The sequence below is a fragment of the Paramormyrops kingsleyae genome, chromosome 7, assembly GCF_048594095.1.
Source record: "Paramormyrops kingsleyae isolate MSU_618 chromosome 7, PKINGS_0.4, whole genome shotgun sequence".
Taxonomy (NCBI): Eukaryota; Metazoa; Chordata; class Actinopteri; order Osteoglossiformes; family Mormyridae; genus Paramormyrops; species Paramormyrops kingsleyae.
This window is the reverse complement of record NC_132803.1, coordinates 15,863,732-16,007,910: the sequence shown is the minus strand read 5'-3', so window position 1 is coordinate 16,007,910 and position 144,179 is coordinate 15,863,732. Positions and strand designations below refer to the sequence as shown.

The 144,179-nt window shown below is 38.2% G+C and overlaps 1 protein-coding gene across 3 annotated transcripts; it reads right to left on the bottom strand.

Moving 5' to 3' along the window:
- Positions 1 to 34,183: 34,183 nt before the first annotated feature.
- cntnap3 (contactin associated protein family member 3) lies at positions 34,184 to 126,936 on the bottom strand. 3 transcript variants are annotated; one of them, XM_023823081.2, is made up of 24 exons: positions 126,633 to 126,936; positions 93,239 to 93,349; positions 81,135 to 81,328; positions 78,448 to 78,595; positions 77,782 to 77,985; positions 75,491 to 75,675; positions 73,528 to 73,668; positions 71,844 to 72,105; positions 71,356 to 71,505; positions 69,439 to 69,610; positions 61,142 to 61,248; positions 59,930 to 60,049; positions 55,834 to 56,031; positions 54,779 to 54,935; positions 54,352 to 54,479; positions 53,855 to 54,025; positions 53,024 to 53,242; positions 48,931 to 49,170; positions 43,315 to 43,539; positions 42,434 to 42,567; positions 41,953 to 42,040; positions 38,130 to 38,345; positions 37,146 to 37,217; positions 34,184 to 34,804 (listed from the first exon to the last, which is right to left on the bottom strand). In XM_023823081.2, exons 1-24 carry the CDS (start codon positions 126,715 to 126,717, stop codon positions 34,608 to 34,610), a joined length of 3,924 nt encoding a protein of 1,307 aa, XP_023678849.2. In that variant the 5' UTR covers positions 126,718 to 126,936; the 3' UTR covers positions 34,184 to 34,607. The 3 variants fall into 3 exon arrangements, with proteins under 3 accessions (XP_023678849.2, XP_023678851.2, XP_023678852.1); XM_023823083.2 differs by lacking the exon at positions 37,146 to 37,217; XM_023823084.2 differs by lacking the exons at positions 81,135 to 81,328; positions 93,239 to 93,349; positions 126,633 to 126,936 and having other exon boundaries at positions 77,782 to 77,939; positions 78,448 to 78,569.
- Positions 126,937 to 144,179: the final 17,243 nt, after the last annotated feature.

Below are 144,179 nucleotides of genomic sequence, written 5' to 3'. Positions count from 1 at the left end.
ATTGGATCCATAGTTGCAAAAACATAGACATACCTTTGATTCTGTTTATATTCTGCAGTTCTGACCGAACAACTTTGATGATTAAAGTTAACAACTGAATGAAGGAGTGCTAACTGAGTTTAGGTTGTGACATGTTGAGTGTTTTGACTGCTAGTGTTTGCTGTATGGGTACAGAGTGAAACTAAAGAAACAACAAGATTCTTTTTGAAAGAGTTTAGATGAGCGTGTTTCACAGATTGGTAAAGGGGTGAAAATACCTACATTGTGCTAATAGATTTCAGAACTGATGTAAAACATGTAAAGATTTTGCCAAAAGGTCAGGTTCTTTTGTGTTAGTAAATATATACAGCCATGGAAAAATTTAACAGAACACTAAATTTTTAAATCCTGGTGTAACTGTGGGTTCACTGGCTGAAAGCTACACTGAGTAGCAGTTTGTTTCCAAGTTCAAAACTTCTAAGACAGCAGTTCACAAGAAGAAGGTGAAACAGGAGACACTGGGAACGACCAGAAATCAGGCAGGTTAAAGGCGAAAGCCACATTCTAATGCCAGAGATGACTGTTAACCTAGATTAGTTTCTCATGAATCGGTGGATGACATTAAGTGACCTTCAAAAGGAATGGGAAACATTTAGTGCAGGTGTGAAGTGCACTGCTAGGACAGTTCATATCAGTCTCCAAGAAGCAGGACCGAAGTCCCATAAAGCAAGGAAGAAGCCCTTCATTAATGAGAAACAGAGAACCATTCCGCAGTTTGCAAAAAAGAAATATTATTTAGAAACGGGCACCGATATATTGAGAAATCAGTGAAACAAAAAAAATTGAGCTGTGGTTTCTTAATTTTTCCCCGCGACTGTGTGTGTGTGTGTGTGTGTATGTGTATTTATGTATATAAAATTATTACCATATTCATGAAAGTTGCAGGATGTCCGATCTCATTTGATAACATAATGTGTATGAGCATGTCTTGCGCTCTTTTATGTGAGGAATTTACACCGATGAGCCAAAACATTATGACCACCACCAAGTGAAGTGAATAACTATCTTGTAATAGCAGCCCATGCCAAGGTCTGGCATATTTGAAATGATAAGCCAGCATTCGGTACTTCTAGTCAACCTGGTCAATACAAAAAAAATGGGCAAGTGTGAAGACCTGAATGATAAGGGCCAGATTGTTATGGCCAGATGACTGGGTCAGAACGTCTCAGAAATGGCAAGCGTTATGAGGTGCCACTGGTCAGCCATGATGAGTACCAAATGAGAGCAGTCCAAGGAGGGAAAAATGACAATCTGCTGACTGGGTGTTGATAGTCAACATTGTTTGTTGGGCGTGGTCATGCTTTCACTCATTGGTACCTAAACTGAATGAATAGCTATCAGCACCACCTCCCACACAATTGGTTTGATAGTGATGTGTGTCACATGATTCTTTGTGTCAGCAAAACGTTATCGTTGGATATCGTATGATTCCTGATTGCAGCAAGGCAGCTCAGATTCAGGACAAACATTCCCTTCACGCATTCAGGAAACTGACAACCTGCTCCCCAATTTCTGCAGCTGAACTTCAGCGTATCCCTTATGCTGTTGCTGGTTTGACTGTCTGTGCTGATGTCTGTATATCTTTATAAGGGTGTGTTGGATTTATGTCTGCATGCTAAGCCTCCATCTGTCTCCCACTACCCATTCACTTCTGTGTGGACCCCTGCCCTGGCTTCAGCATCATCTGGGGAAATGTACGGACTGCAGAAACAGTACCATTACAACTGACCCCTGTCACACTAGCTGACCCAGCAAAGGATAACGTTCTTGCTGCTTTTAATTTTGGTACCACATTCAGCAAACTCTGCTTTCTGAATTATACAAAGTTAGAATGTGAATGAGGGGGGCTTTGGACAACCAATTGGCCTTGGATCCCTGGGCGATTGTAATTGTATTTTTTTCCTCAGAGGTTTATGTTCTATATCTTCTATTAACTTCAAGCTTTTTAACACTGATAGTGTTATTTTATTATATGAAATGTTTTTCATGTCTTCTTCTGTTACCATTCAATGGCAGTTTAACCTGTGATGTTTTTGAGGCAACATTACTGGAAATAGTGCTACATAAAAATATCATTTAGTCATGCAAATGAACACTATGCCAAGCCCTGCTTAAGAATATACTTATATTTGTTACATTTTGTTTATAGAGTGAGCACAGAAGATATAGTGCCTTCAGAAAATATTCAAACCACCTCATTTTCCTACCATACTCAAAAAGCAAAAACAGTTTTCTTCAAATCTTTGAAAATATGTTAAAAACAAAGTAAAATATCACATGTATGTAGGTATTACTCGGTATTTATTAAAGCACCCTTGGCAACAATTAAAGTTGCAAGTCTTTTTGGGTATAATGCTACAAGCTTAGCACACCTGCATTTGAGGATCTTCTCCCATTTTTATCTGCAGAACCTTTCAAGCATGTTCAGGATGTATGGGGAGTGTCAATGTACCACTATTTTCAGGTCCCTGCAGAGACATTCAGTTGGGTGTAAGTCTTGGCTTTGGCTGAGCCATTCAAGGACGCTCATTCATCTGTCCTAAGCCCTGACCCATGTTGTCCTGGCTGTGTGCTTTGAGTTATTGTAGTTTCGGAAGGTGAACCTGATCTTGCTTTTTGATTATGGTGGCCCGTGTGCGTAAGTATAGTTATTATGTAGCAGAATTTGGAAAGTATTCAGCGTTTCTGAATACTTTCTGAATGCACTGCATGGCACACTGCTTACATTTAGAGCTTCATTTAGTCACTGCAGCTGCATGGTAACGTGAATCAGGAAAAAAAAAACATAGGAATGAATTGGACAATATTACTAATGAAACGTGAAAAGGAAGGTTCACCTCTTAAACGATCTTCTTTACATTGGGGAACTAGGATGATATCATCCCTATATTATACTTACAAAGCCTATGATCTGTACGTTTTGAGTATCTGGTCAGGTCAGTATCTGGTCCCAACATCTATGGGCAAAAAAGATGCTTGCCATATTTCTTAATGAATTTTGCCGCTGCTGTTTGTGCACTAATGCAGTAAATTTCTAACCATCAGAAATGGAGCAACAATGTATCAACAACAAGAAAAAAAAATGTATGAAAAATGTATTTGACCTCTGAATGTTAAATGCACAGCATTGTCTCACTGGAAACAATATTTTGAGAAAAATTCCCATTTTAATATGAGAAAACTAGTTTCAATGTATGTCAGTCTTCTGACAATTAATCTTTGACACTACGGCTTGAAAGCTATGCCCGTCTAAACAACCAAAACACAATTCTTTTCACAGGGTACAGAAAATATATTTGCTTTTACTATTTTTTTAAATTGAACAAAAGCCTACTTGCAACAATTGTTAGAGCAATTAATAAATAACAAATGTTATAAGTAAGCTTGACCCACACAAAAGACCTTTTCCACACTGTACCTGAAATGTTCTCTTGCTTTTATGTTTTATGAAACATTGTTTCTTTATTCAACATGTGAAGTCTATTTACATAACTTTGTCCTATCTAGGGTGCCTTGTCCTTACTGCCTGGGATCTGCTCCAGGCCCATTGTAGAACTGAGTCTGGTTGGAAGATGGATGCTGTCATACACAGAATTAGGGGTGTGAATCCGTCTCAAACTTGGGAGGTGTGAGGCTACTTAGCTACCAACTTTGTCAGAGTGGTGCCCCTCTTCGGGTCTTTGGAGCTTACAATAGATTAGTTTGTTATATATGATGGAGTTCCATGTGACGGATCCAGGGGTTAAAGTTTTTACATTATAATTAACATAACCATTGCAAATTGATTAGCTTTTAGTGTTTCGCCAGTGTAGATCATTAATTATTTTCGTTTTAGATTATGTAGTCACAAAATAATGGTAAGAGTTCATTATGGGGTAATTGCAACATTTTTCACTCTGTGATCCTAGATTCGATGGAATATTGGTGAAGTTCTTGTTCCCATGGCTTATTTTTCATTTTAATTGAGTCTGCCTGCAGTTTTGTAAAATGAAGCTAAGAAACTCACTTGTATAAAATGAATGAGAGTCACAGTGGCTAGTGATGCTAAAGTAGACAAATGTACGGGCATAAAAAGGAGAATAGTGAAATCCCTTAACACGTTTTTATCTAAGAGAGAATAGGCCCTCAGCACACCAAGGAACAGAATAATTGGTTGGGATTCAAACATGGGATTTTCAAGGTTTTAAAAACTTGCTATGAATTCTGGTAAACTGCCAGCTTGGGTCAGAGACTAGAGGGATATAACTGGAAACGACTAAATTACTTCCCTCCACATTCCGATTCTTGAGTGCTGGGGTAAAATTACCTGGAAAGTTTTAATCCATAGTCCAGTCATTGAATTCCAATCTACTTTCCAAGACACAGCTTCACAAATGTTGTTAGATACACCTGAGTTTGTACTGACTTTGCTAAATTTAAATGTGTGTCCAAATGTTATGGCTGATGTCTCCTTTCTTGTAATTTTGCTGATTTGTTCCCATATTTAGCCTGCTAGAACACTCCTATAGAGGTCCTTTTTGCCTTGTGATAAAATGGTTACAGGACATCACTTTGAATCAGATATTGCTTTACACTTGCATTTGTAATACATGATTATTAACAAAAAAAAAACACAAGGATGTAGGCAAGAAGATATTTTATAAGATTTATATTGTATAAGATCTGAATAAGCACAGGTTAGAAATTCACAACATTTTCGTTATGGGTGAAATCTTAAAACTTCAGATACTGAATAAAGGAAAGATACAGTAACTTTTGAACGTCATTTACATTAGAAAAAAATTGGCTAATGTTTCTTGTCCATGCATTTCTGCTGATTGGTTCCCCTACCCACTTTGCTGAGGAAGAAGAATATTGAAGCTTACAGGTGTATGGCAACTATGTTGTAGATATGACTGCAAATCTAATAATAGCAAATGAAAACAGACATAAGAAAAACTGAAAGCCTGAGGCCTGTCATGTTCCTGAGTGTTAGGAAATGCATGGGCTGTAAGTGACAGATAAATTGGACAGGGACTTTAGGTCAACAGATATGTTCAGGGCTGAATTCTTAAATATTTAAAATTAGGCTGACTATACCAAATATAACTGATAAAAGTAGCAAGATTGTATGCAACATTTTTGGCCATTTTAGCAAACAGAATTTAAAGTGAGGGTAGAACAGAATAGGTCAAGGTCTGACATTCAAATGAATTGAATTTTAATGCAATAGTAAGGGAATCCTTTCAGGACATTAAAGAATAAGTTTTATGTTGCACATTAATGTATCAATAACATTCCTTTAGAATGGCATCCTGTTGAGGGGTACCATGCCTTGTGTAAACCTGATTTACCATATCCATAGCCTAGATAAATGCTATAGATGAGCTGATGGATGGATGAATAGATGGATGTCATAGAAGTGGTGGGCTTAAGGTCTGGATTAAATATAATATTCAGTGATTATGTAGACAAGACACATTCAAAGCAAATCACAGAAGTAATCGGCAGTTTAAAATCAAAAAGGTACAAAGAGAGTAAATGCTTAATGCATGACGTGCGTAAAATCAGGCATATAAAACTCAAACATCCATAGATATGCTCAGACCTCAAAAGTACTGCAATGTACGGCTATTCTGCATATTGTATTATTCCATATGTTACAGTAGGGCAGGCATGGTAGCTCACACTTTCCCAGCTGGGGCTTGGAATCCTGTCTCTTCTCCTGTGTGTAGATGGTGCGGTTTTGCCGCTGCAATGCAGGCATCTTCCATGTGCTCCGGCTTCCTCTAACAGCCCGAAGTCCTGCAGCTATGCTAGATATTGTCTCTTGATTGCCTATAGTGTGTGCTCCACAGTGTACTGCTCTGCTGTCCTGGGTGGACTCCTGCCTTGTGCACAAAATTACTTGAGCCTCAGGCCTTCCAGTCACCCAGACTAGGGGTGTTTCTCACTATGTTCTTGACCGTACTTGTGTTCTCGTGTACCTGTTTGACGTCGTCTTCCATTGCTGAAGACCAGTTGCGATACTCAGGAACTGATGCACAGAGGATGATAAAAGCCCTCAGACGTTGTTCTTACCCTGCCCAAATATCAAGGATGCGTAGGTTCCATCCTTGCCAAACTAGACCAATCCCATGATTCGTTGCAGCCTAAGTTCGTTCCTGGGAGGCAAGTTACTGTAACAAGACTGTTCTTGCCAAGAACACAAGAATTATCTTGAATTCTTGGTATTGAGAAACCCCTAGGATAAGTGGTTGGTCGAGGCAGGATATAATGTCAGCTCACCACACAGAAAACATTTACGAAATCTAGTTTCAATTGTAATAATATGAGTTTTGCAGAGAAAGAAAATGCCCATATTGTTGGTGAAGAGTCCGTTTTCTCTTGTTTCTGCTAACAGCAACACATCATTCTCTGCATCTATCAAATAAGTTTATTTGATCTCTTAGAATTCACTTATGTGTTTTTTTCACTCTGCTTCATGAACATGGGAATTCATTTTACAGCGAATGATTGCTTTTATCTCACAAAGCCGGCACTAAATGACAGACCATGTTACTTGTATCAATATTCAATTAAATTTCAGTTCAATTCATTTTTATATTGCACCCTTCCAACCACGCTTGGATATTAAACAAATTAAGAATAGACAAACCTCATACAGTAGTTGTCTTATTTTGTTAAAACAGGTAAGGAGAATTGATAGTGTTTTAAATTGTCAGCACAGAATGACATTTAATTTTAAGCTGTTATCCTGAAGTTTCATCAACGATACAAAATTGAGAGGGAACTGTACAGGTCTCAACGTCATATTCCTGCGTGACATCATGTATAAGTCATGGGAATCCAGTGCAAAAGCCACTTAAGGACAGCTCCAGATTTGCTGAAGTAAAACATGATCCCATGTAAGAACAGGGTACAGTCACTGGCACTTCCAAAGGCTCTTTCTGCATTTTGGCAATGTTAAGAATTTGATATAGCTGAAGTTCCAGAGAATGCTATATATATATATATACACACAAATGTCTGAGACCCCACCAGAATCTTAGATATCAGGCCAAGTATTTTTATTTTTTAAAATCTGCCACATCCTTGTGCTGAGATGTTGTACTGAAGCTGAAGCCCACATGCAGTTTTCAGTCACAGGCTTGGACATCCTGTAACTCACTAGAGTTTGGTGGGAAGACACAGGGTAAAAGTACCAAAGAAAGTTATTCAATTCATTCAGCATTCAGGAGACGTACGTAAAAAGAAACCCTCAGCGCAAAACAATAGATTTAAAATCATTAAAATTAGGTACTTTGGCTTCATCAAATAGATAAATCTCTAGTGGGTGCTTATTTTGATCATTTATCTGTTCCTTGATTATGCCCAGATTATATCGTTACTTTGCATAGCTATCCTTCTGGCTTGCTAGTGAAGAATGGCAGCAATATTTTTAGAGACTTATTGGTGGGCTTCTTTGTTACCTTATGTCCGATACTCCTATATCTTGGGTCTTGTCCCCATTAACTCACACATGCTCTTTGCTTTGTGACGTGGCCCTTGAATAGCTCACATGTTGGAATCAATCATCTACAATGTGACAACACTAAATAAGTGTATTCTCTTCTCTGGGAAATATAGGGTTGATTCCTATGCATGAGGGCAAACAAAACTGTCTTCTAAACTTGCTTAAATCTTTCTTGCAGAGAACTTCTCTTTAGGTGTAGTGGACATTGTTGTTAACTCACTGTGTTAAGGATTAAATTTGCCATAAGAATACAAGATATCCAGGGTGTCACTTGCCTTATACGTTATGCTTCATGGAATAGGCTCCAAACTCACCATGGTGTGCTACTGTAGTATCAGTTTTAAGATAGACGAATGGACGAGTGACTGGGTGACAAAATACTTTCAGTCAGTACATGGTAATTTATAGGATTGAACTTGAACTGTTTCATTTGTTTTGGGATTTGGATAAATTGATCTGAGACTTCACTGAATTTAAGTTTAAGGCTTGCAAATTCGGTGTTACACCTTTATATAGTAGAAAAGTAGACCATCAACTGATTAATTAAACACGCAACATCCCAGCATCCTCTGGGTCATTATGACCAGTTGTTTGCTTATGGTTGTCATGATTACAAAAGACTGTGCTTTGAGATTAGAAGTAATTACTGTGGCACATCAGGAGGAACTAGACAGGTTCAGTTGCTGAAGTTTTATGAGCATCTGTGTCTCAGGTGATTTTATTGTGGAACTCTTAAAGCGAGACAAATCAGAGTCCGTGTGGAAGCACACTCCAGAATTGTGATATCTGTTAATTAATTTTAATTACAGTTCAAGCTACTACAGATGAAAACTAGAGATGAGCTGACTGTCATATTAGGAAGTAAGTTGCAAATTATAAAACAACATGCCGCTGAAAATTCTGCAGAACAAGATATTTTAATTGCATCTTACAAACTGCTCATGGATTACGATTAATTTTCCTTCGCCTTGTTCTGAACAGATAAGCTTGATGGTAACCCAAAGAACTGTAAAGTTTCTGATAGCTTGATTTCAGCTCTGGTGCCTTCTAATGGACATATCTTGCACATTGTCTTTAGAAGGCAAAGGTAATGCCAATCACCACTTACTGAACTTCTCTGCTTTAAGTGCCGCATGATCCTTGTGCACAGTCCTGCTCTGTCTGCAGTAAGATGCCAGCAGTGCTCGCTGGAATATACTTTAGGACAGTGTTTCCCATTGCGGTTCTCAGGGACACGCAGACAGTCCATGTTGTTTGGGAGCTGGGAGGGTGCAAAAATGTGGACTATCTGGCAGGGAACTGGGTGGGAGCAAAAACATGGACTGTCTCTGGGTCTCCGAGGACTGGGTTGGGAAACACTGCTTTAGGACAAGGGCTGAAATTCATTATAGTAGAAAACTAGTACACAGAGACAAGTAAGTGTAAGTTTATAATAGATAAAATATCCAGTCCAAAAATGTAATAGCAGTGAATGAAAAAAAATCCATGAGTAATTTTTTCCCACAAAGTATCTTATAATAGATGTATAATTGTACTGTATAAAAGAATGTGCTGCATTACATTTGTCTTGTGTGTGTGTGTGTGTGGTGTGTGTGTGTATGTTCTACGCCTGATTATCAAGTTGATACTTAAAATGTGTATTTTGTTTGCATAGAACAAGTTATCTCTGATGAAAATGAGTTCTACTCCTCAATGATAATACCCATTTGTATATGAGTACTTTTCCATATTCTTCAATTTGTTTGTGCATATTTTTTGATGGGGAACCAGCAACTCTGGAAGTGTTCAAATCTGCATCCTGGACAGTGATTGTTCACACCCAATCAATGAAAGCAAGTAGCTTTATGTGAGCCCCCCATGAGGCGTGGCTGGAAGCACATCTCTCTCTCCTACTCGCGCCCAGCAAGACAAGGAGACCACATTTATATGCTGGCCTCACTCACAGTAACGGAAGACTCAGGAGACAGACTCTGACGGATGAGCTTGTTTCCCAAGTCCTGGACAAAGTGGATTCCGGAAGCGAGGAGAAGGTTTGGCCCTGGTCCCTGACCTGCATGTCGCCCTGCTGACCTTGGACCGGCTGCTGTGAGGACTCAGCCCAGCAGGCTTCAGCCTGTTTCCCCTGTAAGTCACGCCACTCTGCACTGGATGCAGCCCAAATCCAGCATTTTTGCACACCTTGTAACTAAAGTGCAAGATGGAAATACCCAGAGGGCTCACTGATGTGTGATGTCCTTATAGCCCCTGTCCCATGCTACAACATATTCTATACACAAGAGTTTCTGATTTAGCTTTGAATTACTTATTTCAACTCTTTATTTTGTCACTGTGTGTGTGTGTGTGTGTGTGTGTGTGTCTGTGGTTTTGTATATATTACATTCACTCTAAATTTTTTTAAAATTTACATTTTTATATCCTAGTTTAATTGTGGTTCAGCTGGCAGAAGGCTGCTTCCTGACTCAGTTTCTAAGACAGCGGTATACAAGAACAAGGTGAAGCAGGAGTCACTTGGAGTAACAAAAAACTAGGCAGGTAAAGGGCAAAAGCAACTTTCCTATGCCAGAGATGACTGTCTACCTATCCGGCAGCGCCTCATAAATCGGAGGATGACCTCAAGTGATTTTCAAAAAGAATGGGAAACATTAAGTGCAGGTGTGAAGTGCACTGCTAGGACAGTTCGTATCAGGCTCCTAAAAGCAGGACTGAAGACTCATAAAGCAAGGAATAAGCCCTTCATTAATGAGAAACAGGGAAGAGCCAGGCTGCAGTTTGCAACAAAATGTATATTTTACACAGGTGCATACCCATAAAATGGGAAATGAATGAATCTGAAAGTTTTGCTGTGGTCTCTAATTTTCTTCTAGAGCTGTATATAACATTCAGGGGATCAAAAATCCCCATAATGTGATAAAAAACCTGCCATTTTGATTTTGTAAGGTCCGTTTTCCGGTCCCCATAAGGGGAAGCTCAGTTTTATAAAAATCTGTGACTGCAATAAAAAAAACTAAAAATGCTGAAATTTGTATTTTGTTTAGTTACTTATGGTTAGGGTTATGGCTGAGTAGGTTTAGGGTTGTCAGTGTTGGGATTAGGGTTTTCCCATAGGAAAATGGATGGTCCTCACAAAGATATGAATATAACTGTGTGTGTCTGTAACGAACTTTTGATACAGGATTATCAAAGCAAATTATACCCATCATTTCTTTCTGTTGTACTTTTCTACTTTTATTATTGTAACAATATTGGCTAGTTAGAAACAGTATTAAAGAATCATTTCCCATCATCCCTGCAATGGGTCATCAAAGGCTGTTTTACTCAGTACAAATAATTTAGGCATTCCTGTGTCATGACATAGTTTATTATAGACTTGTATTATAAAATGTAATTTTATACATTATTGAAATTGTTACACTATTTAATAGAAAACAAAGAATACATAGAACATTCAATACAATATATAGGTGTGATTGTATCTGTAAATGTGTGAGTATGTCCTGAAATGGGATGCCCCATCCTAGCTTATTCCCTACCTCGCGCCCTTAGATTCCAAGATAAGCTCTGCGTCCTCGCAGCCCTGCTCAGGATAAGCGGACACAGAAGATGGATAGATGGATGGATTCAAGGATGGACGGAAATACTGTAGTATGACTCATTCATCTTGGCAGAGATTGAGCAGTGTCATGAAGCGTATTCTAATATTGCTAGATTCAAATGTGTGACATTGGTAGAGCCTTGTTCTAAAAGACTCGTAGATGTAATTTATATGACAATATCTCCCAGCTCTCAGTTTTGGGATGGTTTAAAAGAAAGAAAAAAACATTTTCAGTGTATACCTTTTGGAGTATTATATTGTATGTGGTAAACAAATGTACCTTCACAGTTTCTGAAATTGTTGGTCTTTAAGGAATCTCGATATGATTGTATCAGTGCAGGAATACTTATTTCTAATATTGTTTGCCATTACGTTCTTTTGGCATTTTTTGACATTTTGACATGTAACTGCATGGCAAATTTCATCTTGTCACATTTCCTTATATAGTTTTGCTAAAGCATATGCCTGTCACATTCTACCACATATCAAGGAGATTAGCTTCAGCAGAGTCTTGTTAGAGAGCACAGGTTCACTGTGTATCATTTCTTTGATGTTAAAATCAAAGTGGACAAGTGTGTCTACTTATGCAGAGGGTGTAAAATCGAGTTGGAAAACCATACAAAGATAGTTCAATGAATGAACTTTAACACCATATTAAAGAAGAACCTTCATTTATGCTAGGCTGGACACCACAGAATGTTTATGAATGTCTGTAGAATAGTTATGTTGATAATTGGCTTTTAAAAATCAAGAAAATAGAACACCCAGATGGACTACAAAGAAATTATTTTTCAGCTGTATTATAAACATTGAACGCCAATCAGTTGAAGTAAAATTATTTTATTTTTATAAATGTACATAATTTTTTGGTATGCTCGAAAGCATAAGATATGACTGCCCATTTGTTGCTGGTAATATAGAATCTGCAAAGATATGAATTGTAACTATTGAACTGTGTATGTTGAGATTATAAATGACAAGACACAATTTGACTGCTGTTTTACTTTAATGAGCTACTAATGCTCTGTCATTATTTCTTCCAGAGTGTCCTTGAGTGCCCTCTTCCTACAAGAAAAAGCAGCCTCATCAACATCTTTTTATAGTCTAGTAATACCAGCTATAAAACATGTAAAAGAGTTACATAAAGTATCAACTTTAGGTTTGAACAAGGTTTAAGCACAATACCAACACCGTCAAATAAACACTGCATCATATCTTTTATTGTTTATCAAGAGCAATCTCCAGAAATTCCATGTTGAATATTTCATTAATCGGTCAAGTTAATTAATTAACGCAGATAAATTGTAGCACTACCAAAAGCTATATACATCGTTCATCCAATCCATTCATCCATTTTACAAGTTCACAGAAGTATGTACTCTCTGGTCATTTGAATTGGTGTGACTTGTAGATCTTCTGTAGAACAATACAAATATTGTTATTTTCTGTGTTATTGCTTGAAGCCAATGAGTTTAACTGAGAATTAGCAAAAGCATGCTATAGCGAAACAGCATTTAACTGGCAGAGAACCACTTCAATGGCATCTTAAAGTCTTAAATTGGGATGGCCGGCAATAATGCCAATAACATGTCCTAATTTTGTAAGTTATAAAAGCATGAAAAACTTACAAATTCATTGCTTTCAGCTGGAGGCTGAATATTCCATGTCTATACCCTTCAAAATAACACTAATTCTGATATATTTTAAATATCTATACAATGTGGTGCTCATAAGCACAGAAGTGCGTAGGAGACAGAGGGCATCGATCAGACAATTCAAACAAGCTGTGAGAAAATAGAGGGTTAGAAAGTGCATTCAGGGGGTCCTTTGTCGGTGAGGAAGTGGGCGGATGATGAAGTGGGTTTGGGAGGTCCTAGGCCGCTAAGGAAGTGGAGGATTGTGAAGTGGGTTTGGGAGGTCCTAGAACACTGAGGAAGTGGGGGATTATGAAGTGGGTTTGGGATGTCCTAGAACGCTGAGGAAGTGGGGGATTATGAAGTGGGTTTGGGAGGTCCTAGGTCGCTGAGGAAGTGGGGAATTATGAAGTGGGTTTGGGAGGTCCTAGGCCGCTGAGGAAGTGGAGGATTATGAAGTGGGTTTGGGAGGTCCTAGAACGCTGAGGAAGTGGGGGATTATGAAGTGGGTTTGGGAGGTCCTAGGTTGCTGAGGAAGTGGAGGATTGTGAAGTGGGTTTGGGAGGTCCTAGAACACTGAGGAAATGGGGGATTATGAAGTGGGTTTTGGAGGTCCTAGAACGCTGAGGAAATGGGGGATTATGAAGTGGGTTTGGGAGGTCCTAGAACGCTGAGGAAGTGGGGGATTATGAAGTGGGTTTGGGAGGTCCTAGAACGCTGAGGAAGTGGGGGATTATGAAGTGGGTTTGAGAGGTCCTAGAACGCTGAGGAAGTGGGGGATTATGAAGTGGGTTTGAGAGGTCCTCGAACGCTGAGGAAGTGGGGGATTGTGAAGTGGGTTTGGGAGGTCCTAGGCCGCTGAGGAAGTGGGGGATTATGAAGTGGATTTGGGAGGTCCTAGAACGCTGAGGAAGTGGGGGATTATGAAGTGGGTTTGGGAGGTCCTAGAACGCTGAGGAAGTGGGGGATTTTGAAGTGGGTTTGGGAGGTCCTAGAACGCTGAGGAAGTGGGGGATTATGAAGTGGGTTTGGGAGGTCCTAGAATGCTGAGGAAGTGGGGGATTATGAAGTGGGTTTGGGAGGTCCTAGAACGCTGAGGAAGTGGGGGATTATGAAGTGGGTTTGGGAGGTCCTAGAACGCTGAGGAGGTGGGGGATTATGAAGTGGGTTTGGGAGGTCCTAGAACGCTGAGGAAGTGGGGGATTATGAAGTGGGTTTGGGAGGTCCTAGGCTGGTGAGATAGTTGGGGATTATAAAGTGGACTCAGGTGGTTGTAGGCCATTGGTGGGTTCCAAATGGTAGAGGATGCTCCCAGTTTCATCAGGTAGAGAAACACATCAGGAAGGCCTGTGGGGAGCCAATTATTTAAGGCAGCCAATGGTTATGTGGCCTATTCCGGCCTTATTTTATTGCTAAGGTTGATGTGGTAGCCTTGCACTTCCCTCCATTGTGCTCTCAGAGCTCCCTTTTTAAGGTGATTATTGCTCTCCACGCTGGTGCCATTAAGAGTATGACTTGGTCCACGGTGCTTGATTATCAGTCTACAGCAGAAGTGCTGAAATTTTTGGCCACTATCCAAGGTACTGACTGCCAATGCATCCCGAGTCCTGAAGGCAGCATTGGGACAATAGCCAGAAAATAATATTTTAAGCCTACAGATTTATGAAATATACATTTCTGATATTATACTGATATAATAATTTATGAATTTGTCATAATGACCTCATACATTTCAAAATAAATTATCCAAAAACAATTAGTGCAACACTCAGGTTAAGAATGTACTATACAGAAAACAGAAGCGTATGTACAATTTATGTTTTATTATGACATGTGTGTAATAACACAATTTGAAGACTAAACTATATTCTCTCATGATTGTTTCTGGAAAAAACAAACTTCTGTGTTAGGTTAATATAAGTGTACATTCAGAAATTTTATTTGATTTTGGGGGCATAGTAGGTCATTGGGCAGCACAGTTCGCTGAGGTTGGGGCTTTGAATCCTGCTTCTCCTTTTGTGTGTGGAGCTTGCTCACCCTCACGGTGCCTATGAATTGGCCAAAGTATGTGCTTACCTGCGTGTGCCCCAGGATGCAGTGGATTCCTGTCCAGAGCACTCCAATGCTTTGCATCCTGTGCTGCCCAGGATAGACTCCAGGCCCTCCTTTGACCATTGACTAGAAAATGAATGAATGCATGGATGGTGGATGTTTTTGGCAATGTGGTAATTTTATGCAAATATCAAGTCAAAAAGACATTTCAAGCTTTACGAACAAAATGAGTATCTGATATTTTGTATTGAGACAAATACAAGAGTATACTGATGGTGCTCACCAAACTACATCTGTATAAGTTTAAAGATCTATCCATGCACCTTGGGGAAAAGTAATGCTTCTTAAGGCTAATCCGTTCCATTTCTGTGTGGTTTACTATGGCTGTCATTTCCTAGAGCAACACACATAATGCTCCACCAAAAATACAAATTATAATCATTCTCCTCAGACTGACAACCCATCCAAAGTGTCCCCTGTCTTGTGCCCTCTGCTTCCTAGCACACATTCTAATCTTATGATGAATTGTATAAGCAGTTAAGGGAAAAAATGAGTGGATGAAATGGCTCTTCAGTGGGCAAAAAGCAAATTGTTTATAAAAAATGCTAAACTGCTGGCCACTGAAGAATGCTTCAGTAGAGGACGGCACAGCTTTTGACACCACATCAGCCTCTAAGTCACACTACCTGTGATGCATTTGCCACTAAATACAGGCCATTAAATTACATGCCCGCTAATTCTATTCCCACTTTTTCCTCTTGTACATTGTCAGCCGCTTCGCAAGCATTTAGCTTGTTTTATTAGCTTTTCAACAGAAAAACAAGTACATGGTCTGTATACAACTGAAGTGAAATGTTAACATAAGAACTATTAGTTTATATGTCAATGCAACCTTAAAATCAACATTAGTATCCTATGGAGGTTATGTCAGAAAAGGTTTCATGTTATATCTATAGCAATGATATTGAAATTTATATGAAAGTTATATTGAAATGTATCATGTTTTTGCAAAGTCTTAATTAATGCAAGGAATGGGAAAATTACGTTTTTTTTTCCAGTCACAAAAATGTCTGCAAAAGAACATGCTACATCTCGTGTTGAGAAAGTCACCATACTTGCCCTTAGAGGAGCAACTGTAGGCTGCAAGAGGCCACCACAAATATATAAATGGTTGTTTCTGTTTGATTTTACCAAAATATATGTGACCATGTGCAGGGAGTGTGACCACAAACAGTTGGGCTGATCATTACCATGAGCTTGCAGTGTGGCTGGCTAACAGCTTTTATGGAAATCAGAAATGAAACATGGTTATGCGGCGCAGCTGTTAAAAGCTGAGATATGACACTTAGACAGCAGACAATGGCACTGCAGAAACCTATAACTTTACTTCCCCTTGCACACTAGGCTTCTCCAATATTACAGCATCAGATCTCTGTTTAATAACCACTTATTTTTCCCTTCTATAAGTACTATTTTTGCACTTCTGCATTTCAGGAAAACAACTTATTGCTTGCCGGAATCTAAATGGTATCCCTAAAACCCCATTTCTGAGTGTGCCATTTTAATCTAACCCTCCAAGGCATTCTGATGCAATTTTTATCGATCAGAGAGAACCAAGCAGCCAGGTGAAAAATGGCCTTAATCTGATGCAGTTTCCCGTACACGTCCATCTCGCACATCGTGTGGCTGGGATGGCCTGCTTTGAAGTTCTGCATCTGTATATTGTGAGATCTTGGCCTAATTGAACATGTTTATCAAACTACTGTATGTAAATCCAACTGTGATGTAAAAAACTATTAGGATAAGAAAATTAAAACTCTACTCTTTATAAGCCCCCGCTTCCTATCATTACTTTGACAGGCATTCACAGTTCCTCTATTTTTTAAACAAGCTATGCTTATTACATATCAATCACATATTAAGGTGTTCTGTAAAAGATGACTATGTCCTGTGGTATGTGTAGAGACAGCTAAGGACTTTTTAAATATTGTTACACACACACAGGTTTGTAACCCCTACACAGCCCTAATCTTACCCATACTGTAAGTAAGCAAACAAAAATGAGATTTTTGGCAGTTTTTGTTGTTTGATTGCCTTCACAGATCTTTGTGGGGACCTGAAAAATGTCAAAATAACAGGTTTCTATCACATTGTGGGGTACATGCCCACAATGGAATACAGACATAATCCTCACATATATATGTCTGTGTGTGTGTGTGTGTGTGTGTGTGTACACTAGTAATTAATCATCCTCGTTCATTAATCATGGCCAAAGGTTTGGTTTTTTCATTTTCTCAATGCTCTTCTTGTTCCAGTGACAAGCTGAGGTCATCAATCCATCAAGTCTACCTGCCTCTTTGCAACATGAATGGATTTGCCTGCGGAATGTCACAGCATTATATCACTGGCAGGCTTTGATTTCTATGAGTTTTCTATGAACAAAGGCTGTTCTCACTTGGGGGCTTCATTCATATTGCAGCCACGGTAGTATTTTTATGAACATTCTGAATTTTTGCCTGAGTTCTGGGCTTTTTATCCATTTTGTCCCCAGTTCATCTTAAAAGGTTAATATGGGAAATATGAATAACTTTTTTTAAATGACTTCTTTTTCAGTGTCTTTTGAAATTTATATTAATGTCTATCATTAATATGCAGGATGACTCTTCAGCTGAATGGACCAATATGAAATATCTTTACAAATAAATCTCCTGTAGCCTTTAGCTGTATATTAATTTCCTTTATCAAGAGGAACAAAGACGAACAATGATTTCCCCCAGTGTTAAACGTATCTGCTATATATTGTCTGTATAATAATAATAATAATAATAATAATAATCATCATCATCATCATCATCGTTATCATCATAATCTTCCATAAAAGAAGTGTTGGGTCTTTAAGGTAGTTACACCATATGCACATTCATATATGGACACACAACAGACCATCAGTAGATCCATCAAGAGTTGAAACAACATATGGCAGGGACTGACGCATGATTGCCCCAGTGCATGATTCTGTCACACTGGACTAGATGATTGGTACACCAGCAGTCTGTCAACAGAGAAAATCAGGTTTCCAGAGATCAAGCAGATTTTAAGAGTACTCTCACCTTGCATTGCAATATGTCAGCGTGATGTTGAGAGCTTGCTGTTTGATACTCATAAAACATCAATAGTAATTCTACACAACACTGCAGCAAGATGAATAATAGCCATTCACTTTACTGAGAAAATTAATCTGTAAAATTGTAGCATTCGGGAATCAGAGGAGCTGGGTTGTGATATTATGAGCCGATATTCATGTAGCATGTACAGTATGAGAGGGTGAGACGTCGGAATAGTGGCTTTGCAACTATAAGTCAAGGATAGCCTCAATATAGTTTTAATAATACACTCTCAGGCAGCATTCTGGAAACACTACTCCTTCAACTTCACTTAAATACCTCCATATTACACTGTCCCTCTGTAACATGTCAACGTTCAGCATTTCTGCATAGCCCTGGCAGACAGCAGATCACACAAGAAAATCAACATTTTTATCAGGTAATTATGCTTGCTCACCATTATTCTGACCACGGCATGACTGATATTCACATTCATACCTGCTGTGAAGGTGGAATGCATGTGAAATACAAGCATATGACTTCAAGGTGAACAAATTGCTTTCATTCATGTGAACAAATTATAAGGAAATTGCGCTCTTTTCGAGAGCGCTGAAAATCTCCTGGTGACCTTTCAGAAAAACCAAAGGGCCTGCCTACCACCAACCTTAGTGAGCAGAAAAGATGAATGTCTACTTCAATGTGTTCTAAATATGGTTTATCTAGATCCAGAGCATCCTGTGCAATCTCTGTAAATATTCAAAGCCTTCCTAAAACAATTATCTCCATAGCAATGCTTTTTTGTTTTAGCTGTGGCACAAAAGTGATACCATAAAAGCTGGAACAGAAACTCTGGTAATGTCCACAGAAACATTTGGCTCCTCTGTTTGGCCTGACAGGTTTGAATGAATTATTAGAGTAGGAGATGAATATTTACAAGTTAGAAAGTCATGAGGAGGCAAATGTAACTAGAGACATTACATTATTGCAGGACATGCTACAATGCTCATTAGATTTAATAATATGAAGAAATCTCACCCTCTAATACATGCTACATGAATATCGGCTCATAATATCACAACCCAGCTCCTCTGATTCCCGAATGCTACAATTTTACAGATTAATTTTCTCAGTAAAGTGAATGGCTATTATTCATCTTGCTGCAGTGTTGTGTAGAATTACTATTGATGTTTTATGAGTATCAAACAGCAAGCTCTCAATAATAATAAGAAACATTATAATTGTATAATCATGTAATGTTTGTTACAGTATTAATGTATATTAAAGCTGTTAAGGGATGTTAGGATGTTAAAGCGTACTTGCATACTGCTTATGAATGTTCTATGAATGCATTATGAAGGTGCACTTAATATAAAGCGTTACCCATTCTTTATATTGCACATTAGTGGCTACATAAGCCGTTTTGGGAGGATTTCTGCCGCATTGCATGCTGTCTGGCTTTTAATAACATTTAATAAAGTCTAAGTAAAAATAAAATTTAATATTAATATTAAAACTCAAAAATGAGTAGTGGTGTAACTGAGGCTTATTATGTATGATGGGCAATGTGGGCTTGTATATTATGTGTTTTATGTATGGTACACAAGCCCACATTGCCCATAATACACAATCCCACGTTGTCCATAAAACACAAGCCCACATTGTTCATAATACAAAAGGCCTCACTGTGCATAATGCACAATCCCACATTGTCCATAATAAACAACCCTACATTTTCCATTGTACACAAGACCACATTGTTCATAATACACAAGGCCACACTGTGCATAATACACAATCCCACATTGTCCATAATACACAAAGCCACACTGTGCATAATACACAACCCTGCATTTTCCATTGTACACAAGCCCATTGTCCGCAACACAGAATTCCACAATGTGCATATTATACATGCTCACATTGTCCATATTACGGAAGACCATATATTGTCCATAATACACAAGCGTACATTCTCTATAGAATACATGCCCACATTCAATCCTACATTTTCCACAATACAGAATCCCACATTGTCCATAATACACAAACCTAGATTCTCCACCATACACAATCCCACATTGTCCATAATACAGAAGACTACATTTTCCATAATACAAAATCTCACGTTGTCCATAATGCACAGTGCCACATTGTTGACAATACACAGCCCACAATATGGGACAATGTGGGATTGTGTATTATGGACAGTGTGGGTTTATGTATTATGCACAATGTGGGATTGTGTATTATGGACAATGTAGGCTTATGTATTATGGACAGTATATGGTCTTCTGTATTATGGACAATGTGGGCTTGTGTATTATGGACAGTGGGCTCATGTATTATGCACAATGTGGGATTGTGTATTGTGGGCAATGTGGGCTTGTGTATTATGGACAGTGGGCTTATGTATTATGCACAATGTGGGATTGTGTATTGTGGGCAATGTGGGCTTGTGTATTATGCACAATGTGGGATTGTGTATTGTGGGCAATGTGGGCTTGTGTATTATGCACAATGTGGGATTGTGTATTGTGGGCAATGTAGGCTTGTGTATTATGGACAGTGGGCTTATGTATTATGCACAATGTGGGATTGTGTATTGTGGGCAATGTGGGCTTGTGTATTATGGACAGTATATGGCCTTCTGTATTATGGACAATGTGGGCTTGTGTATTGTGGGCAATGTGGGCTTGTGTATTATGCACAATGTGGGATTGTGTATTGTGGGCAATGTGGGCTTGTGTATTATGCACAATGTGGGATTGTGTATTGTGGGCAATGTAGGCTTGTGTATTATGGACAGTGGGCTTATGTATTATGCACAATGTGGGATTGTGTATTGTGGGCAATGTGGGCTTGTGTATTATGGACAGTGGGCTTATGTATTATGCACAATGTGGGATTGTGTATTGTGGGCAATGTGGGCTTGTGTATTATGCACAATGTGGGATTGTGTATTGTGGGCAATGTGGGCTTGTGTATTATGCACAATGTGGGATTGTGTATTGTGGGCAATGTAGGCTTGTGTATTATGGACAGTGGGCTTATGTATTATGCACAATGTGGGATTGTGTATTGTGGGCAATGTGGGCTTGTGTATTATGGACAGTATATGGCCTTCTGTATTATGGACAGTGTGGATTTGTGTATTGTTAGGCCATGCACGGAGTTCAGACTGAGGGGGCTTTGGGTACCATAATGCTAATTCTTAGGGCTTCAGGCTTGTACCCTGTATAGGTTTTCTGTTCTCAGGAGGGGCTCTGCTGTAACTCCACAGAGCTAAATGTTTAACCCAAACTGCTCTGGCAAAATATCCAGCTGTTTCTTGGGTAACATTTTTGAGTCATTCTTTGGATAGCCGTTATATAACAAAAATACATCACTTGAATATCTAGTCACAGAAGGGTCCATAATAAAAGAGTAAAGCAGACGAAGTGATGCATGTCCTGGAGAATTTTGTAAGTATTATATTATGGCCTGGCCTGACTCCACGTTCGGACCCCAAAATATACATATACACACACACATGCACACACATACCCATCTGAAAGGAGAGAAAGGTGGGATATGTGAAAAGACACATTCTGATGGAGTTGTACCTGCACTTGGCAAATAAAATGGCAAATAAAGGATCATTTGATTTCATTACATTTCATTTCATAACTATTCAGACATTTCACTGTTATCATCTGTTATTTATTGTGAATTTCTACTCCTATGCAATGGGACTTTCTAAAGCAATTCTAATCAAGTTTAGACTACTGGAATCTTGTCTAATCATATCTTTCGGTTCTGGGTGGAATGCCCATTGCTCCTTAGTGCCTTCCTGTAAACTGATTATATTTCTGCTGTGTACTCACACAGGTACATGTAACTATTTTAGCACTGAATGGGTGAAGCAATTATTGGATGAAATTTATGACAATCCCTTCTTATGTGGTTGTGTTTTAATCTAACTTTTTTAATCTAATTTTTTATTTGGTCCACATATTAGTGTACTTGTATACATCACAGGGTACACACACAAAGACTACTGCAATTTAATGGTGGCAATTTGTTTCGCAAATCATTTATGCATATGTTTATTTGATTGGATCATTGATTGGATCATCATAACGGCAAACATCACCTACACTACCTGATATCGTCATCTTCCGTACCACCCGTCCTTTACATGGTCTTGGAGGGGTCCAAATCCTATCCCAGAAAAATCGTGGTAAGTGGGCTAATAGATATATTATGTTCCAACTAAGGTTAAGTTCTCTTTTTCCTAAGATTAAACTACGACCTTTAGTATGCCTTTACCACGCATGTACAGTCTTCAGTGATTCTTGCTTTAAAAAAGAAAAGCTAAATAAATTTCATCTGTTACCATGTGTGCGCAATGTCTTTCAAACATGAAAAAAATAAAACATCAAAAATACCCTGCATTAATTTTGAACATTAGAAAACACAAATTTCAAAGACTGTTCTTACTGTCAACTAGACCAAAGCAAGAGAGATTTGTTCTACTGCATGAACCTAATCTTTGAAATATGGGCATTTTCAGTTTTTAATGTGTGAAATTTCTGAAATATGGGTACAGTTTAAACCCTAAAGTGTGTAAAATGTTTTGCTTCAGTTACATTTAAAAACTGCCAACACAGTCAAACATTGAATCGTTTTTTTTTTTCCCCCAGAGTCTGGGCTCTCCATGTTTGCAGGCTGTGTGTTTTTCTGAGGGATTTAATTTCTTTCAGTGTCACTGGACGCAACAGGCAGTGGGACGTGAGGTTGGTCGATGCTGGGAGAAAAGGTATCATTCTAAGGTAGCTGTGCACAAGAAATTCATTAGGTACGGCTTGAACAACAGTTTGCATTCCTGAAAATAAATATTCATTACTGGTTACCAAGAATTTGCATATATTCACACAAACACAAAACAGGAAACGAAAGGCTATTTACTTTTTAAATAAAATCTTTCAAACTGGATACAGAGCACATAGCAAACAGCGGCACCCTTGGTCCTGTCAGACTCCTTCAGACGCCAGTCCTCATCCTCAGGCCCTCCTTGTGTGCCACACTGGCCACCTGCTGCTTTGTGTCCTTTTCTGTTTACCTGCCACATGCAGGAAATGGTTTTCACACACTTTTAGCTAGAGTTGTGCCAGAACCAGCCAGACCCTTGACAACATGCCACCTATGTGACAATATGACTGCTGTTGGGTGGTTTGAGGCAGCTTGTGAGAACTACAGTATATGACAGACAGCTTGCAATGGCCATCACCAGTATGTATGTGTCTGTGTGTGTGTGGATTATGTTTGTATTACATTCTGGGGACCAAATGTTCTCCACAATGTAATGAAAATTTTATTTTGACATTATGGGGGCCATTGTTCAGGTCCCCACAAAGACCTGTGAATGCAATCAAAAACTAAACATGTCAAAAGTCTCCTGTTTTGTTTGGTTACTTATGGTTAAGGTTAGGGCTGGGTAGGGGTTAAGGTCGTCATGATAGGCTTAGAGTTTTTCCCATAGAAATGAATGGAGAGTCCCCACAAAGATATATTTACAAACCTGAGAGTGTGCGTGTGTGTGGTGAGTGGAATTTCCAATCATTAATATTAGATAAAAAAATAAGTAATATTTATTATATATACCTTTGCAAGTAATAGTAAAAACATCTCATTTTTTCCTAAATATTCTTAATTCTGGAAGCTAAATGGCAAAAAATTATATGATTCCTTTCTTCATAATGTGGAAATTGCAAGTTTTAAGTATCCTGTTATTGTTTAATTAATAAGGTGCTAATCATCCACATTTAAAAGCAAATCAGTATATTAGAATTATACACAGTATGTTACTGCATATAGTGATGATGCATTCATGTATTCATTATCTATTAATGCACTCATTAGTGATTAAAAAAATAATGATAATTGAATTCAGTGATCTGTAGTATGTTTAGATGTTTGGTGTTTGGTTTGTGCTTTTTGTTCATGCAGCTCTGCTTGGCTCCCAGGCAGCTTTTGGCTGGATGTGTCACATTGAAGCGTTTGTGAGTCTCCCCGCATAGCCCTCAATCAAGAGCAGTGTTAAAGAAATTGGGCATGCTCCTACCACTGATGACACGCTGTAATCTGCTTGATTACACACTCCAAGCTTGTGTTCTGACATATCTACACCCGGATTTGATACATCATCTTAACTGTGGTCCACGCGTGATTATGCGGCTTTGCACAGAATGTCCCTGTGAAAAGTCAGTGCCTTATTTTACTCTACATCGACTTTGCTCCTTTGAAACTCAGCATGCGAGGCTCCATGTTAAGTAGGTAAACATAGTACCTTTATGTAGAAATAAAATCACTAAAAAATCCCAATGTGATAACAGGGTGAGGAAAGACCTTCATCCATCTTGGGAAGGAGAATCGGGCGGTCATAATTATGTGCGCTAGTTTAATCCACCCGTCTCTCATGTCTGTCTCTGTATAAATGAATGTACTTTTATACCGAAAGCCTACTTGTGTGTCACCCGAATGGGAACATCACTGTGATTATGTGACCCTGGGTTATTCCTTAATTCCTGCCAAAATGGCAATGTGTTTGTCCCCTAGAGGCGTTTTATTATTATTTTGCCTCACTCCATTCCCGTTTAATGGCCTGGAAGAGAGAAATGGAGAATACAGCTCTAGTTCATAGCATGCTTCTGTTCACTCAACTATCCAGGCCTTTCCACATAATTTATTCTGATAATGTTCCAGTCAGGAAACAACTTGGGCATTTTTGGTTATATGTCTGATTCAGCCACTTTAACTTGCAATATTTATTCTACCCTATGAAGTTTTAATACAGTTGGTTGTGTCTGTGTGTGTATATTGCCTGTTATAAACATGTATAATTAGAAAATTACAGGAATGGTTTTACAATGTTCTTGTAGCCTGGTCTTTATAGGCAGGAACAATGAAATTACAGCACTTAATGATGCTTTTGTAACTATTTTTTACCTATTACACTCATTATCAACCCATCTGTTACAGATCCTAATTTACATAAAACTGTCAATTAACATCTTCCATTGAACACAGATTTCTTGTTTGAGGACCTGGATCATTAACAGGACATTTGTTTTATGTGTGTCAAAAATATTTTGCTACAGAATATTTGTACGAGTTTGAACATCCACTGTCTATTTTTGTGGTGAACTCATGGTGTAAAATGTGAGTGAAAGTAATAAAAGTGGTAATATGTATATGTTCGTATTGACTTCACTTGTAAAAATGAATACTTATACATTAGCAGAACAGACAAAAAAGGACGGCTTTATTGTGTATTGCCTCAGTACACTATCCAAGACTGCTTAAAAAGGTTACATTTAATAAGAAGGAAATATACATGATGGCCACAGCCCAACAAAGCCATATTTTTGCACCCAGTTAATTGCTATTAAACGTTTATGAGCACTAAACTGCTGAGCGTACTTCAGTGATTTAATACAACAGAAAAAGGAAATCCATTCAAAATGCAAACCCAGCATCATACGCTTATATTTCTAGTGACATTTTTGCTATTTCTTATCACCCGTCTTGATTGACTTGACTGCTTTTTATAATAAACAAGATGCAAAAAGGTTTTGTATTCTAAGCATGTATTTCTGCAAGCGCACATAATGATATGCATATTCAGGTCAATGTAGCGTAAATGGAGTGGTTCCACATATTCTCAGCAAAGCAGCAATAATGCTGCATATAATGCTTAATTTAATTTAGCCTGCATGCATATTCACATTTTTCTATGCGAAAAAGAGCAAAATATAAAAAGGAATATGAGATAATTATGTGGAGTATTGACCTGACAATCCTGACTAATGGACTACAGTAATTGTCTCTCCAACATCACTTGCCATTGAAACACCCTTCACAGGGTCCTACCTGGCACTGTTTGAGTATAAATAAATAGAACCTGGATGCTACATTTGGTGTGCTCACTCACTGGGACCAGAATTGTCCAATTACTGGGGCTAAACCACTAAATATGGGATTTTTACTGCTGACAGTGGATGTCAGATGGATTGCAAAACAAGTGCACAAACCATAGAGTTTTGCCCAAGGAAGCACAGCATTATTCAGCTTTAACTTTTTAAATACCACATTTTAAGGAAGTTTTATTTTTAACCGTTCTTGCTATAAAACTGATGTATTTGTAAGCAAAGTATTACAGGCCCATCAGTCATCTACAGTACTTTTCAGTTTGGTTACATTCATTTGTGGTCATGGTCACTCAGCTATAGTGCAGTCAGTGCACATCCTGTCCTGTCATGGCAGCAAACTATCCATATAACACATTTTTCAGCAGATTTATTCAAGTACCCTGACTACTCTTTTCTGACAGACACAATACTGGATGTCAATATATTGTCACTCGAACTTTAGTGAAGATAATTGCAAAGCAAGCATAAACAACAATTAAATGTCAGTGGTCGCTTTGAAAAATAGTGACCCTGAATGGGATAAGCGGTTTCAGAAAATGGATGGATGAATGATCAGAAGAGCACCCACTGATATATAACAATCTTTGAAAAGCCTGATCAGGTAAGTAATTGCCAGAACAGGTAGTGTGTAAGAAAGCAGAAAAAATGTCCTTTATGGTTTGATTTTTCTGGTGATGAACATTGTTGTGGGCCAGTTCCCAATCACAAGCCCTTACTGTTCATAGTTGGGACTGTTATGGCTCAGAACTTTCTGGCATTATAAGAAACATCATGCCTTGTGTGGTAGGATAGATCCTTTCTGACATACCAACAGAGCTTGAAATGTATGTTTTAGGGTAGTTTTTTTCTGTGTAAAATACTGTACATAGAGACATATTCTTTTACTCAACACTGGATACTATTATCTAGTATCCCTGCAATGAAAAAAAGTCACAATCTGACACAATGCGTTGAATAAGAGTTCATGGGAACTGGATGGACTGAATAAGGGATAGATATGATTCTGTTTAGTTATCTAAATCTTTTGTTAAACATAAATTAGCCCATGAATTGCAATTGTCAAGCAAAAACACAAAAATAGAATGATCTATTCTTTAAGAATCTATTCTATTCTTAAAACTTTTGAATTCGCCAATCTACAGATTTTTAATATTCACCCAAAGGTCTCATAAGAAACAGGAAATAATTTCCTGGTATGGCTCGTGTAGAGGTCTAATACAGTGTTTCCCCTAGGTTATTGAGATCCGCATGCAGGCTGCAAGATGGTCTCCTTGCAGCCTATTGCGGATGTTTGTCTTGACCTGCAAATACATTTGGCTTTAAAAGTGATAGCTGATAGCTTAAAAAATTGATAGTTTAAAGCAGACAATCCCATTGTGAAACATATTTATTTCCCTGTTCATTTTTGTCTGCTATTCAGGTGGTTGACGTGACATCTTTTCCAACGCGAGCTCTCTGTCCGCTGGTGGGAGTGTGTGCTCACCTGTGTGTGATACAGAGAGCAGAGGAGAATTGTGAACGCGCGACCGTGTAGACAGAAAAATGACAAGCTGTTGTGTAAATAAGATAAATAACATAAGGCTATTTGGTTTGTTAAATAAAAGGACAATGTATAGACTTGTTCTATAGGAAAGGTAACCTTAAATGATTTCTGCTGTGATATGGTGCTATATAGAAAATAAAATAAAATTACCCTGACCTTCAAGGGGGGGCAGGAGGTTCCATTGGGGGGGGACACGCTGTAATAATTGTCTAAGTCTATAACACATTGAGAAGGGAGCATCTTTAAAACAATGTATTTCCAGAAGCAGCAACGTAAAACCATACCCATCAAAATGAGAATGGATGAATGAATGGATATATGAAATTCTACATAAATATTAAACCATCTTATTAGTCAGGGAACAACTGGAGTTGTGTCTTGATTCATGCAGAGTGGAAAAAAATACATAAAAAGTCAAGAAACACAAAAGAACACAACAATGTAGCTCTTAGGAAGAAAGCGATGTTGTGCTGTTTGTGCCATATGCTGAAGTCAACACCCAGTGCAGGTTTTCTGCTTGAAGAACAGTAACTTTCTTTCAAAGAAAACAGTTATAGTCATGCTGTTGATACCCTACATTTAACCTTTGTCTACAGTGCTGACTCTGTGTGTGAGGCTGCTTATAACTGTCTGCTACATGGACAGAGAACCTAAACTGGACTTATATAGAAGAAATTGTACAAAAATGCTTGTAATGTCACTTCTCAGGGGTTAAAACTGCAGTTAATAATGCCTGTGAGATGTATACATAGATATTGCGCAGATTAAAAAGGTTTCATCTTTGCATATGTCTTCCATAACTGATTAAATACAGTACAGGTGTTATCCTGCATAGGGGAGGAGACAGGGGATGTTCTGTTGGGGGTTGCTATCCCACTGCAGGATGCACACTCAGACAATGTAGCCAATTCATACAGACACCAGTCCATCTAAGCATATGTCATAGATTGTGGTATCGGCACATACCTGCAAATATAGGAATAATATGCATATTCCGCATGCACAGAACTGGGAATGTGAATTCACGCACCAAGGCTGGTGATGTGTGGCTTCTGGGCTCCGTCCTGCTCCACCGTGTCACCTCCACACGTTTCAGTGAACATACATTGCAGGCAGACCTTTAAAAATTTTATTTTAAACCAGAATCGTAAAGACATTTTGTGACAAAATGTTACATCCTTTTTGAAATGTCATTCCTGTAATGGAGACTTCCAAAGGAGATGTAAGTTTGTGGGGACAGGCACCCAGACTTGATTTAATGTTGTCTTTTGTGCATATGTTTTGTCAGAATTAAAGCGTAAAACATTTGAGAACACTGGAGCGTTTTGATGTGCATATGAATGCACGCATGTATGTGTTTTCATGTGTATTCATAAATAGTGAAGTATAATATCTATAAGACATTCAATTGTTGTATATATTCAGTTGAATTTTAAATTAGTCCCAGTGAACTTCCATTTAAATGATTCAGTGAAGGGGAAAGGTCGGCTTGTCCTTGTAAAATGTTTAAATCCTTTTAAGCAGCACTTGGCATTTGAGATTATGCTCAAGTACCAAATGTTTTTCACTATCTGTGATGGTTGCAATTTTTCATTTTTTTAATACAACACACAATGTACCCTTTTTATATACCTTACATATTCTTTATGAAATAATGAATCCACACATTATGGGTATTTCAAAAAGAAAAAAACAATTGAATTGGGTTTCCTTTATATTTTTAATATTGGGGTCTGAATGTAAAATGTTTATCAGTGCATTAAAATGCACATAATTAATTGCCTATTGAAGAGGGTTAAAGCTGTCAAGCTGTACTTCAGTGCATTTCTCGTGCTATGCTTTTATGGTAATTTCAAAATGTTTTAATCAAACCCTTTTGTGTGGCTGTCTATCATTAACATGCGTAATATTTATGCCTGCGTATTTTCTTCTTTGTCTAAGTGTCGCCTAATCTCACTCACCAGTGTGTGACCTCAGAACCAGCACCTGTCCAGTACAATATTACCCTGCTTATTGGGTTTTGGACATGCAGTTGGATATCATAGTTTTCTTCTTTTTTTTTTGGATCTGGACTTCGTGATTTCTGTTTCTTCTACTCCGTTGTCCTCATTTCCTCAATTTTCATGTTATTTAGTCTCTTTAATACTATTAATACAAAATGTTTTAAGGCTATGTCTAATGCCTTGCTACAATTGTTAGGCATGTTTGCTAAAATGTTATGAAGACATCTTGGAAGTGTGTGAGGAGAAAATACCACCATAATCCCTTCAGAAACTGTGCTGTCTATTATCTGATACTGGGAGTGATGCCCCCTCACCTCATCCTGACCAGCAGACGAAATAAAGGACCTTTGGAAGGATTCAGATGACAATGCCCAGGCATAAGTGAGGTTTGATGATCGGATATCAAGCAGAAACAGCAAAGATACTTACTGAACTGACCAGAATTCTGTGGTATTGTTACCATTTAAAGCGACTGAGGTTTCTTGATTGGAGAACAAAAAATGAAAGTTTATTAGTTATTGTCAGGTTGGTTTAAAATAAAGAGATCTGGAGCTTTCTGTTATTCTGCCCTATTCTACATTTTTTCCTCTAGTTTTGTGGCATCAGCTTCTTAGTTGAAATATTTCCTGCAACAATCTTGACCCTATTTCCTATTGCTATATACTGCTTCCTTTAACTAGTATTGCAAATCACTTTATTATACAAATGCAGTTATGTTAAGATTGCTGCTATTTCTCTTTCCGTTATTTTCTGACATGCTTAGAATAGTTATGTGCATGCAATATATTTACAGCATCGTATTTTGTTACGAAAGCACATGAAATACAAAGTCACAGACTTAATGTGTTACAAAGAAATACCACTCTTCTCTGCAATTAATCATCATATAGAAGCGACCATCAACAGCTGCAAAGCATGCTGGGTTGTCTTATTTCATTACATGTCAGTAAGGTTGTTTTTTTCCCTCAAATAGATTATATTCAATCACTGTGATCACAAAAAAATTCTTTTAGAAGAAGGTTGTCCATCATGGATGAACAGCAAAACAAAGCCTATAATAACAGATTTTTATTTAAGGTTCTGATATGTGTCATGGCCAGTGCACAAGTACTGATGCTGTAGATTGTTCCTGAAAACTGGAGGAAGGGTTTCTCTGTTTTTCATCCTTGCAGGAATTTGAACAACATGTGTGAAAATGTTAAAATGACTTAATCGCCCATATTGCAATTATTTCTAAATAGAGATGTAATGAAGAGTGCTAACTTACGTGATGATTTTTACAAAGGGCAAATTTGTCTGCCCAATACATAGGGTACTCTGCCCAGTACACAAACAGATGGATTTTATCTCCAGTAATAAGAAAGAATTGGCCATTGAATAATGCCACCAGGCTTCAAGAAATCACCTAAAGGCATCTTTGTGGCTGAAATATGTTTGGCTAAAACTATCACATTGTGCTTGCAGAACGATCAAAAAGTTCAAATTAATGAAGGATATGCGCTGGAGGACCTGGTCAATAGAAACAAGTGTACCTCATGCTTTTTATGGTTTTACTGACATTTTCACATATATATGCAAGATATCTTAGAAACAAATAAAGCACCATTTAAAAATAAAACACTATTCATATTGATATTTTCACGCTTGAGCCGACTCTAGTATTGAAGTAATATCACTGCTCTCCTTTTGTGTGAAAAAGCTACCCAATTAATTTGTAAGCCAAATTAACCCAACACTCCACTCCACCAATTTTTGTCCATTACCTTTGGGAGACACTCTCCCTTTGTGTGACACACTAATTGAATGCCACAGCACCTGGCCTGCCTGCAGCTGCTCTGCAGTACTGTTTTAGCACTACTCCTATGTCTCCTTACTCTAACAAGTATTCCAATGAGTAAGATGTTTTGGTGTTTGCTTAATATTTGATGTGCTTCTTTTCTCATGCATTGTTTAATACAAATGTGAGATGGAAATGATATTCAATTGTAGAAATAATAACAACTAGTAACACTCATTTTAATATTCTGACCTTTTCTGAAGTGCCTTCAATTTTCTCCAAAGTAGGCATTCTTCCAGCTGTTTAATATTATCATTAATCAAAAATGTGATGTACTTCTCCATGTCATTTTCCCTTCTAAATGTCTGACAATAAGATGATACAAAGAGAAAGGTCAAAATGTTGTGATAAGGGACTCCATAAGACCAGCCTTTTCGAAAATGTACAAGCATCAATCGGTCTAAATCATCTGTCACTGTGCTCCAGGTTGAACATACATCATTGATAAAAACTGGCAGACCTATGACAAAAATGTGCCATGTTGGGATATCTATACATATATATTCTTTTGTATAAATATATATTTTTACAGCCACTGCTTATCCATGTAGGATTATAATACAGTAGGACCCCTGTATCAGCGGTTTCAGATATCCATGGTTTACAGTGGTCCAAAAAAATTCCAAAAATGGTTCGTAAGTTTCAAACCACGCGCCAAGCAAGTACAGGCATTAATCCGAGGAATACTCACAATAGGCTATTTTTAAACAAATACATTTTTTGCATTCTAAGTTATGTGCAAGTACATGATACAATATTTTGCAATATTAGCAGCAGCCTGTTTTTTCATTGTTCCTATTTCCTTTGAAGGGGTATAAAAACCACAACTTTCATTACTCTATCATTCCTTGATAAATGATATTATTTCATTGCTATATCATCTCTTAGGCTAAAATGTCTGAACCCCTTTCATTCGTGAGAGTACAGTACAGTATAATATAATAATGTACACTGCTCTATTTAATATTGGTAATGAGTTACTTAATTTATCAATTAAACATTAGAATATTTATGTACATGAAAATCACATTGTACTGTATATGGGGTCCACAGATGGTTGGATATTATCTGCAGGTGCTGGGGATACATAGGAGTCCTGTAGACCTGTTCTAGGTTAGACCATAGATGTAATGGCAGCCCATCAGAGTCTCAAACAGTTGCACACAAATGCAAGTCAGAGTCTTGGAAAACTAAGTAAAGAAATGGATGAATTAAGACACAACAAAAAAAATAAAATAACTTATTTTCCATTCAGGGCTGGTCAAACCCACAGGTGACATAGCTCACCTAGGCCGGCATCTGCGGAGGGGCCAGCCACCCTCACTTTGCCACCAAAAGGGGGCGCCGACGCTGATGCTCACCTAGGGCCCCACGCTGGCTAGGAGTGATACTGTTTCTACTGAAAACTTGACTGAACCTATGAATGTGTCTGTGAAGGCACAGAATACTGTTACATTTGTCAGGTAAAATATTACTCATACCCACAAACCTGACCAGGATAAGCAGTTAGAAGATGGATGGGCAGAATATTGTGTACATCATTCTTTAATATTCTCCTCCCATAAAATCTGCACATCGGTTTATGTGAATGTAAAACCCCTAATCTGTATATCTGGTTTACAGAACTAATAAAGCTTCTCTGATGACACAGTATAGCAGCATGATTTGGGATCTTAGTATGTCAGCTTTTGTTATCAAAAAGCATCAGATGCTGAAATATAAGCAAAGGTTTTTGTAGCTGCTCCTGTGATCAGTTTGTCTTGGGAGAAATGATCCTGCTCACTTAGATTATACAAATAAAACATCTTCATATTTGGTGATAGTAATATGCAATTTGAATTGCTTTACAAAATATACTTACAAATTTAATTTCCAAGGGTTTTAAGTTTTCTGAGTGAAAGAAAATTAATCAAATGACCAAAAGTAATTTACAATATAAGAATATTTCCCCCAAATAAATAAATACTGGTTTATGAGACCAACAAGGCTACGTTCCAATAGGACAATACACCTGTCTTTCAAAAAAGTGAGGAATCGCCTTTTTTGCAGGTATGCAAGTTTATGTTTTCTGTTATAATTAATGGATGAAAATAAAATTTCAAAATGGTTTAACAATTCAGTTGTTTCATTTACATGAATCAAAGTCCACCCCACTAATTTACAGAATCATGTAATGAAAAATCACATTTTTGACACATCACCTGTCTTACTGTGTAAACATTATGTATCATATAGTATCTGAATTTCTCTACATTTGATGATTCAAGATCAAGAAATAATTTCATTATGTAACTTCAATTAATACTGGTTTCTTAACCATTACAAAACCAAGTACTATATTTATAGAAGACAATAAATAAATATAAACAGTTTTTTTTCCGCTGTTACACAGATAATACATTTTTGCTGTGAAGTGAGCTCATTCCAAGCATACATGTTACCTCATTCCAAACAGTGACGTTACCTGCTTCAATCCTGCTCTGTCAAAGCCCTCAGACATTCACCAAAAATACAAGGCATGTAATGTTCTCTTACAGCATGCGCTCATCTCGTCTTTGGTGCTAGAGCTGTCCACCACAATGTTCTCATCAACTAGCCTCTTTAAAGATGAAAAGGCTCCAGTGGTCTGCCAAGTACCTTATAATTGTTTGATGTCATCAGCGGGGAGTGCATGGCCCCTCCTTGTAAATTTTAGTGTTATTAGACTATATCGTGATCTGTTGTGCAAATGACTCAGAGGAGCATGAATCTCCTGCCCTCTGCTTCTTATGAGACAAGAAAGTGTTGCTGACAGGCAGTTCCGACGGGCACAAATGAAATTTGGCAAAAAACAGAAATCCAGAAAAAAGTATAAAAATGTGTCAAATAATTCTGTCAAAAAGTACTGTCAGAAGTATTATAACATCAAAATTCATTCTACTAAACACTTCAAACATTTATTTTTTTAAATCTGACAATATGTTTCACTATGTTTCATGAAACAGCATTAAACTGTAGGTAGTGTGCATCTTAATTCATTTCTTTAATCGTGTTTTGTGAAGCTGAAAAAAATGCAAATACGAGATATTATTATTAATGCGTTAATTAAGCATGTACATTGTAAAGAATATTTACAAGCCAGGACCAACACCTTTAACATATATTAAGTAGTAGCATATATATATACAAAAATAATAAAAAATATGTGGAAAATTGTTTTTTGTTTAAACTCAATTAACCAGTGTTTACTGTTACTCAGGGACTTATGCATACTCCACATTAACTGTTAGTGTCTTTAGACTTGGCAAGGCATTTTTGTCCCCAGATTATCTTGATTCACTTCAGCATTGAGAAATTTATCACATCAAGTATTCCTTTTGGTTCTCACTCAGTATGTTCTGTGAGTTTGGATCATTGGTGAAAGGAAAATCAGGGCTGTCATCCAGTTCGGGTGCCTTGGCTTCTCTGCTTTGGAAGGTTTCTTTTCGTCGATACAGAAACTTTGCCATTATTGCCAATGCGCAGAGAATGATGAATATAACAACAGCAATGACACCTGCAAATAAGAGATACTATGTTATTTGTATGCATACTATGTACATACTAGGTACATACTATGTTATTTGTATGCAGCTGTGTTTAGTTAGTTTCTGAGAAATTCTGATCTTAGTGGTATCTTTCCTTCAAAGTTCCTTCAACCCAGTGTGAAAATTAAAATCCCACTGCAATATGGAATTTAAGAACAAAGAAATAATTTAAACATCATTTTTTGTACTCCAACTGTAGCAGTACATGTGCCTTCCTCGGGAGGGCAGAGGTATGGTTTTAAATAAAGTAATGGCGACTGGCAAATGAGATGCTATTGTGATTGGAAAATAACATCTAAGGATGCAACTGAAATTGCATAGTTACACTGTAGGCATTGAATTTCATCAGAAGCCTACTACTCAACCATTAATGCTGTATGCATGCATGAGAACAGTATGCATACCACTGGACACATTTCAGTCGCCATCTTGCATATTGCCTGACCCAGATTTTTACCAATGGTGTAGCTTAACCCCCAGGAAAACTGTTAGAAACTATCAATAAAAAAATGCATATTTGAGTCAATTTATGTAACTGGGGATTTTTTCTACTTAAATTTGTATAGAGATGGCACTTCCTCCATCATCTTGACAAAAAATTTCTGAGTAAGTAATGTTTTTCATCTGGGTTGCAGCTCCAGTTGCCTTGTTGGAGAGCACAGCATCCATCTTTTGCACACTTTGGATTTTTGCATACTATATTTCGCCTACTAATTAGAAAACAAGTATGCAATTTCGGATGCACCCTAAGTTCTTTGGTGAGTTAATAGGTTTTTAGCTGCTTGTTGGTTTTGGTGAACTCTGTAAATTAAATCTGAATGTAAAATACAGATGCTCCTCTACTTACGAACTTTCAGACATAAGAACAAAGAGGACTGTAATTCCAAATTGTGTTCGTTGGGCTCGTGTTTCCTGTCTGCAACATCATTTTATTTTCTGCACGCAAATTCCGGCTAGAATTACGCGTAGAGTGCGTACTCCCAGCATATCCCAGTTCTTTGTACTTGCGTATACCCTTAAAATGATGTTGAATAAAGACTTACGAACATTTTAAGTTATGAACGGCCATTCGGAACGTAACTTGTTCATAAGTAGAGGAGCGTTTGTATTTACAGACCTTGGGTAATTATATTTGCTACTTATTAATTATTAATCATCAACATAGTTGCTGCTTTATAATTAACCAGCAACTAATTCCCTGGAAAAAGATCACTGAAGATTAAGACCAAAGTGTCATGGAAAGTTCCAGAGGATGGCATGAATGAAGTGTATAAATTAAGGAGAATCCAGTGGATGGGAATGGATAAGAACAATGTAGTGAATGGGAATGGAAAAGGACAATCCAGTGGATGCGAATGGATAAGAATAATGCAATGCATGGGAATGGATAAAGAGAATCCAGTGGATGGGAATGGATAGGAACAATGTAGTGCATGAGATTGGATAAAGACAAGCCAGTGGATGGGAATGGATTTGAACAATGGATTTGTATGGGAATTTATAAGGACAATGCAGTGCACTAAATTGAATGTCAATGCTGATTGGAGAGTTCCATGCCAAAACAAGAAAGTACTTGAAGACAAATTTAGATCAGGAAAATAAGACACAAAAGGCATGCATTTGAAGCAGATTTTGTAATTTGAGGAACAAATTTTGTAATTCAGGGAATGCAGTAGACTCACTTCATACACACACACGTACACACACACACACACACACACACACACATATATACCTGTAGATATATATGCAAGGATTGACATACCTGGTATGCAAGCACGCATTCACCTTTAAAAGCGATATGTGCAGCAATCGATCGTTGTAACAGCGTGAATGCGTACGTATTTTATGTGCATTTGCACCAATATAATAAGAAATTATCGTGCATCTTAACCTTTATATGCTAATTCATACTTCATTTGCAGTATAGAGGTTAAAATGCACGGTATTTTTTTGTCATATCGGCGCAAATGCACATAAAATACGTACGTATCTGCGCTGTTACATTAATTGATCGCCGCATATATCGCTTTTAAAGGTTTATGTGTACCAGTTATGTCAACCCTTGTATATATGTGTGTGTGTGTGTATTGTCAGTCTCAAAATCCCCTAAATTACAAAATTAAATGAATACATAAATGAGTCGTCTCACATTACTGATGAGAACAATGATAGAAATTTGAAATATATAATTGTGACACCAGGACATGCTGAATATGAATTGAATACTGATTGCGTCTTTTTTTATCAGATTGTATAGCAATGCTCAAAATTACAGCAGTATTACTGGTAAACTACAGTCCCTGTTACCTCCAATTAGAGCAGAGTCGCTCCTTATTGCATTGACTATTGGCTCAGTGGTATCTATTGTACCCGAATGATCTAAAAGCAGAAAAAGATAAAGGAGACAGAAAAGACAGAAGGACAGAAAAGATTGCTATTGTTCAGATGTGATCAGTCATAACATGTGCTTCCTAGCATATTATGCAACATCTTTCCTCTTTTCAATCATTGCAGTTACAGTATGCACAGAGAAATGTTTTCAATATTAAAATAAATCACAGCAAATAAATATAAACTATACTTGATACACGATCAGTCACATAGTAATAATGCAACCCTGTAGAATAATTATATAAACATTAAAAAAATCTGCAGATAAATTCTAGCTTTAACAAACGTAAAATTCATGAAAACAGATATGTACAAAACACTGGAGATACACATAGATAAAGAGGACATGCTTTGGGAAAGAGAAACCTGTGTAACTTCTGATTATTATTTAACATGTAAATTTACAAATGGTAAATCTATATTTTACCACTTTACTTAAAGCACTCGTGTATAATGCATTATAGATACCTTCATATAATGCATTCATAAAGTATTATAAACAAGGCTATAACTATCTGTAAAAAGGCATAAGACATAGCCATGTTTATTATTATGAATGCTCGATGAAGCTGTCATCTATAATGCACTATAAATACCTTCATAATGCATTTTAATGTGTGTATGGTATCTATATAATAAGGTATTTATAAGGTATAAGGTACAGTAATAAGGTATCTACAGTGCATTAAAGATGACAGCTTCATACTGTTTAATGTGTTACAGCTTTTTATAAATAGTTATAGCCGTCTGTAGAATACTTTATGAATGTATTATAATGCATTATAATGATTGCTTTAAGTGTTACCATATAGACTTCCTACCAAGGTTCCATTATTGATAACTGTTAATTTAGCTTCGGTTATTCTTATTGACCTTATGTCATGTTACTCAAGACTTTACCTGACAATGAATGAGTGGCTTCCACAGCGAAGGGATTTGTCAGTGAGGTTCCGCACTGTGACTCGTAGAGATACCCCTTAACAGTGACGGGGCTGCTATTTGGGTAGAGCAGGGCTGCCTTAAGTGGAGCAAGGCTGTTGAACTGCACCCCAGAGAGGCACCCGGTGAAGCCCAGAAAATTCAGGCGGGAAATATCAGGGTCCAGGTCACTACTGTCTGTAGGAACAACAGGATGAAAAAAAACAGAGGTTCAAAGGTGCATCCTAACTTGTAAGCTTTCAATGCAGTATTCTCTATCTACAGTCTGTCATTCCTGTACTTATTATATAGCCACTTATTACATCACCCTATTATGGGACCATGGGGCATTCTATTCTCAGAAAAGGCTAATTGGAAGCCTAAAGTACACTTTATTTACCCAATATTTATATTTATTTCTTTATGCTTGCATTGTTTAACACAAATTCATTTCCTTCCTCATGGGTATAGTACTCCGTATAGTATCCTATATTCGCTATATTTTTGCGTGAGAATTACATGCTGCATTTATTTGCAATGTTATTCTGCTTTAAATTTTGAACGTTATTGTTAAACCATTTGACCGATTTTCATACCTCTTTGACTAATCCACAATGTAAATTACTAACAGATTCCAGTTTTTGTCTTGCTTGAGTCATTTTTGTCAATAAGATATTTTTATGCATCTGGACACACATGCAGCACAATGCAATACACAGAAGGCATGCCAATTACAGTCAATACACTATCACTGAGGTATCACGGCATTTTCTTTAATGTGACCTTGCAACAAACAAAATTCAAATGAAAAATAAATAATTAGTGGGACAAAAAACAATACTTAGGTCGTATAAGTGTGTACACCATTTAATAATGATTGCTATTTCAGTGTTCAGAGGTGACCAATCACATTCAAAATCATCTGTGAAGGTAAATAGTATCATATGATAATTTGCATATCTATCAATGAAAGAGACACTAATTAACTGTCTGTGATTTCCTAGTTTGTGGTTGCATCATGTTGGAACAGACCTGTATGGTACACAAGGTCACAAAACATCTACAGTATGGGTTCCTGAAAGGCATCGATTTAAAGAAGGGTGCCAAAAATATTAGCGGTACCATGGAGCACAATGAAGACTATCATCAATTAGTGCGGAAAATATGACACCAGAGGAACATTACCAAGATAAAGGCAAACTTCCAAATGTGACAGCAAGACAAGTAGAAATCTTAACATTAAATAGTAAAGGAGAAACAGTACTTTCTGGCAGATACTGGATATTCCTTGCATATGACAACAATTTCCCATTCTCTGGAAGTGTATGAGCCATGGGGTTTTGTGGCTGAAACTATTGTATTCCTCACACAACATAACGTCCAAACCAACCAAAAATATATAAATACACATAAACACATTCAGAGGTTCTAGTCAAGATATATGGGGTAATGACTAGCTACAAATATTAAGATATTCTGAAAAAAAAACAGCTGACCTCTATCCAAATCTGAAGATGAAGAGGAATTTCACTTTCCAACATGATAATGACCAAATGCACACTTCAAAGTCAACTAAAAATGGCTTCTGAAAATCATGATCAAAACCTTGGAATGGCCAAGTCAGCGTCCAGACCTCTGCCCCATGGAGAAAAAATTGTGGAATACTCTAAAAAGGCTATGAGCAGGACAGGAGATCCTCTGGCAGTTTGAAGGAGCTTTGACTTGTACTAATTAAACTATTTCTTGGGAGGATGTGCACATCTATCCAGCATATTTGTTTATCCTAGGTTTTTTTTAAAAGAATCTAATGAACTTCTTTTCTATGCAGACATTCAGCAGAAAACTGAAATAAAGTCCATTGTAGTATACATGAACACAATACCAAACTTGTGTAGCAACAATTATAGCCAATGGGTGTTTTTATGAATCCATACTATATTATGCATGTAATACATTTATAGTAATGTTGGAATTAAAACATCTTATTAATATACAGTGGTACCTCAGTTCTCGAACTCATTAGAACTCAAATTTCTTAAAAGTCGAACCAACCAGTTCGAAAAAAAATTACCTAGAGCTTGATCTGAATCTCAGAAGTCAAATCGTGAACGCCAACCTAAGATAAATTGTACGCGCGGGGACATGAGTCACGCGGCACATCTCTCAGCGAAAACAAAGGGTAACGCTTCAGTCTCAGCCTTGCATTCACTGTGATAGCATCGTGCATGTTTACACTAGCTGGATACATTTATTTTCTTACTTTACAAATTACTGTTTTGATAAATGTGCTTAGTACAGTATATGCTCTTCTTGATTTATCCGGTTCATTTTGTGTTTAAATGCTAAAAAAACATATTTAGATGCAATTTGTTGGGGGCCAGGAACCAATTAATTGGTTCTCCATTATTTCTTTTGGGGAAAATTCGTTCACAACTCGAACTTTTTAGGATTCGATCCGAGTTCTGAACGGATTAAATTCGAGTTCTGAGGTACCACTGTATATGTAAATATGTAGACACACGCACACATATATACATATATACTACATATAGGTGTCCACATTATAACCCTCCTCTGATTAACTAGTGAAATCGAACTGCAAGAGGTTTTGGTTTGCAAACTCACATCAAAACAACAACCAAAAGGTGAAATCTAGTTTACCAGAAAGGAAAACTGAACCTGAGACTTAGCTATCAATTGCTCAGCTGCATTTAGCTTTGTAAAGCATATTTTTACAAGCAGGGAAAAAAAGATAAATGTAAAAATATTTGAAAAACTCAAGCATTTTCCCCTGGAACAGCATGGTGGTGAGGTGCTTTGCACTGTTACTTCACACCTGGGAAAACAGGGTTCAAGTCCCTGCTGTGGCTCCTTGTGTGTACAGAATATGTTTTTTTTTCTTGATGCATATTCTGTTGTGGTTTTTGTGACTTTTCTCCTTGAAAGATTAAATAATTAGGCAGGTTTTTGTGATTGATGCACCTGCAATTTTGGCATTGGCTCTATTGGGATTCACATGTCAGAGTGTTGATTGTCAGACCTCTAATTAACACTGCTAATTGTCATTATGCCTCACCTTTGTAGCTGTATTTGTAATTGTGAATTAACAAATGTTTCCGTTTTTCAAGGGGTAAAGTCCTTTTTGAGTTCATTTTGTGTCTGTTGACGTATAAAACCCTTTCAGTAACTCTTTATGTGTGTTTAAGATGCAGATTTATTCACCTTCATATGAAAGAAAACATCCAATTAAACAAAGCTGTGACAACGTGCAATTGCACTAATGAGCTATTAATCATATTCATTCAAGAACCAACATATTTTGCATTCATAAGAGTGAAAATATCATGTTCCGATCTTTTTTGAGTCCTCCTTCTACCCATGTCCCTAAGATATTTAAAGTTTTCATTAATTCGACACATGTTTTCTAAAGATTTACAGATTTGTTAGGCTATAGATTTAATAGAAATATATATTTTTAGCATTTTATATATTTGAGGTAAAAAAATAATATATAAATAACATAGTGGATAAAACAAAATCCCAAAATCACGTATTTTTTTTTGTTATTCAACTTTAAAGACAACATGAATTTTGATGAAGTAAAAACCGAACATATTGTTCTTGCTCCAAAGCAAAACATTTAGTGTTGTATTTAATTTTACTGTAAGTATCACAGGAAAGATGTTTTTTTTTCTTTGATTCTGAGCAAACAAAATATGGAGGTAATGTAGCTACAAACAAATGAGATCCTCCTTAACGCACCAATGATTTATCCACAATAACAGCCAAGTATAGCTTTTCTTACCATATATTTTTCCAATAACAATTGACTTGATTGCATTGAATTCAGTGTCAGATGTTATATTGAATTCCTCTCTGGCGTTCTGGTCAATCTAGGAAATAAAGGATCCAGTAAATACAGTGAATTGTTTAGAATGGAAATTGACACAACCATGTTTCAAATGATCGAATGTGTATTCTTCCATAGAGAGCTTTTTAATTAAAGCCACTTTCCGAAAGTACTTTAAACGCATCATTGAATTGGTGTTGAGCCCATTTCATTCAGTTATAAGAACTGCTTCTGAACCAGTTTTCTAGGTGGGCTTACATGTTCAAAATATGATTATTATGAAAGCTTGGCCTAATTGATAAAGTTATTTCATGCACAGCAGTGTTTAGGAAATTAAACTGTCCATCAGCAAGAAAACATTCACAAATTTTAGATGTACACTTAAAAAAAAATCTATTTAAAGAAAAATGTCAGAAAGCAAAAAAAAATACATTACCTGAACACTAAGAGCATCTGCTTGCCGTTTTATGATCACTTTATGTATCAGTCCATTTGCAATATTTCTTGTATGTATCCTGAATACTTCTGCATCTTTGTTATTTTGCAATTTGTACTTAATATCCAAGTAACCTTTAAACAATAAGCCATTTGTCATGCATTTTAAAGGCACAAAAGAAGAACATATACTTTAAATTAAATATAATGTGAAGTAGATTCTGGCCTATATTGATAAATTCATAAATTAATCATTTCTCCCAAAATACTTACTCCCAAAAAATTCTCAGCAGACCAACAAATTTAGATGTTTTAAAGATACATAATCATCTAGCAGGAGCGGTTTAATGCAATTAGTAAGTGCTACTTTCTATGTAATATAATCGCCTTGTGACTGCAAAGTTTCACCTGATTATTATCATTTTAATTAATTCAGCACCTACATTATAAGAGCTAAAAACCATAAAATGATCAGTTTGCCCTCTGAAGAAATGTAATATTCATAAACAGCTGCGAGTGATCGTCAAACAAATTCAGTTCAATACAGATGGTATGGGAGCACAGTATTTGTAGGGTAAAGTGGGAGTATAGAATGGAAGTATTTATGGGGGATAATGGGAGTATAGAATGGGAGTATTTATAGGAATATTTTAAAACAAAAGTCACAATTTAAAGTTCTGCAATTTATATATTTACTTCTGCTTACTTCATTAATAATATATTTTAGCTAGTAATCATGACAGAATTGACTTATTCTGAAAGGAATAACACTGAATATGTACGTAAAGACTCTTTAGAAACTGAGCATTTCCAAAAAAAATTTCTGAAGAAGCAGCATATGAAATGAATGAACGAAGGTGAGGTAATGTATGTTCAACTCACCATTTCTGTTGAGCACGACTGCAAGGTACTCCCGGTAGTACGAGCTAACATACAGGAGCAGTGCAGGAGCCTGAGTTGTGCGGAAACTGAATGCAATGATTTCACCTCTAAGAGTCAAATCTGAGTAAATAGAAGACGATTGGGAACTTGCATTTCTGTTCAGTTCATATGGTTCCTTAAAGGTGTACGCTATAGATGTTCCAGGTTTAAAGTAAGCAGAGACCTCTGAAATAAACAAAAAAGAGGAAAGAGTGCGTTCAAACAAATGTATTCAAATAGTTAACAACTGGGTTAGAAGAGTCGTCATATAGTTGAATAAATATACAAAGTTTGTCATAATAGCAGAAAACCTGTGGAGACTTCAAAGGACATGTTGGACAACATCACATATAGAGGGAGTGTAGACTGGTTTTTGTATAAACTCATTAACTTTGCTTATAATGTTACCAAAGGAAACTGGGTAGTTCAGTGAACACACACAAATAATTGTCATTTAAACGCACACTTACAAACTGACCACACCTCATTATAGTTTAGCTATATACGCTATAAGCTATACTTTATGCTGGCTGTGTACCCCATTCTTTATTTATACCTATGCTGTATATATTGTACGGGTGCCATGTTCACGTTTTAGGTTCTACGACAAAAATGCGGTTAGTAAAAATTAATAAAAAGCTGCACTGCACTGCACATCTATCCATCCATCCTTCCTCTGTACCTGCTTTTCCTATGCAGACTCCTATGCAGGGGAAGCTACACTGCTTACAGTATGTGGTTAATCAGTTTGACAGGGAGTCTTAGCTCTATTGTTTATACATTTTTACGCTCTCCCAGCCATACCCCCCAGGGAGCCCCCCTCCTTGCACCCTGTACTTCTTGGGATGGACTCCAGCTTCACTATCTTCTGTCCTAGATTAGCAGGTGTGGGACATGGATAAGAATATTTTAGTCGTGTTTTATATTCTGGCAAACAGCTGTGTCCTGTGTACACTAATTGTTCAGATTAGCAGAATCTTGTCCCTTTGCAAAAGTATTGTACAATACTGCTGTTCAACACCATTGGTTGCTTAATATATTTACCATATTATCTATTTTATATGGTATAGTCATGTTTCTATACACTTGACAGGTTCTATTTTCTAATCTTATTTTATTATTGTAACAAGGGTATTTACCTGCTTTAAAAAAATAAAATGTATGGGTTGTTATGCACTACTATGGCATGGACTGTAATCAATCCTGAAATACAACTGTCTTGTTAAATACTACAGAGACAGACACATTTATAGGTTAAATTAATAGTCACAAGTTATTAAATATCATATATACCATTTTCTCTTATAGTAGTTTAACTACTAAAACAGAACTTGTGAAATAGTGATATAAATAGTAAATTCATTGTAATAGAGATACAGTACTAGTTTTAAAGGGAAGACCCATTAATATATCTAATTTCAAATGAATATATGTCTATGATTGAGAGGCATCATCTTAATGAATGACTAAAGAATTAATATTTTAACACGTGTGTTACAGCAACAGCAGGGTATTTGAAGTCTTATTAATGAGAAGGTATAGTCATTACATGTGTGATTAAGAAGTTTAATGGAAAAGTATGATCAAAAGGTTTCTAATTGATAAGATTTACAAACAGCTCCCACAATCATGATGCATGTGTGAAAAAGGGTAAAGTGTATCAGGCTGGTTTTTAAAAAAAATGCAAAATCAGTTTCCAGAGCCAAATATATTTGGGGAAACGTGGCTGAGAACCTGGGTCACGGGATCTGAGTGTGTTTTATTAGCTTCTGTTTAAATAAAAACCATCATTGCTAGTAAGCTTGCCACTACCTATAAATCTGGTTTCTATTGACCTCCAACATCTAGATTAAAATGGTTGTTTTCAGGCATTTTCACTGTTAAATGTGAACACTCCTGATGGTAATAAAAGTTCTACTGCCTCTCACAACTTTCTTTTTCTTGCTACCTCAGCTAGCTCTTGGCTCATTCCCTGGATTTACTGGAGAATTTGCTGACTTCCTCTCTAATCTGCCTGTCAGCATCAGTAAGATTATGATTACAAGACATTTTTACATTCGCATTAAACTGATACCATCAGATGTTCATTTGTAAATGTTGCTTTTGTCCAAAATATTACCAGTGCCTGCTTATTATGGTAATCAAACTCAAGATCCTGTCTACCCTATGGAATTGAAGTTCATACCTAAGCAACACTGCACTGTCACTTTTCACAATAGAACTGCAACTGACTTACCTTGTAAAACTGTTTTTGGGTGCACTTTGACAGACACTACTCTGACAAACTTAATGGGTATAATCGGTAATGGCTTCATCTTGAAAAATGAATCCCTTACTTTAAGTGATGTTCCGTCAAGCACAGCGGCAATTGAAACTGTCAAAGTAACTTGCCACTATTCTTGGCACTCTAAGCAAAACAATCAACAATCAAAACAAAAATAACCTGTAATATAATTATTACACTGTTGTGTTAAAGCAGACCTTAATTATAATGCAGATGTAAATCTGTTAATTTACAGGTAATTCATTTCACATCAGTAAAGTGTCAACTATCTATCAATCTATCTATCTGATTATCAAACAATCTAGTCAAACAAAAGCTAAGAAAACAAATCACGATACTGCTGTAAGCATGACCGATTCACAGTCCCATTATAAGGTAGTTAATTAATTTGTTAATGATGTGATATAAAGTATGTTTCCAGACTAAATGTTATATCTCATTTGCATTTGTTACTCCAGGTGAAATGACTATATACAAATTTACAAAAACTAATGATAGATATGATGATTAAAAGCTTGTGGGGTTCCGATTCAAGTTCTAGGAGAGAACTTAAGAAAATCATCCCTTCACCATCCAGAGGTGGATGGTTCTGGTCCAGAAAGAAAAAATCCAGCCCAAGATTTTGGTTCAACCAACCAGTTCAGCATAAAGAGTCACAGTCACAGAGCAGTCAACTGGTTGGTCGAAACGAAATCTTGGGCTGGATTTTAACTTGCTGGCCCTGAAGTATCCACTCCTGCCACCATCCATCTAATAACCACTTATCCAATATAGGGCTTGGTACCTATGACATGAAGTATAGGGCACAAAGCAGCAAAGTACCCGGGACAGGATCCTAGTCCATCCTGCCCCCCCACCCACAAACATACACACATATAAACTAGAGAAAAATTAGAGATGCCAGTTCTCGTTTGGACTGTGGGGGGAAATATCAAAACATGGGGAGAACATTCAGAAGTCCATACAGACACCCTGCAAACGGGCTAGCCACTGTGGCACCAAGCCCCCCATAGGGAAAACAATATTAAATAGAAATAATTAACTATTTCTTCTGACATTTATGTCCCTTGAGAGAGACCACTTATTCTCTGTGATGATATATGCACTGTTCCTCAGCTCCTTTATCAAAATATCTGTTATTTCGCAGCCATATGTATTGTTAACCATACAAATGGAACCAGGCAAAGGATTTTTAAACACTTTGTCTTTAAGACAAGACTAAAAACTAAAAAATCTCCTCTGTCCAGAACCGAAAGGCTCTGAGTGGACAATAGATCGTAACTATTGAGCGATTTGCAAGATAAGCAGCCAGCCCTGGCAGGCCATTTGCTGTTATTGCGTATGCAAGCTGCATTACTATGGCTTGGCATTGCTTAAGATGGTCATATGTTTTCTTTTTTAATAAACTGTCACTGCTTTTTTCACTGAAGTTGTTCTATATTGCGGTTGGCTATACCTGTGTGCCAGCAACGATATGCGTGAACCACGTGAGCAGAAGGGGAGCACCCAGAAGAAACAGCACGACGACACACGGAGAACATCCACAGACATGGAGCCACAGCAGAGACACAAAACCTGGTCCCAGAGGTGCGAGGCAACGGTGTTCACCACTGCGCCACCCCAGGGAACAACTCCGAGTCTGAAACTATTTTGACATTTATGTGTACAGCAGACCCTTTTACCCAAAAATATGCGTTATAAACTAAATGCAGTTGAGCGACAGATGGTTAAACCTATGGTTCAGTTTTCCTTTCTGGTAAACCGCTTCTTATTTTTCGGTTGGTGTGTTTTGATGTGAGTTTGCAAGCCAAAACCTCACTGAAAAACCTATTGTTCTAGTCCAGGTAAGTAATACTGTATCTGGGAAACCGTTTTCAACTGCAGCACTGGCTTACAATAGAGAGCAATGCACTGCACTTTTACTAACTGAGGAATTCTATATCTTATTATAATTCTGGGTGCTGGCGGGAAGTTTTCTAACATCATGCACACATTGGGTTGGGATTTGACTGTGTGCGCCGTACGATGGACCGACATCCTGTGGATGGACGCCCCATGCTTTCTGGCATATGATCAGGCTCACAGTGGTGCTGCATTGGATTAGCAGCGAAAAAGGATATGAAAAATGAATGGAGCCAGACCAAATACCCGCTGTATCACGATTCAGCATGTTGCTGGTGTTCTTTAGCTGAGCTCCCATTTAATCAGCCATGATGGAGATGTCCAGCAAGTAAATTCCCCACTAAATAAAGTGCACAAGGTGAAAAGCCCTATTTTTTCCCTTATTTTAAATTCTGTGTTAAAAACTGTGAAAACGTTGTTTCAAAATAAATGTTATAATGCCCACTAATTAAACATTTGGTTTGCATTATTGGCTCTGTGGATATGCATTACGAGTATATTTTTATATAATGGGACACAACCTACACTTTGTTAATTACTATTGCTTAGTGTTCATTAGTTATTATGCTTAGCATTGGACAATTAGAAAAAATTAAAAGGAGAAAAGCTAAAAGTTAATTTACAATGCAGTAGATTGGCTTGTTTTGTTTTACACACGTTCAGAGTTACTGATTAAAAAAATACATGTTTAATTATAGATAACTGCAGCCCTGTATTGGATAAGCAGTTTGAAGATGGATGGATAATTTGAATAGTATCCATCCAGTCTTCATGCAGTTATAATTCATTATCAAAAAAGTCACCCTACCCTAATTAATTTAGTATATAAGGGGCATATACCTTATGCAATACAACCAAATATTCTTATCTGATTCAGAGATTTACACATATTTTTCAATATTTTTCACTGCTACGTTATGTCGCAAGTTATGTTGCAAGTAATTATCTTCTTTAAGCTTTACAAGCTACCTGCGACATGACTCAAACACTACTAAACAATGGTGCTGTGCTGTGTCATTTAAAACTAGGCACCTAGTTAAAACTTGCAGCAGTTTCTTGGCCTGATTTTCAGTACGATGTCATACTTGGCGACATCAGTCTGGTAATATATACAGCTTTTAATGTTTTCATTAATCTTAAGCAAACCAATGTGGTATAACAGAGGGCAGGACCTGCAAGAACAAGCAAACAAACAAACAAAACATAATGTAGACCTTTAAACATTTTCACACCTCAGTCACATGCCTCCCTCACAATTTTTCATAAAATTGTTTGTAGTTCATATTGAATATAACCACATATGCTTTAAAATAAATAAATAAATTATATATATATATAAAATGTATAGTTTTAATGGCCCAAGAAATATTTTATCTATGTTTCTTTTTTACCTTTTGTGCAGAATGGTCCCAAAAATGCAGAAAAACTGCAGTCACACTCAAATCCATTGTACCTCTCCACACATCTGCCTTCATTCTGACAGAGGCTGCCATAGCTGCTACAGTGACCAGGGCAACCTGCTTTTACTCCAGGCGTGATCTTGGCCCGTTCCTCAAGATCCAGCGTTACTCCATTCAGCTGTAAAGAACGGATGCATCCCAGAAAGCCTTTCTGCCTTGACGCTGTGCCTCCTGCAGAAACAAAGACAGGCATGTGTTCTTCCCCCTTTTTCTTTCCCGTTTCCATGGTGGACATCGGCACCGCGGTCCCAGACCTATTTCCCCTGCCCTATAAAAGCAGCTTTGTAAAAAGCCCATAATGTCCACTCGATGGCAACAATAAAAAGTTGTGAGTGGCAATTCATGCAAATGTTACTTCCATGAAATGGCTTTCTACCTGGTTTTTGATAACGATTTTCACATTTTCACATCCTAATTCCTGAGGTCAGCCTACTATACACTCTCACTGTTCCCTCATTAGCAACTTTCTGGCACAATCTGACTTCCTGGGACTCTCTGACTTCCTGGGACACTCTGACTTCCTGGGACACTCTGACTTCCTGGAACTCTCTGACTTCCTGGCACACTCTGACTTCCTGGCACACTCTGACTTCCTGGGACTCTCCGACTTCCTGGCACACTCTGACTTCCTGGCACACTCTGACTTCCTGGGACTCTCTGACTTCCTGGGACACTCTGACTTCCTGGGACTCTCTGACTTCCTGGGACTCTCTGACTTCCTGGCACACTCTGACTTCCTGGGACACTCCGACTGCCTGGGACTCTCTGACTTCCTGGGACACTCTGACTTCCTGGCACACTCTGACTTCCTGGGACTCTCTGACTTCCTGGGACACTCTGACTTCCTGGGACTCTCTGACTTCCTGGGACTCTCTGACTTCCTGGCACACTCTGACTTCCTGGGACACTCCGACTGCCTGGGACTCTCTGACTTCCTGGGACACTCTGACTTCCTGGCACACTCTGACTTCCTGGGACTCTCTGACTTCCTGGGACTCTCTGACTTCCTGGGACACTCTGACTTCCTGGGACTCCCTGACTTCCTGGGACACTCTGACTTCCTGAGACACTCAGGATTTTTTAAGCACATGAGGATGTTTTCAGTTTCCTCTTCTTTGGTTGTTGGGAAATAATAGAAATGACCGTGACAACATCAACATGCAGTGCAATGGTACAGATAATCACAATAGTAACTTGATTTATTACACACACACACACCTATTTACTACTAAGCTGAACAACAGAACTGAGCATCCAGTACCCATAAGTAAACAAACAAACATATAATATCTTTGGTTGTTATGTGTGTATGTTTGGGTGTGTGTCTGTGTATATACGGTACTTCCCCATTGACAGTCATTACCGATTTTATATCTATCTCTCATTCCCACGTTACCTTCCTGCCTACCAGGAAGCAGAACTCTGTCCTCCAGTGGTTCCTCATCCTCTAACAGCTCCACTCACTTCTTCTTTTTTGCAGTTTTCATGTTGGGAAGCTAAGCCCAGAGCGAAGGAGTGACACCGCCCTCGGTGCTGGCAATCAGCCCATCAGTCACCAAAACCGGCTGCTCCACAGAGCCGACAGACCCCCCCATCCCCTGGCAATTTTACCCCACTGCTCGGGGATCCCAGTCTCAACTGGCAAATGACACCATGTGAACCTGAGCTGCAATCTGCACGGCGTATCTCACTCTGCTCACTGCTGTGCGGACTGAGCCACTTAGGAGGGCATCTTACTCTCACGGGCAGAGGGCAGTTTCCGGTAACATTTTTCCACCTTTGCTTTACTTACACATTCTGTGAGCATTATCTGTAGCTAGGACTCAGTATGCAGCCTGTGGCAGGGTGAGAGAGAGGTTGTGGGGGAGGGGTAAAGCTCAAGTGCCAGATGCAGGAAGTAGCCTAGATTAAGTGGGGCGCCTGGACGGACTGTCTTAGTGGAGTCTGTGTCCGTGCGCCTGCTGTCTTAGTGGAGTCTGTGTCCGTGCGCCTGCTGTCTTAGTGGAGTCTGTGTCCGTGCGCCTGCTGTCTTAGTGGAGTCTGTGTCCGTGCGCCTGCTGTCTTAGTGGAGTCTGTGTCCGTGCGCCTGCTGTCTTAGTGGAGTCTGTGTCCGTGCGCCTTTACAAGTGCTTCCCATTCTTTCTTCCCTCTGTCTCCTCATGGTCTCACTTTTGAGTGCAGGCCGAGGGCCTGAAAGGGGCTGCATCTCTGTGACTTTATTAGCCGCCGACTGTAGGTGAGTGGGACCGCGACGCCCAGCACGGCTCTGGCACCCCCACGGCCACGTTGTTACATGGCCTTATTATAAAGTTTTTATAACTTGAGTGCTCCTCCAACTGAAAGCATCTCATTAGAAACATGTATCCCAGCATCAAAACAAAGCAGCTCCTCTTAAATGACAGTCACCTGTTAGGCAGAACTAAAGCAGATCAGTTTTGCTTCTCTAATAACATGATATAAAGACAGCAACTGCAAGGTAGTTAACTATGGGCAGCTGGCTGCAGTGAGATTTTTAATTCAACACAAGTGTGCACGCTAATTTACATGCATGTGACAGTTTTATTACCTTGAAAATAGTCTGTATGGTTTGCAAACTACCCTAACACTTTTGATGTAACTAATTTTAGGTTTATAATGAAATAATGTAGATTTGTAGAAGATTTCTTGCATGAGTGTGAGAGTCTGAAAGCGTGAATGTCTCGCCAGATGTGTGAGAGTTGGCAAACCTGCAAATGTCCACGTGTTGAGAAATGAATAGCCTTATGCAAGCACAAGAGAAATTTGAAAGGTGCTCATTTTCAAAACATAAGCATGTATTTGAACAATTCATTGTATCTCATGAACCAGAATCCTATAAGAATTATTAATATCATATTCTAATTTGCTTGTTTTAAAAACATTAATGATTTATTACTATACCTTACCTAAGTTAAACAGAGAGCTTGCTATCTAGGGTCTGTGGTACTTTAAAGAAGGATCATAATTTGAGCAAAAAGTTTTAATGTGAATTTCATACATTTTTTTTTCTTGTAATTGGAATTTGCGGTCTCAGGATACATCCATTGATTCCAGATGGATTACCAACAAATCCAGTTTAAATTGTGACTAGTGTTGAGACAGTCAACACTTGCCTGCAGTAATTCCTGGGGATTACTCCCTAAGACCATGAAATCGATACTTCTCTCATCACACTGTGTTCTTCCTTCTTCGGTCTAATTTATTAGCTTGTATGTTTATATATTTGTCTTTTGATTTGCATGCAACTACTGCAGCATTAGCTATTGCACAAGGTTTGCGATGTAGGTGCTTATCCTATATGACTTTTAAGTAGCAGGTATTCGATAATTGAGAGCAAGGGCAGGCATGCACAGACCAAGCTCGTCAATGTGATCCAATGTGTTGAACTGAGAAAAATAATTCTGTTTGAAACAGGGTTTTTTGATCTTTAACCTGATGAATGATTCTTTGTCTCAGTATATACTGACATGTAGAAATGACAGAGCTTACAGTAGAATGCCCTAGCAACATGAGCAACAACAAAGCAATGATAATATAACAAATATAAACTAACCTCTGCTTAGTTATACAACATGTAGTAGCTTAAGACCATCATAAATATGGACAATATTGTAAGTTACTTCAGGAAATGTACTTTGATTGTGACATAATATTAGAATTTAGTGATTAGTTGTCATTGTTGACACACCATAGCACACAGTGCACAACAATAAAATGTGTTCTCTGCATTTAACCCATATGTGACAATGTGACATAGCAGGGGGCAGCTAATTCAGCGCCCGGGAAGCAGTGCTTGGGGACGGTACCTTGCTCAGGGTATATCAGTGGTGCCTTGCTGGTCGGGGATTTGAACCTGCGATCTTTCAATTACGAGTGCGCTTCCCTAACATCATTGCAAGCATTTTGACTACTTAGCTATGAAATATGCCAGTGTGTTAATAACGGATCAGTTATGGAAAAAGCAGCTTTTACTAAGCAGTGTGTAATGGGAGAAATGATTTCCTACCTACAAATAATTGGCTGTTGAGTTGTAGGTGAATGTGCCCATTGACAGGGGCTTTCTGGCTCCGAGTAGGTAGCTGATCCACTTGCAGAGAAGCTTCTTTCACATTCCTCTCAGCTTTCACATAGTGCCACCGGTTGTCATTTAATGGAGTCTGTGTCTTAACTCTCACATCAAATGGACCATTTCCCACGTCGTACGAGAAAACAACCTCAGACGGGGCTGAAGAGTAAACAAACAAACAAACAAACAAACAGACAGACAGACAATAATAATAATAATAATCACATACTGCAGATAGAACAAATCAAACTTAAAAAAATGTATTTCTTTTAATATTCATCACTTAAACCTATCTGTTTTGAAATACCATGATATTTATCACAAGGCTCCATGTTGATTTCACATGCGGTTTGTTCAGTCAAGCAAAATATCAAGCAACACAAAATTACACTGCATCTACAAATTAAAATGCAAGCAAAAAAAATGTCATATTAATTACTTTATCCATAATTTTCCTTTTCCTGTTATTCAGTACAAGATCATGGTGTGCTTGGAGTTTATCTCAAATAGACCAGGGAAACACACTATGGGCAGCTTAGAAAGCAATTCACCAAACTGCATGTTTCTGACTTGTTGGAGGAAACCAGGTTATGGGGTGGGGAAGAACAGTTGGAGCTGGGGGCATGAATGGAACCAGCGACCCTGGGAGCATGAGGCCACAGTATTACTCACAGAACCACCATACCCGTAGGTATATTTTACTAAAGAACTTTCAATACAATGCATTCAACATAAGTCAATAAAAATGTATATAAATCTGCATCTACTTACAGTCGAGTTCAATGCGAATGAAATCTTTAATTCCCAGATTTTCCAGGAACACACCAGATGAGGCCCTGGTCTTAAATAAAAAAGATATATCAGCACTAAGTTCCCCATGAAAAGTGGGGAAGTGAAGGTATGACGTCTCCTTAGTGAAAAAGGCAGCATTCCAGAAGTTCTCTGAAATTGAAAACAAAAGTGACATGTTTTATCCACAAGAAATATCGACACTGCAGAAATTAAATTTCTCTGAAATGAAAGTTAACATAAAAACATAGCAAAGTGGTTAATGATTTCCAGCTAAATGTTACAGCACCCCGCTACCAGCATCTGCAATATATTGCTATAGGTATCATCTGCCCGTGTAAATAAATTCATGCTGCTCAGCATGTTCTATTGTTTTTCATTGTAGCTGATCGCTGTAACGGTAGCTCTCTGATTTATGTCCTGTTTCTGTAGGATACATTGGTGTAAGAATATGTTGAGAAAGGTAGCGTGTCACTTACTGTCACCGTAACACTGCAGATGCCCAACCTTATAAGCTGCTTCTGAGCCTGCTCTGTTTATGTCTCCAAAAGATATTGTAGTAACGGGTAAATGCTCTTTAAATGAGAGGATGCCTGTGTCACTGGTCCTGAATGAAAAAAGAAAAGCAAAAAACAGATGAAAACCCAAAGGTATGTGATAACATTATGCCGCTTACCATAATTTATTGTGCTGATTCGCCATGGCAAATTATACTAAATTTAGCATTACATCCACTTGGATTGCCACGTACTTAAGTGCTTCTTTGTTTCAAAATCTACATTCAGAACTCTGATGATAACCTTTTGCAATATGATTAAATATTAAGTCAGTTGGCTGTTTGTCTTTTTGAAAAATGTGTGGCAGTTCTGAGCATCAATCAATAACAAAATGAAAACAGTGGAATACCATTCGTTTCTGTCAGCATCACAGTTGCAGTACAGGCTGGAGTTTATGCAGTTTCCCAGTAGGCCACAAGAACACTTTTGGCTCCCTGGTCCTGCTCCACCCCAGTATGTCTGCACCTCATCTGTTCTTCCCACCCACCACATGAAGGAAGCTCCATCTTAGACACAGAGAGATCGTCCATATTTAAACCGGATTGCAAATATAACCAAACGTGCAATAATATTGCCATGTCTTCCACATTTTTGTGGTGACCCAGTGACAGAAGTTCTTGGCGGAGCCTTCTTAGGCAGCACAATCAATGCACACATTCAAACAAGTGGGACTGTGTAACCTTTTGTATGTTTGATATTAAAGAGAATCCCATCGATTCAGTCTCCAAATTCTAGTCTATTAACCTTTATCCATTTGAACTTCTCTGTTTACTTGAAGGAACTATCTGTCTCATTATTGTTAATTTGACATTTTTAAAATTTATATATTTATCTTTGACATAATGTTTGTTTTCTTCAGACAACAGACATGAGTGTGACAATTCATCGACTGCACAGACCTTCCTACTCCACCTTGTCATGTTAATTGGGTACCACTTCACAATAAGACGACCCTTATAAAGGGTTTATGAATGGTCTATAATCAGGTCATTAATTAGGTTGTAACACAATTAGGTTGTAAATCATTATTAGACAATTATAAACACGTTATAGTTTTCTTTTTACTAATGAGTTACTACCATTTATAAGTGGCAAAACAGAGCCTTATTGTAAAGTGGTGACATTAATTATCATGATGAATCCCTCACGGATGAGTCATCATTAATTTGCATATACCAAAAAATGTAACTAATGGGATTCACGAACGATAATGGGGTGCATTTTTAAAAATTGATTCCTCTTAAACTAAAATTATATTAGTATAATAAAATCACACAGTAACTCAGTTAAAAAGTGGATATTTCAGCAGAACATGAACAATCAAAAGAGGAGATGCAAAAAAATATTAAGTTTAATACAGTTATTGTGGTGGAAAGGTCAGTAATATTACAGAAAAAACATTACCGGGTGTGTTTAAGAGACGAGACTTCTTGCAGTGGTAGGACAGTTCCTGCTCGCAGTACTCAGCTTGGTTAATTATAGCTCGAAGTTGGTCCATGTTGGCAGAATAGTTAAAGTAGGTTAAGTGCTGATTTATCCCTCCGGAATATTTTAATTTGGTCAGCTCAGTGTTATTGTGTTGTACCACCATCCACATCTTATCTGGAAAAAAGTTTACAAAGTATACTATAATTGTTGCAGTATAACATGCAATATACAGATAGCATAGTGAATATTATGGATAATAATAACACATTCACTTATGTATGGGGAATTGTAGTGAAAGGCAAGAATGGTTTCATATAATGTGCTACATCAGAAACAACCAAGATATGAACAGCAACAACAAAAAATCTTATATCTACATTCTATGAAATAACCACTTGCAGAAAATACAACCTCAGCACTTTGAATAAATCTCTGCCATTTTAGCATATCAGCTAGGTGAGTTTCTTTTCACATATAATTCTCTACAGATTTCCCTTCTACAGTTGGCTAGGAATCACTCACAGCATCAGTTTTAAATTATTTCCACATATTTTCACACCTTCTGGATCAGAAATTTCTATGATGTAAATACCAGATGAACATTTTCTCGTATCCTAAGTCTTGGATTGTTTTGCCCCCCTGAATTTGTCATTGGGCTCACAGTGGCATCGCTCAGCATCTCCCTGCTTGCCTGAAACCCCAGTTTGCAGGGAGCCATGATGACAGCATTTTCTGCTTCATATGATACACTTTACATTTCTTGTTGACTCTGTAGTCTCAGAAAAATGTTCAGAGACCTCAGACATTTTTGTGTCCTTTTCCTTATCTATGATAGTCAATAATTTATCGCTGACTTTTTTCCTGGTTGAACCTTTACTTAAAAATCATGGCATTATGCAGATGTTTTAAAAGAGACAGGTAAACAATATATCAAAAAGTACATGGACCCCTATTAATTAGAGGGATTGGCTAATTCAGCGACACCCTTTGCTGACACATGTGTATAATGAAGCAAACAAACATGCACACTCCAGAAACAAACACTGGCATCAGAATGGGTGGTTATACAGGGGAGGTTAGTAACTTGGCACCATAACAGGATGCTATATTTCAGTTTGCCATATTTGTACCCTGATTGAGCTGGCCTGGTCAACGACAAGTGAACTGAAAGTGAAGTGGAAATTTCTGGGAGCAAGTTCAGTTGGGAATCTAATCTCCCAACATCAATACCCAACCTGAATGGCAGCAAATGCTATCAACAATGTGTCATCTAATGGGAAGCCTTCCCAGAAGAATAGAGGCTATTACAGCAGCAAAGATCAGACCAACTTCATATTAATACCCTTTACTCAGTAAATATAGATAAATATATAAACTAAATATGATCTAGTTTTTTATTTATTTGTTTTGGTTTATTGTTTATTGATAGTGATATCATTTGTAAATATAATCAGTCAAAAAAGATCATAAATTAAGCTGGATGATAATATGTTATTGATCTATTTATCACAAATGCATACACCTTAATTTCTGTTCTGTACTATGGCATCTAATATTACAGCATAAAAAATAAATCAGCAAGTTATGTAAATGATACTGCACTGCACTTGACCACAGGACATGGGATCAATCCTCCATCTGGGTATCCAAATACAAAACAAAACAAACAAATCTCAAAAAAGCTCAGTGTTAATCTGTGCTGCCCACAATAGTGATACATTATGTAAAAGAAAACAAACTGTAAAACATAGTTTTAAAAACTATACATAAATAAACAAACAAATATTTGGTTTTTATTCCTTCATAACAAAATACTTTTCAATAATTCTGAATAATCAGTCCTGATGTTGTCGGTTTTATATTTCCTGTAGTCGGCTGGTTATTGTATGTGTTTTTTGATCTTTCTGAGTAACATAAACATGAATTAGCCTACGGTGGAGGTGATACAGTAGTACGCAAAAGTTTGGGCACCCCTCGATAAATAACGCATTTTAGTCATTTTTTAATGGAAAAGATGTACACGCAGTCTCAGTAGGAAATGGAAAAAATGCACAATATTTACACCAAACATTGATGCATAGTTACTTTTTATGTCATAACTTGAACAAAGATAAAAAATAAAAACATTATTATGGCACTCTGCAAAAGCTTGGGCACCCCTAAGAGTTCCAAAGTCTTTTTACAAGGTTTCAGACCTTAATCAGCTCGTTCGATCTGATGCATGGCAACAACTGTCATTAGTAAATGTCAGCTGGTGCAAATCTCAAAGCTTTACAAATACACTGACTCTTCAAACCTTGTGCACACACTTTTAGCTTTCAATATTGATCAACAAAAAAGCAAGAAGTCCCACATTCCGTTCCTGTTTTTATTAGCTGTATTACAGAAATTCACATAATCTAGAGCAGTGTTTCTCAACCCAGTCCTCAGCGAACCCCAGCCAGTCCATGTTTTTGCTTCCTCTGAGCTGGGAGGGAGCAAAAACGTGGACTGGCTGGGGTTCGCCAAGGACTGGGTTGAGAAACACTGATCTAGAGTCTTTTATTAATTCTTGCAGACTTGTCCATTCAGGTTTAGCAAATAGGTGCTTATGGGTGAAGCCATCCTTATAAAACTGTAAGGCACACCGGGATTAAAAAAGGAAATGTGGTGCACAAATGAAACCAACTTATTATCATTTTTATTAGCATACCGTGTTCTTAGTGTATTATTATTATGCATCAATCACATTGGACTCCACCTGGCTCAATCATTAATCTCTTGACTTGTCTTTTTTACAGGCCAAACACTGGCTAGTTGAAAAGTAAATACTGAGTTCAGTAAAAATCAATGGATCGACTGAATTTGCGGAATTATGAGCTTTTCCTTATCTAAACAAATAGGAACAAGATGGCTCCTCCAAGGAATAAAAAAATGTTTGGCTCAGAAATCAACTGATACATCCCAGTGGCATCTGGCTTGGCCTCTAATAAACAGTCCATAAAAGCCTTAATTTAATTATTTTGCGAACTGAAAAACATTTGCAGTGAAAATACATTTTAACATAGCTCTGGGGTGGAGATCTAAAATGTTTGTTGGTTGCCAACTGGAAACCTTGAAAAACATCTAAAGATATTTACTAAGCTTCAGTAGTTTTATTTACACAAATTAATTGTTGTATTAGGGGGGGGTGGGGGGGGGTCTCCCAGCTGACTCACCCCAGCGCATATATAATTTTGCATGTGCCTAAATTCAGTATGTAATGCAGGATGTTCACATCCTAACCCATATGACAGAATAATAGGAAGAAAAGAAAATTATGGCTTTATATTGAGTGTGATTATCTGTGATTCTGTTTGCTATACACACACATGCATTTACACACAAAATCAAACTATTTAATTAAATGTAACTATTTGTAAAATATATATCGGGAACTTAGTATTGCAGCAGGCTGCCACCAAAGCTCAACTAATCTATTACTTCTCGGAAGTCACACTTCAGCATAGGCTTGTTAGCCCAACTACTGACACTATACAGTTCTGTGACTGAAGAGAGAGAGAATTTTTTTTTCTCCTGATAAAATGAAATATAAATCATTACAATAGCCAATAACCTCTCAGGCCTGATTGCTCCTGGACTGGACTTGCCTGGGCGTGTGGGAGTCGCTTGCCATCAGAGAAATGGCCACTATCATAGAGGGGCAAGGAAGACGTGTCAGGAACAACATTGTGACAGAAAGTAAGACATTATCTCTATCGTTTTCTCCTGCCCCAACCTCGAACCCTGGGCACCCTGAATAGCACCTTTCACGATGCCGAAGATGTGTGAAGAAATGGAAAGAAGTAGTAGATGGTTATCTTTGTCGGAACCATTATGAGTTAGTTCAGAAAAAGGTAAATAAAAATACATCATTTATAATTGTTCACAATTTAATTTCCATGATTATAATAATCATATTATAAGCCAGTTTGATTTCTGATTACAGACAGACAGCTAGCTAGCTAGCTAGCGAGCTAGATAGATAGATAGATAGATAGATAGATAGATAGATAGATAGATATACTACAGTATGGAATCATTTGGAGCATACCTGTCATATTACAGTAGACTATCTGTGGACTGAGGGGACCACTTCCATCTACATCTATAAAATAAAATCCAGACGTGTTGCCTCTGTGCTTGTAGACTTCACATGACTGTTCATAAATAGCTGCAGGAGAAACAATAACAAAATCAGCATTCAGAAATCACCCACCCTTTGGGGAAGGGGAGCAGTGGTCTGCATTCAGATAGACTGTACTATCAAAACTTCACCAAATATCAGAAAAACACCAAAACAATTGTTTATTATTATTATTATTATTATTTATTAAAAATTCAAGTCTCCATTAAGCTCATCATGTGCACCACAGAAAGCGGAAATCCCGTGAGAGTAACAGTAGATATTTTAGAAAGAAATTATTAATAGCCCCTATGTTGGATGCTATTTAATGCCATAAATGTAAAGTAGAATTTACATTTACAATAAAGCATGAAACATCATTGCACATGCAGTATAATTGTATTTTAAGCATTTTATCCAATTGAGGCTTCAAAATTAATATAAAGGTAGGTTAGATTACCTGTGCAATGTCTGTCTGGTTTGTACAATAATAGATTAATTATTTTACTGTAGTACAATACTGCTATTAAACACTCCTGTTATATATTTTGGGTTATAAATGCTATAGTTATACTATAACAGGTCAATGCATTGGTTATGATATCTATCCATTCAGCTGCTGCATGCTTATACTGCTCTGGGTCACCTGGAGCCTGGGGCATGGACACATATCTAAACACTACGTGGAATTCAGAGACCCCAGTTAGCTTAACTGTATGTCTTTGGACTGGGGGAGGAACAGCAGTCTAGTTGGGGAGAACTCTGCATGTAAACTCACACGCAAGGAGAGGGGTGGGAGCTGTAACAGACTTTACTATAGACTTCAGAAATATAATTAGCATAAAAAGAAGATAACTCACTAATTACCCAACCCTCACAAATTTAAATGCATTATCAAAACACCTGTGAAAAGCTGAATACATTACAGATTTACATAATGTTTTATGAAATGATACCAAAAAACCAAGCTAAGCTGATTTTTTTGTTACTAACTATAGCCATTAGTGAGCAAAACCGAGATACTGTACTAACATGCATGACTTATTTCGTGAGCAACTTCCACTGTCCTTCATATTAATGAAAAGCTACCATTCGGGCGGTTTGAGGAATCTGATCGCAACATGTGAAACGACCACTTACAGCTGTGGCATGTTGCTCCCATATATCCTGTACCAGTGCAATTGCAGTAGAATGTATTCCAGGACTGCGTGCATCTTCCTCCATGCTCACAGTGACTAGGTGAACACCTGAAATGAACAAGAAAACATTCACAATTCAAAGCACATACTGCTACCATTTTATACAGAAGGAATGTGAGATCTATAGACACTATTCACAACTTAGTCACACTCACACACCATAGGGACGAAAACCAAAATTATGTGACAGGTACCTTGATATTTATTAGGCCTAATTATGCATATTTATAATATTTACATAGGTGGAAAAAAATCCCTGCATATAGGCTTGCAGTGTAGTTATGTTCACAAGAGAATGCACACTGGCAGGAAGTCAGGAGGGATTAATTTTTTTAAATATACTGCAACTGCATCAAAGGGCCAAATACTACAAACACGCCCTGTTTACGAAAAACTCTTATGACATTGACAAGCACTGTGCTTGATATGCTACAGAATAAATTACCATCAAATGAATGCTAACAAATGATTGCACTGTTCTGCTCATTCAGATGCAGATTTAAGGTGGCTTCTAAAGTAGTGATTCTACTCTCATTAACTGAGCTTGTACCGTCCAGTTTTCATCAAGAGAGGAATTTCATCACTTCTATTCTCTCTCCTAATTTCCATGTAGCAGAAAAGGTAAACATGAGCATTATATAAGCTGTACATCAAAACACTATATTCTCTTACCAAGCAGTGCATTACTAGAGAGCCACCCAACCGCTCTGTGACATTGACAGCGTGATTATTAGTGAGCCTTGGTCGTCAAATGACTCAGCATGTAGAAGTTACACCGCTTCTTTAAAGAAAAGTGAACATTTGTTTGAATAAGTAAAATGATAGGTAGCCTAACCAAGTTATAATAAACCAAAAATAAGAATTTTGGCTTTGATTGACTGACACCATAGAGGATAAATTTAGGTCAGGCATTGCTGTTTAACTGATCTGAAAGAAATGAAATGAAATTGCGACGATACAGGTTGACAGCAACTCTCATTATAGTATTTGAAGATTTGTTTTTTCCCCCCTCAGTAAGAGAAGAGCATGTGTGCAGGCACTTGGAAAGAACATCAAAGAGATACACAATAAAGAGCCACGGCATTGTTAGATGGAAAAAAAAGTATGTTATTTCCTTCAGTTGCAGGGAATAAAAAGGTGAGAGCTGTGAGACAGGCTACATCTCCAGGGCTTAAGGCAGGATGACAGGAAGGTGTCAGAGGTGCACTTCTATTCATCCTGCTTTACCAGAAAAGGACTGGGACGCGTGACCCTAATCAGAGAGATGTAACGAATATAGCTTTGTCATGGCGGCAGTGTCAACAACAGAGAGGCGGCTGCAGCAGGCCGCTGAAATAGCGTTGAGTAGTTACGGGCCTTTTTTGGTAGTAGAGGGTCATGGGCTTTGTGTCATTTAAAGCAGGTATTCAGGAGTCTGGACACCACTCTGACCCAGCCAACATATTAAAGCAGGTGGGAAAAAAAGTGGAATACATTACCTGAACACTTTCACTAAAAGCACTCATTTACGGAGCTGATGGAAATGTCACTGATTAAAACTTGAATTTGAATATTTTTTAACAATACATAGACTTATGCTTTCTTTAAAACTTTGAGAATCAAAAAGATTGTTTTTACCACTCTCACAGAATTTAAAGTATGATGTGACAAGTAAATAAAACATGTATCAAAAATAAATAAAATGATGGGAATGAGATTGCTATGTCAAGATTAAAAAATATGTTGGTGTATTGCTGAGCTGGAAAAATAACTGAAGTGCATTGGAAAAATCTATTTCCTAGTTTATCTTGAATTCCATAACAAATATATACAAATAAATGAAAAACAGGCAATGCTGTAAACAGCATTTGCCCTCACAGCTCCAAGAATGGGGTCCTAATCTCGCCCTTAGCTCCATGTACGTGTGTGAAATTTACATTCCCCCCCCCCACCTGCATGGGATTCCCCCTGCAGTGAGAAAACTTGTGGTGAATTAGTGTTACTAAATTGGCTATAGTGTGCAATTGTATGTTTGAGTGTGTTCCCTGCTATGAAGGGTCCTACCACCCAGGGTGACCCTGAACTGGGTAAGTGGTTAGGGGAGATGGATGGAATGGTCGTGAGGCATGCATGAATTGGTTATATTGCTGAGCCAGGCTTCCATCATAAACTTACTAACAGAGCGTTTAACACGTAAAGACACCAGTGATCACAGTTCATCGGCAGAATTCTTTGAAATATTTCCAGGCACCAGTCTGGCTCTCCTTGTCTTTTTTTGAGTCCAGCTGAGTGCTGACATATCATTATAGCCTTTGGTTACTAGCTGTTATAGTTCAAACTACAGTATATTAGATATTATACGATACATCTGTGTGCCAAGTATCATTGATTTGCTATCTTATAAATTGTTTAGCATACAGTATATTGAATAGTGGCTCAGCATTATTCTGATTCCTAAGCGTGTAATAGCCTGTGGGGATAAATAACATATTTGAAAATAAATCTGAATTATTAATTTTAAGTCCACAGTTGCCTGAAATCATTCATGGTAGTAATGGTTAAAATGCAAAATGAAGGTAACTTTACTCTCCCCATCAACCTTGCGACAGTTTACTCCGCGCTGCTACTGTACTTAGGTAATGATCAGATATCTGAAATGGACTTGAGGCTAAGAAGTGACATACTTTGCTGACAATTTTTGCCTCTCATCCTGGCATCATCCTTAAAAACTGCTGTGTCTGTGAGAAGGAAATTCATCAAAGCCTTCTTCCACATTAAATTGATTGCTTTGAGATAGCAATATAAAAAAATAGATATTAGACGTGAATCGCAGATTCTTTCATTACTGTAGCATCAGTGACGGTCTTAAAACTCCACCTATGCTTTCAACTTTTTCCTTCTTCTTTATATTACGACTTCCAATTTTGGATAGAGTATTTAATCATTTAAGATATATACTCCTCCAAAAAATAAAAGGAACCAGCCAATCTAAGGTTTTTACTAAAAAATAAATGACACTTAAATGACAAACGCTTGATCAAACACAATAGTATTGTGACAAGAGTTGTCTTTTGACATTGTTTCTGTGTTTTGATGCAGAAGATTTGCTCACACAAAACAGCACTATACTTTTCTATGTTCGTGACATATTTTCCTGTTGGAAATAAATATGAAATAAAGCAAATTTGAAATTGAAATCAGGGCTGGACAGTGGGAAAAAAATGAGGTGTCTACTGCACGTTCTGTACACCTCACACCTCCTGGCCTGGTGATTCAGCTCCCACCCCCAGTTCAGTGTGCATTCATGTTCTCGCTTTATGATTGAAGGTTTCCTCTGGTTACTCTGCATTCCTTCCACATCAAAAACATGTGGTTAGGCAAATTGGCATTTTTACATAGCCCAGACTGTGTGTTTATGTATGCTCTCCTGTGCCCTATGCTCTGTGCTGCCTGAGATAGGTTCACTGTCACCTTGTACCGATAAGGGATAGGTAGAAGAGATCCATATGAGGAATAAAATAAATGAAAAAAAGAATAAGGACATTTGAACTAGCAAACGATATATTTCTCGGTTTGACGCCTCGATGTCTCATGCTGCCGCAGTGAAAGCTCTTGTTTTCTCTGATGTCTGAATATGTCGAGTAGCTTGACCTACAGTAAAGGCTACATGGAGGATAGATGTGCGCCAGCTTAACCTTAAATGTGGACTTCTGCTGAGACTCAATCAACTTAGGATTTAAAAACGTAAGCATATAAAATGCAGTGCAAGAGTGAGCTCCACACTTCCAGAACATATTCTAGTTATACACAAAGGACATGATGCTAGTCCACTGGGTATATGGTCTGCAATTTTTAGACACCAGTTTGTTGACCCATGTTTTTGGACACCCTCTCAAACAAAGGACTAACAAGTAAAACCACATGCCAAGGCAGAGGCTGGATTTGAACCCTCTACTGGCTGGTAGTGAGGCCTCAATGCCACATTGAAGCAGCAACAGCAGTGACAAGGGAATCTCATTTACTACTGGAAATCTGTGACAAATACACCAGAACTATCTTATGTCGATTTGTAGAAGACTGGTTGCCAAGTTCCTGATTCTGTTTCCTGTTCACGTGTAATGTGAACTTATCATAAATTGGAGGCCTATGAATTGTCATGTCTCTATAGGAGTTTCTTTCTGTTACATTGACCATCTCAGCCAGCAAGCACGCTCATGAAATTGATGCCATTTATCTATACTGAAATAGTGCTAATCAACAAATACAGTGCATAATGAATGCCAGATAACATTGAATTGAGGGCAAGAGGTGAAATATATCCTAAATTAAGTCTGCATTCTTGTAAATATCTGTTTAAATCACTGTGTTAGTGGTTGATGCAGAGCAAATTTGCTTCAAACTTTGTACATTTTCTTTATAAAATTAAGTTTGTTGCCTGCTAATGTACCCAGCTGTTATAATGTGTGTCCTGGGTAATGGAGTATGAGAATGGCTGCTTTTAAGCCATGTTTTACTTCTCGGTTGTCTTCACTATAGGCTCATTACTGTAACACAAATCATATGAAGATTATATGCAGCATGAATTCAGCATATAAACAATTATAAAATATAAATCAATAATTCATGTTTATAGTCATTTGCATTTAGTATAGGTCATTTTACTTAAATCAACCTATGATTAGGACATTATTAAGTCAATTACTACTTCTTTTAATCACACCTCCCTGGAATATCATAATTTCCTCTGTACTGAAGCTGGTATTACGTGTACATGTATTGCAAAGTGATATCATATTTCAGTAACTATTACTATTGTTGCTATTCTGAAAGTACTGTATTAAAAACCAAAATTTCACTGCATTCACTGCAAGTCATGAGGAGCATACAAAAGCACACTGCTTATTCTTGCTGAACAGTAACACCTATTATTTATTTCTTCTCTCATTGTTTCTACATTTCACATCATTGCCCACATTATTATGATATGTAATGTACAGATACAATATATATTTATATAATATATTAGATATAAAATACAGAATGTAAAACAAGGAAAGTGTGGTTTCTCCTGTACCAATGTGTCCTACATCACATAATGCAGATAGTCAAAGTCATTCAGATTTTAAGAATAGAGTGCATCCAGATTCACAGGAAACCAGCTTAGCCCAAAACTGAGGTGTTTATTAATATTAATCTAAAATCAAACTGAAGATTATGCATTGCGCTGTGTGCTACATCAGCAAAGGGAGAAATTAAAAATAGACTATTGTCATGTGTAATTATTAGAATGCAGAACTACCAAAAAAATCATCTCTAGTGTATTCACAATGCAGCTGGTAAAGGCACGCTTTAATAATCGCTCCACTGACCACCAATAACAAACCAGACAGATTATAAAGTGCTATTCCTAAATTAAAGTCATAAAATGCCATGCATCTGAATATTTAAGAGGTCCCTTATAATCCCCTTTTAATCCTTAGAAAATGCTTTGCTAAGAAGGAGCTTGGCTTTCTGGCACTTCTAAAAGAAATAAGGTAAAATGTAAGGGGGTGGGGGGGTGGCCAGAGAGGAAGCTTTTAAGAAATACTCAGTTACTGGAGGAATGACTTGCTAAATTTTGAAGCCTGAATCTCACACAGCCTCGAATGCCCCAAGATTCTCCCGTCTTTCCTTTTTCATATCCAAATGCTTCATCTATGATTTGAAACATTCCCTAAACTGCAATGTTTTTTGACTTCAAGTGTAATAACTCTCATTACCCAGGAATTTGCTCCTAATTCACATGTTTAACTTGGTTTAATGTAAGGCCCTTTTAAATGCTTCAGAGGAACTAGACAGTGTACATTTCCTGGGCAACTCCTACAGCCATCACTAACAGCTTGCCACCATCGCATTGTGTTCAACCTTTCCTGTGGAGGAATTCACTTTTCCATCCATCTGTCTGTCCGTCCGTCCATCCATCCATCCAGTTTCTGTAACCATTTGTCCTGTTCAGGGTCACGTGGGGTCTGGAGCCTATCCCGGAGGCTAAAGACACAAGGCAGGAAACAACCCAAGAAGGGGCGCCAACCCATCGCAGGGTCTGTTTCTATTGTATTTAGAATATTTTAATTACTGGGTAGACTGTTTAAATGACTGTCACTGTCATAGCATGAAATAAAATGCATACAGTATAGAGTTCTTGAGACATGGGACACTATGCAGGATGCCAATCCATTTCAAGGAATACACACAATTTAGAGATACCATTTTACTTAACAGTATTTATTGGCTATGGGAGGAAACTGTAGTACGTAATGGAACTGTGCAGAGTGCGTGGACGCTGAGCCAGGACCCCCATACCCCCAACCTACAGTGCCCTACTGAGCCACCCATTTTCTTAACCCACTTTCTCTAAACCGCAAATAGCAATTATCCCATTTCCTGCACACTTTCCATCCGGCCGCGCCAACCAGGCCACCCTGACGGGAGCCAAGATCAGCCACACGCTTCTGCGCATCTATATCAATATACTTCTTCATCAAGTATTGTAACGTACTTGAGGCATTGCGCTATTCACTTATAGCCCTCAGCCAACAGTAACTGCCTCAAGAACAATCCAAGGCAGACAGAAGCAGCCATCTGAACCCACCTGATGGAGCATAAGCCAGTTTTATTCCCTGGGCTTTATGCAATTGTGACATGGGGGCTTGCAATAACAGCACATTTTCAGAGTCATTAAGCTTAGATCCCTACTGTAGGACACATATTGCTTTGACAGGTGCATCATACTTTGACATATGCTTATTCATTTTATATATAGGTGGAGTTTCATTACTGTGAAACATAGCTAAACTATTACAGCTGACCCAGCAGCAATTTCTTTAACAATCTCATAATTAAACAACTTTATAAAGTGACAGCAAAAAGTATATTAAATCAAGTAATTAACCTATAATTACTGGGTCATTTGGAATGAATCCATGCTACGTTATGTTATAACTATGCAATTATCTAATTACAGTGGTTCCTCGGATTGCGAGCATACTTTGTTCTGGAAACATGCTTGTAATCCAAAGCACTCGTATATCAAAGCAAATTTTCCCATAAGAAATAATGGAAACTCAGATTAGTTCCATAACCCAAAAATATTGATATAAAAATGATTGATACAAAATATAAAATAAAAATACATAAAACAAATTAACCTGTACTTTACCTTTGAAAAGAATTGTGGATGGTGTGAGGGAGACGAGAGGAGGGTTATTTTGTAGGATGACTTTCACTATAACTAACGGAATCACTGCTATCTGTTGGCTCACTGGAATCTTTTTCTTTTTGTGTGACTTTAACAAGGAACCTATCCAATGACAGCTCCTTTTCGATTTCGCGGAAATGTGACATTGCATTGTTGTTAAACAGATTCATCGCTCGCACTGCTACGCCCTTATTTGGATGCTGCTTTTCTACAAAATTTTGACTATATGAGTCAGGCACGCTGACTGAGACCGAGCATGGGATACAATTACCCACAATCCCGCAGCGAGAGAGAGAGAGAGAGAACCATCGGCTCAGTTGTGATTACGTGACGCTCGGCAGGCAAAGCGTATACATAATACTCGTATTGCAAGACCTTGCTCATTTATCAAGTTAAAATTTATAAAAAAATTGTCCTCGTCTTGCAAAACACTCGCAGACCAAGTTACTCGCAATCCAAGACTTTACTGTAATAATTATCAGCAGCTCTTAAAACAAAAGAAATTTATTTTCAAAGGTATCATAACAATTATAACTAAGCTAATTTAGTTGAATTAATTCACCAAGCTGCAATGGGTTGGCACCCCATCCTGGGTTGTTCCCTGCCTTGCACCCATAACCTCAGGGATAGGTTCTGGACCCCCCATGACAAGGAATTGGACAAGCGGTTACAGGAAATAGATGGATGGATGGATGGATGGATGGATAATTGACTAAGACAAACAAAATGTTTTTAATGTCTTCTCAAAATAATAACCATCAGAGAACAATATAGATGCGCATATTAAGTTCGGGTAATTCTTGATGCACAAAGTCACACAAAAACAAAATTAAACAATTTAAGGTTCTGTCAATTATCAAATTGGAAAACAATTCATTGTTTAGTAAACAATGTAACAGAATTAATTTGAAAGAAGCAGCAATGTTTCTGCAAATCTAGAACATGTTAGCAAACAAACAAACAAAAAGTATTTCACTTAAGTCATGAAATAATAGCAATAAAATGAAATATTCACTACTCACCTATCAATAATACCGCAGAGATCCATTTGTAAATCACTGTAATTACCGATGAGTGATTGCTGCACTTTTATTAAGTCTATAGCGTTACCATCAATATATATCAGTCTCATACATCCTTGAAAAACATGGAATGGATTTTTACATTCCGGAGAATTTTCTCTGTTGGGGCACCCTGGAAACAAAATGACAAGCAAACCATAAATATGTCTTGAATCTGCTCATTAAAATTAAGTCTGTTAAAAAATAAAAATCAGAATCTTCAATAAGGCTTGTGCAAACGAACATCATAAAAGTGGACATAATCGTTACAACCATCCATCCATCCATCCATCATCTGCCGCTTGTCCGAGGCTCGGGTCGTTACAACCAATTATTTACATATCCATGTGGTACTCTGGCTGTGTTTATTTATTAATTTACTTAATTATTTATTTTTAAATAGGCACTAATTCAGCATAAAAATATACTGCAAATAAATATCAATATCATCTAGGTGTAAAAACTGTCTAAATCAGACAAGTTTACTGAGGATGTTCTGACCTGACTAATGAACCTTGCTTTGATCAAGTGGTACTTTAAAGTATTTTTAATCCACTTATTAATCATAGTGCCATATCCTCCCACATAGTCTCAGGCTATCCTTTTTTCACCAGGGAACACATGAACAGTTTTTCGTTTTTACTTTGAAAGAGATTTTCAGATTAATTATATTCTACAGATACTTCTTGATCAACTAGTAGGATGGTAAGAGTGAAGGACACCACAGTCCCTGAAAAACTAGGGGGAATTTTAAGTTAAGGTCAGTTAAAGACAGGTTATTTCCTTTGTTACTGTACATGTCCCACCCTCCAACCATAAAAAAACCTTCTATATAACAGTCACATCTATGGATTTTGAACATGTTTAGTGTCAGCTGTAGCGCATGACAGAACTGTTTCTGCTGAAGGTTCAGCTTCTGCACAAGCTCTTGGTAGATCTTGGGTGCCCAGAGGGCACATAGAATTAGTGAATGTCTTTTTAACTGGATATTATGTGAACTGACTACATGATTACTCAAAAGTATACCTACCAGATAAAGCAGACATCAGATACATTTTAGTATGGTTGCTGAACAAATATTTTTACCATCACAATCCTGAATGTAATATGCCCATTCTAGTGCACCTTAAAAGAAATACTATACAATGTGAGCAATGAAAGACAAAAAGAAAGAAACATTACATTGTGGGTTATGTTGTAACTTATAACCACAACTGATTGAATTCATGTAGTACATAATAGGAACGTTATATTTATGTATATTAACCTGATTTTATTAGCAGCACAATGGTAGTGCAGCTTACTATTTTGCAAATATTTTGCAAACATCATAATTCCTGAATTGTCTCAAAAGTTACATTTGGTGATTTTTAGATAAAATAAAAGTTCACATTTTTAAACAGTTGCTTGGTTTCTGTACCTACCCTGAACCTGTAGTTGCTCCCTGCTCAAGGTCAGTGTAATGCATATACTGCACCACAATCTGATACAGTTAAATGTTCTCGGAATTAAGGCAAAGCAAGCTATCTTCTCTGCATTTCAAGTAATTGCCACAATTATTTACGCGCAAGCATCTAATGGAATGCACCTTAAATGCTGAGAAGGGCACCGTGCTATCAGTAATAGAGTGGTATCGCATCCTCGCAGAATAGCAATGAGGTAATTTACCACTTGTACACATTACAATTGACCTTTCCACAGCCATTAAATTTCACTAACGTGAAAAGGATGGTGAAAAATACAAGATGTTCTTAAACTTAAACAACCAAAATGAGCTAAAATTACACGTGCGCAAAGACATCAGTGATAGTAGTATGTAGAAGTACTCGTTTAGGCCATGGTAATGCAAACATGATAAAAAGAAGAGTGTCTTCATACCACCGAAAAAATAGTGTGTTCCAGCATCAGCATGAAAGAAGGCATTGGCGTGGGCTGCAGACCCGGCCTCCTTATCCACCATGAGTGTTAATCGGCCTCTCCTTGCGTTCAAGTCCACAGAATGCCACATCCCATCATTTAATGCAGACCCTGTGAACAAGACAGTTCTGACCTTTTAACTTGTGCTGTACCCACAGATATGCAAAATCAAAACTGTTGCAACAAGAAATTCAATATCTCATCAAAACATAATTCACTGTGTACATGGTTAAGAAGCATATATGTTTTGGGGTCCTGTCATTCTGCCAGCTTACCATCATGCTCTTTAATAGGGGCATTATCTTTGCTCTCAGACGTTTGTGTTCAATATACAATAAGAACCAATACTTATTCTTCATCTAATGGAAACCACATTGCAGAATCTTTTTAAATTAACTGAAGTGAGTCAATGCAATATTAATTCTCTTGCATCGTTGGGCCGTTGTTACCTGTTGTAATATCCACCTGAATCCTTCCTGACTTAGATATCTGCAGGTAGACTTTCCCCTCGTAGAGGTAAATCCACAAGCGTCCAGCTTCTCGGTATAATTCAGTGGTCAGCAGGAGTCCTGCTTTGTTCCATGTTCGGAACTGCAGGCTGACTGACATACTGTCTCTCTGGGAAGCTCCGGGCAACTGGAGGTAACTCTCCGTATCCACAAAGGTCACAGGAACATTGGCTGGCTCAGAGCAAGCAAAGGTTACATTGCCCTGAAAACATACATATTAATTACTTTCATTGAACAGGTGAATTAAGAGTACAATTTGACTTGACATCCCGTGAACGTGGCAGTGGGCTTAAATGTTCTCACCAGCTGAAAACATCCTTAAGCTGGAAATTAATATTGTAATACTGACATTAATCATCCTTGTATGAATGAGATCCCCATGGTTGGACTTCATTTATATATAATACTGTTAGCATGAAATCACATAAAAATTTAAATAATGACTATGTCCATTTGTTGATAACTGTGTAACCTTTATTCAGGGTGAATTATATGTTAAGAGCAAAAAAGTATTGATCCCAGAGGAGTAATTTTAGGGGTTTTTGATCCACAAGCCATTGGGAATTGACTCCGCTGTAATTATCTGTCATTGATTTTTTTACGGTAATATGAGCGGAATGCTCACATTTGGAGCACATATACTGAACCATTAACACCCCTTTACCACAATGTGCGTTAAACACATTGATTATATTGTAAACTGAACTGGCAAACTAAAATAAACTCTTGTATGCTATGTCATGCTGCCAGGAAACATGCACCTGTAAAAACAGTTATGATATATGTTACAATTTTAAACCTTACCTACTAGTAAATTAAGTAGTAAATGGTAATCTAGGATTGCAGAAATTATATTGCAAGAAAAATGGAACTGACAATATACAGTTGATATGCGAAGCACACCACATGCTAATATTACTAGCCCCATTATACAAAATCAAGAATAAATCTCAACTGAAATACCTTAACCATGAAATATGATGAATGAGAAGATCAGAAGGACCAAATATTTTGTGTCTAACAAGCAAAAAATTTATTGATGAAGAATTGCAAATGAAATAGTCATAAAGCCAAACAAACACAGACAATTTCACAGCAACCCTGTCAACTCTGCTGACTCTGCTTGGCAGTTACTCTAGAGAAACATGTCCGTCACTCATCGTCTCCCCACACCATCACACCCCACTGGTGAGTATGTTCATCCTTTAAAAACGTAAGTTTTCTATGGCCTTTTTTCAACTGGAGTTCCAGTGTAAAAATATATTAAAAATGTTTAGTAGTATTTAGGCGTAATGTGTTTTCTAAACTAAACAATTTTAAATGATGACTAAACATTTGATATATTTGTTTTTTTTATTTTACTACTTTAAAAATAGCTACTTCTTTTAAAATAAAAATACAAAATTACAACTAACTATAGCAGAAAGAAAGCAGAATAGAATGAAAGCTACACCAAAAAAAATGCATTTTTATGATGGATTAACTCCCGCCCCCCAAATTCTAAGTAATAGGCTACTAAGTATTATAAACAAATAACACTAACCATCAAACAAAGCGTAGAAAAAAATAGCAAAGCAATTTAATAAATTAATGTCATGTTTAGGAATATGAAACCACAACATACCATGGATGCAATCTGCTGTTTCTTTTTTGCCTGGTCAATGAGATTGATTTCATTGTAGAACAGGTTCTCCAGACACCCAAGGAAATTCCTTTTTGAAAGTGTTCCGGACTTCTCATGACTCAAGGCACCACCAAAGCTGAGCTTTTAAAAGGGCATCACACCAATGTTAAATTAATTGTTACGATGAAAACCACAGATTAATACAATGCACATTATCATTAATTTATTCTGAAATAAATACTTCCATTAAAGTATTATTAAAGTATTATATACATCCTAGATTTCTTTAATTGCACTAGATTCACAAGGATCAATTGTGATCATTATTTTACTGACTTAGTATTTAGGGCTGGGTGATACATCTTTTTATTTTCTCATAAAATTTAAACAATAAGAAAATGAGAAACTATGCAAGCTGTCAAAAAGGGACATTTTTTGATAGCACACAACACAGAAACACAATTCCAGCTGATCATATGTTACATGTAGGTTCCAACACTGAATAAAGTCTTAGTCTAATGCTTGACTATATCCTGTCCAATCCACCACAGAAAACCCAGAAGACCACTTGACAAACCTAAACCATTTACTTAAATTAAATATGACAATACAAAAAAAGTTCTTCCAATATGTACAAAGATTTCTGTGTAGCCATAAGTTCTGAGGTACTTTCAGAGAATAAGAGAGAGACAAAGGTCAAAAGACCATGTGGTTCCATCCTCCACTAACTGCATCTAATTACGATAATAATGACCTCTGCTCTTACTCCCTGATGCTCTTAAAGGCACAGAACATTAAACTTTGTCAGTTGACATATTACTATAAATATTCACTGTGAAAATACCACATATGTAAATACTAGTAAATTGCATTAGTAACATATGAATTATTACACCTTTAATCTATTCATTTAAATCAATATGCAGTTGATATATGTTAAAGAACGGACAACCTATGGACAAATACACAGCATGGCTGGTTAATTTAGGAAGCTGATTGCGGCACATACTGCTCTTTTGGTAAGCTACTACATGTGAGCCTGGTGCTGTGTATTGTAAACTCTGCCAAAAACTTGTGCCAATTAAAACTGGAATTACTATGAATTCAACCTTTTGCTGCATACCCCCTCTAGCACAATGCCATCCAGAAACCATGTGAAATTTTGTCACAGTAAACTTTGCTTAGCGTCACAGACACCAGTGTCTTCTGTCAATCTGAAGAAATACGGGACGAACTGCATCTCATACTGGTTCAAAACGGGATGGGTGGTGGCTCTATCAGCAACGTCAAACTCACCTCACTGGAAAAAGCAGCTAGGCAGTTAAAGAAAAGCCCAGCAACAAACTGTACTACCAGCCTTTTGTTAGTGCTACACCACAGACGTATGATTTATTCACTAAGATCAGATTTTAGTTCGCAGTCCATTCAATTTCTTGTCTTTTTCATGTGCTGAATCCTAAGGGAAATTTAAGCAAAAATGGAGCGTCGTTGTGAACAAATAATAACTTCAGTTATATTGTGAGAATTATTGATAATGACTAATATGAAAAAATGTGATAAAATATTTTGCTATATCACCCAGCCCTATTAGTATGCTTATTTTTTAAGCTTATTTTTTTCTTTCAAATAAGTAGACATATTTTGTGAAGTTGCCTCAAACTAAGGGAGCCACACTGGGAATTATACCCCTATGGACTGTGTCACCATGGTTACAATACCATTTATTAGCTAGATGTTTCTCTCCAAACTCCAGGTCTATACATAAAAGCTTTTCATTAATGCAGTGATTTTATAATATGGCTAATGCACTTATGCAACAGTTTTTTTTTTTTGCTAAATTTTGATTGACACATTTAAATATTTTCCCTTATGTGGGGCATTTAATTTATTTTTGCCTGCAAAATCCCTTAATGGCAAGAGTCTCCCTGATTCAGGCCGACATACACATGAAAGGACAGCACACCTCACTGATTTTAAAGCGAATGAAATCGCCATTGATTTCAAACTGTTGAGTGCTTTTGTCCACGGTGAAGTTAAAGTGCCTGTTAATGCGCTCGATAACCACATAATGCCAGTGCTGGTCATCCAGGAGGCTCCCTAGCTTTACCACATGGGAGTTTTTGTTTGAGGAGATCAACCTCGATGTGCCTGTAAAAGGAAGAGAACAGAAACAGGATTCAACTTTTCTTGGGGCACAGCTTATGTTAGAAAACATGAATTATACCATAGAACAAGATGGCCGACTATATATACAGCATTCATCCATACATCCATCTATCTATCCTTCCAGCTTCCCAGGCTCCCTAACCTCTTATCCAACACAGGGTCACTGTGTGCCTGAGGCTTATCCCAGGAAGTCCAGGGCGCTAGGCAGGGGGACACCTTAGATGGCACGCCAGTCCAATGTAGGCCAGATAGCCACATTTATTTAGACTGGGGGGAGGAATCTGGCACGGCGTGTTTTCTCCAAAAAAATAAAATAAATAAATACCAGATGGTTCAAACTTTGCAGAAGGTTGCAGAGACTGCATTATCGCACAGTGATATTATGCAGCCTCACATTTCCAGGTTTCATTCCATACTCTTCACTGCGTATGTGGACCTCTTCTTGCATTTGCGTGACTTCCCACCCATAGTCCAAAGCACGTTTATCTGCAGTAGGGACTGCAAATTCCCTGTAGTGTCAATTTGTATCTGAGCATTAGCACCCTGTGATGGACTGGCGTGCCCTGCCAAGATGCATGCTGGGAAAGGCTCTGTATTATCGAGACCAGAGCAATGGATAAGCAGTAAAAATGAACGGATGAATGAATGAAGGTTTTACGAATGTGTGTCTTAAAACAAGACATTCATTCTAAACATATGGGATTTTAATCTTTAAGATCAAAGCCAAATATACAATCAAAGACAGAATTCTAAATATCTATACTAAAAATATTCTTTCAGATTCTATCTTGGTACCAAAAGGTGTTTGTTTCAATAGCAGAAAAAACAGGCTTTAAGCACACAATTAAATCGATCAGTTGAGTTGAAACAAAAATAGTAATATTTTACACATTTTGTAAAACCAAATCAAAAAAGCAATGATGTCAGAATGAAAACATTTTGATTTGACTTCTTTAGTGAATTGCCATATTGTGGAGAGTAGGGTATTTCCATTCTAATATCTAAGAAATTCTTTCACAATGGGAGAATACTAGTTAAATGTTTTAAATGAACTACATAAGGTAAAAGTGTCATATTGAACTGAGAATTAGTAATATTCTTGTAGGATAATTACATTTCAGTTTTCATTTATAATTAGTATAATTCTAGCTGCAAATGGAAGAATGGTTTGCAATAAAGTACATGCTTATTCTGGTATTCAAAGTACTGTATACTCACACGCACACACATATTATTATTGAAATTGCAAGAAGTCAGAACACACTGTTCAAGGTAAACAGTGTAGAGATAACTATATTTAAAATATGGCTTGGTCGTGAATTTTGGGTATTGAAAATCTTGTCATGTGCTAAAAAAATTGAGCTCAATGTGCTATGTCACTTTATGCTTCAGTTGACAAAGCAAGATATAGTTGAGAATTCACAGGAGATTGTAAAAATTGGATTACATGTAGTATTTACCAGACTATAAGACTTGCTGATGTGTGTAATGCAATATTAAAGAAAATAATAAACTTATGTTGATACATTATTTTTAAGCAACACATTCAAAGGTATAGGACTGTAACTGTAAGTGTTCCCAACAAAACTGTGCAATGCACTATGACAAAATGCCAAACAATCTTTCTAACATATCATTTTAAATATAGAGTAAATGAAAACAATAAACAAACAAACAAACTGAGCTGCCAGATAGATTATTCAGTAGTTAGTACTTTATCAAAGGATATCTGAATACACCCTGAAAAATATTTGGACTAAATAACTTATAATAAATTAGTGTTGCTTTGCATTTGCTAAGTCCAATAAACACCCATCCCCAGCACAGGTAAACTATGCAAGACAAATGTTGATGTCTTTTAACAGCATTCTACCAGAAGCAAAATTAAAATTCAAACAGATGGTGAGATTAATAGGTGGGACATATGTATAGGCAGAGAACAGATGGGCTTTCTGTCAAAGGAACAATAGAATTGTATGCATACTTTACCATTCAAATAAACTTTTTAAACTGCCATCTTTAGCAATAGTATAGTAGTATAATGAAATCCCATTGTATAAAATATGCAAAAGGATGTACCATTAGTACCGATTCTGATGTGAAGAAAGAGCTGTCCTTTAAATAACTCCAGTGTGAGTTTATGTTCATGATGTCCCTCTCCGTGTATGATGACTCCAGATTTCTGCAGTGTTTTGAACTTCATGGAAATCACATATTTGGTCAATTCACTTGAATTCTGACTGAACCTGTAGAGTAATGAGCTGCTGCCATCAAAACTGGCCACATCAGACTCTGAAAACAACATTACAGGTAAAAGGGGATTTTAGATGTTCTTCTCTGAAAAAGAGAGGTCAGCTGAACTTCACAATCCTTACATCAGTTATGCTTTCATGGAGCCCTGTATTCACAAACATTCCCATTTACTTAAAAGGGCCATCATAAGCAGAGCAAGCATTCAGTTAAAAAGTATTAATGATTCAAAAGTCAAATTCTGGAACACAATGAAAGGGATTTTAAAGTACATAGATACTTTAAATATACTTAAAAATACTAATATTTCCCATGGTATACCAACACTTTTGTTGGATTAAATGAGGACAACTGAGTTCATTATAAGACATACACATGGTGACCCTGCAAACTCTGCTGTATATGGTGCCCTGCTATATAAAATCTTAGCATACATTTATGTCAATGAAATATCTGTAATGAGATCTGATTTTATTGACAGATATGTATCTCTTTTGTACTTACTATAGGTGCATCCGTATAATTCCAGCCTCAAGCCTATTCTCCCATTGGGATTCCAATCCAAGGGAACTACTCTTAGGAAGCGAGCTAACACAGGCTGTAACAATTTGTAATGAACAACACTGTCAGCATTTGTATTTCCAGGGAACACCTATAAAACAGGAAAATTGACACAAGTCAGTCTGGCATCAAATAGCAAAATGGCAATGGCAGACATTTACACTACCTGGTTATCGAAAACCCGCAACAGAGTGCACAATTGCAGCATTATGATGATTGCTGTTCACTAAAGCCATTACTGATGCTAACAGCTCTCCACACCCTGAGCTTAAATGGGAGATTTCATATGTACCTGGGTAACACTAAATGAGACAGATGTTAAGGAAAACTTATGTGGAAAATATGGGAATTCTGAATATTCAATATAATAGAACATGTGACCCAGTAATTGGCAATATCTATGTAAATCTCTTAGGGCAGCTCACCAACTGCGCATCACACCGCACATTTTCTTTAGCACACAACATTACAGCAATACCATTAACATTAAAGCTCTTAATTGTTTTTCGCATCACGTTTCTTTGTAAAAGACCCAATGAGCAACAAACTACCTCAGCAGCCTTAAGGTGTAAATAAAGTGAAATGTTTAAGGGAAAAATCTATCATAATATATGAATTTGAACAAATTCATATATTATGAATTTTTAAAGAATCTGTGATAAAGAAATATCATACGTGAGGGAACAAACTTTAAAATAGATTGGTATTTATAGACTAGTGGTAAGTTACTATTACTTTGTAAATATAATTATGCACAATTTGTTAAATGACCTGTGTCTGTATATATTAGTAAAGGAGTATGTGTGTGCCACTTTATTAGGAACAGCTATCCAATAGGGGGCAGAATCACTGCAAGGGTAGACGAGTTATAAATTTAGTGGAGTCATTCTGCACAGCACTGCTGTATGAAACAGTTGTTTGCAATTGTGGTCTGACCATTAGCTTTGCCTGCTCTGGCCATTCACCTCTGGTTTCTCACATTAACAGTGTGTTTTTAGCCACAGAAATGCTATTAACTAGATGATTTTGTTCATCACACAATTTTCCATAAACCCTAAATACTCCATAAACCCAAAAAACATGAAAATCTCAGGCGGGTGGCTGGTCTCACCATGTCTAGCAGCATCAATCACACCACGTCCAAAATCACTTAGATCTTATAGATCTTAGCGTAGATCTTAGATGTTCTAATGCTTAGTTGAACAGTGACTGAACCTCTTGACCCTGACTGTGTGCTGCATATACTGAACTGCAGCCTTGTGGTTCACGGTTTGGAGCAACAAGCCATTTGCAGATGTATGAAACTGTCACTGAATGTGTGTTTTTGTGTATTTTAAATCTGGTGTAAAAATGACTGTTAAGATGGCTGTCTATGCTTAAATGAATAAATTAATGATAGATAGATAGATAGATAGATAGATAGATAGATAGATAGATAGATCTGAAAATAATACGACACATACAGAAATAAATCTGCAAATACAAGATTATGATACTAGTTTATCTACTACAGTACTAACCTTCATATTTTTAAAATGTTTGATTTATCAGACCTCACTTTTACAGCTTCTCATTTATCAGTAGAAGTCTGACAAATCTGTTTTTCTGAATTTCAGGAAATGATGGTTGAAACAGGCAGAGAAGTCTGTTTTTCAATTGCAAATCAGGGAAGGTTCATAAATTTATATGTAAAACGATAAACTAATTCTGTAGCTGAAATATACAATACGTTTTTGACTAGAATCTCCATCAGCTGTGCTGTATTTCTCAGTTTATGTGCAAAGAAGCAGGTGATTTCACCCAAAGGCTACCTAAGCTTCTTTATTTCTTCTCTTTCATCCGGTAAAGCATTGTCACTGCTCAGTGTGTTTTCGTGATGCTTCAGTATAGAAGATCTATATCTTCAGATGTGGATGAATGAGTAAAAAAGCTACGGTAACTAAAACTGGCTGGCACTGTGGCTCAGTAGCACAGTTTCCTCACATGTTTAGAGCTCAAATTCAAATTTCATGTCCATTGCTGATTGGGTGATGTTTGCATATTCAACCATGTCATATGAACTTCCCCCAGCACTCCAAAGAGTTGTGGTTAAACTAACTGTCTTTATATTTACCATAGTGTACAGTATGTACATGTCTGTACACCCCGCAATGGACAGACGCCTGTCCAGCATATACCTCAGCCTTCTGCCCTATGCTGTCTGGGAGTGTAATGGATGTGGTGTGGAGGAAGCATTTTTGTATACTGCAATTGTTTTGTGATTATCATTGCTATTTTACAAACCTACTTCGACCCAATATCTAGATAGAACCCCACTTCCCATTACTCCATTAAAGCAAATGTTTTCTGTGTTTATCTTGAGGACTAATCAAGGCTTTGTTCACGTGAAGCACTCAGGAGAGGTTTTTCATTGTATCACATTCAGAGGGGGATAGGATTTCATCACGTGGGACTTCGGTTTGTAAGCAAGTAGGGTGAGACACAGTAGTTCTGCAAAACAGCTCTCTTTCAGCATGTGCCGATCATTTCTGTCATCCAGATGTATTTACACAATGACACAGTACACCCATTTCTTCAGTGTGCTGATACCTTGCATCATTCCTGGGATTGCACACTCACTGCACACTTACCCAAATACTATCCTCTTGACGATATTGTTTCCAATTCCTGCCTGTATCGCTGAACATTAGAGAGTAACTGGTTACCCAGTCTGAGCTGCCGTATCTCCCTTGTGTGGCGACGGCAGTAATCTCAGTCCTCTCTCCCAGATCAATTTCAAGCCATTGATATCTGTTGGATTCCAATGGGGACCACCCACCAGCACCTTTTGTGTAAAAAGAAAAGAAACAGAGTATTATGAGAAAGATTCCAGTTTTCCAGAAATAGGGTGAATGCACAGATCAATAGCTAACATTGTTACAACGACAAGAAAACATTTTATATACATGAAGGAATCTGATTGGGTAATAACAACACATTGCTAAATAAATGGTTCTCAAAATACACAACATAAGTGCAATGATTACAAATATTTAAATGCCAATTCAGGAATCATGAGTGCATAATCAAATAAATTCTCTTATACTTTATAAGACAATGATCCACTTGTTTAACATTGTTAGAATTGTTAGAACTCCATAACCAGGCTATCTTGCTTATGCCCTGGGACAAGATGATGTCTAAGTGCCAACTCCCCACACACACATACATTTCCCGACTGTGCACAGGTCACTTACTGGCAAGGAAAAGTCAGAAGATAAAAACTAACAAGACGTTTTGTCATTCACAGATACAATATAAAGTTTCCACTAATATCATGACCCAGGTCCAGGGGACAAATAATCCAGTCCCCCCCACATTGGTGGCCCTGTCCATAGTATAGCATTCAGGCCCGCCATCACTCACCTAACACAATTACAAAACAAGAATTTTACATCTATAGAACTGACACTTTTGTGTTGATTTCTAGGAATGCAGAGAGAGAAAGAAAGAGAGAGAGAGAGAGAGAGAGAGAGAGAGAGAAAGCAGAGCAAGAAATAATTAACAAAGATTTACGTAATCTGATGCAACCCATAGCTTTGCTTAAAGGGTGCCTAAGGTTAACATAAGTAATCTTTCACTTCCAGTGAATAGTGTATAGGTTCCTGTGAAAGAGACAGAGAGCTATACTCAGCAAATGTGAGGAATTTCCCCCGGTCACCAGATTTAAATCCAGACTGAAGATCTATGACTTCAGCTTGGCCTAACATAAATAAGGCTGCTGGGACTACTGTACATGCTGCTGTTTTTCGTCCTTTCTCGGCTCATCTTTGCTTTTTTTGGTTACTCATCAGCATGAGTTATGACCTCCAGACTGAGTGACAGAAGAAAGCACTATACAAAAATTACACACGACTCTCTGGCCTGCCGATTGTTAGCACACCCAGGGGGGGTTGGACAGCTGTTTGACCTTTGGCCCCAGAGGTGTTTTTCCCCTATCAAACCTTGGAGTTTTCTTTCCTGTCTTCTCTTGTCTTCTCGGTCATATTCACTATCGAATTAGATCATCGTTACCATGAGTGATGGTCTGTTAGTAAGTGCCACTGTTATTCAACTCTGTCTTAAGCCCTTCGGGCCAACCTTGTTGGGTGCTATATAAAAATTAATTGAATTAAATTTATTTACAACACCAGATTTAAATTAGTCATTAAAGCGATTCTGACAATTGGCTTTAGTCTGTTCAGCCTGTTTTAGTGTATAGTACCAGAACTCAATACATGCCCAAAATGTCATAAAAAGACACATAGATTCATTAGATTGCAATGTACAATTCTAGATCCAGACATGTCAGTCTAAATTTAAATAAAAAAAAATCATAATTTCAGGCATTCTGACCATAAAATGAATGCCATGAAGTCCATAATTTAACTAGATAGCACTGAAATCCATTTTTTTTGATAGGCAAAACAAGACAAATACAACGAAAGTTCACCTTAAATAAATTGTCCTAATACACCCTTTAATTCATTACACTGTTCAGTGGTTTCTGATATAACAGATCTGCTAACTGGTCCTAACAGTAGATTAATGCGGAAATGAAAACAAAAACAACGGACTGCCCTGTTCAATCTCAATTAAACTGGAGTACAAACAAATGCCCTCACTGTAGCGCACATCAGACAAATCATTGACATTGTAAAGAAATAACCAGTTGATTTGCTTTGTCAACCATGTTCGTTTCCATCTGAAATCCATTTCCAGATGCAAATAGGTTGGAGGGCAGGAGTGCAAAGAAACCCACAGGATGGTCCAGTAAGCACCTGCAGAAATGATATTTGGAACAGATGCTGAAGTACATAAAAATGAGTATACTACAACAATCCCCTGAGGTACTGTGCTGTCTAATGGGGCATATGGTCTGATGTATGCTAGTCTGGAATGCAGATAATGCTAGGAAGAAGCAAACACAAACAAATAAATCATCAATGAATAACGACAATAATGCTCATATTATTGGAACAAATGAGCTGGGTTAGACCATACCCTTCTGTGACTCGTGATTCGCAGACACCCTAGAGATCCATGTGCACTTTGACTTTGACATTGTAAAACTCCACTGATGGAAGCTTTTGGTTGATGCAGATTTTCTTGCAGTTTCATATTTAATCAGCATTAAGGTGCTGACCTTCAAAGTACTGACCTTAACTGTCCGGAAAGTACAGCACTCCTACAACTAATAAGTCTGTAATTAGATTGCTTGATTAACTGTATATTTAAGCCATCAATGTGACTAATGATGTTAAAATCATCATTTTAATTTGATTACATGGAGTAATAGCTATCTTTTTCTGCTTTTTAAGCTAGTACTGTTTGTCTCATAATGGCTGGAATTATAATCAGGAAAGGAGTTCTAATAGTGCTGTCAATTGTGTGACAGTCTTGTTTGCAGATGTAACAAAATAAAATAAATGTAAAAAACATACAGTATGCAAAGAAAATATATTGTGCATCTGCAATGATAATAATAATATATTATTATTGTTATAATTATTTATATATGTATTATTGCGCAGGTGTGTAAATGTGTATATATATAAATTATTTGAAAACTGGGTTTTCTAGAACTCTGAGTCAAGAAATGAAACAACACATGTCACTTATGGCTTGGCCTTTTCATATATATATACATGTATCCATCATAGCCTAATAACTTACAATACAAAAGTCACGGTGTGTTCCTGTAAAGATGTATGATGCATCCTGTGTTTTTCTTGGAAGTTTCTTCACAATTTTAGTTTGAACTTCATTTTGTGTAAATCTTGAGAACATCATTATTTCCCTGAGACACAACTTCATGATGTGGTAATGTACAACATTTCTTTAAATGAAACACAGTTCTGATGATCTGTTCACCTCAAACCAACTGCTATGTGTATGTTTCACATTATTTCTGTGGTCCAGGTAAGCTGAAGGTAAGCTGAAGTAAAATGCTGTTGTCAGGTATCAACTCAAGTATGTTTTTGCCATTAAATATTAAATATAAGGTAGTTTCATCCCCTTTTTGACAAATGTCTTTGTATGATGTAATTGCTTTGTAACAGATAGCTCTCTCTCTCTCCCATAGCTAATAATATTCCATCCAGTCCAACTCCCAGTGCTGGAAGCACAATATGTGTTCATTAGTATCTTCGTAGGTGGTCTCATGGATGTGCTAGTACAGTATATCAAACATTTTATTTCCAATTAGACAGAAGATGGCCCCTGTGTATGTTGTATACATACTATAAAGTTAATCCAAAGGTGGTTATAGTTCTTAGTGACAATTGTGTATTAATTTCCTTCTTTTTTTGGGAAGATTATAGCTGGAAAATTAAATCACAAAAAAAGTATTTTATTGCCAAAATAGACTTGTGATTATCAGCACTGACCTTAGAGTTGTGGTGCTAGATAAGCAGCATGAAGTATTAGGGGCGTATGGGGGGGGGGGGGGGTAGCAGGCGGTGGGGGACAGTTTGTGTGTTGGTATGAGCTGAACCACCTACAGCTCAACATCAGCAAAACAAAGGAGCTGGTGGTGGACTTTGGGTGGTCTGGTACTCCTGCTACTCCCCTTTCCATCCAAGGAACAAGCGTGGAGACAGTGCAGCAATACAAACATCTGGGTGCCCACCTGGACAATAAACTGGACCGAACTAAAAACTCTGCTGCCATTTACAAGAAGGCCCAGTGTAGACCCCTTTTCCTGCTGAAACTTCGACCTTTCCACATCTTTGGCACTATGCTGAAGATGTTTTATGAGTCGGTGGTAGCCAGGACCATTTACTATGCAGTGGTCTCCTGGGGAAAGAGCCTAAGGGTGGCTGATGCCAACAGTCTCAATACACTGATTAGCAAAGCCAGAGCTGTCCTGGGAGTGGAGTTGGACTTTTTCCAGATGGTGGTAGAAGAGAGGACATTGTCCAAATTCCTTTCCGTCATGGGCAACATCTGCCACCCTTTGCACAGAGTGGTGGCTGAACACAGGAGCACTCAGGAGACTCAGAACAATTAAAAGTACTACTGAACGCCACCGGAGATCCTTCCTCCAAGTGGCCAGTTATCTATTTTTTTTTTGGTTTCGTTTTTTTTGAAGGACACATATCTGTACAGTTTTAATCTATTTTTAGCTATACTAATGCACATTGGGCAATTTACTACACTGACCGGTTTATCGTTTTTTACTGTTTTTTACTGTTTATTGTAATATTTTTGTACTACTACTTGTACTTACTTTTTTACTTTATTTTGCTTTCCCTTTTGTCCTTCTGGTTGTTGAACAACTGATACAGAAAAAAATTCCCTCTAGGGATCACTCATATTTTTCTGATTCTGGGCTTGGCAATCGGTTTGAAACATTTTGTAAATTACGACACAAAATTATATTAGGATGAGTTGTCTGTAAGTCCGATGCTCTTAACCCATGGCCCGCCTGTTCTATGGGCCATTTAGATGTGCCAGCTCACAATAATCGAATAAGATCTTGGCACTAACCCCTCAGCTGAGCAGCTACCCATGTTACCTGTATACTACTTGATAATATGCTCTCGTTTTCACAAATTCTATGTTTATTGAGTGTGAAGCTCACTGATCAATTCATTGTCTATATGAAACATTTAACATGCAAGAGATTTAACTCCACTGCATGTATACATTTTCAGTCAAATTGCCTTTTTCATACTGTCAATCTGGAAACTGGGAAATAAAGTCATTTGTTAGCCCCTTACCCAAAGAGGGAAATGTAGCCCTCTGACAACACAACAAACATTACTAATACAGTTAAACACTTTTATAACGTGTTTGGGATCATCAATGAAACAAGGACCACAAGCATCATTTGGAGACTGGATGAGATTTAAAAGCACAATAAATTCTCACCTTGAGATGCCACATGAAAACGCAAAAAGCAAAAAAAGAATACTGGCAGTCAGGTTATGGAAATACTTTGATTTTCAGTAGTTTTCAACATTTTTAGATAATGGGAAATCCTTTCCTTTTATAATGGTATTTACTCTCCTCCACATATAGTCAATAGATATGGTGGGAAATGTCATTCCAATTATTCAGTCTTTGTCTAAGGATTTACTGATAATGGTCACAGTGTCTTGAACCAGTTTTTGTTTAAGCATCTGCTGCTATATTTGCTGCATACTTCACTGCAAAGATATAAATGTGAATGCTGAAAATCTAGTGAACCTTAGTCAGTAGAGTGTCTTCTTCGGCACCAGTGGTGGCTTCTCAAACAAAGACAGATAAAAAAGAATGTGCAAACAAGACTAACCTGCAGTTAAATACCCACCGGCCAGTGATCTGCTACTGTGTACCGGAAACTCATATGTTAGCACACTTGCTACCATAAAAGTTATTTCTCAGTAGTTGCATCAGTTTCTTTTAGCCTCTTACCAGTCTATGAACATTGCGTTGCTTTAGTTTATGTGCTGCTGAGTCTACCATGAATGTCCACAACAATTTGCTATTCATGGTCTCCCTCTTGAAAGGCCACCGTATTCCCCTCCCATGTTTCGGCCACCAATCATGCCTTTGTTTACAGGTTCCCAAACACATTTGTTTTTGTGCGCCCGGGTGTCAGCCTCTTCCGGCAGCGGTGACTACCTTCTCATTGTGCTCGTACGACATGCATCCCGCTGAACCCCCTCGGGGTGTTTTGCTCTACAAAGTAGCTTCTGTGCCATCATTGCTTCTGATTTTAGGCATCCTAGGGGCTTCATCTTCAAAGGAACTTGCTACCTAAATAGCACCTAACAGTCCCAAACTGGATCTAACTAGTATGATTAATTACATTAAAACGACCTATTAGTTTCCCATGTGTATTGTCACATCATTGTTACATTTTATTTTTGTGTATCATTATCCCATTTTTACATATGTATTTTTAATCTGATATTTTAATGACTTTGACATTGAATACCAGTACATTTGCATGTATCCATTCATCTTTTTTCCCATAATCTTTTATCCACTACAGAGGACATACAGGATATATCTCAGGTTATACAGAATCGGAGCTCAGTCCATTCCAGAGAACAGTCACACACTAAGGGCAATTTTTAGAAACCAATCCACTAATTCTCTGAATTCCCTAAACCTACACAAATAACCGCACACAGAACCAAGGCAGAAATGAAACTTTCAGTCCTGGAGGTGTGATGCTACGGTGCTCCGCAGCCACCGTGCCTCCCCAACAAATGCAAACATCTCTCTATTTTAGCATGTTTTTTTTTTTTAATTTCTGATGCCAAAATATTTTCTGCAGACAGGACCTCCGCACATAGAGTTTACAGTTATTAATTAATCCTTTGGAATGTCGTTTCATGGTCGGAATGTCCTTTCATCTGGAGGTGTAGGCAAGTGTAGGTCTTGACACATATAGGCCTATATGGCAGTTTGTTTACTGAGGCTATTAAAGCTAACAGCTTATGTCAATAACAGGAGCAGGCTGCTTCTGCTGGGGATTTAAAGCGGCAGTCGTCTGGTGTGCGAGTCCTTAACCACTTCCCCACTTCAGCCTGCAACTTCCCCCTCTATTAAATGACAGGGAAATTGCCTCTGACGTGTCTTTGGCAATAATAACTAAATTGCTGGAGAGAACAGATGCATGTCTAATGAACTGGTGATTCCTCATCAATAATTCACAGTTTTTCCACAGGCCAGCTTGTAGGAAGAGAAATATTTAGGCCAAAGTGACTTATGTGACAAAAAGAGCCACAAGTAAAGATATAGATGACATATGATATTCTGTAGAAAAAGCCTGAAATATCATAATGATCATAATTAGACTATGAAAACTTTATGAGGTCCATGATATTACCCCTGCCTTAGCCGTCAATTAATGTAGTAACATCACAGACATCAAAGTGATGGAAGACAGCATTTCTGCGCTAGGTAATGGAACAAGGTTATAAGAAATATATGAACTAAGGTGTGTCTTTGGAAGAAAAATACATGAAAGGAAGCACATTTGACTAATGTGACATTAATAGACATTCATAATGGCACTCTGCTTAGACAGTGGGTGCATGCAGCAAAACTGTACACGTAAATTAAAGTATATTGTTTGCAAAATTATTTCAGTGGGGTGCTAAATACACCCAGGTATTAAAACAACAATCACAGTAAACAATCACAATAAAGAAACAGTACATACTCCATAACTTCCTACTTTTTATATTCGCACTTCTCTAGAGAGCATATTACACTGTATAAAGGAAATTTAGAATGCAGGATAGAATAGAGCAGGTGTTCATGTGAGACGTTTCCCATCCTTATTTGTGTTCCAGCGGAGTGTCAAAATTTTGATTACTAGCTATATTTATGTGTTCGTACATTATGGGAAATATCCGTATATTTCCTACAATTTCTAAGGAAATCTAAGCTTATGCAGACTGACAAAAATTGCCATCGTATACTGTATGAAATTGATGATACTGTAATCCTGTGATAAAATCAAGACCTCATATTTTCATATTTATGTGTTACTGTCATGACTATTAATAGTCATCTGACTGTAAAATTGCAGCATTTTCATCTCTAGGGTTTTATGAATGAAAATGCCTTCCACCGTCAGTCTTCCCCGGCGACCCCGAGGCTGAATGATGGATGAATAGATAAATGGAAGTGGTATGCTAACATGCTAACGCGAAGCATGCCAAAAATTGTCTAGCCCTCTAGCCAGTGCTGGAGTGCTAAAATGTGGGTAAGGTAGGATTGTCTGCCTACTAGCCAGAGCTTCCTTTATAATAATAACAATAACCATAATACTACTACTACTACTACTAATAATAATAATAATAATAATAATGATACTTATTATTTTTTTTATTATTATTATTATTATTATTAAAGACTGATCCTTTAAAGTTGAAAATGAAAGAAAATCAAGACTGGCATAAATGCCATGCCCTTTCAGTATAATTGCCTCCACTGCACTTACACATCCAAATGGAAATGCATGATAATTTCAGTCTCTGCATGATGTATGATCAATAATGCCAAAATCAGTGCACATATAATAATTTCGACACATGCAGTATTTTTGCATATGTCACATTTGGCAAGCTAAGGCTAAAGGAGGCTGACAGAGAGCCATGGGCCTTGTTAAAGGGGACTGTCACCCCCTTTCCCATGCTTGCTGGCTCAGTACCCATGAGCACTACTTTAACTGAGAGGGAGGAAGCATGAGAGACGGAAACCATGGGCACATGAAACGCCTTCTTTTGTCTTTGAACCTATGAAAAATTCAGTAGCCAAATAGTCCAGGGAAAACTGACATCAGAGAAAACTGTATATAACAATGTTCTACTGCAAATACTGCAAAGGTTGTTCAAACCTTTAATACACATTTGTGTTTTTTAACATTTAAAACCCTATCTTAACTAAAAAGCTTCAGATCTGTCCTATTAATTAAAATGATACATTCCTTTACAAAGTCACTTCAAATGACACTGTAAACTTAGCTCCTGCATGACAAGATTTGCATTATGAGTGTTTTAATTACTATGTGTAACTTCCTCCTGGGCACCTTGCAGTAATTGGAGAGCTGTTTTACAACATTTAATCATACATTGGTTGGCCTTCCCTAGGTATATACTTTCACTTCTGGAATAAAGTGCAGAAAACGATTAAATATGTGAGCTCTTTTATACTAAATGATCTCAATTAAAAGCCTCAGAAACCTCAGAATGATATTTCCCACTTATAAATATAAATATTTGCCACTGATACTTTTTTCATTATACAGTAAAACCTCGGATTGCGAGCATAATTCGTTCTGGAAACATGCTTGTAATGCAAAGCACTCGTATATCAAAGCAAATTTTCCCATTAGAAATAATGGAAACTCAGATGATTTGTTCCACAACCCAAAATATTCATATTAAAATGATTAATACAAAATATAAAGTAAAAATACATAAAACAAACCAAACTGAACTTTACCTTTGAAAAGAATCATGGATGGTGTGAAGGAGACGAGAGAGAGGAGAAGAGGAGGGTTATTTTGGGACGACTTTCACTATAACTAATGGAATCACTGCTATATGTTGGCTCACTGGAATTTTTTTCCTTTTGTGTGACTTTAACAAGGAACCTATCCAATGACAGCCGCTTTTGCCTCCTTTTTGATTCCGCGGAAATGTGACATTGCATTGTCGTTAAACAGATTCATCGCTCGCACTGCTACACCCTTATTCGGGTGGTGCTTTTCTACTATATTTTAACTATACGAGTGAGGCAGGCCGATTGAGACCGAGCATGGGAGACGATTACCCACAATCCCACAGCGAGAGAGAGAGAAGAACCATTGGTTCAGTTGTGACACTCGCCAGACAAAGCGTATACATAATACTCGTATTGCAAGACGTTGCTCGTTTATCGAGTTAAAATTTATTTAAAAATTTTTGCTCATCTTGCAAAACACTCGCGAACCAAGTTACTTGCAATCCGAGGTTTGACTGTATATTAATTATATTTAAATAAAGCTGTCTCTCCTCAAGCTAAGCAATCTCAGTGCTGCTTTGCTTAGGCTGTTCTGACATTGAGTGTTAACTAACTGCCATTGCTTTTAACTTCTGACATTGCCAGTGATTAATACATTTTTCTATTCGATAGTGATGAGTAAATGGACTAAAAACAAACAAACAGAACAGACGACATGTAGAATAAACACCTAAATTAACAATCCTAATATAGAGATCTCTGTAAGTGCAGTTTATAATTCACCTTCTACAGTATGTATACAGTCATGCATCACTTAATGACAGGGATAGAAATGTGTCATTAGGCGATTTTGTCATTGTGTGAACATCATAGAACGTACTTACACAAACCGAGATGGTATACCCTACCACACACCAAGGCTAGAGTAAACTTTTTTCTGAAAGTGGACTACTCATTAAAAAATGATAAAAAAGTATAGTATAGTAAATGCATAAACCGCTAACATAGTTGTTTATTATTGCGTCAAGTATTATGTACTGCACATAATAGTACTTAGGCCTACTATGCTTTCATATGACTGGCAGCGCAGTAGGTTTGTTTACTCCAGCATCACCACAAACAGGTGAGTGATGCTTTGCGCTCAGCATTACTAGGCAATACGAATTTTTCAGCTCTATTGTAATCATCATATATGTGGTCTGTCACTGAATGAAATGTTACGTGGTGCATGCCTGTAATGTCTATGGGCTCTGTTTTCCACCAGCGCAAATCGCGACGTAAAGTGGTTTTGCTAGTTTCGTACCAGCGCATTGCTGTTTTAAGGCAGTGCGATGTCATTGCACTTTTGACCAACAAAAGCCACGTCTAAAGTGAGTGGTGCATTGTTAAATGGTAAATGGTGCACTAATGGTGTTTTGTTATTTTGTTTTATTTCATTTATATACGTTTTATTATAGAGTAGATCTGGTCCTTTCACGTAATCATACTGTTTAATGAAACACCAAAAGAAAAACAATATATAATAGGTAAGGAACAAACCCTATCATTAAAAAAATCTTTTGAGTTCATTATCAGAATAAAGCACATACTGTAATTGAAAGGACATTTGGATTGCTGAAAATGCATTTCAGAGATTTAGATAAGTCAGATGGAACATCACAATACAGCCTTCAGAAGGTTGCTGCATTCTTTGTGGTATGTTGTGTAACACTGCCATGCGTGATGGATGTCCGTTGGACATAAATGAGGACACATTATAGGACTTCAGAAGGCGTGATGCTGAACTGCATGTGCCGATGCCAACAAAGGAGTGTATGCTGGCAGCAGCGCGGGCAAGGAGGGGTCAGCTGGCAGAGGAGCTGAATCGTCTGTAGCCTGGTAAGGAATCTCAACTGTGAGAGTAGAAAAATAACAGCCCCATTGCCTTTTATTTTAACATTTTAAAACACCTTAAAAACTGTAGGTTGTGTTTTGTTTGAACAAAGATCGCACTTTTATTTATATCTTGCAAACTACAGACCCAAAATTTAAATAAAAAAAACACACAGGCATAATTAAGTCCCCGTTCCCAGCTGCTTTGCTCACATAGCAGTGAGCTTCCCCGTCTTCTCACACCACTGTACCGGATGATCTGCTGATGCTGCAAACAAGGACACACTCGCTGCTACCTCAACCCACACCTGCTTCACCTCTAAAGGCTTCGGTGGGACAGTGCATGAGCACCAGGCTGCAGAAGGGACCTGAGAGCACGTGTTCCACTCTCCAGCCCCAACATGTCATTCCCGAAGACGCAATGATCTTACGAGCGGATCCGTTGTTTACGTTTCGCTACTGTGCCAGTCATTCTTTACACGTGTGTGGTCTGGGTTAATAATTTATAGAATAAGTATTACATCATAATGTACAGCTTTCTTAACTACTGACAACACATCTTTGCCTTAAAGTACGTCTGTGAGTAGTTGTAGGTCACATAAATAGGTCTCATATTAAACAATTCTGCCCATCTGCAGAATACTCGGGCAATTATAATATCAATCCACAGTAGAGGATTAAACAACCCTTTTGTACCTTGTGCAGGCACAAAGTCAGTTTTTTCCACCGTCAAAATAGCTAAATGGATTTGGAGACGCCCATTGCTGTTATTTCTGCTTCGGGCTTTATGTTTTGCATTATATCGTCAAAACAGAGCCCTATAGGTTTTTACAAAGTGTATGTGATGTTTATGGAGCCTGAAGCATTTAACTGATGTTAATATCATACTCACCATCTCTTCTGTTGAGCTTGGCAAAACCAGGACTGTGCGTGCTGGAAAGTTGGGAGGAGCTGTAGAATGAAGTCTGAGGCAGAGCGAAGACAAGTTGGCTGTCACAATTTTCTGTGAAGAAAAACAAACAGCGCCATTAGCCCTTCTGTACAGCCACTGCAACTTTTAAAACATCAAACCATTTATTCATTATATGCTTCAGCATGTAACCGAGTAAGAAAATACAATAATAATATCATTACCTTATCTTTCAGCATTGTCTTAAGGACTCGGGAGAGCTACAAAGTAACTGTGCAATTCTCTGGTTTTTAACTTTTTTGACCCCATTTCAAGCTTAAGCTAACCCATAATTTCACTTGTGTTATTGACAACAATAACATGGCCTGCGGGTCTGTTACATCCCATAAGGCCTTTAGAATGATAAACATGTCAGATAAATTGATACAATTTACTTCCATTAACAGCAAATTGCATATAATTTTTAAAGGAATGAAGCGTAATAAACATTCTTTTTCTAACAGGCTGGTCCACCATTTAAGACACAGTCTTTGAAATAAACATATGAATGCATGGCAACCATCATTTTACAGCAGGACATTACAACAATCTGGCTGTAACATGATACATTTCAAAAAATAACCTACACATGACATTTATTGCTTTCTTTAATGCCTCTTATCTGATTTCCCTGACCTACATTTGACCTCCATCGGATCTGTTTTTTTATTTTTAAATAGTGAATATAAATTTTAGAACATTATTAATGTGGAGATGTATCGATGCAAGGTACTTTAACAACATGAATAAGCAAAAGAAAATAAGACTGGTTCCAAAAACTAATGTATCTAAAAAAAAACTGCACAACAGATGAAGTAACCAGACGGTTTTGTTTAGTGGAATAAATCCTGGAGAGAATGTCTAGAATTTTTCAAATTATCGAGCTAAAACAGTTGCTTAAAAAAAAAGTAATTTTCTTTGAGGAATTTTACATTTGTTTCTGCACAAAATCAGCCATGCTGAAAACCAGAAGGCTGGGAGCAGACAGAACACCAAATGCCGCAAGTATCCAAATGAAATGAACGCAGAGAATAAATTTACCTCATTAATTAATTCTTGGGAGTTATATAATATTTTATATGCAGACACATACACATGCACACACACACACACACACACCAAGGTTTTCATATAAAGAAGGGTGTCTGTACAATTGAGTCTTTAGTATTATATTTAAATTTGCTTCTTATTTGCCCAGTGACAGCTTCCACCCATTTATGGAGTTAGATATCCCACTGGTGCAATTCAGGTTAAGTGCCTTTCTCAGGAGTATTACGCCGGCTCTACTCTTGTGACTTGAACTGTCAGCATTCAGGTTACATGCCTACATACTTATGCCACCTACTGTTCTCATTTAGCTCAGTAAAGCTCCATCTATGTCAGAACATAGAAACATTTTATTATATGTAGCTGCAGTATAGTTCTACGGCCACTCCTACTAGAATAAGAAAGGTAAACTTTTGCACTTGTACACAGTCACACTTTTAAAACAAATACCTATTGAATGAACATCTCAGATGGCACATCCCATTTGCCCCTGCATATCGTTCTCATGCAGCAAAATTTAAATATGAAGATACATAAGTGATGCTTTCATGCACACAGAATACCAGCAAAATACATACGATTTGTAAAAAGAAAAATCTGCTAGTCTTTCAGAAAAACACATTAGCGCAACATGAAAAATTATGAGAGACTCTAGTTATCATGATTAAGGTTTATCTATATATTTAGCGATAGAATGGATGATTGACCCATTATCTATATATTGAATAATTAATTGATTCTGCATTGCATTCATATATGTATTCAGAGATACCATGAAAACAACAGTATAATGAGATAGCTGGGGCTACAAGTAATTCTAACAATCAATGAAGTGGTTTTCTTTGTAATATCATTCCACTTCTTTTGTTCCTTTTACGAAAATATATGCAGGTATATTAGCTGTGAACCGCACAAGTAATTTGCAGACTTTAATTGCCATTTGTTAATCAAACAGTAGCAGATTTTATGGAGCTAAGCTCTTGTTGAATGCACCTAAATACAATGAAATGCACACTTATAGAAACAAGACGGTAATAATGTTTTATTGTTTATGTTTCTACGGGTAAGATTTGGTTGTAAATTGTTTTAATTATATCCAAAGCCTTTCTCCTTTTATCAAGATTTTACACAGGAATCTTTATTCATAAAATTTGATGTAACTTGGAGGATTGTTAACAGGACTGTAAAATGAGTTCAAAAATGAAGTAACCATAGTCAGAGTTACACCTTTACCCATTCACAAAGAATATTTATCCATGTACTAAAGAATCTCAATGCATCAATTAAATGCCATCCAAAATATATTTTCTCCGTGCAACACAAAACGGACAGGATCCGCCCATGTCTCATGCCGAGGGAAAGACCCAGATGCAGATCAAGTTCAGGAAGAACCCTCATAGGGGGTTATTTCAATGGGAGATCATGTTCTGCAACAATGGCTGGACTGAGGAAAATAGGATTGGGAAGCACTTAAATACAGGACTAACAAATGAATGACACGATGCTGAAATGCATGGTAGCATCAGAGGTCAGGAGCAAAAGACAGCTACTGTAGGAAGAATTAATTAATAATTGTTCTGGAGGGCCAACATCTGCAGGGGAACCAGGAGGTGTGGAGGAAGCCACCAATGGGGAACCAGGAGACATCGAGGAAGTTGCCAACGGGAAACCAGGAGGCATCAAGGAAGCCACCAATGGGGAACCAGGAGACATCGAGGAAGTTGCCAACGGGAAACCAGGAGGCATCAAGGAAGCCACCAATGGGGAACCAGGAGACATCGAGGAAGTTGCCAACGGGAAACCAGGAGGCATCAAGGAAGCCACCAATGGGGAACCAGGAGACATCGAGGAAGTTGCCAACGGGAAACCAGGAGGCATCAAGGAAGCCACCAATGGGGAACCAGGAGACATCGAGGAAGTTGCCAACGGGAAACCAGGAGGCATCAAGGAAGCCACCAATGGGGAACCAGGAGACATCGAGGAAGTTGCCAACGGGAAACCAGGAGGCATCAAGGAAGCCACCAATGGGGAACCAGGAGACATCGAGGAGGTTGGCAATGGGGAACCAGGAGTTGTTGAGGAGGCCACCAAAGGGGGACCAGAAAGTGATGAGGAGGCTGCCGACGAAGGACCAGTAAGTGGTGTGGTGTCGGCAGGCGAGGAGGCGAGGTCAACCCATGAGGAGGGCACTGGTGAGGCCAGAGCAGATGAGGAAGGCACCAGCCAGATGCTAGCAGGTGGCAAGGAGCCTGAGGACAAGGCAGGTGCCAGCGAAGAACCAGGAGGTGGGGCAGGCACTGGGGAGGAACCAGGAGGCGAGGCAGGCACTGGGGAGGAACCAGGAGGCGAGGCAGGCGCTGGGGAGGAACCAGGAGGCGAGGCAGGCGCTGGGGAGGAATCAGGAGGCGAGGCAGGCGCTGGGGAGGAACCAGGAGGCGAGGCAGGCACTGGGGAGGAACCAGGAGGCGAGGCAGGCACTGGGGAGGAACCAGGAGGCGAGGCAGGCACTGGGGAGGAACCAGGAGGCGAGGCAGGCACTGGGGAGGAGCCAGGAGATGAGACTGTGGACATCCTCGGTTTCTGTGGAGAAGCAGGACAGTAGAACACATGCTTACCCAGGAGGCCAAAGGCGGTCCTGGATGGGTTGCCGGTGGACCAGTACTCATTTGGGGTGCCAAGGAGCCAACAATCTCTGTCTAGCCCTCTAGAGAAGGCTAGGCAGAAGAAAGTTTAGCAGCCATTAAAGAGGTCAGGAGTGCAAAGGCTGGAGGAACAGACAGCAGGTCAGACACCAGCTGGACGACCACAAGAGGGCAGAGGCCGGTGGGACAGCCGATGGGTCCGGAGCGGCAGGGACCAGTGACGGGTCCAAGACTTCAGGGACTGGTGAGGGGTCCGGGGCTACAAGGACGAGCAGGACAGCCAACAGGTTGGGGAGCAGATGGTACAGCAGGTGCGACAACACCTGCAGGAGTGCAGGATGAAGCCGGGGCACCTGGGGTAACCACTGGTGTTCTCTGCAGGACACTAGACGAAGCTGAGCAGCCTAAAACAGTGTTCAGACTGGAGGTGTAGTCTCACCTGGGTCAGGTTCAGTGGCATGGCTACCACAGGGTCAGGTGCGGGGGGAGCAGCCCTCTCTGGGCTGGGAGTCTAGAGCACAGGCGGAGTGGCCCTCTCAGATGGGTTCTGGAAGTGTAGCAGAGGTGGGAACGACCTCCGGATTCGCCTCAGTGGCATGGAAGGCCTCTGGGGGCGCTGCCGAGGCAAGGATTGCCAGTGCTGGGCTGGGCTCTGGATGAACCGCAGTCCTCGGGATGAGTGGTGGCTCCTTCTGGGTTAGGGCTCCGGAGGCGCGGCAGCGGCTTCCCCTAGACAGGGCTCGGGAGGCTTTGGGGAACTGGTGGGATGAGCAGCTGTATGTTGCAGGCTGGCAGCAGACGTAACGGTATGGTCGAGCTGCGGGAAGCCGGCGGGCATGGCAGCGGCCTCGAATGGCAGTGAACAGGCTGTTCGAGAAGTAGGCTTGAGCTATGGATAGCTGGCGGGAGGAGCACTGAGCTCGTTCAAGAAGCAGGCTCGAGCAGGGCCGGAGCCGGTTGCTGCATGGCGGAGAATGAGGCTGTAGTTGGCTGCTGTGGATTATTGTTCCCTTCCCTAGGCATTGCACCGTTATCAGGTTCTCCAGGATCCACAGTCACCATCTCTTGCCCTAACTGGAGAAACCTGCACAGTGGCATCCTCAAAAAGGTCCCGATGCACTTCGAGGAAGGTGAAGTAAGCCGTCGGCAGGACATGCTGGGCAGGAGTGGGTTGCTGTGCCACCCCAAACTGTGGGCTTCTTGTTGTGATGAAGTGGCAAAGTAAGTGGCTTCACCTTACGAGACGGCAGCGGGTAAAGCAGGCTCTGCGGCAGACGGGTCAGACGTTGAACAGCTCTGCGTTTTAGTCTTCCTTCTACTCTGACGTTGGTCATGAGCCTTCTCTGGGGGGGGGGGGGGGGGGCAGAGGAATGGCAGTCCTTGTCTTCTCCCGAGTCTCAAACTGGAAGCAAAAGTTCCAGCATGTTGTCCTCAGACCATTCCACCTGTGGCCAGAACCAGTCTGCTATGGGAACAGGTTTCCACTGCAGAACACTTATGCACATTAACTTAATTTCCTGAGTCACAAAACTTTGGACTATGGCAAAAACAAAGAAATAAATAAACAGACAAGCAAACCATCAAGCAAATAAATAAGCTTTGTATGTACAGAGCTTCAGATGGACGTGAACCCAGAACTCTGAACAAGCTTGACAATAACATCCCAGCCAAGAAGCATTATGGTAATACTCCATTTAAAAGACCACTTATATGGAGTAAATTCATTATTTTCTAAGATTGTACTGCTTTTTCCAAACTATGCTATATTATAGCACTTTAAATATCAGCTTTCTTACCCCAATTATAAACCAAAATAAATGTATTCAATAACAGAATTTCTGGCTTACTAACTTTCTACCATAATTATAAAACCTTGATTATTTTAGCAGGGATATAACAAATTTTAATAGAAAACAGATAAAAGATTATTTGACACCCTGTGGACATTGGCTTTCTGGAACATAAATTGTTAGGCCTACATTTGACTTAACTTGTCGTTTACATTAATACACAAAATCCAGTTTGCATATTCTACCCAGTTATAGTTTCCTTCTGCACTTCAAAGACATGATTTGCCGAACTGATGTCTCTAATTCGCCCTGGGTTATGGCTGTGCATGTGTGTGTGTGTCTGAATGCATTCCCTGTGATGGATTACAATTCCACACTTCAAAATAGCTGGTTTAATTCAAATGAGAAAATAGATTCAAAATTAGTTGTGTGTCCTTGCAATCCTAAGAATCCTAGGAATTATATAACTATAACATATAGAAATATATTAGGCTAGGTTACAGTGACATCTGCTTTGTCAACACGCCTAGTAATTGAATAAATTAGGCAAAATATCTTGTGGATTAAAAAAAAATTGTTTCAATTGAAAATAGTCAAAAAGAGGTTGAAAGGAATTAGTTTGTCCTACGCCACAGTGTATGAAGGTCCACTTGCACCCCTGCAAAAACAGGACAGACGGAGAAGGGTGCAAAGACAGAGATGCCCAAAAATATTTCCCTCTCGCCTTGATGTACTTCAAATGATGGAGGCTGAATGCATCACATGTATCTGGATGGATTATGAAATGCTAATCTTTCAGTGCCAACTGCATTTTGATCCAATTTGAGATGCTATTTGTCCTGTATTCTCATGCACATTGGGTGCATCCAAAATTGTTGACTTATTTGGTGTGTTGTGGGCAAAATATAGTATAGTATGTGACATGAGCAGTATGTCTGAATCCTCAGTATGGATGACACAGTAGACAAATGGTACCTGGATGACATACTACATTCTGTGAAATTCCGAAGTATGCAACCGATGGAAGCTACACTATCCCATAAGGCCATTGGAGCTGCAACCAAAAATGAAAGAACATTGCTTGCTCAAATTGCATCTTCTTTATATACAGTTGTGCTATTGCTCTGCTGATTCAACCTTCACACTATACTCTGATGGTATGTACAACCAGTGAACACTGGCAACAGGGCCGTACAAATATAGGTGTGAAACTGAAACACTATGCTGGGCTCCAGAGAGGCAGGCAACCTTAGAAGGACTCGCACAATGACAGCAATTACGCTGCACTACACACAAACACCTGCAATACTCAAAGGAGGGAGAAACATGGGGAGGTCCCATTACAAACTACAAGTCAGGTGTCACGCATTGCAAAGAGGAACGCAAAGATAAGGCAAGGATCATAAAAAAACACAGGTAAGGCTCACGCGATAATCTGGTGTATAGCACAGCTATGTACAATGACAACAGACAAGTTCTATTTACAACTCGCTCAGAGCATGCTGGGGGATGCTAATGACCTCCAATAGCAGAAGGCAGCTTACCAATGCTACTAAATATAGTGTTCAACAGTTTTAAACTTTTGTGGGGGTCAATTTATGTCACAACATACGGGTCAGGCTACATATAAGATGGCGGCTGTTGTATGTCCGGTCGCATGCATACTGTTCTCATGTTTACATACAATACATTCTGCATTAAGTCGAGTATTAGCCTTCTAATGAAATTCAGTACCTACTGCGTAAATGTGCAATTTTGGATGCACCCTTTGTTTCACACAATACATAGTCTTGGTCAGTGATCCCCAACGGAAGTACCTGACCAGGACACTCACCTAATTGGTAACCATTCTATGCTTAATGGGGCTGTGTGTGGGTTTTTAGTCACAGTGACTAGGAATTGGTTTGGAATAATACATCATAGGCTACGCCGTAGTATATAAGCTTGTTTGGACTATGCAGTTGATTGCGTTATTTGTTTTTTGTTTTTTTTTATCAGCAATGCATTCTAAACTTTCAGTTCATGCTGTTAACAATACTAACATTTACACTACATCTATTGGTTTGGCATATTTGCTTGTATACAGAATTGTTTTGAATAAAGAGGAAAAGAAGAACTCTGAAACCTGGACTGGATTTTAAAAACCATATAGGTCATTCTCAGGAACTCACCTCTGTAATTCATAGCATTTATTTCCACGCAGCATTTCATCTCAGATTTTCTAAAATGCTATTTTGTTAATCCCTCTTTGCGTAACGCAATAAAGAAGGCGCATCTGTGCAAGAAGTTGAATAACGACACACTTAAAACCACACATCTACACCATTACGTGTATAATGGTTACCAATACCACATGTGCTAGCCAGGCGGAATGGTGGTTCTGAGGCTAGGGATCCGTGCTAGCAATTGGAAGGCTGATGCGAGGACAGATCCTACTCTGTTGGTCCCTGTAACAAAGTCCGTAACTGTAATTGCTACATCCTGGGTATGATGTTAATGTACATCCAGCCCTACAAGCAGGTCCTCCTACTTACAGGGAACATTTGGGGGTCGGTGGCAAGATTGGCACTCCAGTCACTGGAAAATAAAACTCATTCATTCGGTTCATTTGGAGTAGTGCGGTGCTGAGGTACCACCTGCTGCACGGCTGCATTCAGGTTCTCATGCCTGAGGTTGTTTGGCCAAAGTACATATCTAGTCTATCCGCAAATAAACGTCAATGCGAGTATACGCTGAGCTACTCGCTTTTTTTTACTTAAGGGCATGAGAATTAAGCCCTAGGTTGTTTGTTATTTAAAATTCCCTCTTAGTACTTATAAATATAGATTATGATTACTAAATGAATTTCATCTGGTCTAAAATTAGATCACAGAGATGGACCCATTTATATAAGCACCCTCATTTTACCATCCAAGATACATTTTAAAGAAGACACCGATAAGCAGTATAGTTTACTTTGATGATAGAATTTACACTATCTGCCATTCCAACAGCCTGAACAGCATGACACATTGTGGTCTTAGGGGATTAGTAATGGCGTTTGTCATTTTAATGCTTGCACTGCCATTTTTGAAGTAAGGTGATTAAGTTGTCACAACCTTTCCTTCACATCAAATTACTTTTACACAAGCTGGATGAAATGTCTTAGTGTCTTTACAAAGGCAAGATGAAAAATCTTTTAAAAAGCCTTTACATTCACTGCAACAAAAAGGCACCATTTGCATTACGGACGATCTGTACCACTTTTTGAAAATGTCTTCTGACTGGATTGCCACCCACTAAATTATGCAATTCATAATTCAGTCATTTTAATACTGTATAGAGGTAAACAATTCAAATGTCCATGACAGAGTATAGAGCAACATTAAATAATAAGAATATTCATTTTTGGTTTTAGGACTGAATTGACCTGACACTTTGTGCTATAACCAATGTCTTTATGATGTTAAGTAAAATGTGATAGTGGATTTTTTCCTTTTTATTAAGCCATTTAATGCATTTTTCTGAACTCACTAAAAGCTTAGGTGCAGCCTAGTTACCTGAAGCCTAAAGTGCTAAATTGCTTTTAAGGTTCCAAGGCTGATGCACTTAAAAAACAGGACATAAAAATAAATTGCTGGAATCTCTTTGAAAACACGCAGATCTAGAGGACACCCTGTCTTATACAGGACATAACCCACAGGCTGAGAAAATATAAGAACAGATGGAGAGCTTTGAAATCTCTGACGGATGTATTTGTTACTATTTACATTGAGCCTCACGCTGCAGTATGGATGCTGATGAATGCGAATTGGAGATTAAATTCATAGCATTTATTTCCACGCAGCATTTCATCTCAGGTGCACAGTTTGAAGTGACAACACATTGTCTGACTGTTCATTGTTTTTTATTTCCTGCTCTCGCTTTTGCCTTGAAGTTGCTGTGCATTGACTAACTACAAAGTTCACTGTCTGGAACCCTCCCTAGAGGTAAGTCTTTGTGGCAAGCTGACAATTCGCATTTGGAGTGTGTTGTAAAGAACAGCAGGTGCCATGAGATATTATTTTAGTTCCAACACATCATCACAATTACCTCATGCAGAGCTAATTAAACACATACACTGACTGGATAAATCAGGGAATTAAAGCCATTGAATTCCATTTTAACAATACTTAGTATGCAAAGGTGCATTTCATTTGAGGAATACTAAAAGTTCACTGAATAGCACAGGTACTTATTATTTCCATAAAAAGTAAGCAACAAATTTTTAAATGACTTAAAATACTGTTTACCTACAGTACTGTGCAAAGGTCTTAGGCAGCCAAAGAAAATAATGTTTAAACTATAATCATGTCGGTGTAAAACTACGCTATTATACCTGTCAAAGTGTGCTAGCTTAGCCATTTCATAACGTCTGCTAAAATCACCCCAGTATCTGCAGCAACCCTCCAGTGCACCCATGTATTTTTTAGCTTGAACACTAGCACACTTCGTCAATATCTCATTGACTTTTTTAACCAATTAAATTTATTAACTAAGTGAGCTGGTGGTGAAATTTAATTAATACATGGAATGGCTGAGGTGCCTCTGAAGAAATTCTTACTAGTTTTTATGGTGTAACTCTTAATTTGCATACGTTCTAATGCTAAATTGTGTTTTTTGTTCTGAGCAAAAGTACACTTACTGCCCGAGTTATAAACATTCCTTTGGACTGCATAAGATTTTTGCACAGTACTGAACATCCGGTACTGCATCCTTTTGGCTCGTACAAATGTTTTCATACAATGAAAACGGCTCTTTAAAATCTGGATCTGCACTGGTCAATAGAATTAGGTATAAAACATTCCTTAAAGTAGTCAAAACTGAATGACTTGCAATTTAAATTCCATCATAAATCAGGGGGTAACACTCATGCCTCTGCCTGTTCTCCTAGTGTTTCCCCCAAGTACACTGGTTATCTCCCACAGTTCAAAGAGATGGAAGTATGTGATTTGCTGTCTGTGAATTACTCCTATTGTTTGACTGTATCTACAGTATACTGCATGTGCGCCCTGTGAAGGACTAGCCTCCCATCCAGCATTTATCCCTGCCTTGTATTCCATGGTGCCTGAAATAAGTTACAGGCCCCACCAGGACCTTGGAGTGGTTAGTAAACGTTGCAAAATGTATGGATTATACTTACATTTCCTTTGATGCCATTTGAATAATTGAAATGCGATGCTGTCGCATTCCCCATACTCCACCATTTATGTTTTGCTTCCACATATACCGCCCGATCACATGTGTATTATCACATGATTGGTATCTATCAAATCAGAAATATCGTTGTGGGTGGAGGCCCCTCCCATGGCTCCCTGGCATGCAGTGTTTCTGCTAGAGTGTGGAGTCTTTCTGTTTGAATGACAGGGTAAGTGATGGATGGCTTGAACTGCAGCTGAATGATCACCAGAGCCCATCATTTTGTATAGATATTACGTTCTGGAAAGCATGTCTCCTGGCTGCAGAGCTGGGTCGTTGTGTACCCCATGTCTCGTGTTGCAAGACATTCTGCTGTTACTTCCCTTGTCTGGCTCTAATCTTGGCTTCCCTTCTGCCTGGCCATCTGGGTAAGATTTTTTTGAGGATGAGTGGAAATGGTTTGTCCTGGTTTTTGTCCTATTAGGAGTTCAGCCTGCTGGACCAATAATACATCAATATTATGATGTCAGACGATTAGGCCCTTTCGTTCTATGATGTTTATTTCAATATTTACAGGCCACCCTGCATATGCATTACCTGAAGCATAATGTGCAGGGCTGGAGAATAAGCTTGCCCACTCGCCTGAAGCAAGTCATGTACACAAAGGGTGAATACAAATAACTGAGGACTAGCCTGGCTAGCAAAAAAACTGCATGTCAGACTACAGTTTAATTGACCTACCTGAGCTGGTCAAACCCTAGTGACTAATGGTGTAATGATTTTGAGACTCGAACCGAGATAGAAATGTTCACAATCTCGTGTTGTGCTTCTGTCTTTCGGAAGCCCCCCCCCCAATCCCAACCTGCTGCCGCTGCTGTAGGTGCAGCCTGTTGAGCTCTCATTACGTTGCAAATGTGACAAAACTCACATTGATTTCACAATTAACACTATAACACATGTAAACCACAGAGTTATTATTCTGCTCAAAGTAAGGGCAAGCCGTATATTTTGGAAATATTACACATAACACTTGTTTTATGAACTTGCATGTGTCATGTGACTGTTTTGGTCCAATTGTGATCATGTGATCATGCTTGTGGTAAAAGTTAGGCTAGTTTCATGAGTTCAAGGTGGATAATAACCGTCTTTGTGTTGCAATTTATTGGTGGTTAATAAAACCTAGAATTCTTTTTTTTATTCACCCACCCCCCCACAAAAAAAAGGTGTAAACCGAACCACGATCATGCTTGTGGTATGCTTGTGGTACAAGTTAGACTAGCTTCACTCATCAGTTTCAAAACCTATATAACAGAACCTGGTGACTAGGCCTCTTGACACTGACAATGAGTCTGTGGACTGGTCAAACTTTTAGATCCTCTCTGGGCCACTACTCACATGCCCAAGTCTGTGATTTTTTTGTTATATCACTTAGTTCTGACTCACTACTGTAGCTTCTTCTCACTATCAGAAGCTGTGAAGATGCTCTCCATCTTGCTGTTGTGATACAGGATTGCTGCTAATCAGCTTGTGGATTTTCACACCTGTTTGGGTGTTTCTCAGTTGCCCGACGGCCGTAGTAGGTTCCGAATCATGGTGCATTTATACCAATCAGCCAATCGTACCAACAAAACAGCTCTGACCCATCAATACATGGACTCCATCTCTGAAGGTGTCCTGTGGTATCTGGCATCGAGATGTTAGCAGCAAATCCTTCAAGTCATACACGGCCCGGCCAAAAAAAAAAGTCATCATTTTTATTTATATCAGCAAATACTTAAGAGCCAATGACTGGATCATTATTACAGCTCAGCAATGTTATGCAGCAATAAAGTGAAGTCAGCTGAGTACCTGAATCTCCTGAACGGCCAGGTTACACCTCCATCCATTATTAATGGATTTTTTTCTTCCCTGTTGGCATGGGCATATTCCAGCACAAGAATGCCAAGATTCATTGGGTTTGAATTGTCAAAGAGTGGTTCAGGGTGCATGAGGAATTGGCTGGGAGATGTAAGCTGGGAGGTGCAAGGTGAGGCTTCCATGGATCAAATTTATCTGTACTACACATCCTACAGATGCTCCATTGGACTGTAAATTGGAGGCAGATTCAGCACGTTGAACAATTTGTGCAAACGATCCTCAGACCATTCCTGATCCATTTTTGCAGTGTGGCAGGGCACATTATCCTGCTGAAAGAGGTCTTTACCACGGGGGAATACAGTTACCAAGATGGGGTGCACTCAGTCTCATCCACGAGAATGCCAGAACCCAAGGCTTCCCAGCAGAACGTTGCCCAAAGCATCACACTTTCTCCCATAGTGCATCCTGGTTCCATCTCTTCCCCAAATAAACGGTGCACACGCACTCGGCTGTTCACATGATGAAACAGAAAATGGGACTAATCAAACTAGGCCACTTTCTTCCATTGCTTCATGGTCCAATTCTGAAGCTCGCATGCCCATTGTAGGCACTTTTGATGGTAGGTAGGGGTCAGCATGGGCACTCTGCCCAGTCTGCGGCTATGCAGCCCCCTACGCAGCAAGCTGTGATGCACTGTGTCTTCTGACACCTCTCTATCATAGCCAACATGAACTTTTTCAGCAATTTGTGCTACAATAACTCTCGTGTGGGATCAGACCAGACGGGCTAACCTTCACTCCCCACACACCAGTGAGCCTTGGGCACCCATTATCCTGTTGCTAGTTCGCCTTTTGCCCTTCCTTGCACCACTTTTGGTAGGTACTGAGCACAGCATACCGGTAACACCCCACAAGACCTGTCGTTTTAGAGATGTTCTGACCCAGTAGTCTAGCCATCACAATTTGGCCCTTGTCAGAATCGCTCAGATTCTTATGCTTGCCAGTTTTTCCTGCTTCCAACACATAAACTTCAAGAACTGACTGTTCATTTGCCTAATATATAATAGCACCCTTCACAGCTGCCATTGTAACAAGATAATCAATGTTATTGACCTGCCAGTGGTTTAATGTTATGGCTGATTGGTGTATAACTACTGTACAAATAAAAATATTTTGGTTTTCAGGGAAATACAGCGCCGACCCCTACTGTTGATCAGAGGGATCTGTGGTTTGATTGTCGCTAAATTGAAAATGATCTGCACAAAAAAATGGAATTCCACTAGCCTCCTTGACATTCTGTACATAGCATGTTAACCCTATGATGCACGAGTGGTATGACCCTACACTTTTCCATAAGTGGGTCATGTTTGACCCACTTATAAAAATCCATTTGTTTTATGCCATTTTTGTCATTTTGGTTTTGAATAATGAATTGTAACATAGTCTGTATTATATTTTGGACCACACAAGAATGATTTCATGTTTGAAATTTTATTTTTTACTTTGTAACACATTTTGATAATTAAAAAATGAATATTACACAGAACAGCAATAGAAGAATGTCAACATTCATTATGTGTTTGTGTGTAAATGTCCAGTCATGGACATCTCCTCTCTCTTTTCTATTCTCTTGCAGGTAAGTGTCTGTGTTTGCTGAAGCTTTTGATGCGATGGTCCCTGTTTTGCCTTCTTGTCTACAGTTGTGACAGACTACCTGCTTCTGGCTGTGATCATTGCACATAGGGACATTGCACTTCCCACACCTATTGCTGACTTTGTAATCTTTGTTTCTTGGGCAGATCTGACATCTCTTTCTCTTCGATTGGCCCTGTCTGCTTCTTTCCTATGGCTGGGTTGTGGCTTTTGTCACCCCACACCTTCCCATTGCTTTAATGATCAGGGCTTGCAGTTGTGGGCAGCCTTCTAGTCAACTCCTCATCTGTCTTTTGAATTTAATTCAATTAGAATTTAGTGATTAATTGCCATTGCTGACACACCTCAGCACACAACAATGCAATGCGTTCAACCCATATGTGACAATGTGACGTAGCAGGGGACAGCTAATTCAGCGCCTTGGGAGCAGTGCTTGGGGCGGTACCTTGCTCAAGGTATCTCAGTAGTGCCTTGCTGGTTGGGGATTCAAACCTGCAATCTTTCAATTATAAGTGCACCTCCCTAACCATTGAACCACCACTGCTCTTTGTGGAAGAGTCGTCATACATTGGTGATACCTCTGTTGAATTCAGGGTGCTGAGTCGTGAAAAAGGTATAGGAATTTAGGGTGGCGATGTCAAGGATGTTGTAGCACAGCACCATGGGCCACCTCTGTGTTTGTCGCTTGCAGGTGTAGGTGCCAACCATCTGGTCTATGGTGTCAACACCTCCTTTTGTCTTGTTGTAGAATGTGATGGTAAATGGTAAATGAACTGCATTTATATAGCGCTTTTCTACTCCTACGAGTACTTTACAATTTATGCCTCACATTCACCCATCCACACACACATCTACACACAGTTGATCACTTCTGTTTTTTTCTTTCTGCTGTTTTCATCCACTGTATTATTGTGGTGCATCATGCTCAGGAGGACAACAGCCATTCCTTCCTTTCTGACATAGCTGGCCATGGTAATGCTGGCATTGAATCCAAACTCTGTCCCTGGACTTGGAAGCCTTCATCAGAGGGGATGTCTGGCTTGTTCTGTCTTAGAGTCCCCACAATAGTGAGATCTATTTCCAGGCACACTGTTGAAAAAGTTATGTTTGGTGTGGCGACCTGTGCTTCTGAATCTACTGCACAACTGCCGGACAATGTTTTCCCCCAGATTCTTCTGAACTTCTTCCCCTGGTTGTCTCCCTGTGTAAACAATCCCATCTACTGCGTATGGGATGTATGCATCAGGTCTTGCTGTGTAAAATAGTCTTCCTGTTCGGTGACACTTCTGACACAGGGTGTGTGGTCCATAGTAAATAAATCCCTGACAGCCACAATTGATAAGAAACACAGGTTCCCATGAAACTGTATGGGAAATGCATGTGGGTCATGTTTGACCCACTTATGGAAGCTTGGGGTAGTAATACAAATATTACAATTTCTTAAAAAGTATAACAGGTAACTTAATTTTTTTTATGGAATGATATAAAAAACATGTTATTTGAGGAATACCTGGAATATGAAACGATAAAAACTTTTCATTACAAAGATATTGCAAGAAAACGACCTCACTGGGTCATAGTTGACCCACTTGTGCATCATAGGGTTAAACAAAAATTTCATGAACCAGTAAAACTTTTTGACCACAAGAGTGTTTGCTGAGTGTCAAGGGGAGACGTTTTATTTTTCACCATGGGACATACTCATAATATACAGGATGAACCTGTAATATACGGGATGGGTCACGACTCCAGGGGTGGTAGCGAGAGATTGATCAGATTTAATATGTTTAACTGTTTCATTAAAAAAGGCAAAGCTTAAGAACATATAGATTTTTTTTTTTAATTCACCAACCCCTCCCCCTAATGCCCAGCATTCTGCGGCCCAGTGCACTTCTCAACTGCTACCAGTTCAGGAACCAGGACTTTGGGAACCCCTGGTCTTATGGAACTGAGGTTTGTCATATTCCATTCTATTGCTGTGGAACTGCAGCAAGAAGCCTAACAGTTCATCACTGTTGTTACTGGCTGAAGCTGATGTGTCTCTGTTCACAACATAGATGTAATTACTAGGGATGGCACGGTACATGAAAAAAAACCGAACCGTTCGGTTCGCTTGCCTCGGTTCGGAGCATGCATGCGTCGCACGGTTCGACGGTTCATGACATGCGCAATGTAGCCTCGTGCCCCGTATGTGACGTCAGTGTGTTTCCCTTTCGCGCGAAAGAATAGGCTGTATGCACAGAGCGGTGTGACGTAGTCCGGTAAAAGTTCAGCCAGCTTCCGGTAGCCTTTCGTTTGCTGCGTTTAGCTCATGTTTTCGGTGTTACCACCCTGTCTCTGAAGAAAACGTTTAAATTTCAGCCAACCGATAGCACAACATCTGAACGCTGTTGTGCGCCTTTGTTGTGTGACTTTATTTAATGTGCGATTAGGCACTTTGTTAAAGAAAATTAAGTTATCTGTGACAAAGCACTCCAGTGTCATGCCTCGATCGTCCGCTCTTTCCGTGTGCCACGCCCCCTCGTTAACCCTGTGTGGATTCCCCGTGTTTACCAGCTGTTCCTGATTGTTGTCAAATTTGTCATTACTCCATTGTATTTAGTCCGCGTTTCCGTTTCTTTCTCCAGTCCGGTCATTATATTGTAATTCTGCTTTACTGCTCGTCTGTGTTCCTTTTGCTCATTAAACCCCGCATTCCCCCGATCCTAGGTCTCCTCGCCTCTGCTTCCCCGGTCAGCGTTGTAACAGTGAGCCTGCTTCCATGCTGCAATGTGAACATTTGCCATGTTCCTAAAAATTCTGTTTATTGCACAGTGTCTGACCACACAGACCTACAGGCTATTGCCAGATGATCATACTAGACATATCAACTGGACATATTTTGCACTATTACAGATTGATGTCTTGTACATACACAGAAACTGATTTTATCGATTACTCAAGAACATTCAATATAATTAATACCAATTTTTTTCACGTTATATATACATATATAACGAACTGAATCAGGCTTAATCAAGATAGGTGATCTATCATTTTAACGATCCCCAATTAAATTAACCCCGTGGACCGGACAAATACAAAACGAATGATTAAACATTATATGCGTCTCTTTTTGTATGTTTTCTAAATAAGACCGCGTGCCCATACCCAACTGTAATAGCATTAAAGCGATTTATTCTTTTAGCATTTATGTTAAGGCAAGACTTTTATTTTATTACTGTTCTGGGATTAATAATGTTTAATAATTTTAATAATGTGCTTTAAGTCAAGTCAAATTCAGTTTATGCATGATTACATGATATAACTTTTTTAATACTGTATCCTAAATTGTGGATAATTAAGCTATATATATCATATGCTGAAGTACATTTCTGGAGTGTTAAAGATTAAAAGAAAAAATAACAAGAACCGTACAGAACCGAAAACCGTGACCCTAAAACCGTGATACAAACCGAACCGTGGGTTTTGTGAACCGTGCCACCCCTAGTAATTACCCTTTGCCCGTATATGCTGGTGATAGGACCAGGCTGCTTTTGTTGAGGCTGGGGGGTGTATTTTCCCAAATCATGTATCATGAGTAAGATAAAACCCTTTATCCATCCATCCATCCATCCATCCATTTTCTGTAACCACTTATCTTATATAGGGTTGCGGGGACTCCGGAGCCTATCCAAGAGTTTATGGGCGCAAGGCAGGGAACAACCCAGGATGGGCCACTGTATTAAAACAAACTTACAGGTGGCCCCGTAACAGGCCACGCCGCCCACGTAGTATAGAATTGAAACAATGTGTTGAGTGTCCTCCTGTTACTGTAATGATTTGGGAAGTTGTAATTATTCGACACCATTATTTACAGTTTGCTGGAGTCCCTCCAACTCCACCTAGTAGACATACATATGAGGTGATTGAAGTGTGGATTAATTCTGACCGTGTGTGGACTAATCATCCTGAGATTCAAATACGTCGTCCATGATTCACCTATAATATCATTGTATTAAGGGTAAAAAACTGCATAGCATGGTTTTATCCCCCTTTTCTCTTTCTGGTCACTTGTATAACTTGTTTTTCACAAATTACTGGTTTCTGAGTATCCTTATCTTATGCGAAAGAATCCTTGTTTTGGAATGCTTACCCTATCCAACGACGCTTACCAGGTGGCAGGAAGAGGGGAAAGTATTGCCCAAGGATACTTGTCTAACTATCTTTGATTGAAACTGCACCTAGTGGTCAGTGTGTGTAGAACGCTCACCCCATCCTCAGGAGGAGGGGGGACGCATTGATTATAGAAACTTGTCTCATCACTTCTGATTGAAGCTGCAAACTGCTTACCCGGACAAAAATCGGAAATTAGACAACACTTTGCCTAAGGGGAGGGGTGAGCCTGGCCAGCTCGTCCCCTGCTCGCAGGCGGTGCCTAAATTTAGTATAAAAGAAGGGGGAGATCTCAGTGTTGGTTGGAGTTCAGCCGTGGGATAGAGCGCGCATCGCCCGGCACTTTCTCGGGACTCACGTGTTGGTCTCCTGCCAGGACTGAAACGGGCTCCCCAGTCTAAGAGTGAAGGTGGGTGATGATGGCACGTCCGAGTGTGAATAGCTTTGCAGTGTCAATTTGTTGATTTAATCAATTATCACAATAACCATAATATCAATTTGCACTTTCTATATGTATGCATGTTTTTGTTGTCACTCTTTTATATATGCCTATAATCTCTTGTATTGGTTTGATTATTGTTTATGATTTGTAATACCTTGGATATCACTTGGGATATGGAATTATTTTGCATTGCCTTTGATCCAATATTTTGGTATTGATCTTTAATTCAAGGTTATTTTGTATTACTTGTAATAAAGCGTTTTTAGTAGTGAACCTAAGTGTGCCTGTTTGGTCCTTCGAAAGCCCTATATCCCCCTCACATCATCTTAAAACAGGCACCAACCCATTGCAGGGCACACTCACACACCATTCATAAAACTCTTTATTTCCTGCATATATTGAAATGAATACAGGTGGGTATTAGTCTCTATTATAGATGGGTCGGATCTCATACCCTAGTACTTACTCATTGACATAGTAGTACTTACTCATTGACAAAGCCCAAGAAGTTAAGCTGTTTCATACTCTTTACTTTGTCCAGCCCCTAGTTGTTTGAGCCCTTACTTTAAAAAGCCAGCCTAAGCATTCATTGTGCTTAGCTTCCATATGCACTGCTACCTCTTCCAAGCTTCACAGCAATCATCCTGCAGCAAAAGATCACAGGAGAGCTGGAGCTTTCAAAGGACAGGTGGCAGAGGAAGTGTTTGCTAAAGAGATTTTAAAGTTCCTACTGCTATCAGGGTGCAGAGTGCATAGCTGGAATCCGTGCTCCATCATGTAGAAGACATTTCCATGTCTCAGGCTTAAAACTGTTGCTGTAACAATGTGCTTTTCAATCTTCATTACCTTGTTACGTCTCTTCAGGGTGCACAGCTAAACATGGCACCATTCTTCTTAGTGTTTTGGATACATTGCCTTTGAATGTTTCAATCCGTTTTTTTTTTTGTTTGTGTTTGCCAGTGTTGGGATTGTATCAGCCGTATGGTCAAGCTCCTCCAATGAGAATTATTCTCAGCGTGCGTCAGGCTGTCCAAATAATGTTGATGCACGTAGTCCGTCCCATTTTACCAGCATAAGATCCTCTCCTCTCCACTCAGTGTCTCCCCTTTGCCTGCCTACTGTATGCCATGTAACCTAAGCGGTATTCACTGGTTAGCTGGACACACAATGAAAGAGTAGATTGGCATGGTATCATTTTCAGTTTTCAGAATTCTGATTGTTCACTTCATTCAGTGCAGTGGTACCAGCACCAGTGTTGATTTTAAATTTTACTGGTGGTGTTCTTTGTACTCACCCTCAACTTGAGAAATAACTGCCATTATTACTTTAGTGTGTCACATCTGCTCATAGTGACCCCGATCACCCTGTTTTCCCACACTTTCAAAATAAAACTTAAGTTATTTCAAGCCCTTTGGCTCTTTGCTTTGGAAACCATTTAGTCTTAATTCCAGCAACATGACGATGCCTTGTTAATTCCATATATAAACCTATCTATGCGGTACAATAAGTATCCGCTTTCTGTACTATTTTCAATAACCTTCAACCTAACATTGACTGAAGACTTTGTATGCTGACTACTATATGGTCACTAAAGATTTCCTCCCTAATTGCTATAAAATTTCAAAGTTGTATATGAAGCCCCAATACACTTCTACCCTTTTTGGTAGAAGCAGGACAATATTTCTCATTACAACAGCGCGCTCAGTATTCTTGTTTCTGAAAGACAAGGGCATTAGCCACATCTATTAATAGGGCTTCATCTTCTACACATCTGGATTCTTTACCCGGTTTTGTCCTCATCCTAAATTGTCTCATTCAGCACTTGCAGTCAGGCTGTTTGGGAGCTTCACTGAAGCAGAACCCACTCGCCCAAGGTGTGGCTTTATTTACATCGTTTCATGTGGGGCACAGACTTCGATCACCAGACACTGGTTTTCAATTACCGGAGAGAATAGCTCTTTGAAGGTTTATAAATAAAAACAGAGAGCCACATTGGGTAAAAAATGCGCTTGCTCTCTTGCATATCCAGTAACCCCCCCCCCCCCCTTCTCCCCCACAAATACCCATGCCTCACATGCAGATGTCACTTATCTTAAAGTTAAAGTATGCAGGTTCACTATGCTAAAACAGAATACCATTTCTATGTCATATAGTGTAACTTCTTATAGCCCAAATCAGCAGACAGGAACACAATAGCTATACCAATGTTTTCTGAAAACTTGATGAATACTAAAAGTAAAATGTCTAAAGTATTTTCTATTAATTTTGTTTGTAATGCAACTAAATGTGACAAAAATAAAGTGAAGTTAGTTGTAAAAGTGACATTCTTACAACTGTGAAATGTGAATTAGAATTGAGCTAGTTACAGTAATAACTATTTCAAATGTGATGCAACAATTGATAATTTATTATATTTCTTTTTTCATCTTGTACGTATCTTCCTCTCCAAAAACGCACACATTTTTTTCAGATAAATAATTTTAATCAATTAACTCGCATTTATCCATTTTAATCTCTTCAATATTTTTACAAAGGTCTTTGCATTTGGGTATTACAATTAAATAACAAAAAGACCATACCTCAGAAGTACAATATAAATATGCAAAAAATTATAAATAAAATGAACAAATACTCTAGTGACCAAATTAGTAAAAATAATTATTTCATCAAATCAGACAATTCATCACAGTATTCCCCAAAGAAAGATTTGAACGCTTAAAAACAAAGCCACCAGTAATAATGATACTCATGGGTATTTGATGTTGTTTAGTACGGCCATCACCATTATTTCTGGCATATCCAAAGGAACTTATCCAATCTGTAACTTCATCTGGTACATCTGGTGTAAAGTCACCTGGTACATGTGCTGTTGATGGTCAACAGCTGATAACTAAAGGCACTGAAAACCTTTCTGACCTCTAATAAATTATGGCTAAAATATATTTGGCTTTGAACATGCAATAATAAAGACACATTTTTGCATAATTTAAATACAGATTAAATAAAATGAAATCTGATAAGATGACGTGGATAAAATGAATACTTGTCAGAAGTATTTCACAAATACGTTACTGTTAAACATGCAGATGAATCCACATATCAATGAATGGCTTTGGTAGCGTCATGACCTGCTCCTTCTGTGTGCCACGCCCCCACGTTACCCCACGTGAATTCCTGATTGTATTCAGCTGTCCCATGTTATTTCCAAGTGATTCTGTGTAATTAAGTCCACGCCTGAGTCCGTATCCCCAGGTCTGTCATTGACGTTGTCTCGTTCCCTGTTCAGAGTCTGTCTATCGTCAATAAATCCTGTTGTGCTCACATTTACAGCTTCCCTTGTCTGCTTGCCTGCCCCGACGCAACAGATAGGTCCATCTTTAGAAAGATGGCCTAATTAAATCAATTTGAAGTTACTCTACTGGTAATTGGGCTTACTATTCAAGTTTGTTTACATTTAATGATTAATACTGAAAACAAAATGGTAGTTTAAGGAAATAACTGTTAAGTGTTTAAGGACAAAAAAGCAAACAAATAAACATCATAAAATTGAATAATCATAAACTTCTAATTGCCATCTTGTCGGTACAGCTGAGTTTCTGATCTAAATGAGATGTGTCTCATAGTATAAACTGATAATTTAATAACTTAAAAAATGGTTCCTGATAGAGCATCAAAACTACCTTTCCTCTTTTGGAAACATTTAGCTCTTTCTGAAATTGAAATATATTATAAAAGAGAGAGAAAGTGATTCAAACAGTAAACGTCGGTCTACATATTTCGTAAGTACACACAAAGCTAAAGCAAGCTGGTAAATCTCCGTAAGCTAACTGCTGATATATTCAGTCAATCATTAACTGTATTGTGTTTTCTGCGCTTTCTAAATTACTTTCAAATCATTTTACAGTTGTAACTCAGCTGGCAGTATATATTCTTTAGATATAATTAAATATTTACAGCAACTTCCTCAATTAATATTACAGACAGACACAACCCTGGATGATATTTCTGAGCGCAGTGTAGCTGCACTGGGTCAGCTGAGAGCAGACCTCACATGAGCTGTCGGTCTGGTGAAAGATGACACGCTCCCTCCATGACATCGATCAAACAACAGCAAAGAAACAAAGGAAAAAATGCGTGTGAGTCAGCTGGGGCGTCTCAAATAACCACACATTACAATATGACACATTTTCACAATATTTATCTACTGGTCCTTAGTGAACCATTCATTTTTATTCTACATTCCGTAGAAGACTTATAAAAAGATAATTGATAGTGTGGAACACTCAGGCTTTACCTTTCAGTGCTATTGCAGAATTCTTCTTTATCATTTAACCAGTTGTAGAAAGCCAAATTCTGTACAATTTAAGCTAAGCAGGTCTTCAACCTCACAATTTTTTTACCCATATTGTTTCTCTATAGTTCTTACTGCTCAATCTACTGTACTGGTTTCTCCTACTAGTGTGCATTATTTGAACCCAATTTAGTTCACTCGCTCTGGGTGACACTGCTAGCAACTACTTGGTATCAAAACCTTAATTCTTTTCACTTTAATTTTTAATGTTCCTCACTAACACCAGTAGAAATCCAATTATAATCCAGAATAAAACTGACAGACGATGTTCCTGCACATGTCTACTTTGCAATGCATCTGCTGTCCAAATACAACAACAGTTCAAATCAGGTTCTGAATTGTGATTAACAGCTAAAATACCCACTGGCAAAAACTGCAGTGGGTTTCCCAGGTTTCCTTTCATAGGCATTATCACAGAATTTGCAGTACTGTGCATTGTACTTGAATTATTATCCTTCCAACTACAAGCTGCATTTCCGGGCAGTGAAAATGACATTACAGCACATTATTTCTTATCTAAAACATACATAAACATATGCACAAGTATACTTTTCATATAAAATATCACAGTAAGTTTTACATATGTTACACTGCTGATAGTCCACGCGTGCCTGTAAAGGGTTTGGTCCTTAAGACACCTTGATTGGCCTTAAGTGTTTGTCTTCTGCCTTGTGTTAGTAGATAGTCACTGTCAGCTTAGCCTCTAGCATCAACATGTTATTCATGACTGGCCAGTGGAATGCAAGTCAGAGAACAGAGCGGGACCTGAGCACACACTGTGAACATCAAGCACTGGAGCATGAGAAGTGGCAAGAGACAATCTGGGATCTAGCACTCATAAAACCAAAAATACTGATAATCAGGCAAAGATTGGGAACTCCAGAATTCTCACCAAAAATGGGAGAGAGGCGGTTCAACCTTGATCATCAAACACTGGTTAGCATACCATTTTAAAAGAGTCATACAGAGGTTTAGTTACTGGATAGTCAAACACCCAGGGGCTTTTTAAAAAGCCAACACACACACACACATGCACACACACACATGCGCACACATAAACAATCCAAGTATTCATATCTTTATGGGGATTCACCATTCATTTCTATGGCCATAACCCTAATCCCAACTATGATAACTTTAACCCCTACCCAACCCGACCCTTAACCATAATTAACCAAACAAAATACAAGACTTTTGGCATTTTTAGTTTTTTGATTGTATTCACATTTTTTTTTTATATAAATTTGAGGTTATCCTTGTGGGGACCAAAAAAACGTCCCCACATGGTAAAAAAAAAACGTCCCTCACATTGTGGGGAAATCTAGTTCACACAATGTAATAATTACAAAAGTTCTCTGGAGGTGTGACATCATAGTGTTACCCACTGAGCCAGCACAATATCTTCATTTGTAATATGGAAATTTGGAACCTGTACTACTGAGGACATTAATTTCAATTAAATTCAAATTTATACTATACAGTCAGAATCCACTATTGTACTGTATGTTCGTCTTTGCACCATTCCAATAATGGGCCTGTATCTGGATTTACATACTGTATGGTATTTTGTATTGCCTTGGGTTCTACGTACTATTGTTATTGTACTCTCCCTAACTTATCATTTATCACACTTGGGACAATTTCTCACAACACGCATGATCTTTCCAAATACTCATGAACAACTACAAAATTGCATATTTTATATGCAAGTATGTTTTATATACCTGTGATATTCAGTTTCTATTGCTTGTATGGCTGTTTTGCTGTTTTATATTGCGGGACCAGAAGAACCTGCTAAGAGCAGGTGGGTGACAAGTCAGCTGTAGGTCATTGTTATCACAATCGCTTCTTGCAAGAAAGAAGAGCCATAGGAACAATAATTTCCACAAAGTACCAGTTATAAAGGAAGGTGATATATACTGCGATAGACTCATTTTCTTGCTCAAAAATGTGAACAGCATATAACACTTCTATAAATAACATTCTGTTTCAAAATGCCACACCATTTACAATCTTCAAATGAATCTCTACTTTAAAAGGTCTCCGGCGACAGGAACCCAATTCATCCATCTCCAGGAAACCAACACTACTAAACACCCAACACTGCTTGCATAGCAATACTGTGCGCTGGGTAGGTCTCAGCTCTCTCAGCAAAGCAACACGCAACACAGCCGAGCAACACAGGCACATAAATAAGAAACATATAGAAAAAACAACTCATAGACGATTATCAACCAGTATTCATACTTTTAGAATTTGTATTCAAGTAACCTGATTCCTGGCTCATTTATTATTAAAAGTATATATGGCTAGTTCTAACTCAAGTCCAACTGTAATCTAGACATGTAATTGGCACTCTATTGTGTGATTTCAAGGATAACCAGAGAATTTTTCTTGAAACAGTTTTTCAATGATTTGTAAAACCAATCTAAGTAACATAATAGGTAGATCTGCTTGAGGTACCGATGACATTATTGTACATTGGGGTGATGCAAAGTGCTTTCAGATTACTTTTACAAGGCATGGCTGTCATCAAAATATATCAGTTTTGCATAGTATTAAACATCTTCATAGCGCTCTTTTTAGAGAATAATTTCTAACAGTTTGAAATACAGATTTAAAACATGGCAGATTATGTTTTTGAATAAAAAAAAGAACAAGAAAACCAAAAATGGACATTTAGTGTAAAAGCTCATATTATAGTAGAATATGGTTTCATAATCTCAATAAAATATTCCACTTCCTTAACCTCTCACCCAGTATGTTGATGACACTGATATCTTTAAAAAGTTCTGTTTTTACATTGGTTCGCATACTTCTGACAAACATTGGTTCTAATTTTGATAAGTCTTGACAGAAACCTGTATATGATCAAGGGTCTGCAACTGTCAACATGACACCTGCAAGCAAACTGATACCAAAAGGACATAAGACCAGAGCAGGCATAATGAAGCATATCAAATTAATCAAATTTCTAATGGTTCACTGCTCCGACCTAGAGTGCTATTTAGTGTATTGATATTTATATTGCCTTTAATTTATTTCTAACAGTAAAAACAAATTTGACAATGTGCAATTTATAGGCAATTAATTATAGTATTACATAAATTTACAGAGCAAAAATTATTATAATTTAATGCTAGCAAATCTTGCTTAAGGCCAGAAAATACCTACTTTTAACTCTCCCCCAACCACTACCCTCAAGCCAATGGAACACATGATTTTTGGACTGCCAGTCTTTACTGCAAGGTTTTATTACAGATACAGCATGCGAGTTTTCTTGGTAGCAGAGAGATTTCAGTATTGGCTGATTCTATACCTGTTATGTTCGAGGACGGACTCAATCTGCAACAATGAACTCAGACTTAAAATGCAGAGGCTGTGCGATAAATTCCGAATAAACATTAGCATGCAGGCCAATGTCTATCAGTACATCGGTATCTGTTATTCTGGGATATTATTCGGCCTCATTGAGAATGACCTGACAATGGACAAGTGAATTATTCAGTCCCCATAAAAAAGGGGCAAAACATGCAATATGCATGTTGCACTTAATAAACAAATAAACAAACAAACAAACAAATAAATACATACATAATTCACAGATCAGTTTTCAAAACCATTATGTGACACTGCTTTTAGATGCTGCTTTTCAAAATGGAGCTTTTTTCTGGCAATAAAACAAATTCTGTCTAGAGTGCAGAATGTAAACAATATCAAAAAATATTTTTTTGTTGGAGTGAAAAATATATAACACCAGAGTATGGTGCTTTTTTAATTTCTTTGTAGTATAAGGTAATGAAATAAGCAACCTTTAGGTGTGAGAAATCAATCCCAGGCCACATAAAGGGATCATCAGGGTCAGCTGTGTGAGTACTTTGGTAAACAATAAGGGCTGAAATAGGTCAGTCCTGTCTGATGATAAATATGAACTTTCACTCCTATCAGCACACATCATCTACAGGCACATCAGGCCATGAAATTTCTGAAGACCATAAGAAGAACGTTATTACAAATTTTCTGGTGCTCCATTGAAGCACAGTCAGTGCCATGTTGTTCAAATAATGAAAGTTTTATGCTAATGAATCATCTCAGGAGCTGCTGCCCTGGCAAAATTTCCCAAGAAGAGCAAGTAAAGTCACCCAGAAAGTCACAAAGACCCCAGGATCAAAACCTGAGATCAACAGATCTCTATAATTATCGAGGTCATCGGTCACACCATGAGAATGACGAAAACGGGACAGACAGCAGATCATCAAGGATGAATCCACTGAGCACTAACAAAAACAGAATGCGATCCATACGAAGGTCAGGTGTTTGGAATATTTTGTGTTTTTTTCCCTGTTACCTTAGGTCCCTTTACATCTGGAGAAAACATATCACTCCACTCCAAATTACACAGACCAAGTTATCTTGCATTAAAGTAGCTATGCACCAGAAGTGCACCAAAGCTGTACTGTGGCCACTAATTAAGGGTAGCATTTGTCTGATGTTGCTATAATCAATTTCAGAATGGGGAATAACTTTCTTCTCACTGGAGCACTGGATGTTGTGCAAAACATTTATTTGATCCTGTTTCCTTATTTAGTTTTGGTTGAAAATGTGATACATTTTAGATTTTAAACAGCAAGTATAACATTGTATGATTTGTAGTTATAAGTGTATTTTGTACTAATCCACTGTAACACATTTAAAATTGTGTATGCTTTCCTACAAAACTCTGACAATTTATGAAAGGAGATTACATGCAGTTTATGGCTACCTGAAAATAATGTCTCAAACTAGATGACAGAGGCTTATGTGAGGTGACTTTCTGCAAGATAAATGTGTCCAACTGAATGGGCTCAAGTCTAATGAAGAATGTGACCCTGAAACACAAGGTTGTGTGAGTCACATGCTATCAGAGTATAATTTTCTTTAAAAATATGTTTAAATACTACGCTGTGTATCAATAAATCTTGATTCACAATATCCTGCTTCGGGTTCAAGGAAAATCTCAAACCATTCCTTGGTATAACCTTGACTTTGGAAGACTCCCATTTACAGCTTGACTTTCCTGACACGAAAGTGTATAAATGACAGTAAAGAAGAAATATAAGAGAGATTTATTTCTCATTTTCCCCTTGCTTCACTTCACTTCTTTGAGACTCTACTGAATCATAATAGATGGGGGGTGCTGGAAATATATAGTGCATTTATGGCAAATTGATTTTATGCAGTGGTTTTATGTTCTATGCAATACAAACAACCAGCTCATGGAAAAGTAATAAATTTGGATGGGACAAAGGTCTACCACATACAAACTATAAGGTCTGCCAGAACAGTTTAGACCTTATACTTTCTCAGCAGAATTTTACTATGATGCACTCAAATACCCTTCCCAAGTCACAGTAAAATTATAAATACAAGATCTGCATATGTACTGTAGATGCATGTACCGTGACAAACATGTGTTGCATTTATACCGTAAGGATCAGAAGTGAGAGGGTCCAAATGCAGTGGAACCATGTTCATTTCCACACTGCAAGCAAATATTCGTTATCCAATGTACTGTATAGGGTTTAGATCAAAGAGCCAGTACTAGAACACAAAGAAAACATCGTCGGGCCAAAAAAGTGCGATGCAGAGAAAATGACAAAATCTAAAACACAAGACAAAGAGGTTGTATACGGGGACAAGCACTCAGTATGGTGAAAACACTGCAAACCTAACAAAGAGATGACTAAAAACAAGGGCCTATTATAAACCACCTGTTAAACAAATGCAATATTCACAGGTGTGCTGTTGTCACTGGAATTAATGTAGCAAAGGGAAATTTGACAAATATTTAGTCAAAAGCAGTTGTTTTTTTAGAGGTAGAGTTCAAATTAGGATTTTTAACCAAATTATATAAAATAATTGGTAACATATCTTAAGAGGCCCACAGTACTTAATGCTGTGCTTTTACCTTAGTAAACAGTGTTTATACTCTCTAGTTCTAAGAAACAACACGTTAGCACATAATACACCTTAATGTATTGAGGGGGGCAGAATGGACATTTTCTCTAGCAATAACTGATACCCCATTTATTATGTTATATTCTCACATATTAGAACATGTAGTCAAAGAACATAACATGATGTGGTGTTGTGTTTCTGCAACAAAAAAAAAACAGCAATTAATTTAATGAACTGAAGTATCTTGTATAGTTTTAAACCCAAAATGTGTAAAGCCTTCCCCCTTTGTTGCACATTCTACTTACTTGAGGAAAAACATCATACATCGCTGATAGCTCTCAGCTGACCAACAAAAACAAAACAGGTCACATGAAACAAATAAGAGCAGTAGACTGTAAAATCCAACTGTGTGGCAAAATTCCCTCTAGATGCCAAAAATTGCACTGTGAAGCACACATAGATCTACACCTTAACTGAAAATCATACCTATTTGTGCCTCTCTTTAAAAACAATTCCACGCTATTTTTTCTAGCAAAACTCATTTCGTAAGTCAGCACAAATTCATTCTTGCTGTCATAACCTCTTTAGGCACAATCACATCAGATGTGTACATTTTACGCAAAATGGTAGCCCAGCCATTGATAAATGTTTTAATATATAGTGAAGACATTCATTCAGATGGCAAAGCTTGTTCAGAAAAAAGTATTTGAATATACAGAATACTGTAATACTGTACAAGCGAATGCTAATTGCACTAGCGTTTGGTACTTGAATAACACGGTGATTCTCACAGATGTGCTAGTGGAATAACTGCACATGGTAAATCATGATGTATACCATGTGAACAGTAAATAAGCATCTCTTCGGTTCATCTGTTCACCAAACTCAGCAACGCCTTTACCGAGCCAGCCTTTCTGCAGTGGAAAACCAAAGCAAGCTGTAACCGTGCTAAAACTAGCCTTTCTTCACGGTATGGCTTGGGTACGGGTCGGTTCCTGTATGCCAGGGAAAAAGCGCAATTGGTGAATGTGCAAACGGACTGTGATGTATTCACATTACATGTGACTGTGTTTTTTCTGTAAGCCATTGCAAGCATATTTGGATAAGACATTAGACTAACAATACAAATTAATATATTTTCTAGATTTCATCTACAAGTGACCAAAAGTTTAATGTTAATAGTACATTTAACCTTTATAGATTACCCCCACATATATTACCATTAAAAGGGACTTGATACACGACTGAGAAGTAGCAGTAGCCACTCAACTTATGATTTTAATTTCACAATACGTTCAATTATTAATTCAATTCAATGGAATAAACAAACAGGTCATCCAGAAAATGTATGCACCATGTGGCTTGTTATTGGCATATTTCCACTTCAAGGCTGACGCTGAAAAGCAGTGACCCTCCCTGGTATCATCCTCTGCATGTAGAGCCGGAATAATCTTGAACTTTTTTGGCCCTGCTTTAATACCTGGAACCACTTCAGCAGAAAACAACCTCAATGAGGCTGTTGTTGACGTTGCATTCAGTGATTGGCTGAACGTGGTCATTGGAATCATGGGAAAAGCTTTTCAGGATGGAAGGTCAGGAGAAATAAGTGGGAAAAAAAGACTTCACAGAAAACAGAACATTTGTACTCAGAACCTGAATGCTTACCACTCACTTGTCCATTTAGATTATGCTTTGTGGCAAAGTGAAATCTATTAAAGCGTTAAGCTTGGATTGCTCACTAGCGAGGTATTTTCATGGTTTTCATGATTCCATTGATACTGTTCCAACCGCAATGTACCGCCAAATCTACTTGTTAGACGGTTCTAATGGATTTGGTGAATACATTTATTTTTTTCTCTGGACATGGTAGATATTCATTAAAGGGTATGGTGTTGATTTGTGCATGTGGGGCAAAAATGGACTGTAAAGTTTCTGTATCTGCTCAAGGCATGGCATCATTTCAGTGGAGACCAAATTCAATTAGGCTTCTGTTGACATTCTACCAAATGACTGTCTAAATACAGTACTGTAATGCAGCCAGTTTTTTCATGCCCTAATCTGAAAAGCTGTTTTCACTGAATATAGTATAGGAGACCAGAAGTGGGGAAGAAGTGTAAGTTGCCATCCTCTGCTGTAGACTAATTTTCACATTTTATAGCATCAATAACTTATAGAAAAATAAAAACCATAAAAAGACTAACATTTCTAACATTTTCTTATGAAAAAATGCAAACGTAAAAGAAACGTAAGTACAATTTATTAAAATTTATTTTAATAAAGCACTTTTGACAGAGGACAATGAAAAATATGTCACTGAAAACACTGATACGGTAATTAAACTGTATATATTTTTATCCCCTGAGAATTCCAGCAGAATATGATATTCTCCAGGTGATGTCAAAGAGTGAGAAAAAAAGCAGAACATTAACAAAAAACAACAACAACAATGCGAACGATACATGGCATACGGCATACGTGCTACAATTTCAGTGGAAAACTTAGGACATCATCTGGCGAACGACACAATTTTCCCTATTTCTGAGTGGAAGTCCACTTTAAACACAATATTATTATTATTATTATTATTATTATTATTATTAGCGGTTATACATAATCCTGAAAGGAGGAAGAGCCAAAGAAATCTTCTATTTTGAAACATACACATTTTTTTTTTTTTAAATGTTTGTATGCATGCATGCACTATTGCCCAGAAAGACGCACGGGGCAATGGTGGCAAGACACAAAGGTTGAGGCAAACAAATCTGACAGCCGTCCTGCAGTGCGCCCACTGTGCTCGAAACGCGGCGAGAGTCGAAGAAAACAGGGGGCTTACAAAGTTCAGCACCATCTGCTCCAATTACGACACAGGCGCATCTCATAATCGACACCCCTCCTTCCCGGCACACAAGGACAAGCGTTTACTCGCGTTACCGGGGGCGACGTGTTACTGCAAAGAGGCTGTTTGGGTGAAGATTTAGTGCCATTCTAAAACGCCGCTCATGCTCAGGGGACATAAGTCACAACAATTAGCATGATGTTGCCGATTACACAAGATCATGTTGACAATAACGGATTAAGCAAAAATACATGCATAACTACAGTATAAACTGCGTTCTCGGAAACAACAGTGCCTACTAAAAACAAAAAAAAAGATGAACCGGCCGGTACGTTTATGGCGTAAACTATATAGGATGCAATAATTATTTTCGGATTGCAGAGGTGAACGTAAGAGAACGATGTTTTTGTCATTATTTATTTTGTACTTTGGACTTTGTTGTTGTAATACCGAAAACTGAACGTTGTTAAATTCAGCGGCACAAATACAGCCTTGTAAATGCTTAACAGCAATATCAATTCATCTTTTACTAACTGATTTTCTTGGGATCGGACATTTTCTCCACTTAATCGACATTAAGGTTCTACATTTAAATGCTGAATTTCCCCCGAGTGTCTCACCAATAATCTTTAGCAGCAGTGAAATACAAAACTAGCAGGTATAGCCTACAGTAAATAAACCTTCTGAACAGGACAATGAGTCATTACTATATTTTAAATAAAGCAAATGTATTTATGTGACAAAAGTAACCATTACTCGCCGTATGCATTTATCTTGCGATAATCAGAACACAAAATAAAACATGATTGTACATTTCTGTTTTATGCATGATGCAATTTTGCTCCGCATTAAATATTTAATTTTATATTGTGTGTATACACATACACGCACATATAACTTACGTATATATCACACACACTGATCATGATGCTTATCAGAATAACTCATTTACAAAGTTATCACAATAAACACTTCCTGATGTCTACAAAAATACCCAAAATACCTCTACAACAGACTTCATGCACATTCTCTAATATATCCCGTTCAAGTCTCTTGCCCATCGTAAAATCTCGTAAACATAACAATTTATCTAAAGTTGTAAGCAAATTAAGCAAAAACATACAAATTCGCTACAAGAAGATATGGTTGCACTTTTATGTACATTTTAAACTACAAGCAGGTGATCTGAAAGGGAACAGCTATAAAATAAGCAAATAACCTGCCATAATAGTCGAAAAATAAGTCAAAGTAAAAGAAAAGCACTAGCATGCAAAATATGAAGCATTAAACGTGCGTATACAATCAATGCAGCGGTCATTTGCATTACACGTACGACAAAGTTATCAAAACCCAAACTTGTTTCTGAATCCCACTGACTCCGCATATCGAAATACAATTTAAATATTGCACGAAAAGCGTGTAACACTTGCGAAAAAAATCTTTTCCCCCGACGTTTATCCCTTTTACTTACCTTTACAAAGTATCCCGCGGTAGCAGCAAAGAAGCATAAACAACAGCGCAAACATCCCTGCGGTGGTTTTGTAAGCAAAATCCATGCTGTAAAAACGCTGTGAGAAGCGTGCTTTCGCCTTTTCTCTCCTCCTTACGGAACATGCGCGCCTCACTTCTGTCTTCTCCTCAGTGCGGCTCTTTCACGCCATCCGGCTGCCGAGCATATTTGAATATATTCTGCATGTTATCCTCAGACACACCTACGGTCCTGCCTCAAATATAAACAGCCGACGCGCAGGAAAACGGGAGCAGCTTTCCCGGAGCACGATTCAGCAACAACGCTCTGGAAATATCAGAAAGAAACATCACTGCAAGCGGGACCTTTCTCCTTATAGCCTGAATGTGCTCACGGCTCGCTTGTCACCTATTTTTTTTCTTTATTTTTTGGGACAAAGTAAAATTAATCGGAGTATTTAACTAGGCTGGTTTATCAGAAAGGCACTTCTATAGGGTTCACAGCGTAGCTGATGCCACGCCAACCACCATATCCTGTCAAAATTGTTTGGAGTGCTTGGCGAATGTACACCTCATGCTTACTAGGTTTGTGTCATAGTTCTTTAAGCCAGCAAAGGTACATATTGAATGCTGTGTATGTTGTACTATATTTTATGTATTTATCCTAAATCAGACTGAAGATAACTGTTCAGATACGGATAATAATACACATATGCCATTGAAGGGCTTCTTTGTCCCAGGAGCACAAGCAGTGAACTCCTGAACAATGTGGGATATCATCCCACAATATTACCTGAAACAAATGATTATGTGATCGTTTGCTGACAGCCCAATGAATTCGACATTCTCAGTGTAATAGCTGTAAAAAGTTGAGCTGATTCAATAATGGTTTGATACATTTTTTTTCTTTATAACCTACTTCACAGGCTGCTTATTCTATTAGTGTGAAAAGTTATTGCTAGACAACACAATATTCTCACAACCATTTGCATCCCATAATATTTCATTTCTGCTGTAAGGGGTATATTTCAGGTTGGTGAGGCTGCTAAACCCTCAGCAAACGGAGTGTGGGGTCACTACACTGGGTGAAATGCCAATCTATCGCAGGGCACACACACAAAAAGTAATTTAGAGACAGCAATTCATCTAAGTGTATGTTTTTGGAATGTGGAAGGAACCGGAGAAACCCAGAGGAAAGCCACACAAGCAGGAAGAACAGGCAAACTGCAATCGCATGCACACAGACAGCCGGAAATCGAACTCCAACCCAGGAGGTATGAAACCTCAGTCCTATAGCCACTAAACAACTGTGTCGGCCATGGCAGATCGCAATACAAGCAATTCAAAGTCCATGTGTCGTGACGTTTATTATCACCTTACTTATCCTAAAAGTCAAACATATTTCTTCATTCTTCCAGGGGAAGTTGTATTATATTGCATTAGTAATTTCTAAAATAATTATTGTGCGCTAAAGCACAATGCAATCTGGGCTTAAAACCAGATGTGAATATGGAGAAGCAAACCAGCTTGCTAAGAAATACATTAATAATGTGTAGAAGAGGGTTTTTTTTTTTGTATTGATCAAAACCAGATGCAGGTATAGCTTATGCCATACAACATATCACAGTTGAACAAATTAGTAGGCGTTGCATCAAAGCAGATTTTCTCTGGGAAGGCAAACGGGGCAACAGGGTGTTGGCTCACACAGGGAGATTTTAAAGCAAGCATCTGTGGGTGACAGCCAGTCGGTGTGACCCTACCAGCCCGCAGATGAAAGAGGATACTGTTTTGGAACCCGTGTGATACCATACCCATGAAAACAAACAAATATAGACATTTTTTGCAAAGTACCAGTCATCTTTTGACAGTCAAGACTTTCTGTGACAAACATCATTTGGAAGGGTATCTTTTTTTTAGTTATCGATAACTTCTGCACGCTAAGGTATTGGATCCTGTTATGTTCCACTGGATTATTTTTTCATGTCAATGTGAAAGGAATCTTGAACAATGAAAATATAATGCATCAAAGTCACCCATCCATCCATCCATCCACATACCTTGCACAGGGTTACAAGGGGGCCTGGAGTCTGCCCCAGGTACCACAGGACACGCAGTGGATTGGATGCCAGTGCACCAAACTCAGGAGTAACAGAGTGATCTCACTAGATGGTGTGGTACGGCAAAAGAAACCGCAGCAGTAGCACCTTCTGGTTTCTACACTGTCTGTTTTATCCAGTCCATTTCAAGCAAGGGCTATTCTGCATAGCGCTGCCAATGGAGACCATATGCTCACTCTTAACATATTAGGTCTGAAGTATGACTTCATTGTATTCATGGCCCCATGCTGTGCTGCTGGTAAAATTGCTGAACAAGCAATTGAAGCACAGCGTCTTCCTCAGTCTCATGATCTTTCTCCCAAAAGGGTTTCTGCTCATGCTGCCTGCAATAAAGCAGTCTTACATACAGCACTGCCGCAGTTCGCTGCCAGGAACCTGGGCTGGGTCCTGACTTCCTTGCGTCTAATTTCAGTGTTCCACTAGCATGCACATTTTCATTCTCACATACTCCCCAGGTACTGATTTGAGATTCTAAACTGCCCCTGTTGGTGATCTGACATTCACAGGAGGCTGCCCTTCTGTTCTGAGACTGGGAGCGTGTTTTCTTTCAGAGCACTGTATGAGTCTCATACACATTTACCTTCATGCCAATTTCAGGAGCAGAGTGATAATCATACACATTAATCAGCAAATATAGTTGAGTGTTATATATACCGTATATATATATATATATATATATATATATATATGAGTGAATATATATGTACAGTATAAAGTAAAGTTTGTTTTCCTCATTGCTCTCATAACTACACTGCATCACTTACTTTTAATAGTTTATCGTAAATCAGATTTGTTTATTATTTATTATAATTGTGATTTTTAATCAGTCCCATGTTTTGGTATACTCATTGTAGGACAGTAAAACTCTTTCAACTGCAGGAAGAGAGGGCATGAAGTAGGAGTAGCATTGTGTTTTTGAAATTTACACATGGGATACGGAATCACCACTTAGTATTTTATCAGAAGGCTTTATCTTGGTCAATGTGTATTATCTAATATTTCTATGTATTTTCCTAAAACAATACAGGTTTACAATGAAGAACTTGCTCCTTTATGATTAATTTTTAACAGAAAGGATTACATTTTTAGGTTCCTTTTCAAAAAAAAGAAAACTACTCCGACCCCCCCCCCCCCCCACCGCTCTGTAGTCCAGCAGACAGACAGACAGACAGACACACACACACAGGTTTGTACAGTAATTATATCTCTGTGGGGACTCTATTCATTTTTATGGGGAAACACTAATCCCAGCACCTTAATCCCTACCTAGCCCTAACCTTAACCATAAGTAACTAAACAAAATACTAGACTTTTGACATTTTTATTTTTTTGATTGCATTCACAGATCTTTGTGGGATGGTCCCCACAAAGTAATATAAACCTAATTCACACACACTCAGAACACAGACAACCCCCCCCCCCCCCCCCCCCCCCCACCCCTTCTCCAGTGGTGTGGGAAAAGCATTCGCCATTGCCATAGTAGTGGGAAGGGATGTGACTGGCCATTACCGATCATTTGTGGCAACAAGAGATCCAGCAGCACAGACTGCACCCTATTTCAATCATACCTTTGTGCCTATGGAAAATTGAGCAGTCACTCAGCAGCGGATGACCTGATGGACAGCAGAGGCTCTGCAAAGAGCGACTCCGGCTCCAAGCTCAGCTGTGATTGTTAATCTCTGTTTGATGGGTGCTGAACTAGTGCAACATTCATCTCCCTACTGCCTGGATATTGTTTCTTTATTTAGTCCAGAAGATGTTTCTTGTCCTTTACTGTTAATAAAATGCTAGACTGTGAAAGACTTCATCTGCACCCATCGGGTTTTTTCATTGCTTCCTCCAGACTGCTGAATTAAAATATAATAATGATACATTCAAGAAGAACAAGAATAGAGTGTTTACTGCAGTTATACATGTACTATATTTTTAATTATGTTAATATTCCATTCCACGCTGCAGCAAAATACATTATTCATTTTACAGGGATTAGCTATGCAATCAGTAAACAAACTGAAAAAAAGCATATTTATGTAGCAGCATAATCAGTTATTAATGAGTATTGTTTGCTGATGATCTAGAAGAAGAATGAGACCACCAATGAAGTTAATACAATTACATTGTGACTTCATTTGTAGTTTGTACTTCATTTGTAGTTACTTTATGGATGTAAATATCCATATAATGATATTTTGGAAAGTTGAACTCATCGTTTAATAGCTGAGAATTTGCAATACGAAAAATTTTGACATTTTTCAAAGCACCCTAACTTTATTCGCTCTGTACTCCCAATTCTGGTGATGTAAGGCACTTTTTATTCTGATTTCTTCTTTTTTTTTTTTTTAAAGAAAAAATACATAGCAATATTCTGTTTAACCATCTGAAACATAATTTCATTTGAATACACAGAAAAGCATCAGGAGATGAACAAATATTGTAACTCCAAGAAATTAGCAAATTCTTCAATGCAGAAAACCAGCATTTTGCTACTATTTTCTGTTTGGACCAATTTTATGCTTAACGAGCTGGAACAAGGTCATTTTCAATCCTTTCTTATCATTCCTCGTTTGTTTCTGATGACGTATTTGAATTTCTTCTAGCTAGCTATTCTGGAATTTTACTGTTTCTTACCTTTCTATATCTTATATGAACAACAAACTTAGAGCCACCCAGCTCCATGAAGCCACTGCATTATCTCTGGTGATTTACCTACACTGATCGTGTCCTAAATGTGGAATCATTGACCTAATATAATGCCCATCTCCCTAACAAACTCTGCTAATATGGTGCCGTTTCGGGCTTGTTTCTTATTGTGTTATTACCAATATTTCTTATTGTGTTTCTTATTGTTTCTTATTGTGTTATAATCACTGCTTTGTTTGTTCTATTATATTCCACAATTGGATTTTTTTTCTTTCCCTTCCTGTTCTTGCAAGGTCCATTAATTTTTCTTTGACTTTATTGTATTTCATCAGATCTAAGGTTTAGCAGAAGGTTGTGATGGTAGTGCCATAGGGAAGGGGTGAGGAGGTTTGCCTGGGTGAGTTAGACCTCTGTACCACTAATCAGAAGGCCATCATTTCATATCCCATGGTCAACAGAATACCTACATTACCATTAGGCCCTTGAGCGAGCCCCCTCTCCCTCTAGAACCACAACACCCCCATCAACATGAGATGGCCATATGATTCCAGTGGCAATTACAGAATACATCTGATATTGCCAGAGCATGCTGTCACATGAAAGAGGAGTTCAAGTGAAAATCTGATCTTTAACAAAGCCCCATTGCCCATTAAATACATCTGGACTTGCACAGTATATGAAAAATTACATTTTCTTCTGATCTGAGCAATATAAGTACAATTTCTACTGCTATGACATATATTTAGTAGGATGTGTAGGGTTTAAGTCTTGCCTCTGTTTTTTGTGTGTTTTGCCCCATACTAAGTGGGTGTCCTTCCTCATTCCAAATACATGCAGTTAGACTAAGAGGTATCTCTAAATTGCTTCTTTCTAGGTGCCAGGTGATGGATTGGAATCCTTGCAAAAATCATAACCATAAAAAGAACAAAAGCAGCAATGGGCTGAAAAAGCAAAACTTCCTTATAAAGACAAGCCAGAACTAAAATGATCCTTAAATGAAAAGAGGAAATATAGCGATAATAGAAGGGCCTCTTCATGTCTGTGTACAACAACGCGAAATGCTGGGGAAAGTCCTCCGTTCCAGGAATGGAGAAAACATCACCTTGAAATGAACAGGTAAATATTTACAATACAGGCCTTAGCCAATCCTCTCATATATTAAAGTATAAATTGCAGAATATACATCCATACACCATGTACATACATACACATGTATAGTCTTACTATCCCAGCAAAGCCATTTGCCCAGTACACATATTGTTACGCCTCACGGCGCCCGGAGAACAGAAGCTCAGGAAGCCAGAAGTCGGGGTGAACTCGGGGTTTTAATTGGAACAGCAACGATAAGGACAGGTAAAACACGGGGTAACATTACAATGACCGGACTGGGGAAACAAATGGAAACACGGACTAAATACAATGGACTGATGACAACGATCAGGAATAGCTGGTAAACACGGGGACTCCACATGGGGTTAATGAGGGGGCGTGGCACACGAAAGGAGCGGACGATCGGGTCATGACACTTATAGTGGTTGTTTGAATTGTCATTGTTTTCTCTTGAGACAGTTCCTGATCTAAGCGGCTATATACAGAGATGAAGGTCCTTCTGGAATATATCAGGAAAATATGTTTCCTTTTCAAGTGAGGTGTACTTTACAGTATATGGCATTATGATTAAAACCATAAAAAAAAAATACAAAAAATAAATAAAATAATAATAGTAATAATAATAATAAGTCTTTGTTGACGGTCAAAACAAGGCACCAAAAACAGATACATCCCAAGTTGCTTTGGGTCATTAGGTTAGGCTTTTCCTTTTTGCCAGGTTTGGAGTAATCGTAGAGGTTAATAGATACTAGATTATCTGCTAGAGCTAGGACATCTTTTAAAAAAAAAAAAAAAAAATCTGATACATTCTCATTCACAAGAAAAACATGATTTTACTGTAATATATTCTATATAGCTTTTTATAAGACAGAGTTCTTATAACAATACTGGGCTTGCCTTGTGGTGATCAGGCTATAAACAATAATCATGCCAGCAGCAGTTAGTCTGGGAAGTGGAATTTGAATTGGATGTGACAGCAAGAGGGAATTCTGCAGGCTTTCCAGTAGCTTTTATTTATGCATTAATGTATGAGGATAAATGCTTAGAAGATGGATGGATGCATGCATGCATGCATGCATGCAAGCATGGTATTGGGGGCCCCAAAATAATTTTAATCAACAAATTTTTGTATATAAATTTTCTGTACTTTTTACTGCACTGCAAGCAGCTTAGTTGATTAAACTCTGCGGTGCTTAAAAAGACATTTAAATTCACGCAATTAAATTTAAACCAGTCAATGATGATGCAGTAGCAGGACCACAGACCTGCTCATAGTCTCAAACTATTGTCCAAATTGAGGCAAATTTAGCAGTTAGCAGTACTACTAGTTATACGCTAGTATAAGAGCATCATCCCTGCCAGCCTGAAACTGAGGCGAGTTTAACAGCTAAAGCTGAATGCACAGGTCTGGCAATTTAGTGATCTGATCGTGGACTTTGCTGCAAAGAAATCCAGAAAAGTAAAATTTTGAAAAGAAAGTATCTGTCTGTGTTAATATACAGGATGGCCAATGCAGTATTTGATATTTCTGTTTTTGTAGGCTTTTGCAATAAGATGATATAGTTAATTGTTTTCAGAACTCAGTAAGGGATGGTACTTGTACTTGGTCTTTCTGTAAGTCACATGGAAATGAAATAGTGTGTGATGAATGGCATATTTCATACTGCATTTAAAAAGACTGTTGCTGTTTTCTGGCTTGTCATTATGCTGTCTTTTCACCTTTGTCTCTCATCACTATTTCACTCCCAAAATACATGTTTAATGATAAAGCACAGATCCCCAGATCCACCTGTATTCTGTGAAGCAATGGCTAATTAAAGATATAAGCTTTGATACAGCATCCTTTCACCCTCATATTTTCAGATAGTAGATTTATATTATTTTTTTTGTACTTGACATTTTAGGCATTCATTTTAAAGCTAAGATTCAGTAGTAGTCATTTACTTCACTCTGGTTGACTCTGAACCCTGGAAGTTGATGAATACAGTGCCTCCTGAATATTAGCGACAAATAGGGTCAGAAGATCTCAGTGAATGTGAAAATTTGTGAATAATACTTGGGGACCCCTTACCTTTCAACCCATAACAGTCTGCTGGCCTGAAGAATAGCATAAAACATCTATTTATTACCAATTTCTAATCAAGCAGCACTGTATTGTACACATTGCATGTCAAATTACTTTGTCATTTCCTATCTAGACCTCTTTACAGTATATAATATACAAACCATCTGAATTATGCCCCTGTATGCACAAAGTTACTACTGTACACACTGGGAGCACTATGTTTTAAACCTATTATTAAACATGCTAAATTAACAGCACTGTAGAGCTTAAAAGTTACTCGGAGAAACACAAGACTCCAGGGTCACAAAGACAGCTAACACATGAGTGAGGCTGGTAACCGAGACAAAAAGGTACAGCGAACCCAAAACAATACTTTTAATATTAAAGATATCGTATGCATTACACTAACGATTACTATGCATTACTAATATTTCAATATTGTATGATTTTTTGTTGTAATCCTAATGATCCTTTGTATCGTTTTTGGCTTACATATTGTGAGTTTTTGCTCCAAAAATATTCCCATTTAAATGCTCACGGCCAACCCACAATAACCAAAACCACAAATGTGAAATTTGCAAATTTGCAGGGGCGACTGCATAGCACTCAGTATTTTGTATACTCCAAAATATTTCACTCGTGTAAGACCCCCACAGGCCCCCCACCCTTCTTAATCTGGACCTGGATATAAGCACTTTCTCCACCACAAAAGGAATTTCTTGAAGGTTTCGGTTTTAATTGTCTTAGTAGGATTAGTTTGATATTTTACAAAAATGTCAGTGGCTGGTCTGTTAGGGCACTTAGGATGGCATGCATTCAGCATGGCATTAAGGATGTAAAAACCAGCATCAATACAGTGCCTTCATACAGTCCTCAACTGTATCACCTGACATTTGGGAGGATCACCATACTCAAGTCACTTGATCTCTATGCTCCTTCACAACCACATGTCGCCGTATGGAAAACAGCACTGACAATCTGGAAGCTCTCTTACTGGGATAGTGATCCTTTACCCCTGTGGGGAAATTCTCTTTGCCTTCCATACTGGCGAGAGTAAGTTTAGGGGGTTACAGTGAGGAGGCAGCAACCTTGCAGTGCCCAGGGAGCTGATGGTTAAGGGCTTTTCCTCAAGGGCCCACAGACAACTATTCAGTCAAGGCTCCAATTAGCAACCTCCTGATCACAAGCAGGGAGACTTATCCTGCTGAGATGCAAGCCACTGCAAAACGAACAGCTGCATCCTGGGATCAGTGAAATATGAAGCCGTATTACCACTGACTTAAATTAAGAAAATATGTGCAGTGTTTTTAATTTCTTATGTCCATAGGTCCACATTCATGTTTTACATATTAATTGCCATATACAAACTGTACATGTGATAATGTGGGAAGCACAGTAGCCTTATGTGTCCAAGGTATCGTGTTTGAATCCTACCTTCAGCTCTGTCTCTAGCATGCTTAGACTTTCTGATGGATTAGCATCCCATCCAGAGTGCCCCCCCCCCCCCCCCCGTGCTTCCTGGTTGTGCTCTGGGCTCACTGTGACCATGGGCGGACATACCATAATTCAAGGGTAGGCAGCAACCTAGGGACCCAATAAGACGGGATTTACAGAAGTTACGTTTATGCATACAACATAAACGATTATTTAAATGATAGTAACATGTCTGTTATTTGCATTTATAGCGGATGTAACGGATTATTCCTACTTTGAGACTCCATGCTACCCAACTTTCTTTTACCACTGGAGTCTACTGGTTGTTCACTGTTAAGCAGTGAATGATTAAACTTCTTAAACTTAACTGATCTATTCTCTGGGGCGATACCCCCCTCTCTCCATCAGAAAATTTCACTGACAGCATTCCTGCCCCCACCCTAACCGCTACGTTTTACTGCTGGCATCCCGCAATTTGAATGTTATTGATGCTCCATTGTTTCATAGCATGTTTTATATCTGCAATGCCCCCCATAGGGGACCCCCTACCCAAGTCACCCAAGGGCCCCCACAGAAGTTAGTCCACCCCTGACCGTCACTCTGTACTAGGTAAGTGGTTATTCAAGATGGGCATATAATTTTTTTTTTCGTTACAAAAATTCCAAAGACAAAAAAAAAATAGTTGTGTTAGTGCTGACACTGACGATACTGCTTAAAATAATCATTTCTCTTTTTCTCTAAAAGAAGCAGAAAAAGTTTTAATAAAAAATGAATCTTTCCCTTCTGGAGGTACCGAAGGGTAGTGTAAGAGGATTCCAGCTTACAACCCAAAGCATATCACATAATGATTTACAGCTGCTCCACCCAGATAAGGCCTCCTTGGTTAGATTGTTCATTTCCATATCTCTGATCTTATGAGGGGAATCAAATGGAAAACGATGTATTTGTGTTGTTGTGAGATCTCTATGGAATGGTGGCACTTTATTCATCCCCTTGAAGGAATTCTGTCTCCATCTTTCCCATCTTACTTTCTATGAGACGTACAGGTGACTGCAATTTAGGGGTCACAGCATGAGGTCGGCCTGCACCCTTAGAGAAATTGGGGTCAAGGGTCGTGCTGAAGGGCCTGACAGTGGCATTCTTCTGGCCGCGGAGTCACAGACTGATGGAAGCCTAATGTATGCAGTATCACGCTTAAGAAAGGCCAACATGCAGTAGAAATAAAATATAGACAGATAACTTGTTCCATGGGTCAAGCTTATAATTTCTGTATTTTAAGGAAAGTACTATATTATTAAAACAAAAAAAAAACATATTTCTGTCAATGTTACATATCACATATTGCCAGAGACAGACATTTCAGGTCCAGAAAGTAAAAATCGAGACCAAGATTTTGTTTCAACCAACCAGTTGGAACTGTAACTCACTAGTGACTGTAACTCTTCATCCTCAACTGATTGGTTGAAACAAAATCCTGGGTTGGATTTTTACTTTCCGGGCCTGAAATGTCCACCTCTGCTCATATCTTCTTATGTAATATGTTCATTTTTGAGTGGGTTTGGGGGGTGGGGAGCACAGTCCCTGATCATCTCAGGAGGGTGGACCAGCTGACTGGCTTTATTTATGATGGTTTATGCCACCTGTCCTTCATTTTTAGATAAGTCATGTGTTCTGATTTTTGGTTTCCATCCCGAACCACAGGGACGAATCTGAAGATTAGTCTCAGTTTAATGTTTCTAACATGCTTTCACGGCCAACACCGAGCCTAATTTATCCATCCCTTGCCACTGGTCAGAACCTTGGAGCTGTGCTTGTGTAACTACCATGCTTTCTTAAGCTCATACTCCCGCTCAGTAGTGGCTTCCCAGGAAACATCACGCAGCAGGTGGCCCTGGAGCAGTACAGCCGCACGTTACCTACCCAACAAAGATCTATCAAATTACAGGTGCATTTCAGGCTTTGTTGGGTTTGGAATGTGGAACTTTTATAACCTGAAGCCTGTGTCAGCACCGTGCAGGAGTTATGGGTAAATCAGTAGTCATTAGGTGTGTGCATGGTGACATTTTATATATCCATATTTATACATATCCAGTCTATCGGCTGCCATTTTACATTTTCAGCCTGTGCCTTCCTTCTATATATATACAGTATATATATAAATATACATATATTTATATATATATATATATATATATATATATATATATATATATATATATATGAGACATCACTTGGGGACTGCTTGTACTTGCCATTGAGCAAGGGGCGGAGAAATGCATCTGATCCTGCTGAACTTACAGGGCACTGCTTATAAGAGGGGGCTACGGAGAACATTTAGGTTATAACGGGCATTGATGACTATCTCAGGGGAGCCCTGGCCTCACATACCTGTACAATTAATTCAGTATTAAGATTCATATGACCAAGTTGCATCATACATTATCATACTTGCTTGCCAGAAGTTGTCAATCTCTCCAAGAGTGCAAGACACCATGCACAGATTTTCACTGTATGTACTTCTGCTGTTTGCCACTATAAAGCAGCCTAGGGAATAATTCTGCCCCACATAGAGCTTCTTTAGCATAATTCTGGGAAGTGTTAAGTAGTATGTCAAACATTGACATTTTAAATATGGAAGAAGCCATTCAAATTAGCCATTAAATATTATGCATTGTATATTATGTTATTAACTAAATTTAGCTTAAAGCCATGAGTTGTAATGGAAACTTCCAAATGCAAGAAAAACTGCTCACACACAGTAAGTTGGACATATTCTATGTAATAGTAGTCACACGATTGGTTAGGACCAAGATGGAGAAATAGTTCTTGTTAGTTCTATGGACCCTGTTTATTATTGCTTAAAAATCAAGTACTTAAAGCAAAAAGAGATTCAGTGTTATCTCAAAAGAAGTTTTCTACAATATCACATTTGAATTTTTACAATATTAAACCTACACAATGTCAAATCCTCAAGACAACCAAAACAGTTTAACAAGGTCATAGAGATTCTGTAAGAATGAACGATGAAGTGCAACCGAGCCAGAATTTTGCTTTAGATTTTTTTCAAATCTTGTTCGTGAAAGAATAAATATTCTGCACCTGGTGTTTCAACATTGCTTATACATATGTGGTGCTCCTGACTGTGTCACCCATGAGGGACTCTTCCCCGGCCTTTTGCACTGTACTTCCTGGAAAGGGTCCCAGACTCCCCTTTGACCCTGTCCAGGGTAAGGAATTGGAAGATGGATATTTAAATGGAAAAACAATGTTTATACAATAGTTAATAAAAGACTTAAATCAGCACAAAACCTGAAAAAGCCCTGTAGTGATATGGCAACAAACTTCAAAGACATGCTTAAACACGGCAAGGATTCCCAGAAGATGTTGTCTTCATCTCGTCCAATATATCTATTGCACAATATCATTTATAAGATGTAAATGCAACTATTGAGAAGTAGTAAACCAGTTATTTCCTCTGAAAATTATGTTGAATGATTGTGAGATGTGAGCAAGAATACTTAGTTGTTCATTATCATACCAGATATCGACTCAAGTACTATGACAATAACATTTCTCTTGCCAACTGGAAATACTATCAGGAAGATTGCTGGGTTTCTGTTTTAATCCTAGTGGTGCTGTTTAGTGTTTAGTTTATCTTGGGAATCAAACACTATTGACAGTCTTGCATCTGAGGTCTGATTATTTTATACGATGTTCCTATCCATTCTGTCAGTCAAACACTTTGATTGTGAAGACATCAATAATCCCCCCATCAACAGATTATGCACTAGAGTCTGATTTCATCATTTGATACCTTCTCTCCATTAAACCATTAAAAACAGGTTTAATATTTTAACCTGCGAAAAACATTTAACTTGTCGAATAACTCATTTGTATTAGCATGGGACAGTGCGCGAGTCACCCTAGCCAGGACGAATGATTGGTAGATGGATGGATTGGTTTCCATATTATGGAATAAAGTGAAACAATCGAACCCCAACATGATGTTTGCTCATGGATTATAACAGGTAAATGAAAATCTTCATTTGGCTTGTCATTTACTAGAAATGGCTTTAGAAAATTTTAATGTGCTTATATAATCTTAATCATAGCAGCCCATCAGTGAAAACACGTACAGTTAAAGGATTTCTTAAACAAATAAAACTTCTTGTTACAGAATTATCAACAGCCATGCATCAAAAAATGGTAATTAAAATGTGTATGTGAAATACTAATACAGCCATATTGCCATCGATGTGTGTGGCCATTTTCCCAGATCCATTGTTAGTGCCTCATGAAGTTACCTTGTGAAGGCATCCTGCTGACTTTGCCATCTGTTGCCTGTTTTTCCCTTGAACTTCTTTTATTGTGGCCCAGATTGCTTTTGGTCCTTTTGTCTAATTTTGCCCAAATATTGACAGCAGCCCCAGAACCACTTATAACTGCAGGCCTCATCATACATTTCCAAACAGAATCAGCAGACATCATATTCCCTTCTAATTGACTCCTTTCCGATTGACCGTCAATCATTCTCCAGGTCCATCCATATGACCCCCCCCCCCCCCAACACCCCCCCCCCCCCCACACACACACACACACACACACACATACACACACACACACACTTTAAAGTGTCCCATTTGTCAATAAATTAAATCCTTAGATGTTTTGCACATATTTGTTCTTTTCTGTATACCTGTGTTCTGTAAGTTCTATTACATTTTAAAGGCTCTACTTTGTGCGTGGCTCAGTTCTCCAAACTTTTGCCTTGTGTCCGCTGCTTCTTCAGCGTATTGATTTCTGTTCGGCTCTCTTCCACATCTTAAGGTTTTCTACTTGGCTTCACTATCTGTCAGACTTTCTTTATTAAAGTTTCAGAATTTTAACCATCTAACTATAGGCTCATTTCTGTGAAGGATAAGTTTGTATTTCTCAGTTTTCATTTTGCTATTTTTATTCGAGATTTTCTTTATCACAGCTGTGTTCAGTTTGCTTTACATGTCTCCTTTGCACAGATACTGCATACAGCTGGCATTTTACCAGCTGGCACACAACTCAAAACATTTAAGACAGTCTGCTTCTAGCATAGCTTTATAGCACCTTAATTAGTACACGTAGGGTTACACAGCAATCCACCAACACTTTATGTATCAGCTTTTCCTCAAGCAACACATTTACCGTGAACTCTAAGCGAATATATGGGAAACAGCATTTGGAAGCATGGTGTTGTGCTGTTTCTATGAAAATTTTCCAGTGGAGTGATGCCCAGCTGGTCAGTGGTAAGCGTCAGATCCATCAAACCAACTGCCTATTCTAGTCAGGTTCATGGGGCAGTACGGTCCAGACAACACGGGGCACAGGGCTGCGATACATCCCAGATAGAAAGCGAGCCCATCAATCAATTCAAGATCGACAACACTTTAAAAGACATCCCTGCTAGGTTTTAGGGTTCGAGTTTGAAATAAATATGTATAATGCTGCTTGAAAAGGTTGCCTTTGATTGAGAGAATGGGTAGCAAAATTTTTATATATCTGAAACCTTCAGTTTTGCTTTGGTTATGTACTTTTTGTGTGTTATTTCATGTTTGTATAGTAGGAACTCAAAACTTGTGCTTTAGTAACCTAAGCCAGACACACCCCAGTGCATCAAATCAACCAATCTGCTATTTCCATTCATACTCTCATGGAGAGTAGATATCATCCGTTTCACATCAACAGATTCAATCTCTGAAGGAACAAAACAGATTGGGTGAAAAATGTCTCTTCTGTTTTCCCTTGCATACTGTAAAATTCCCACCATCATCAGAGATCATCATTCATTTACTTTTATGTTTCTTTTCATTATGAAATAAGCTTCTTTAACACATTGCCATTGGTAAATCTCCTTTACAATAAAAAACATGATCATTTAATTTGAAGTATTTGTTCTGGGAAATTTGTTTTACTTGTACCTTGCGCTGCATTTTATTTTAGCCCAAATGATATATTTATAGGTTGTTTGGCTAACTCCCTTTTGCAGTTATTTCACACTTCACAAGCATATCCACAGATATTGACCATTTTGTTTACTTGTTAGATACAAAGCTTTTTAATAGTTGCATTATGATACATCTATCTGTGTAGATACTTGGCATTTTGTTTGCTGCCCTGACAAATATCTTCCCTGTTCTCTTCTAAAGATAAAAAAGATAAAAGCTCCCATTTCACATACAGCATGAAAGTCATCCATATCAAAAGAGACATTCGAAATGTACTATAAATTAACTGTATGTCTTAAACCAAAAAGGTCACTGCAAAGGAACACGGTAGAGGCATTTGGTGCACAATGCACAGCTATTATTTGGTTGGAAACAAATTTGCTCTTTTAGATTTAAATTTATTCATCGTCCCCAATTCATGGTGCAAAACCAAAGGAATGTAAAATGTTCAGAGCTTATTTATGGGAGTAATTTGCATTTGAAAGGTAAGATGACTTACCTTAGCTGCATCTCAGTAATAAGAATAGTCAAATTTGATGCAGAGAACACAGAGTTTTATACACTATGAAGATCCACATTACCAAGGGTGCAAAAACAGGAAAATATAAAAAATATATGAAAATGTTATTGTGAATGTGCTATACACCTCCTTCTATGGACCTGCTCTTCATAATCTCCATCAAAAATCTCCTTTAAACGATACTCTTCAACTATAACAAAATATTTGGCAGTAAAGCTACTAACATGCAGTGGTTAGCACTGTTGCCTCGCACCTCTGGGACCTGGGTTCGAGTCTCCGCCTGGGTCACATGTGTGTGGAGTTTGCAAGTTCTCCCCGTGTCGTCGTGGAGTTTCCTCCGGGTACTCCGGTTTCCCCCCACAGTCCAAAGACATGCTGAGGCTAATTGGTGTTGCTAAATTGCCCTTTGGTGTGCATGTGTGAGTGACTGGTGTACGAGTGCGCCCTGTGATGGGCTGGCCCCCCGTCCAGGGTTGTTCCCTGTCTCGTGCGTGCCCGTTGCTTCTGGGATAGGCTCCGGACCCCCCGCGACCCAATAGGATAAGCAGGTTGGACAATGGATGGATGGATGGATAAAGCTACTAACACCTACTTTACTACAATTTACTCCAAAGTACTGTGGATTAAATATCTTGGCAGAATAATAGTATGTCAGATATGTTTAATTAGCTACCCCTCAAGCCTGTCCACAATCAAAAGTTCTAACATGGATGGACATTTATGTAGCTATACTACAAGCTGGGTGTACAGATCCCAGCTCCGCCTCCTTATGTCCAAATCGCATTTTGCCAGAGCGCAATTCCACCTCCTTCAATGTTAACCTTCCAAAATGTTGTAAAAGATTCAAAATTAACACTTTAAAAATTTTTTTGTTTTTTTTCATTAATAGTTGGTAGCTATGACCAGACAATTTCTTGGGTGGATGAGGAATTCCTGCATGACAGCTTGAGTTTCTGTCCCATGTTTTTATATTTTGATTTATTTCACTTTTTCGTACTGCTGCTAAAACTTAACAAATTAGCTAGATACTGCTAGATATAAGACGTGTGTAAGAAACAATCTCTAATAACTTGATATTTAAATGCATTTTCACAGGGCTTATGAATGAATAAGCAAGAATCTTATTTGTAGGGATAAGCCATTTTTATGCATTTTTAAGTTTAATTCATGTTATGTTTTTTTTTTTTTTTTAATCAGGTGTTGCTTAACCATGTGATACGTACCATGTCCATATCAAATTCATTTCGATCACATTTTTTAGTTCATTTTGTATTGTTTTAAAGTGGTAAAACAATGACGATAAATGCTCCGCATCATTAAGATTGTGATCATAAATACATATAGTATGCTAACTAAATTAATGCTCTTCCTCCTCTAAGATTATGATTTAACCCTGGTTACAAGTGATACAACTATAATATACAAGAATAGAAAGGAGAACTTAACTGCCACACAACCAAGTGGGTGGAAATTGAAATTGTTAAAAAAAACTCTCTTATCAAGTCAATTAGGCAGGCATGGAGGTGCAGTAGCATCTTAAAGCCTCAATGACCTGATAGCGATTGGGATGACGCTATTCTTCAATGGGAGGTTTTTGTCAGAGGCGGTCTGAGAGGATATGTGCGGAGCATGAGGAATCCAAGATAATCTTGTTGACACATTTAGTGGCTCGTTCAGTGTAGAACTT

Excerpts from the sequence above, each read along its gene's own strand:
- cntnap3 (XM_023823081.2), bottom strand. The coding sequence starts at position 126,717 with ATGGATTTTGCTTACAAAACCACCGCAGGGATGTTTGCGCTGTTGTTT. Across the intron at positions 75,676-77,781 it reads CTTTCTTCACATCAGAATCG|GCACATCGAGGTTGATCTCC; the intron begins GTACTAATGGTA and ends TTCCTTTTACAG. Across the intron at positions 37,218-38,129 it reads AGCCACTCATTCATTGTCAG|ATCATTCGGGTACAATAGAT; the intron begins GTAAAGTCTTGA and ends TTCTGCTTTTAG.